This window comes from Panthera tigris, chromosome C1 (genome assembly GCF_018350195.1).
Source record: "Panthera tigris isolate Pti1 chromosome C1, P.tigris_Pti1_mat1.1, whole genome shotgun sequence".
NCBI lineage: Eukaryota > Metazoa > Chordata > Mammalia > Carnivora > Felidae > Panthera > Panthera tigris.
Window position 1 is genome coordinate 148,356,896 of NC_056667.1, and position 124,345 is coordinate 148,481,240.

Here is a 124,345-nt window from a genome sequence, read left to right on the forward strand (position 1 = left end):
TACTACTGTTGGGTCATCACTATTGCAACTTCCTTGTTGCTGTAGGTTTTCCCCAGACCCTGGGCTTCAGTCAGGAACAGAGCGGGTGCATCTGTCCTTCAGGTGTCCAAGGTGATTGTTTAGTAATTCTTTGAGTATAGCTGTGTATTCCCCAAGTGTCTGATTAACCTGAGTTACTTAGAAACCAGAAATCCAAGTGATCAAATGTGAATTGAAGAACCTTATCATACATTACCTGTGCCAATTCCGTGGATACATTTGAAGTTTCTATTACAGAATGAACTATTCACCTAGTAAAAGTTTTCACATTACAATTTACTCAAAGGTAATAAACACTGCACAAAAGTACAAGACCTCACCTCTACTCCAGTACTCCAGTCATTTAAATGTTATTTTAGTCTCAGTACATTTTCAAACAAATGATAGTGATCACTTAACTAACAAAATCTTTCCATCATTTCACGGACAAAAGGGTCTGTCTCATACTGTGGAGAGAAAAAATATCTTGGAGTGGAAGATCTAGATTCTGGACCAGTTCTTCTACTCACTCTCTGAGGCTTAGTTTCCTTATGAACATCAAAAAAGAGGACAATGCTTTGTGAAGCAGTACTAATAGGAAATACTATTCTACAACGTCCATCTCTTCAATCAACCTATGGAACTCAAATTATCCACATCTATTTTGCAAGTAAAATCTTACTTTTTATTTTTTATTTTATTGTTTTTTTCATGTTTATTTATTTTTGAGAGAGAGAGAGAGAGAGAGAGAGAGCACAACCTGGGGAGGGGCAGCAAGGGGGAGACACAGAATTGGAAGCAGGCTCCAGGCTCTGAGCTGTCAGCACAGAGCCTGACGCAGGGCTTGAACCCATAGACTGCGAGATCATGACCTGAGCCAAAGTCAGACGCTTAACCGACTGAGCCACCCAGATGCTCCATAAATCTTACTTTTTAAAGTAAATATAAGATGCATATTTACCATATGCAACTGAAATGTGCAAGTTAGGTTATGTAAATGGGAACAAATATAGATAGAAAGCCTATTACTCATGAGAGACTGTGTACTCTTGATGCGTTTGCTTTAAAGCCATTTAAAATTTTGTTCTATTTTTAACCCATGTCCCTGTTGCATTATTGGAGCTCTTTTTGAATAAACTACCTAATCGTTTACAGTAGTTTTTTAACAAGAAATTAAAACTTTCATATGGCATTTCCAGGGGTTAGGTGACTATGAAATTAAGTAAAAAGGATTGAAAAATATGGGAGAAGTAAGAGTTTAAAAACTTGGGGTCGGGAGGGAACCTGAGTGTAGAAAATTTTCCAGTAATTAAAAATAATCCAGGGGCGCCTGGGTGGCGCAGTGGGTTAAGCGTCCGACTTCAGCCAGGTCACGATCTCGCGGTCCGTGAGTTCGAGCCCCGCGTCAGGCTCTGGGCTGATGGCTCGGAGCCTGGAGCCTGTTTCCGATTCTGTGTCTCCCTCTCTCTCTGCCCCTCCCCCGTTCATGCTCTGTCTCTCTCTGTCTCAAAAATAAATAAATAAAAAAAAAAAACGTTGAAAAAAAAATAATCCAAATAATGGACTAGCTATTTTTGTTTTTACTGGTAACTTTCTAATTTATAGATTTCTTCTTCATTTGTAAAACAAATAAAATACTTGTTTGTGTACCTGACTTTTAGATACATGCAAATCCACAGAAATTATTAACACTAATTACATTTGGGGCATCTTTAGAAGAATTGCATCCTCTTAGTTGAAGTAAAAGTCAGCATCTCATTTTTCATAGATTTTTAAAAGAATCCTCCTTTAGGAAAGGGCAGATTTACTCAAAGTTTAGAATGAATTCGCAAGTGTGATTATTTAATGTGAGCATATGGACTTTGTGACTTTGCTGAGACAAAGACTTCAGGTAGCTATATTCCTGCAACAAATGAGATTCTAATTTCAAACATTTTTCAAATGCAAATCAGGCCCCCATGTGTCATTTTGATGATTTTTTGAGGCATTAATGCAACAGAGTTAGTATTCCTCAATGATCCCCAAAGTCACCCCTTTGCTAAGGATATTTCTCTTCTTGATTATTTTGAACCTGCCAACACAGTCTCTAACCTTCATACAGACAATGACTGATCTCCAAATGACCTATTATTATCTTAAACCAACCTCATTTTAAAGCAACAAAAAAGAAAAATTAAATAGTGCATTAACATTTCATATCAGTGAAGCAGACTTTTTTTGTGCATGAAGTAGTTCTATCCATCTGCGGAAAGATCCATCTTTTGTTTCTCCCTGTGTTTATAGGTTACGTTTTTGAAGGTACTGGTTGAACCTCTATACAGTGGATTGGTTCCCTAAAAAAAACAAAAAAAAAGTTCAAATGAAAGTATGTACATATTATTACATGGTTTTAATATATCTGAATAATTTCATTGTACATTATAAATGAGAAGAAGAGAGTCAGGCTCAAGCTTGGAAGCCATTTGAATAATTTTGATTAATTCCATAGATTCAATATATTCTTATATAATTTCATATATTAGCATTTTAAAATTTATACCTTTTCATTTAATTTTTTATTTTTATTTACTTTTTTAAAAATTTTTTAACGTTTATTTATTTTTGAGAGAGAGAGAGAGAACGCACACGTGCACTCAAGAGAGGGAGGGGCAGAGAGGCGAGAGGGAGACACAGAATCCAAAGCAGGCTCCAGGCTCCGAGCTGTCAGCACAGAGCCCGATGTGGGGCTCAAACTCACGGACTGTGAGATCATGACCTGAGCTGAAGTCAGCCGCCCAACCGACTGAGCCACCCACGCGCCTCCTGTTCATTTAATTTTTTAATATGCAGAACCAGTGCCATATGTGTATCATAAAAATCTGACCCTGTTTGGAAACACACTAATTTATGGATAGAAAACAAGACTTTGACTGTTTTGTTCACTGCTATTTTACCAGAGTTTAAAACAGTGCCTAGCCAACAGCAGGCATTCAGTATTTACTGAACGAATAGAATGAACCATAAGGTGGCCCCAAAAGGAAATAAAAAGTAAAAAATGGGAAAAGTGCACTTGTAGAAGCATGCAAAGACAATGACATAGTATCTGCCTTTAAGAGAGGTGTTGCTGGTGAGAGGCATCACACAAGGGCACAGATAATCTCGCTAACGTGAGATAAAAATTCAGGAGAAACAACTAGCTGCTTGGGAGAAGCAAGGAAAGATCCCTAGGACAGTGAAAACCTGCTCTAGAGAGTGAAAGAATTAGGTAGCATGTGCTTCCTAGAGAATAGCAGTGTGTGAAGCAGAGAGTCACCAGGGACTGGCATGTAGGACACTGGGCGCATGACGGAGTACAGGTCCCAAGGCAGGTTGGGCAAGATGGCTTTGCCTTTGGGGAAGTGCAGAGGATTTGTGCCAATGTCTGGACAATTCAGTTGTGCTCTTTAGGGTGTAGATGTGTTTCTAGGTGCCATCACTGGGACCAGAAAAAGCCAGGCTCTGTAAGTGTTTAAAGAAATACCAAGCTTGATCCTCCAATTTCCCTCCTTTGGTTGAATTGTTCCAGGCAGGCACAAGATGTCTGTGTAAGTTGCAGTTTCTTCTCTCCCACTTTCCAAGGTTGACCACACAGGCTTTGATGTCAGACAGCCTGGTTTCAAACCCAGCTCTACCACATGACCTCAGTTAAGCAATTCTGAGTCTTGGTGTCCTCGTCCACTGGAGGGATTACCAAAGTGCTTACCTCATTCATGAAGTATACTTTAGCACAGTCCCTGACACATATTCAGTGCTCAATAAATGCCGCCTCTTATTAGTTCTTATCTCTACCTCTTCTTCATATTTGGAATTTCCTTCTGTTTAAGTTTTGGAGAGGGTTAGAAAGATACTTTCCCCTGGAGCTTTCACGTTCAACATTTCCAAGCCCACTTCTGCTTGTGTATGAAGTCTAGGTATCACCTATGACCTTACAAATTACTAAATCTTATATTTTGGTCTCCTTATCCTATACATTGTAGAGATTGTGGCAAGTTCTAGACATAGATTTCAAAAACAACTGTATTTGCTTTCCCAGGACATTTCTCTCAGTTCTCAGAAGAACTAAATAAAATTGAAAAACATTCCTGGGCCTTCCACTTGTTGTCCTTGCATTTGCCACAGTGTCTTTATTGTGAGGAGGAATCACACCTGCACCCACTTCTGCTAGAGCCAGTAACCTGACCTCTGAGTAACATGTAACCTTTGTTCATGTGCCTTCAGAAAGATGCTATCTCGGCCATAAGTGCAAATAGGAAACAGGCTCCCTGATGGTGGATGATGAATGAAGTCCAGGTCACCATACTTCTCTATTCCTGAAGTCAGCCTGGATGATTCTGAGGACGCTCCTGTCGTTATTTAGTCCTGCTGCCATAAGAACTTGGAATTTGGAGAGTGAAGGACACACTAATATGGTCTTAAGTGTGGTTGGAGTCTCATTTGGAAACAAAAATCATGTATGAATTCTATTCAGTTTTCAAGACTACAAGCTATTAAGTTTAAGCTGGTTACAGAAAAATAAAGAACTCAGTCGAAGAGGAAAAATGGCAAAAATAAGTACAGGTTGGGATGACAAGTCCTGGAGGAAGAGGAAGGCTTAGGGAAGAGAAAAAATACTCTGAAAGAGTAAATGGGCTGTGAGCAGGGCCAGCTTAGATCTTCATAGGACCAGGAACTCTTTCGTGAACCTCATCTCATGCTATGTCAAACATATTAAAATGCACCCCCATTCCACACTAAGTATAATTTATTGCACCATAAGGGAAGTGACTTGTTACAATGAACTGAATGCATGATGCTATTTTGTAGACATTTAGATGAATGTTCATTTTGATTACAGTGTTCATTCTGTATTTTGAAGCGACTTTATTCAGGGGGTCTCTTGCAAAGCTAGTTGTAGGTCCTGGGCATGATGGCTGAAGCAGACCCCACCATAGTAAGAGGGTAAGGTGGAAGTTGAAAGGTGTAGAAAGAGCAAGTACATATTGCTGGGAGGCAGTTGTGTTTCCTGCCCTCAGCTGACGATCAGAACTCAGGAGAATATGCTCAAACGAGGTTTTGTTGGTAGAAAAAAGGATGGCAATGTGTAGTACTGCCTCCTCTAGGCCACGCAGATGGTAACTCTCCTACAGGTTTCCAGCCAAGCCACAGCCTTGGGTCTCCATTTCAGGTGGGTCTGAATTCTTTCACTGTTTAGACAAGGTTGGGTTTCCCCCACAATGATCTGGGGTGACCAGGCTGATTTCCCCTGAAATCTGGGGGTGCTAATTTAGGCTGTGGATTCTGTAAATGCAGTGGCATATTTCTGGAGCTTGAAAAAGTGGTAATAAGAAAGCTCTTTGTCATGACCCACAGCTCTCTTAATGATTGCCTAACTGCCAAATGCAGACCTGATTTGCTTAGCACAGTACAAAATCAATCCATGACTGCAAGAAATGTCAGACTGAACATTTTTTGCCTCTAGTTAATGACTTGTCATCCTAGAAAAAAATGTCTAATCAAAGATGAATTTAAATATCCTCCCTTTGTGTTTTCATAAAGAATATGGATGGGGAGGTTATTTTTAAAAGTATAATAAAAGGTAACCTTTCTTTATGGCTATGATGAAATGTTTCAAGAGGCAAGAAACGGAGCTCTTTTTGTCTTGATCTCTGTCACCTTTAGAGTCCAATGGAGGCCTATGGGTCAGGAGATCCAACCCACCCCTACTGACTCTGGAGGTCCCCTGGGGTTTGAAGACCAGTCAAAATTAGTTCTCAAGAAGAAACAGTTTTTAGATTAAAAGTGGAATCAAACTGAGGACCCCAAAATGGATGCACTGAGCAACATTGTTTTTTCCAATAGGATATATTAGTGAAATTTGAATTGAATTATTTGAATTAAACCTCTTTTGCATCCAAGTGAATAATTATTACCCAGTTATTATCTAGTCAAGAACATCAAACATTTGTTATTCAAAGAAACTCAGTTTAACAAGGGAATAATATTTTTCATTTATGATTTTATCTGTTTAATGCATATTTTTGTTCCATTTTAGATGAAGAAACAGTAAAAATCAGCATTTAAATTTCAGTCATGTTCTACACCCTGAGGGAACACAATGCATGTTTTGGGGAAATTAACTATTAATTAAAATGTTATTTTAAAGATATTAATCATTTGTCAGTGTTCATGCCTTTGTATGAGAACATTAAAATGTGCTGGTTAGTAGATACACATCACATAATTGCCCAAGTGCTTGTTCGTAGAACACCTGCTTATTATTTCTAGGAGGGTCAAGGCTGTGCTTAGAAGAAGGCTGCAGTTAGGATCGCAGCTCCAGCATGGATCAAAAGTTTGGGAAGTCTGGAGTGGACGGACTTCACTGCATTCTGGGGGATACAGACTGGGGGAGAAAAAAAGGGGTGCTTGGAAGCGGCCCCTGGTTCCCCCCTCTGGAGGCACAGAGGGCGGGGGCTTTGGTGAATGGCTTTCATGCTGGCTGCTTGTGGAGTGAGTAGACCCAGAGGGTCTGGGAAAGGGGCCGGCCCACACCCCTGAGTCCCCAGGGTCCCTGCTGCCTGTCTGGGCCAGGCCGTGGGTGTGAATGTCGCTCTCTCCCTGCCTCCTTTCCGCTGCCCTCTGGGGGTTTGGATTCAGGATTTGTTCCTAGTGTCCAAGACTTTGATAAGAAACTTACCTCTAGAGGCCTATGCTTACCTACAAATCTTGATAGAACAGTTAAAGCTTTTTGATGATAAACTTCAAAATGGCAAAGATGATGAACAGAGAAGGAAAATTGAAACTCTTGAAGAAACAACAAAGAGCATGGTAAAATCAATTAAACACTGCATTGTGTTGCTGCAGATTGCTAAAAGTACTATTAATCCTGTAGATGCAATATATCAACCTAGTCCCTTGGAACCTGCGATCAAAACAATGCCTACTCAGACTGTCTTACCTCCAGAACCTGCTCAGTTGTGTAAGTCAGGGCAGCATCCATCTTCCCTACCAGTTTGACCTGTATTAGCTACCTTGGGACATCATCAGACTCCAACACCAAATAGTACAGGCAGTGGGCACTCACCACCTAGTAGCAGTTTGACTTCTCCAAGCCATGTCAACTTGTCTCCAAATACTGTCCCTGAGTTCTCTTATTCTAGCAGCAAAGATGAATTCTATGATGCTGATGAATTTCATCAAAGTGGCTCATCCCCAAAGCACTTAATAGATTCCTGTGGATCTGCCTCTGTCTTGACAAACAGCAGCTCAGGAAATAGTCGCAAGCGCCCCAATACCACAGAGTCACTTAATTCTTCCATGTCCAATGGAACAAGCGATGCTGACCTCTTTGATTCACATGAGGATAGAGATGATGAAGGGGAGGCAGGGTCCATGGAAGAGCACAAGAGTGTTGTCATGCATCTCTTGTCACAGGTTAGGCTTGGAATGGATCTTACTAAGGTAGTTCTTCCAACATTATTCTTGAAAGAAGATCTGTGTTAGAAATGTATGCAGACTTTTTTGCACATCCAGACCTGTTTGTGAGCATTAGTGACCAGAAGGATGCCAGAGATTGAATGGTTCAGGTTGTGAAATGGTACCTCTCAGCCTTTCACGCAGGAAGGAAAGGATTGGTTGCCAAAAAGCCATACAACCCTAATTTGGGTGAAATCTTTCAGTGTCACTGGACATTACCAAATGATACTGAAGAGAACCCAGAGCTAGTTTCAGAAGGACCAGTTCCCTGGGTTTCCAAAAACTGTGACATTCATGGCTGAGCAGGTTTCCCATCATCCACCCATTTCAGCTTTTTATGCTGAGCGTTTTAACAAAAAGATACAATTCAGTGCTCATCTCTGGACCAAATCAAAATTCCTTGGGATGTCGATTGGGGTGCACAACATAGGGCAAGGCTGTGTCTCATGTCTAGATTATGACGAACATTACATTCTCACATTCCCCAATGGTTATGGAAGGTCTGTCCTCACAGTGCCCTGGGTGGAACTAGGTAGAGAATGCAATATCAATTGTTCCAAAACTGGCTATAGTGCAAATATCGTCTTCCACACTAAACCTTTCTGTGGGGAAAGAAGCACAGAATTACTGCTGAGATTTTGTAGTTCTCCAAATGACAGGAAATCTTTTTGCTCAATTGAAGGGGAACGGAATGGTGTAATGTATGCAAAATATGCAACAGGGGAAAATGCAGTTTTTATAGATACCAACAAGTTGCCTATAATTAAGAAGAAAGTGAGGAAGTTAGAAGATCAGAATGAGTATGAATCCCACTGCCTTTGGAAGGATGTCACTTTCAACTTAAAAATCAGAGACACTGATGCGGCAACTGAAGACAAGCATAGACTTGGAGAAAGACGAAGAGCAGAAGCCCAGGAAAGGAAAGAGAAGGAAATTCAGTGGGAGACAAGGTTATTTCATGAAGATGGAGAATGTTGGGTTTACGATGAACCATTACTGAAAAGTCTTGGTGCTGCAAAGCATTAGGTTGGGAAATGCAATGTTTACACCTGATGACCAGGGCAATAGGCATAATTAAGCACCAATCTTCCTTTGGGAGAACCTATTCACTCCCTTCTTATTGCAGTGGTTCCTATCTCAGGGATACTGGACTTTCTGATGCAGATGAACAATTAAAGCAAGAAAAACTTCCCTTTTTTTCCTTTTCTGTGGCAGTTACAATTGTGACTTCAGTCCTGAGAAAAACTTCAGGTTTTGAAAATAAGATGTCTGCTTTTTCCCCAAACCCCATGCTTTGAAAAGCATTTATGAGTCCCAGTCTTAAACCTTGCATACCAGTTTGGCTGTTTCATAGTTCATATAATTCTGGGTTCTACATATATATATGTAACACATATATAAATATATACCTGATGCCAGATTTTTCATAAATACTCCATCTACTATAAATATTGATTCTTCTGAGTTGTTTTAGAAAATTAGTGCAATGTATTAAAATCAAGTGTTAGGAAATGTCATGGCCTCACCTATAACAACTTTTTTTTTGGAATTGGACTATTAATAGGAATTAGACTATTATTAAATTGTATCTAATGATGGACTATATTTAATTATACTCAGTGCTTCTTAAGGCTTCATAAAGTAATTTTTCCAGTTAAAAAAAAAAAGTTTGGGAAGTCCCTTAACTTCTCTGAGCATCCATTTCCTTACGTTCAAAATGGGATTATCTAGACTACTTCACAGGGTGGTGGTGTTCAACCAACTACTGCTTTTTGGTTTTTTTTGTGTCAACTTAATCATATTCTTTTGCCTGATTGCCCTTTTTAAAAAATTTTTTTTAATGTTTATTTATTTTTGAGAGAGAGAGCGCGCGCACAAGTCGGGGAGGGACAAAGCGAGAGGGAGACACAGAATCCAAAGCAGGCTCCAGGCTGTCAGCACAGAGCCTGCGCGCAGGGCTCGAATTCACAAACTGTGAGATCATGACCTGAGCCGAAGTTGGACACTTAACCGATTAAGTCACCCAGGCGCCCCTGTCTGATTGTCCTTTTGACCATTGTCAGGCATTTGCTTGACAGTTGATGAGAGTTGTAAACACCCACGGCCGGGGGATTAGATGAAGTTAACTGCCCTCAACTTTAGCCTCATAATACTATGTTCTAAGTCACCAGACTAATCTAGCAGGTTACATTTTACCTTGTTAGGGACGGATAAATTATATCCTCATTGCAAATCCAAATTTACTCTCCTAAAGCATTTTATTTAATTATGAATAATTCATACATACACAAAAGAGGAAAGCTGTATAACAAACCTCTATAGACTCATCACCCAGATTCAACAATGATCAAGATTTTGCCACACTTGCTTCACTATTCCCTTCTCTCTTAATGTGAAAAAATTTTTAAGTTTATTTATTTATTTTGAGAGAGAGAGTGAGTGAGAGAGAGACTGAATCCCAAGCAGGCTCCATGCTGTCAGCACAGAGCCTGACAGGGAGTTCGCTCCACAAACTGTGAGATCATGACCTGAGCTGAAATCAAGAGCCAGATGCTCAACCAACAGACCCACCCAGGTGCCCCACTATCCCCTTCTCTCTTTTGGCTGAGTTATTTCAGAGTAAACCTAATCTTCATTTCCTTTCACTTCAAAATGTGGATATTTTCTAGCAAAGTTATCATGCCATTATCTTACCTAGTCAAATTAATCATAATTCCTTGCTATCATTCTAATATCCAGTCTATATTATCCTCCTTCCAGGTGTCCAAGAAATGTATTTTTACAGTCAGACTGTTCAAATCAGGATCGAAACAAGATCCATGCATTGAATATGGTTGTTGTGTCTAAAGGCATTTTTAATAGGAAGATGAAGTAGCTGAATATTTTTGTTGTCCATTGTCCTGCACTGTATCTTAGCATTACTTCAAAATAATTGGATGATATATAAACATGTCTTATCAAGATAAATTTATCCAAAACAGAAATTCCATTTGCTTTAAGAATTGAGGATATCACTATATAATTAGAGGGAAAAAAATGTTAATATCAACTTATTGGGGCAGATGAACACAAAAGAGCATTGCGTTTGCCTGTATTTTCTCCAGTGAAATCACTGTTTTTAGAATCAGCAATGTAAGATAATTGCTATTAGATAGCTGGCACACTATTAGAAATAGAAAGATGAAATTAAAACCATGAAATTGTTTCTATGGCCCTCTAGAAATGTAATTATCTCTCCTGTGGAAAAGAAACACAGAAAATTGGAGTCCTGTTTTGTGTTTGTCTACTGTGAAGGGGAGACACATAAATTATATCTATTGAGTATACGTACTTAAAGGTTGACACTTTTTAGGTATTTTTCAGGTAGCTGTTTAAAATTTGTTATTGAGAAGAACTACCTGAATGATATATATATATATATATATTTTTTTTAACCTGAATGATATTTAAAAGGTCTTCTCAACTTGGCATTGTAACTTATTATAAGTAATGAGTATTTCTATGGAAATTGGCACGAACTGTAATACTACTCACGAACATTATTCTGTTGGCTATAACACAACTGATCTATGGAAGTGTTTAGATACAGCACCTATGCTTTATCAAGAGGGGCCTGAATGATCCTCCTGGTGGTAATGATTAAATGTATCTCCTTTATGTCCCTAAACAGTATATAAGGAGTTTCAAGAGACTCTTCAGAGTGGGGGAAATCCCTACTGCACTGAGAGACAAATGTATGCTATGAGCGTTATTTGGGTCCCAAATAGCTATCTGGGTTCCTTTGTCCTCAACAAATCAAAGCTGTTAGGGACATGGTGAGAGGGGTAGGGAAAGAACCAGTGAAATCACTCTCTTTTAGAGCAGAAGAAAGCTGACACCCATCTCTTTCATGAGTCACTTTCTCCCGGAGACAAGGGATAGCCCCCAAGTGTTTACATACCGTTTGCCACTTGGCCTTTGACCGTTCTGCTTCAAATTTGGCAACTTCTTTACGATCATGAAATGACACCAACAGCTTCCAAATGCACAGGAGGACAACCCCAATGAGAAGAATAGCCAGTGAAACCCCCAACATGATCATGGGAATGTTTGGGGGCTTTGGACAGTCTGTGGAAACAAAGAAAATTATATTAAGAAGATGGTATAATCTTGTGAGGCAGAGAAAAGATTTCTCATTAAAATGTCCAACTGTATTTTTTCTCCAGTAGAGGGAAAATTGTAACAAGTTTTGTTTTGATGAATTAAAAAAAATGAGTTACTTGTTGAAAGATAGCCCTATTCCTATGAAGTAGAACAAAAGATAAAGTTCTGTTATTTAAAGCAAATGGATATATACTTGAATGGCTGACTCAAAAAGAGTTAGAATCCAAGAATGAGGTTCATATACACAGAACATGTAAAGGACCATGAAAAAGACTATAGTTTAATTCCTAAAAATGGTCTCTTCTGGATACATGATAGAATAGAAATGAAATGTGTATGTGTGCACACATTCACACACAAACACATGATATTACTTTTTTATGGATTTCCTTGAAACATAAACTGTCTAGGAGATTATATTCAGAATTATATAAAACCCACCCCCTGAGAAGTTTACTACTTGCCGCTGCTTCTTTTTTTAATCGAAGACAATGATGGCTATTTGTTTTATTTTAATACTAATGTAGTGCTCTGGTGTCCTAGAAAGTTCCTGGACTGGGGTCAGGGGAGGTGGTTTCAATTCCCATCTGATGTAGCTCTCTGAAATCCATCAAGTCCTTCGATCTCTCTGAGTTCCAGGACCTTCATCCATGAAACAAAGGTGTAGGACTTCAGTGTTCCCTTAACTTCCCTGAGGATAAGGTTGAGCTCAGGTGCTTATGCTTATTAAACCCACAGCTTCCAGTGGGGCGCCCGGGTGGCTCAGTTGGTTAAACGTCTGACTTTGGCTCAGGTTATGATCTCAGAGTTGGTGGGCTGGAGTCCTGCTTCGGGCTCTGTGCTGACAGCTCAGAGCCTGGAGCCTGCTTCGGGTTCTGTGTCTCCCTCTCTCTCTGCCCCTCCCTGGCTCACCCTCTGTGTCTCTCTGTCTCTCAAAAATAAATAAAACTGTTTAAAATTTTATAATAAATAAATAAATAAATAAATAAATAAATAAATCCATCCACTGCTTCCTAGAGCCCAGAGATTCTGATTCAGTGGGTCTTAGATGGAGCCACAGACTTTTTATTATTAGCAGTATCCCAAGTGATTCTTATCTTCAGGGAAGTTTGGGAAACTAAAATTTCTGTATAGTCCTTTCAACTTGAACATTCTATGAAATGTTATTTTGACTCTATTGATGATATTAATATAATTTCACAATTACACAGTGCCTTCCCTCATTGACAGCAGAATGACTAATAATTTTTGCAGTATGCCTGAGAGATGATACATTTCTTAATGAAACATTATAATTAAGCTCTCCCCTTGCTTCCACGAGGAAAAAAATCCCACATAAAAATTATCATTAAATATCTGCCTCCCTCTGCAAGAAGTGAGGCAAATCTGTGGTATCTGGGGAGGAAATGAATCATGCTTAGTTTAGCCTAACTCTTATTGCTTTTAGATATTTAATCAGGAGAGTTATACACATGGGATGAGTGATGCTGCTTTCAAGGTAAGGATCTATAACTGATCTGAATTTGAGCAGGACTAATGACCCCACAACAGCATGATGCTTGGCCTCAGACACTTTTGTTCTTTGGACAAAAAAACCATGTAAGGAGATTATGCAGAACTAAGTAAAGGAGCTAATGAAATAGCTACTCCAGTATGAAGATCTAAAGACTGTTTCTAGCACAGCAAATGAACCATAGCTGCTTCTAAGAGGTTAGCAACACTCCTGCAAAGAAAGTGGGAGGCGTGTGTCAGTGAGAATATACACTAGCTGCATCTTTGACAATGAAATGTTTGGGATGGAGCATCATAGCATGTTCTTGCCGAAAGCAAGATGAAGCTTACTAGGACCCTGCCACCAGAATGTGAATTAGGATGGCTCTCCAGTAGAGAATAAATAAAGGAGGAACAGGCACAGCCTGGCAGAGACAATTTTTTAAGAACTTAGAGTCATTATACATTTATACATTGAGAATACATTATACCTTGAGAAATTATACATTTCTCAAGAAAAGATTTCGGCCCAAGTTCCAGGGCAGGTATCACACAATAGAAATCTCCACTGTTTATTTTCTCTTTAGTTTTTTCCTGAAATGCTCAGACTGAAGACATATTTCTAGGTGGGAAAAGAGGGCCATCTCCACCACGGTGTGCAGTATTGCCTGTCGAGTCCTGGCCACTGCCACCTAATTCTAAGGTCCAAACTTCTAGCTCTGTCACATGCAGCTAACCGAGCATGGAAACATGACTTTTCTGAATTAGGTGGTGTGGTAAGTATACAATACACACTGATTGTGAAGACTTAGTTTGGAAAAAAATAAAGCATGTCAATAGTTTGGGTATTGCTAAATGACAATATTTCGGATAGACTGGATTAAATAAAACATATGATTAAAATTCATTGCACCAGATTTTGACTCTTTGGTGCAGTTACTAGAAAATTTTAAATTACATGTGTGGTTTGCATGACCTTTCTATTGATGCTGATGTAACATATTTTTGGGAGTCAGGTATTTATTACGATCGTACAGCCAGTGGGAGGCAGTATCGCACAGGAGTTAGGAGCCTGGGCTCTAAGCCAGCCTGCCAGAATTCCCCAGCCAGCACTGGTACTTAATTGCTGCAAGACCTAACACATTTTTAAACTTTTCTGCTTCAATTTCCTTATCTGTAAAATGGAAATAATAGCAATACTTGCTTTATATGGTTGTTACATGAGGGGGCTAAAAGAATTAATGCATGTAAAACATATAGAGCAATACCTGGCATAAGGCATTAGTATGGGCTCAATAAATGAGAGCTATTACTGTTATTGTTATTCCTATTCTTAAAACTGCAAATACATTCTTCCTCCTTTTCTATTCTCAAGACTTCAAGGACCTGGACCCTCCATGTTGGAACCTGTGGGTGTAAAATCCACATCCACATCCCTGCCAGGAAGGCTCCTGAGTATCATTTCTTTCTTTCTTTTTTTTTTTTTTTTTGCATATTTATTTATTTTTGAAGGAGAGAGAGACAGAGACAGAGCATGAGCAGGGCAGGGGCAGAGAGAGAGGGGAGACACAGAATCCAAAGCAGGTTCCAGGCTCTGAGCTGTCAGCACAGAGCCCGACACGGGGCTCGAACTCACAGACCTCAAGAACATGACGTGCCGAAGTCGGACGCTTAACCGACTGAGCCACCTGGGCGTCCCTCAAATGCCATTTCTTGACTGTGGCTCTTATCCTCTGAAAGTTTTTCCAGATGGAAGAAAAAAGATGAGCAAAGCTGTCCCTACATCCACACACACCCTGATACTGACTGTTCACTTGGTTTCTATTTAAATCTGTTTGTAGGACTGTGGGAATCCTTAGCATCCACTTCCTCCATTCTATCCTTGCCTCTGATCCCCAGCCATGGGATTCTCTGGTCTTATAGCTGTGAGAAAGGCCTGCAGATTCCAGGGCAGACTCTGCCCTCAGGGCCCCTGGAAGCTCCGGGCCTACCTAGGAACATGAATATTGCCAGGGAGAAGCATCTTTGCAGCTGTCAGGTGACTTCTGTTAAGCCTCAGGGAGGTAATTTTCCCCTCACTTTTCGTTACTACAAAAGCACAGGGAGAATAAAAAGCCTTAATAAAAAGTCATCAGGGAGTCTGAGTGCTTTCAGAAGGACGTCATGTTTATGTGCCACTCAGATTGTGTGGAAGCACACACACAGACACACACACACACACACAAACCCAATGGTTCAGTAATGAGGGGGCATTTGTCAGCCAAAGGCATGTTTCTCTCTCTCTCTCTCTCTCTCTCTCTCTCTCTCTCTCTCTCTCTCTCTCTCTCTCTCTCACACACACACACACACACACACACACACACACACACACTTACACACACACACTCAAAATAAAAATCAAACCTACCAGATACAAAAGCCCCTGAATTAAAGACAATTCTGGAAGTTCATTTTTGTTGCTTAAAACTCGTTTTTCCAATGGAATCAATATTATGTTTCACGAGAACTTGCTAAAGCCACTGCCATGGTTACAAGTAGAGGGTTGGGGGGATGTAGTTCGCGAATCTGGCTTTATAAAACACATAATGAGGAGCCAGGTTTTTTGTACTAAGTAATTCTTCCTTGTGCAGCAGGATTCACCTTAAATTTCATTAACTAATGGCCTCTACAAAGCATTTTATATATGCATTTCAAAGAAGTTGATTCATATGAGATTTGCAAGAGCAAGTCTCCAGGTGCATTCTGCCCACCTGAGCTTCAAGGCCAAGGTCACAATCATACTCTTGTATCTTGTATTGTGCTGACTTCTGCCTCCCCTTGACCCCCAATACTATACTGTGATATTTTTCTAATCATGTTTTCTTGGTTGGTTTATAGTATCTTGAACTTACTTTTTGGTTACATTGGTATTGCTTTCGTTTTTACACACTTTAGTGATGGCAGTTTGATATCCTTGGTTTCAAATTTAGGAGTTACTATTTTGTTGACACACTGATAAGCAAGCACACACAACAAAATACATCTGCCTGCCAGCCTTCCCTTGCTGCTGTTGTCTGGGGCAGAACTTAGGCTCCACGCCTTTGGGGGTAGGAGGAGGAAGAGGTTGCTGACGAGAGCTGGAGCGATCTGATTTAATGCAGGTGTCATTTCTGCCAGAAAGATTTAGGAACACATCATTAATTGAAGACAGAAAAGGTGAGGCACTTGTGAATATCTAAGAATGCAGGCAGGGAGGTCTGGAAGCCATCTGTAGCAGAGTAGTGTTAAAATGCAGAGTCCTGGGACAGACATCACACCTGCTGACTCAGGATGCAGGCAGTTGAGCAAGCTCCCCAGGTGAGTCTGATACTCACTAAAATTTAAAAGTTCTCGACAAAAGTATCTTTTCCACTATTTTCTTTTCTACCCAATATAAACTTCTCTCTGAGATTTTCGAGATTTTTACTTGAGAGCTTCCCAGGTCCTAAGCAAACTCCATGAGCTGGGGTGTTGAAAACCTAAGAAGCTAAGGACCCTGATTTCCTTTGTGGATCACTTTCTTCTTCACTTGATGTTTCATGTCTTTTCTGACTCAATGACCCATTGTTGTAGGTTATGAATTGGCACATGTTTTATATGCATTATTCCATTTAATCTTTGAGTCAACCCGTAGAAGATGGTACTATTATTTTTCCCGTTTTACAGATGAGGAGACTCAGAGGCAAGTATCTTCCAGAATGTCAAGCAGCTATTAAGTGGTTAGAGCAGGATTTGAGCCAAGGTTTGCCTGATGCAAATCTCATCCGTTTAGAGTATTATGCTCCTCCCTGTTAGCCTTTCTTAAAGATATACCTTTTGCTTACATTGCATTCAGTCAGTCCATCTTTCTACAAACCCTCAGCCAGCTTTTGGGGAGATGATGGTTGGTACAAATGCGCTCATCATGTTTTGTGGTCTAAGTAACAGACATTGGACCATATCAAACCTCTCAACAGGTATATTTCAATCCCTGGGAAAGTAGAAGCACTCCATCAAAATTCTGGAAATGCCTTTCGTGGAAAGCTACCCCAAGTGTCTTTCTGGTTGTTTCCTCCTCCCCCACGTAGTATCACTTACCATTGACAATAGAAGCATGCCACCCACCTTTCTCATTGATGCTGTGAATGATGGTTTTCCCTTCATTGTCTGTAGTTATTAGGAATGTAATAAGACATTCATTTTCTCCTTGCAGAGAACAGGGAACAGAACTATCCTTTGAAAAATCTGCAGATAAAGGAGTCATTCATTAGATTAAATGAGATTCCAAAAGAGATTATTTTTAAAGCAAAGTGGCATTGAGTTTTAATATGCAAATAGGAATTTTTGACATTGCAGCATAGGAATCAAAAGGACATAGGATTTTTCCCACCACTGAGGTTTTAGTTTCTACTCATGTTCCAGAAGAACAGTTCCAGGTGTGGTCAATCAGTACTGACCATCAAATGCACTTATCAAACTAATGGGAGCAGGATTTCAATAGAGTGAAAGTACTTGAAGGCAGGTATGCCTAGTTGTTTTGGGAATAGAATGGCCTTGATTGTGGCATTGAGAGGGCTGTATGTTCCTCTTGGCTGGGAGCATCTGGGAGGAAGCCTAGATTACATTTCAGAAAAAGACTGCACAGCCCAAACTGATACTGATACTTCTAAGGGGGCCTTTCCCACAGTCAAGTTGATGGTCATGTATTGTCACAACAGTAAATATACATTAATATCAGGAAATGGCCATTGAAGTCTTATGCGCTCAGGGACTAGTAGGATGAAAGTAAACCCCAGATTAAAAGGAACCCAGTTGACAGTTTGCCTACTATTCAGTATAACCCCCTTTTTTAGTTTAAAAACAAACGTAATCCAGTTTTCTTCAAATCTTTTTCAAATAAACTCTTATTGAGCTTATTTAAGAGGCAGAAAATGAATGTCATACAGAAACTGAAAATATAGTAAAATGGTCAATCCAAGATGTTAGTACCATTTATCAGAAGTTTTAGAGGTTTGGTATCTATGCCAAAATTATGTAGCATTTTCCAAATTAAAAAAAAAAAATCTTGCTTAAAATTCTCCTATCTTCTAAGTTGGAGACTTTGTAATGATATTGTTTTTGATACAAATGATACAAAAACTTTTTTCAGCAACCTGTAAATGGAACAAATGTTTTCTTTTAACCTAAAATTTTGACATGATCCAATATTAGTGTATGATGACACAATGAGTCAGAATATTGAAACTGGGACAGTCTCAGATAACCTTAGACATACTCTTGCTAGACCTATAACTTTTCCCATTAGCTTAAACATGAGCTTTAACAAAACAGAATCTACATGTGTTCCTCTGATTCTAACAAAGTAAATAATATGCTATTTTTTGTTCAACAATGCTGTAGCCACAGAAAGGAAGATATTAAGTTGGTTTTGCATTTAATTTATAAGATAAAAACCTCACATCAGGGTCTATAAGAAGAATGCTCATATTATCTATGAAAAAAAGGAATGGGTAAAACATTTACCGTTATTAATAAGATTTCAGATGATAAATTTAAGTGAAAAAATTGCTTTTGAATCCATTAGAAGCATCTATTTACATAAGAATATTAAGAAGTCGAATTATAAATCATTCTCATCTGGTCATTCCCAAATGTTTATGATCATGTAAATCACCTGGGATTTATTTATTGCATTTATTTCATGCAATAGCACTGCATATATAATTCATACTTTGGTCATTTTTAGATAACCTTTACCACATGTCCTCCTACCAAACCACTCCAATTAACTAGAATTCATGAAGTCTTGGAGAATATGCTTTTTCTTGTTAGAGTGTTTTTTCTCCCCTTCCTCCTCTCCTCCATGACTGTGCACAACCACTCTTCCTCCCAAGTTTACTTAACAGAACATTTTATTCTAAGGTAGAAAATATGTGGATAGCTTATAATACTCCTTTCAGTAATATTAATCTTGCTCTTTTATTTTCTTTTAAATAGCTACACTGAAGCACAGGGAGGCTTAATTTACTTCACTAGGATTATTTAAGTTTTTAATGGAACTGTTAATATGACCTTTGCGTCATGACTCCCTTCTTGCTTTAATTACTTCACCACTCCTTTTCATGACTGTTATGACTAGATTTAGCCAGTTTTGTAGTGTTTGGGTATTAAAATGGTATTATTGAATGTGCAATGAAAGAGTCCAGCTTGGGCTGAAGATTTGCATAATTAGCTGCTAAGGTTTTCTTTTGTTGTTCATTAAGAAATGGACCTTTCTTTTTTACTCTCCTTTATAAGTGCCAGCAGTGCTGCTCCTGAATAATACAATGAAAATAAGGTCTCAGGCAGTCCATGAAATTATACTTAGAAAAGGAAGAAATGTGAGAATGGGGGTGAGGAGGCCAGCATCCAGGAAGGTCCAGGAAGGATATAGAAATATAAACCATCTGTACCACTGAATTAAGACACCTATGTGTTTAGGACCTGTGCTTTGGGGCTGGGTCAGTAGTTCTCAGAGACACAGTTTCCCAAGGAAAAAGAAAAGGGTTCTGTGGTCAAACAAGTTTGGGAATCCTTCCTTACTCCAATTCCTTCTATGCCTCTCCTGAAAATTCACAATGCATATTTAATATAATGTGCATAATTTTTCAGGAGTCGCAAAATAAACAAAAAGCTTAGCTCCCCATTTCCAAAATTTATATGACCATGGATACTATTTTCCATTCAACACTTTTAGAATTAGTGTTCTCATGGAACACACTTTGAGTAATAATGCTCTGAGTACATGAGTGTTGGGGTAGATTAAAAAGGGTCTTTCACTAAAATGGAATGAGTAAAGTTAAGCCACATGTCTTTAGAAATGCTCACACAAATCCCCACAGCAGAGCTGAGGAACGATGTATTTAGATTATAAAGTTTTGCTCTTCTACTTTACTCTACATATCCTTGTCGGGAAAAGGTGGGGCTGAGAGAAGACCCTACGTGAGAGCAAATACATGATGATAATTTCAAGGTGATGTGATCAATGACATAACTGCATAAGTTGAAATAGAACTCATAAAAGTCTCATTAGAAAAGTGACTTTTAAATTTTTATTTTTGTTTTTTATTTTAGAGAGAGAGCACACAAGCAGGGGAGGGGTAAAGGGGGAGAGAGAGAGAGAGAGAGAGAGAGAGAGAGAGAGAGAGAGAGAGAGAATCATAAGCAGGCTCCACACTCAGTGCAAAGCCTGACATGGGGCTTGATCCCACGACCCTGGGATCATGACCTGAGCCAAAATCTAGAATTGGACATTCAACAGACTGAGCCACCCAGGCACCCCAGAAAAGTAACTTTTTAATTCACAGGCTGACACATATGTTTTTTCTCTTAAATTCAACAAAGTTAGTGCCTTAAATGGTATTAGAAATCCAGTTAATATTTTCAGTTTCTGAGTTACAAATAATTGTATTCCCCTATTTTGAAGATAATTTATCTAATTACAGAAAAAGAATAATGCAAATATTTTAAATGCCACTTGAGGCCCAGTGTTCCTCTGAAATCCAAGAATTTATGATAATTACTTGAAAACTGTGTATTTAAATATAGCAACTCTGTTCATGACTTACATGTTTCCAAGGTTTATTCTTTTTTTCCCCTTAGCACATTAGATTTCCCATGCTGCTGGTGAATGGTGTTCTAGTAATTTGCAGGACATTTTTCTGCAATTTTTAGCCATTTCTTAGAAACACTTGCTAAATATCTCAACTGTTTGCTGTGAAATGAAGCCTGGGGATATGCTTTGACTTTGAACTAGTTACTAATGTGGACGGTCCACAAATGTTACTTTCCTCAGTGCTTTTACTGCATCCTGCTTTCAGTATTAGTGTAAGGTACACACCATCTTGTCCAATTTATGGCTATTCGGCATATTTATCTTTCGTCACCAGAAAAGAACAGAAGAGGAGTTTTATGAGCACTCATCATGCTCCTCCGTGCAGGCATATTCAACTGTGCACAGTCAGAAATCTCAATTTTGAAACAATGTAGGTAATTTTCAAAACAATAAATGCCACTAACTTATTCCTCTTTGGAAATGAATTAATTTCTTTATTTCTGTCTCTTCAAGATATGTATCCTAGAGTGTCATAAATTGTCTTGATTATTGCACTTCGCCTGAGATACATCTTGGTCACTGCTCTCATGTGTGTAGGGCAGCGAGCGGTTCTGCCTGAGCAAGATGGGAATGCAGAGAGTTTGGGATGATGGAAAAACTAATCCCCCTAGATTGGCCCTTCAGGAGGAGTCAGGCATCTTCTTTACAAATTATTTGTTTAAATGGCCTTGCCAGCTAAAATACAACCTATTTAAGTATTTGAGATGACATTTTGCCTTTAAAAAGAATCTTATTTTAAATAATTAAATTTTAAAATGACAGGTGAAAGCAAGAGCAGAATTTGCTTAGCAGTTAAAGATAACAGGTCCTTCTTGTTTTGGGGGAGTGAGGCAACAGGGAATTAAGGGTGGCCATGTAACACTCATGTTCAGAAAGCACAGAGAAGGGGTGGAGGAATAAACGGCTACTAACCAGAAACTGCCTTGTGCCTGAGGCTTGCTCTCAGGAAACCCATATCATACTTTGCCTTGTCCTGTCTTCAAATAGGGCAATCAGATGATAGAGGATGATTTCAGGTTAAGAGATTAACATTTAGCTGTTTTTCAAATTTTCTTATTTTCTAATTAAAAACATAGCATTCTGGAATTCTCTGCAGTTGTTTTTCGTGAAGCAGAGGTGAACTTGCCAACAGAGCTGAAGCCAAATAGAATAGCTATGACTTTAAATTGCTTGTATCCCAAGCCATCATGTTTTTAGCCTTACGGAATGCATTTACTCTTAAATCCTAATGCTGCTGGGGCGCCTCGGTGGCTCAGTCGGTTAAGCATCTGACTCTCGGTTTTGGCTCAGGTCATGATCTCACAGTTCGTGAGTTCCAGCCCCGTGTCAGGCTCTGCGCTGACAGTGCAGAGCCCCCTTGGGATGCTCTCTCTCCCTCCCTCTGCCTCTCCCGCTGTCTCGCAAAAAATAGATAAACTTAAAACAACAACAACAACAACAACAACACTAGTGTTGAACTAATGCCCTGGTTCAAATGAGATTGAGTTACTGAAAAGCGCTTCACGGCGTTTCTGTCTCTCAAAACCTATGTTAAGAAAAAGAAAGCAACTGGAGACAAGTACAACCTTCTGCTTCATTGATGGTCGCACCAACTAGTTTGCATTTGTCAGCACATTCTTCTCGGGCCTGGCCATCGGCAGACAGGTGACATTCAATGCAGCTCCTGTGAACATTATTCAGTAGAGTTTATCAGTTCATGTTGTTGGAAAACAGATATGTAGCTGGGTTATTGCTTTAATGGTTTAATGCTGTTACTATGGCTCATGACGTAGGAGTGTCTCATAAAGGATGTTGCTTTTTGTTACTTTCAGAAAGATATTTGAGTGATGTTCGAGAGGAAACTGCTTTATTCTGATTCCACTTAGTAATCAGTGTTTCCTGAACCAGGCTTGACAGTAGCTGTTATCCTCATTTATCTCTAATAATTGTTTCTGATTGGTTAAGTAGCAAACAAACAAACAAACAAACAAAAAAACCCAATAATAAGACACACTTATTTTGGTGTTTGATTTAGGGGTTTTTTTTTGTTTTTTTTTTTTTTTTGGTTGTTGTTGTTCATTTTACATTTTCCTGGGAAAGGTTTATGCTGTTAAAATATGATTCATGACTAAACAAAGTTTTAATTTCTTAACAGAAATCATCTGTTTTGAGAAGAATTCTAAGAATTCATACATGTCATGAAAGGCTATTTCAAAGATTCACTTGTCTGTAGCTATTTTGAATGAGTCTAAGCCTTATAGGCATATTTTCAAAAGCTGGGGTTACAGCTTGGGTCCCCATTAATGTGGGCTTTTTAATAAACGAACTCTACTTACAGAAAAGTGTATTTTCAAGAACATAGCCCAGGAATTAAGCTTCTCTAATGATGTCTCCACAGCAGAGTAAAACTCAGACTCTGAATTAATGTTGTGCTAAAAATCACTTTATAACCAGATTCTGTAGGGAGTAATCCAAAACAACCAAAGTTCTCTTACTATGGGCACTCATCATCCTGCCTCTCTCTCTTCCCCAGGCCATGCAAATGTATGCTCTTGTAAGTGCTGGAAACATTCCCCACAGCCGTGCCATCAGTGTTTCCCTCAGTATCTGCTGAAACTGCAGTGCCCTAGGCAAGCCTTCCCTGACTCCTGCCAGTTAGTTCTCTTACAGTGCAAACCTCTGAATTCCTTTGTAGGAAGGGCTAAGAAGCAGCAGTTTACGTGGGGGTGGGGAGAGAAGTCTTGTCTGGAAATTGCCTTCGCATTGCAAGTATATTGCATTTATCTAGGTTATATATTTACTTAGAGTGGCTTTGCAGGGGTCTGCTGGACATTGTGGAAACCCTTAAAACCTCTACCGTTTGTATGTCTCATTGATGTCTGCCCAAGCTAGGGTGGTAGGCCTGCCATATAGTGCCACAGTCCCCTCTATATCCCTTATTGTAACTGTCAGCTCAGATATCATTATAATTACTTTAAAAAATGTCTGTCTTTCCCACTAGATTCTTAGCACCTGGTATGGCGGGAATTATAACTGTTTCAGTCATCATTATGTGCCCTTGGTGAACAGTAGATACTTAATATCTATTTGATAAACGAATGTATGAATGAATAAATGGAAGAATGGACACATCTCAAAGCTAATATAAACACTCAAAGCTAACATAAACACCAAGGAGATTACCTGATCCCTCAAATTCAAACTACCTGGTTTGTTAATTTCACATTATATAAACCAGATTTAAATTAAATCATGTTTACAGAGAAGGTGAAGCAGATAAATAACGGGAGAAACATCCTGAAAGGACATTTTACATTTAATTCCATTCAACTAAGTCTAACTATGTCCCCACACATCTCTTGGCATATGTCCAGGCACAGTGACAGAGAAGTTTTGACACCTGAATGGTGAGGAGTCACTGAGTGAATGTTGATTTGCTTACTTAGTTTACACTGGAAATGCAAATGTTACCATGTTGGGTACTGAGTTAACGAAACTATGAACTGCTTAAGCAGTGTTCACTGTATAATAAATTATATTCTGCAGTGTCATCACACAGCCCATTTGGAGACTTGCTTTCTTTGACCTATAAATGTTGCCCACTACCCATGAAGAAGTTAGCTAGCAACCAAAGGAATAGATTTTTTTTTTACTGGAAAACAAAAACATGTTGTTGTTGTTGTTGTTGTTCATCTGGCATAAAAGAAAATACAAAACACAATAGCTGTGTAGAATGACAACCAGAGGGAGGTGCCAAAAGGCATGAGAGGTAAAGAAGAGGGAAGAAATGGAAAGCCAAGATCCTCTTTCTGCCTTTTTGCCTCCACGAGTCTATAGATAGGAATGAATCAGGAAGGTCAAGCTTTAAACTTCTAGATAAGAAAGAAGCTTGTCTGTTTCCCCTGAAAAGGTACTGAATGTGGATGTCCTCAGTCTACCTCCAGGGTATTCCTTCTGTGTGGCTGGTATTGTAAGTGAAAGGCCACCTGATGTTATCAGTGTGGGACATCAGCTCAGCTTCCCCAGGCTTGTTTCTAGCAGGAATGTGAGTGGCACTGTGGTCCTGGATAAGCAGGACAAAGAAAGAGTCAAGTCGGACACTGACGTTCCAGGTTGACGATCACAGGGGCCCGTGGGTCTGTGTATTTGGGTGGATGCTCGGAGAACAAACCCACCAAAAGCAATATGAGGTCCGAGTAAAGAGACCAAGGGAAGTTGAGACATTACCGTTTGGAGTTACAGGGATCGCCACAGGTAGGACAACGTTCACAGGTGGGTCCAGAGGCCCCCGGGTTCGTGCAAACACACTTGCCACAGATGCAGTCCCCTCGCCCGCTGCAGAGCACCCCATCCTCCGAGACGCAGGAGTCGGTGCTGGTGGTGCAGTTACAGTATTCGCCTGCCCAGCCCGTCCTGCACACGCACTCGCCGCAGTCACAGTCGCCGTTATCTGTAAAACAAACACCCGGTGATGCTTAGGGCCCACGCCACTTCTGATTCTGGGGCCATCTTTTCTCTTTGCCTTTATTTATTTATTTGTTTTTCATTTTTTAATGTCTATTTTTGAGAGACAGAGAGACAGAGCGTGAGCAGGGGAGGGGCAGAGAGAGAGGGAGACACAGAATCCGAAGCAGGCTCCGGGCTCTGAGCTGTCAGCACAGAGCCCGATCCAGGGCCCCAACCCATGAACCGTGAGATCATGACTTGAACCCAAGTCGGTCACTTAACAGGCTAAGCCACTCAGGAACCCCTTCTCTTTGCCTTTAAACACCATTAGAAAGACTGAAGAAGAAGAATGAGAAAAAAGCAAGTGGGGGTGGGAGGGGAAGCAGTGAGCATAGATATATTTTATGGAACAAATTTTGCTAAGTATGTATATTTATTGATCTGGTCTCTTAACTGAAGACTGATATGATTACCTGATGTTATATCAAACAGAACTTAGAGCCAGATGAAATGAGATAATCCAGAAGCCTATAACAGCAACTTTTGGGGGGGCGGGGAGGGGGTGTATTTATGTGTGTGTGTGTGTGTGTGTGTGTGTGTGTGTGTGTGTGTGTATTTAAATTGTTTTTACAATTTTTTTCCTTTTAATTATGGTGCCATAAGATAGAGATGCAGCACAGACCTGGGTAATACCCACCTCTACATCATTCAAGCTGAGTGATCATAAAAGCCTCATCTATCAAATAGAGGGAATAAAATCTTACAGCGGTGTGGTCAGATGAGATAATGTGTAAATCTTCTACTTCACATTCACCAATTAGATGTCCTGCAGGCATACAGTGAGTGCTCAACAAATTCATTTGTTTAAGAAACTTTAATTGAGCATATATCATGTGCCAAAGATTGCATTAGGCATGAAGATACAAAATTAAATAAGGTCACTAAGCTTATAGGCTAGTGTTGGAGACAGGCAAATAAATACCACCAGTAATAAATACAATGCAGTATGATAAGTGTTATGTACACAGAAGGAGAGTTTCCAAATTGGACCAGAGATTTGGAGACCTCTCCAGAAGAGGTGATGCTTGAGCTGAATTTGGAAGATACAGATAAAAGGTAGAAGATGTTTATATGCATTTTAAGCAGACAAAAAAGCATAGGTAAAAGACAGAAGTGTGTAATCATGGGACCGGCTTTTTTTTTTTTTTAAGTTTTATTTATTTATTTGACAGAGACAGAGACAGAGACAGTGCAATTCGGGCAGGGGCAGAGAGAAAGGGAGAAAGAGAATCCTAAGCAGGCTCTGAGCTGCTAGCCCAGAGCCCGATTCAGGGCTTGAACTCATGAAACTGTGAGATCATGACCTGGGCTGAAACCAAGAGTGGGACGCTTAACCAACTGAGCCACCCAGGTGCCCCTTGTGTGACCTGCATGATACCCAGAGTAGTTTCATATAGACAGAGCCAATGGTGCACAGGAGCTGTGGCAGGAGGCGAGGTTGGAGGAGGCGGGGGTTGGAAAGATCCATGGAAAGTCAGAAATCACATCACATCACAGAAATCACATGAAAAGCTTTATGGGCTAAAGTAAGACCTGTTATCCTGACAATTATGGCATTTTAAGTAGAGGAGAGACTGAACAAATAGATATGTGTCTGGTAATATCCTGGCATCAGTAGAGAGGGTCAGACGAGAGATAGGAAAACCACTCGGGAAGGTGTTGCAGCAGTAGCGGCGAGAAGACATGAGGCCCTAAGAGTGCCAGTGGGGATGGAGAGGAAAGGGGATACAGTTCAGGGGTTGGAATAGTCAGGGCATAGTGCACTTGCTGCCAGGGTGGAGGGAGAGGGGAAGAGAGAGAGGGATGGAATCTTCCCCAGGTAACCAGACTGGGCTGCTCAGTGAACGGTGCACCTTTTTACTGACCTGGAATGGAGGCTGCCAGCTCATGCTCGCTGCCTTATCCGTGGTGCCTGGCACAGAGTAGTGCTTAATTGTTGAATGAATACATTGTTCTGAAGCAGAGGAAGAAGAGCATCTTTGGGTGGGGAAGATGATGAGTTCATTTTTGGCTCTGTTGAGTTTGAGGGGCCTGTGGGACATTCTAATAGACAGATATATGTATCTATGTATCTATATCTATAGAGAGAGTTTTGAGGTTTGGATCCATCAGAGACAGATGGCAATTAAAGCTGTTGTGGATCAGGTAGAGAAAGCAGATAGAGCGAAAAAAGCCCTAGAGAGCATCAGCATTTAAAGTGTGATCAGCAAAAAGGATCTTACCAGGACGACTGAGAGGTAGGAGATCAATGAGAGCAAAGCTGCAGAAACCCAGGGCAGAGCAAAGCTGCTTGAAGGAGGAGACACATGGGAACTTGCAGCAGACATGTCTCATCTAAATCATCCTCTAAATTACAATTGCTTTTTGTTCCTTCCTCAGCAAAAGGGGAAACTTATTCTCATAATAGGGATAGATTTCTATATTGAAGTTTATTCCAGAAAATTAATATGATTTATAAATATTGTCAAATGAAATGTGCATTTCCTTTGCGAATGCCCAAGTGTATCACTGCATGTAAGAATTACTTGGCAGAGGGGCACCTGGGTGGCTTGGTTGGTTAAGCGTCTGACCCTTGATTTTGGCTCAGGTCATGATCTCATGGTTCATGAGTTCAAGTCCCACGTTGCGCTTCTCACTGACTGTGTGGAGCCTGCTTAGGATTCTCTCTCTCTCTCCCCCTTTCTCTCTCTCTCTCTCTCTCTCTCTCTCTCTCTCTCAAAATAAACTCTACAAAAAGAGAATTATTTAGCAGAAATTTAGAAAACTCTTCCAAGAGCTTCTGTCAGAATTTAGAAACCTTTCTGTGGGCTTTCCAGAACCATCCACCATATCGTTGCTAGTTGATATTCACAAGCAACCAATTATCTAAAGTACCTGCTCATATAACCACAACCACAAAAACAACAACAAGACCCACACAATGGCTTCATGCAGAGGCAAGATGATAAACAAAGATAAAAAAAAATGGTCAGGCTCTTTTCAGAGGGATAGATCTTTCTGGAATGCCATTGACTGATAATTGTAAGTGCATAATGGCAGGAAGTATTTTTTGTAATGCCTTCTGCCTGTTAGTTTCCCGTCTCTTAGAATCAAAATACAAAGGACTAATGGAATTTGGGCAAGGGAATAAATCAATGGAGTACTTATAGGTGGATGAAAGGAAGTATACGAAGAAGAACCTTGTGGTAATAGCCCTTCAGAGAAGTGGCACATTGCAGGGCGAATTAGTTGTAAAATCAGAGAGATCTGCACGAGAAGTGAATCGGTAGCACACTCTGGCCTCTGTTACAAACGACAGTAACCACAGAGCCAGTCACAGTTTTCATCCCTGCGTGAAATGCGATGCCAGGCACCTCGTAGGTGCTCCACAACTATTTGTTGAATTTGAATAATAGTACTTGCTTTTATTATACCTTTTTAAAGAGAAAGTTACTAATGATCTAGTAACATCCTTTGCGATGTTGCTACAAGCAAAATAGCTTCTGAGAAACAGTAATGATTGAGAATTGTAAAGTATCCCCAAATATGAAGGAACCTGGCATTGGTGAAGTTTTCTTAGTCCAACTGCAGAAATAATCGCATTTTCTAGACAGAACTTCTCTAGCAATCACTGTATCTGATACAAAGAGAGGCCCTACTGTCAGACCTCTCAACCTACGAGGCACAGATCAAGTCCACTCTTTTTAAAGAGTTCAATTCCGTGTGCATGCGTGGTACCAAATGCAGTAGAAGACCATTAAGAAACGGTAAGAACTGTGTTGCTAAGCACAGTTCAGGACTGCTCTGGAATTCTTTGATTTAAGATTTAAAGGGTGAAATATAGGTAGGGGTACTATTGCTACCATATCATATTAGGCTGCACATAGAATTTTGTTGAAAGGTAATTTCAAATGTTTTGAGAACATATTTTATTCAAAGAGTTTTATGAGAGATGCAATCTGGGAATCTGCGGAGCATATTCTGTTCAAGACATGGTGACAGCCACAGGCTTCAGGCTGTCTCCTGCCTGCAATCTTGTGAGAAGAGAACTGATATGGGTTTGGAAACACACCCATTAAATAAGGAAATAGACCTCTGAATGAAAGGGGAGAGAAAAGTGTCTCAGTCTGGACAGACCCTAAATTTTTCACTCTCTGGGGAGAAGAAAGAAGGCGGCCTCCGGAGGAACTTGTTGGTAGCAGGAGCCACTGCAAAGAAATGAAATGGAGGTATGCTTCTAAAGGCATCACACGGTTTTTTCAAAGAGCCTGGAATTCTTTGAGGCTGCTCTTCTCAGGCCTTTTTTTCCCGAGAATCAGTCTCTTTTATATGTTCCCAACACTGTGGTTTGAAAACATAACTTGCTTAGTTTTCTTTACAGATAATGGCTTTCTGTTTTGAAAAGGTGCCTGTTCACACACTGTGAAAAAGGGAGACATTGGGAGCTTCAATTCAGCAGTTAGTTAATATTCCAGTTGTAACACAAATGTATATCATTTTAAAGAATATGAACACATTTGTAATTCTTATGCAGATAGATTATACTTAAATATATGGATATATATCAGAATGACTTTATAATAGTTATTCTCAAACTATTCTTAGACTAGGTCTTAAACTGTAGCAATTTTCCATGTGCAAAGGATTTTTAAAACATACACTTTTCTGCTATTTAAAAATTTTCTTTTTTTTTAATTTTTTTTAATGTTTATTTATTTTTGACAGAGAGAGAGACAGAGCATGAGCAGGGGAGGGGCAGAGAGAGAGGGAGACACAGAATCTGAAGCAGACTCCAGGCTCCGAGCTGTCAGCACAGAGCCCGACACGGGGCTCGAACTCACGGACCGTGAGATCATGACCTGAGCTGAAGTTGGATGCTTAACCGACCGAGCCACCCAGGCGCCCCCCCCCCCCTTTTTTTTTAAGAAGAGTTGGGTAAGATATCTGGAAACCTGATCCAGGAAAGTCTGGAAGATAATAGAGTTCAGATTACATGTAATTTTGTGAAGTCTGGATAATAACCAAAGAACCTTCTTTTGCCTACTTATTCTTAGGGAAACAACAATAGAGATGTAAATTGAATTGGCAGGCATCTCACCCCAAGAGAATGTAAGAGCCAGAAAAACTACAAGAGAAGATCAGTTACCTTACGTCTAGAGATTAACCCACTCACTTGATCAGCAAATACTTATTGAGCACCTACTATGCCCAGGCAACTGTGGAAGGTTCAAAGGATGCAAGGCCCCTCCTCCATACTTGCACAGCCACAGTGTGAGGTGGACTTAGACACCGCCTACCTCCGCAGAGCAGCCCTTTGTGTCTCACGCAGGAGAAGTTGTCACACTGGCAGTAGGGCCCATAAATGTTTCCGTAGGGAGACAAGTGGCAGATGCACTGCCCACAGTAGCAGTCGCCTCTTCCACTGCAGGAGGGGTGATCCGGGGCCTGCTTGCAGGAGTCTGTGCTCAGCGTGTCCTCCCCACACTCACAGCGAGGACCCATGTGGCCAGGGTTGCAGGCACACACCCCACACTGGAAGGACCCGTTCCCGTTGTGGCATTTGGAGCTGTTCACTTCCACTTCTTTCTGACAATTGCAGTTGCATTCCGGACTGACAAGTATTTCTAGGGTGTCCCCCAGCCCCACGGGCTTTACGATAATGTGCCTGTCTCTTCTCTCGCAGTTTGGTATACTCACGGTCACGTTGAATGAAGCCTGGAAAAGAACGCTCTAATTATCTTCTTGTAGCCTCCCAAAATGCATGGGAGGAAACAGAGCTGCATGGGGATCGGCTCTTCCCAAAGCATTTCTTACGAAATTTTTGAAAATTCCTTTTGAAAGTCTTGAAAGGAAAAAAATTCAGCTTCGGTGCAATAAGGTAACTTCTGACTTACCTGAATATTTTTTTTCAGACAACCTATTGACCCTCTACTTACTGTGTCTCCCACCTTCATGTGAGAGCATTTCTTTTGGTGTGGGAAGAGGGCACCGTTGTTACAGATCGCTGTGAAAGACAGGTTGAGTCCCTCCGTGTCTCCTAACACTTCCAGTTCCACCTCAGACCGGAGTTCCTTTGGTGAGGACACAAAGAGTTAAAGTCACAACCACAAAATACAACCAGAAGAATCCATGAATCATGTTCATTAAGCTCCAATGAATAAAATTAAATTGAGTCTAGAAGAAATTCACCATACCATCAATCAAACAACAAAGCCAGCAAGATACACATGCACTCACGCACACACACACACACACAGGCACGCATACATGCACACACACAAATACATGTCATATTTTATTGAATCTAAGATGGCATCAATTATAAAACACACCATTATTTTATGACAATGACATTATGACAAAATATCTCAAGATCGCTCTGTGCAACATCTAAATCAATTGTATCAGTCTATCATTTCTTTGAAAATTATTGTACACATTCTGAAGGATTTGGCAAATTCTCCAGCCCTCAGTTGTACTGCCTGGCATATAAAAGCCTTTTTTATTTTTTTGCTTGCATCTCAGTAACAAAATATAGTAGCTTCCTTTACTTGTAAGTATCATCATTTCTTAGGTCACAGAAAGCAGCTGGTTGTTGCTTTGCACGGAATACAGAATTATAGTCATTCCTTCCACAATGAATGTTTGCTTCACTGATATCAAATTGATACCCTGCTGCTCTGTTTTGGTACATTTATGCATACACAATAACTTTTCATTTCCGTATCAAATCATAGTGCAAACTTTTTGAAGGTATTTTAAAATGGCAATCACATTCAACACCTGTACTACCTACCAATGGTGAACGTAATGAATTCAGGTGACAACTACATGTACAGTTACAGCCGATTTCATACATTTGCAGTTGACAGCATTTGTAAGACACCATTAATCATAAAACACATCCCGATTTTAGAGATGTTAAAATGTGGGAGAAACTGTTCCTTAAAATCAATATTGGAATTTATCAAGTACCTATCGTACATTATCAGTGTGGAGTCAGGTCTGGGGGATGAGTGTAAAATGGGATTTGTGCTCTCAAGATGATTATCGTTTTGCTGAAAAAAACCAGATGGAACAAGTAAAGCAGTTAATGTCCAAGTCAACTGATGTATCACTAAGTTAAAAAAAATTGCATAACACAGATGTGGGTTTGGGACAGTTCAGAAAACAGAGTGGTCACTGAAGGCTGGAAGTATAGAAGTCCTTAATGGCTATGTTGGATGTAGATGTGTGGAGAGGATGACAGTGGTATTTCAGGTGAGGGGACCAGAAAAGAGAAAGTTCAGGGCCAAGAGTGGTGTGGAACGCAGACAAGTGGGTCTCAGACGAAGCCCCAACTCCTGGGAGACACCAGACAACAAATAGCCTTGAGGTTTGGAGAGATGAGTTAAGACCCATGGGAAACATTCCCTATAGCTTTGAAGCAGGGGCCCATTCTACTGAAAATACAGCTGCAGGGAAGTTCTCTGGAAGGCGTGTGCAGGACAGACTCATGGTCTATCAGACTTACAGACTTACAGACGTGGTAGGAAGACAGGAGTCAAGAAAGCTGGGACGTTGTCGCGTTCACCCCGGCCTGAGGCATGAGGATCAGGAACCGGGAGTGGTTGGTATATATGATGACGTAGATGGAAGAAAGAAAGACTAGATAGGAAGTATATGGGTTATGGCAGAAGGGAGATAAAGGCAAGGTTTTACAGGAGGAAGAATGTCAGGGAAGGAGAAGAAAGAGCTATTTGTTATGAGGAAAGCTAGTGTTATTATGTAGACTTTATTCTTCTTTCTTTTGCAAAATAAAAAGTCTCTAGAGAACAAAACAGAACTTTTAAAAATAAAAAAAAATAAAAATAAGTTGTAAAACATTATGAATTAAGTAATACTTCAGTTCATCTAAGAAGACTTGAGTCCCTATACTCCTGGAATTTTAAAAGCATATTCAGCCTCAGATTTTCCTTAAGTATAATTTTGCCAACTGCACAGTAATATGACCCGCCTTCCTCCAAATTCTAAGTCACTGGCTATAAATTCTCAGTCATTCTTCTTCTTCTTCCCTTTTTTTATATTTGCCCCATACCAACACACCTTCAGTAGATGGACATAAGGCTGACTTTTCAGAATATGGTCTTCATCAGAGATTGAAGTGTCATTTCTCAGTCTTAAAGATTATGTCTTTTCTTTTTAAAAAAATTTTTTTTAAATGTTTATTTTTGAGAGAGGAAGAGAGACACAGAGCATGAGTTGGGGGAGGGGCAGAGAGAGAGGGAGACACAGAATCCGAAGCAGGTTCCAGGCTCTGAGCTGTCAGCACACAGCCTGATGCGGGGCTTGAACTCACAGACCGTGAGATGATCTGAGTCAAAGTTGGACACCCAACCGACTGAGCCACCCAGGCACCCCTTAAAGATTATTTCTATCATGTCTTAAGATTTCAAATTTTGCCAATTTAGCATTAAAATGTACTCTTTTAATCTGTTTCATTTCAAATAGTTATATTATAACTTTATTCACCCAGAAAATATTTATTGAGTATCCAATATGTGCTAGATACTGTTCTAAGTGCTTGGGAGGCAAAAACCACTAAAATAGCTGACCTTTTGTGGTTTACATCCAGAAAGGAAACAGCATAATACATAAAACTATGCAGCATGCTAGAAGGTGATAAATGCTATGAAAAAAAGTTAGGGTGGGATAATGAAGATTAAGAGAGTGTCTGCAATTCTTTAAAAAAGTAGTTACAGTAGGAAGTAAGGTGACATTTCAAGGAAGTGCAGAGTTAAACAGCATGCAGGCATATGTCAAAAGAGTGTTCCAGGAACAGGGTACAGTCGGTGCAAAGGGCCTGAGCAGGAGCATGTCTTAGGACTTGCTTGCTCTGGAAATAGAACAGCAAGGAGGCCAGAGTTGCTGTACTGGAGCAGAGACAGTGGTGTAATAGGAGGTGAAGTCACAGAGGTAAAGGAGTGGAGGAGAACAGATCTGGTAGGGTCCTAGGAGGCAGTTTTAAAGAATTTGGCATTTACTCTATGTAAAATGAGAACATAATTAGGGTTATCTATAGAAGAGTGATATGGCCCGACTTAATATTTTTAAAGGAAAATTCAGGTTGTGTTGTGTTTTGTTTTGTTTTCTTGAAAACAGAATGTAGGAAACCAAAGGTAGAAATGAGAAATAGCATTTAGGAGGCTTTTGCAGTCATTCATGTAAGTGAAGATGGTGGGTCCAACAGGGCAGTGAAGGTAGTGTCTGGGTCAAATTCTAAATAATTTTGAAGATAGAGCCAGCAAGGTTTTCTGATGGATTAAAAGTGCAGGGTAAGAGAAAGAGGGGAGTCAAGGATCATTTCAAGCTTTTTAGCCCTCGCAACATGAAGGATGGAATTACCATCAATTGAGAAGGAGAAAACTGTTGGTGAAGTAGGTTTAGGAGAGTCCAGGTTACCCTCCTGAATTGCCAGCTAATGTATCAACTGACTCGTGGACGTCTCCACTTGGATGTCTCCTAGAGAAGTACAGTGTGGTTGCTGGGTGGCATTGAGGAACCACTTCAAGTACATGATCATGAATTTAAAGTGAGACCAGTTAGCATGATTGTATGTTTTTCCCTTTCCTGTTCAGTTGTGCAGGGTGAATGGACAGTTGGGTTTAACCAGGACCATGATTGGCTAAGCGACCTCAGTGGAGCCGTAAGGGGTAGGGGAGCTGAGGGTATGTCTACAGAGTGATCGTGATGGTGGAATTTAAGCTTGGGGCCCAGGCAAAAGAGGACATCAAGGAGATGAGGAACTACAAAGAGAGGATAGAGTCACTTGAAGTAAAGAGAGAGAGAGAGAGAGAAGGCAAGGTTAATTAGTTGGAGATCCTGATGGGTTGGAAGAAATACAAAGGGAACTCGCCAGGGTGAGCTGAAAAGGTTGGAAGTGGTGAGCAGGGAATGGGTTACATGAAGCTGAGATTATAGAGAGTCTATTGGCAATGACAAGCTTTAATGTATGACAAGAGAGGGGGACTAGATCATTTTAGAAGCAGAGTTCAAGAAACAAAGGGCAGGGTACGGGAAGGAATAGATGTATACTTAGACTGAAATCATCAAGAGTTAAGGCAAGAGTAATGTTAGAGACAGTGGCACAGTGAGTCAGGAGCAAAAGAGGTGAGGGATATGACCTGCAAGTCTTTTCTGTAGATTTGAAATTAGGAGCAGTGGGTGACATGATCTGACCAAAATAAGGGAGATCTTAGCATTGATATAACTGGAATATCACATTGCAGAATTCACCAGGAATATTTTAATGTGAATTTCCCAAAGAAAGGATATAAATATTTATTTGTATATTTTCATCCTATCATTCATTTACTGAGCATCTGTTATGAACCAGGCAAAACAAACCAAACCAAGTCATTTTCCTTCTGGAGCCTAAATGCTACGGGTGCCTGGGTTGGCTCAGTCGGTTGAGCATCCAGCTTCGGCTCAGGTTATGATCTCACAGCTCATGAGTTCGAGTCCCATGTCGGGCTCTGTGCTGACAGCTCAGAGCCTGGAGCCTGCTTTGGATTCAGTGTCTCCTTCTCTCTCTGCCCCTCCCCCATTTACACTCTCTTTCTCTCTCTCAAAAATAAATAGACATTAAAAAAAAATTAAATGCTAGTAGAAGAACTTACCCTTGGGAGCACTGATATTTCAGTAGCTTCTATTAGGTGGTTAAAGAAGGCAGAAAATTAGTGAATGATGGTCAGATGAATACACATCTGGTGTTTAAGGGTTTTCATGTCAATATGGCACTGTAAAATACTGAGCTGCAGTTTGTAGTCACTAGTTATAAACACAAATTGTGTAGCTCTACCCCACTGGAAGTTAGTCAGAAGTGCTTTATCTTTTCTCTCAATTTATTCTCTTTCCTTTCTCTCCTTTTATAGACTAGAAAGACATCCAGTCAATGGATTCTCATATTTTAATGTCTTTGTCAAATACATTTTAAAATAACAGAATAGAAAAATAATTTGAACTAGTGCCAAAATCTATTACATACTTGATTCAGTGAATCATGAAGTTACAGTAACAACTCTGGAGCAAGATTATATAGTGTAAGAATTATAAACACTTGTTTACATTTTTGAAACAGTAAAATGAGATTCACTTCAAATGTTTGATGCCTTGATTCAACTACCCTGTAAATTATGTGAGCAATTTGGGACCACAAAGTGAGACAGAACCCCTGGCAGCACGGAAGGGGCTGGTCAAACAAGAGGGAGAAATGTTTTTGACGTTTATAATTTTCTCATTTGCATAATTCCTTTGAAGATGTTAGTGGCCAACACTTTTGAGAAAATGGAGTGTGTTCTAATGCATGGAGGAGTGCTATGTGATTTTATCAGATTCTACACATTAAAACTTTAATTACTGCATAAGAGAGAGGAAGGTTTTCATAGTATTTTGTTGACAAGCTTTCCTATCTGGAAGAATTTCAAGCCTGAGCTAATGTGGTAGTTAAATTTTGATGTGAGCCAAGAAAACTGAAGTTTCTGAGGATATAAGTTAAAAAAGCAAAAAACAAAAAATACCTCATCTTGTAATTTTGATGGACACATCTGTTGAGCTGACAAAGGGTTCAATCCCACGACCCTGGGATCATGACCTGAGCCAAAATCAAGAGTCAGATGCTCAACTGATTGAGCCACCCAGGTGCCCCATCATTTCTGTCCTAATTTAAATCTTCATTTCCATCTGTGTGTGTGTGTGTGTGTGTGTGTGTGTGTGTGTGCACGTGTGTGTGTATGTTCTTTCTATGTAAGTGGAGGCAAAAAAGGGGAATGATACTTAGGAACCAAAATAAAGAAGATTTGGTAACTGGCCATCTACCAATGATTAATTGAATTATGAAATGGGGACAAAGCAAGAGAACATAGAAACTCCATAGCTATGTATTTTATTTTAAGGGAGGAATTCTTACCTGATGTATTATTTTCCAAAGTCCAGGCAAAAAAATATATATATTTTTGTATATATGTACACATATGTGTACATATATATGTAGAGAGAGAGAGAGAGATCTGTCTATATCTTTCTACATATATATCCATAAAAATGAAAAATTCCTTGGTTCTCAAAAGTAGAGAATCCACAAAGTGGTGTTCCTGATACGCTTTTGTCTTTTTTCTTTTCCTTGAGTAATGAGGTGGTCTCATTAAGCCTGTGGAGTTAGTTCTTCACATAGTTCAGTTACCCATTTTAAACTAATTTTTTTTTCAGGTAGAGAAAAGGGGAGCTTAATTATAGGACTTGTGGAGTCTTTTCAATAGAATTAAAATTTTGCAAGTGACAGTGCTGCTATTGGTTATTATTATAAAAATAATCTTAACTTTATGATCAGGTTATGATTTCTCTACCTTCTGCCTCACTTTTCAGGAAGGATATCTGCAAATAATGTGAACAAAATTTATATTTTGGCTGCACGTTAAGGCAGAGAGATTTTCTTTGGATAAGTACTCTTTCTACTAACAAATCAGAGTGCACTTAACTGCCTAAAACACATCTGAGTTTTTGAATACCAAAACTGAATGAAAAAAATAAAAAAAAAGGAAAGTAAAAAGAGCCAACTGTAAAATATCATACTTCGTAAGCTGAGATGATCAGCTGGAGAATGTTTCCAGAGTCCTTCTGAAGTAGCCCTACTGTAGCTCCAGGAATGAGTTTTGCGTAATTCTGTAAACAAAAAAGAATAAGTCAATCTGTTCACTGTGATCAAGAAACACTACCTGTGGGTTTCAGCCTGCTGGTTGAGATCACTTCTATTTCACTGGCCAGGGGAAACAGGATCCTGGTGATAAATGAGTGTTTCTCCTGAAACTGTAGTCCTGCCTGATGCTGCTTCCTGCATGCAAGTGGGAACTAGACTGCCATTGGGGATATCAAGTGTCTGTGGTTGCCTTCGTCTAGAGCTGTGATTTATGTCACAACTGGAGTCAAGTCTCAAATAATAATAGCACTTATATACCATCTTCCATTTGTGGAACATCCTTTGTCCAAAATATTACGAGCATACTACCAGGAGTTTTCTTCTCTTTTTGTAATGTTATGGAAACTTTCTCTGCCATCAGGTGCTCTCCAAGTCATTCAGCCCAAGGGTCTTAATTGTCAATTGTTTGGTGGAGAAAAGGAGTGAGTTATGTGGATGCTTGCTGTTAACCCCCTTTCCTAGCAGTAACGAGCACTCTTTTAGGGATGTCACCATGGTGCTGGGGTTGACTGGAACTGAGTCCCCACTCATCATGACTGACTCAGTCAGAACCTATCTCTAGACCAGCTGCATTCTGCACTTACATCCTTCTCTGAGATGTCATTCCCACCTGAGGAGAACTCACAACATTAGTTTATTCACACTCTAAATACCAATCATGACCAGGGAAATGAGGCATTGCAAGGAAGGGAATTTTCCGGACTGCTGAAAATTACCCCTCCCTTAAGTTTTATGTTTTAATACTTATTTTCAAGTGAAAAGTTTTCTGAAGTGTATGGTGCACCTATCTGTCTTCCTAATAAAGATTCCCAAGCACACCTGGACTTTTTTCTTGAAGAAACAGCCATACTTATCAATATGAGTTATAGGTCTATAATCAAAGACTTCTAAAATCCACGGATAGATCACACTCATACCAAGTGGACCCCAACTGCTATGCTTTTTGCTTCTTTTATTTGTTTTTAAATAGTTTCTATCTTCTCCTTGTTAAGCTGTAAGGTATCACTCACCTACCAATTTTCTCATTTATTCATTTACTGTTGCATTCAACAACATCTATTAAGCAGGCTTAATATGCTGTGCTACGTCAGGAAGAGACAATCACTCTTTTTGTCAGCTGTGGTCTTCTGAGTTGCTGTGTGTTGTGAAATCAGATGACTGAATTTATTAAAAGTGTATGTAGAAATAGAAAGTAAGTTTTGACTGAAGGATTTAGGGCACCTCCTCTCGTTCAAACATAATGCTATTCTGTCTTATTCCAAAGAAGATTTAAGTAGCTTAAAACATGTACAAAAATAAGTGAAAATTAGTAATGATTATTGATTATAATCGTGATACTATATCAATGGATCAGATCGAGGCGAGCCAAGGGGAGGAACAAATGAAGCAGGGGTGACTTTAGAACACAAACATGTTCTAGGAGGTACTTGCTAGAGGTGGGTACCTGGGTTAAGTTCAGGTTTTCTGCACCTCCAGGATGGAAAAATGGATGCTGCTTTTAATTGGTGGGTTCTGTAATATTCCACTTCTTTCCATGTTCTTGATTGTGTTTAAGTTTGAAGTTGATGGAAATCTGAATTCTTAAAAGTGGCAGTTGTGATTCTGCCTTGACCCTGAGTTTTATTATCGAAGGGGTCATGGACAGTAGACCAGGGAGGAACATTCCTCCTATTACCCAGTGCCCCACATCACTGCCTATTGAAGGTGGGCCCCACTCTGTTTCCCTGAGTCAGGTAGAACTTGTCAAATATGAGAAAGGCACCGGTTCATTGACTTACCTTTTCAAATAAACACATGTCAAAAGGGCTGTGAAGCATGAGACCTGTGGTTAACAGCGAATACCTAAATAGGAACTTGAATTTCACTCAAGTGGAGCTGGAATGTGTGTAAATTTGACTGGTCCCAAAAGAGAAGGCAAAGGAAAACTTTAAAGCTTGACAAAGAAAGGTTTAGATCTTTTCAAAAAAGAATTTCAAGGCTCTTAGCTTTGCATACAACTGCTAGCCTTGAAAAATGTCCTGGTTTCTCCAAGGCCAAGGTATAAAGGGTACTGTCCACAAGCACTAGTTCAAGTGGCCTCTAGATTTTGGGTTAATTCTTGGTTAACACAGCCAAATCCATCTACTTCCCAGAGCATAATTATGATCCTGCATGTGGTATGACGTTTGGCGTTTGGCTATTAGGACAAGTGGTTTAACATTAATTGCATTTGCTGATTGCTACCAGAGCGGGGGTATAAAGGAGTTGGCAGCTAGAGGCAGCACCCTGTGATAACACTGACAATTGTGTAGAGGAAAACTAGTAATTAATTTCTGGATGCTGATTCCTCCCAAAAGCATTGCAAATAATTAACTAAAAACATGGACAATTTGGCTTCCTGATCTAACACTGTAAAAAATTATACTTCAAATCTTGTAGTATTATGATTACTGTAAATATCGTGTGTCAAACGTCTTTCTTTCATTAAAGCCCTAAAGTGCTATTATAAATTGTTCTTATTAAACATGTTTAATGTTAGAAAAAGGATGATTTTGCATGCCTGGATGTGATAAATTATAGCGCTGTGACTGTAAAGGATAACTCTTGGACATAAGAAATGGTGAACTCTAAAAACACGATGTTTCATGAGCTAATTAGAAATGCCAGCTTCTTGGGCTTGAATTTCTTGGGCTTCAATTCCCTGTTATCTGCCCATGGGTTATCCTAATTAATGGACTTTCTCCCTCTCCCACCACCATGCCACCCAGGAGTTCCTGAGGTTGCTTTTCTCATTCATGTTTGCAAAGTTGGCTTTTTCTGATTGCCTTAGTTTTCTTAACTTCCTTCATCAAACCCTATTTATTTGCTCACTGTGCCCCCACAGTGATTTCTTATTTGTCCCACGGTCTGTTTTTGCTCCTTAGAAATCTCCGGCTTGTCAAGGATGGAGGCTAAGAAGTGGACAGGGGGTGATTTAGTGGGCAGGCAACAAAAGATACAGAGGAAAATTCTTAAATTCACACATGTGCACCTGGGCTCCTCTCGGGGAGTGTCTCCAAGGTCAGTGCTTCTCGGTGTCTGGCTGCTAGAACCAGCTGTCACATCCATACCCCTACACACCTGCCACCCCAGCTATCCATGGTCAGACTACTGGTTGGCTCTTTCTTCAAAGACACTCAGACTAAGGACCTTGGCAGATACTTGGCTGCCTTTGGTGCTAGAAGGGACATTACTGATGTGATCTTCATTCTTGCGTTGACTGAACTTCCTGCTGGGTTCACTCATCTCCAGGTTTAGGTTCTGGGACATGGTTTAGTATTAACTGTATCCTAGCTGGACATCTTGATTGGGTTTCTGCCTTGGATGATTACTCTCCTGGACCCTTCTGTCCTACTACTGTGACATTCCTGCTGTGGTCTCAAAGATTCTTCACCACCTGAGACTCATAAGCCACCATTTTATATAGACCACACTACTCATGCCCCTCATCAGAGGTGGGAAGCTAGACTTGCCATATATCTGCTAGCAGCATTTTAATAAAAAATCTGTAAGACCAAATTCTTCTCTCTTTAGGCTCTATGCTTGCTTAACTCTTTCTGTGAAGCCTCATTGATATGGAGGGACTTTATGCTCAGCACTGATCGTTTTCAATATTATATTATTAATCAACATCAGTATTTATGGCCTTAAATGATACTTACTGAATGTTTTTTGTTTGCTAAAATACATTTAGTAAAAGTTTGGCTTATATAGATTGAGAACCTATGATGTTATAGAATGTGTCCACAAATATTTTCTCTAATATCTCACTGTATATACATAGTCATTACCTAGTATATCTTCAATTAGTAGCTTCTATTCATCCATTTTCTCTCTCAGAAAATTTAACGGCAGTATAACACACATGCACAGCATACGAGTAATAACTATACAATTCAATGGGTATTTTAAATGTAAACAAGCAGGTGTAACCACCCCAAGATCAAGAGGTAGAGAGTAATCAGCCCCCTGAATCCTCCCTTGCACTGCTTCTCAGTCATTCCCCTCCCTTAGAAGCCTAACTACTATTCTGACTTTTATTACTGTAGAAGTCAGGGGAGATATCTTCATTGACTTAAGGGTAACAAAAATGTCTTAAGTAGGACACAAAAGCACTATCTATAAAAAGGAAAAGATTGATAAATAGGGCTTAAACTTAGGAATTTCCACTGTGAAAAGATGCCTTTATGAGAGTAAAAGGGAGTCACTGAGTGGGAGAAAATACATGTAATACATGCATCTGATCTGGCACCAGAATATCCAAACAACTCCTACACATCCACAAGGAAAAGACGTTTGGAAAAAAAAATTTAATGTTAGAAAAAGGATGATTTTGCATGCCTGGATGTGGCATGCAAGTGACAGAAGAGTACGGCAAATTGTTCACCATCATTAATCATTAGAGAAATAGAAATTGAAACCAAAAGAGATGCCAGCGTGCGTCTACTAGGAGGGCTACGATTTAAAAACCTGATGATGCTCTCTCAACTACTTGCCGGGGGAGTCTACACTGGTACAACTACTTGGCAGAACTGGCAGTAGCTGCTAATGCTGAACATGAGCTCATCCAATGACCCAGCCATTCCACTCCTGGGTGTAACCACCAACAGAGATGAACCCGCAATGTATGACTGCTCTGAGACAAACAAATGCACAGAGAGGCATTCATTCTTACTGTCAAGAGGGTGCTTCTGGTCATCAAGGTGTCACTTAAATTGGAGAAAGTACAGATAATTCTTGAAAGGTCTCAGATCATTCAGGGATTTGGCCACAAGGGGGAATCAGTTCTTACCCAGATTCTTTCAACCTGGGGACGGACCCAGGGGAGGTGTAGACTGGCAAACTCCCCAGCACTCACAGCATGGTCTGTCTCTTCTGAATCTCCCTCCATCCCCAGGCACCGGTCTCAGGACCAGGTCTTCATGAGCCGCATTCACCAATTCTGGGAGCCACACAATGGGACGGAGAGGTCCTCACATGCCCCCGACTTCCCCGTGCACCTCCTGCCTTTTGACACCTGCATCCTCAGAAACCCAAGGCTCCTAGAACATCTGCTGTGGGGACTCTGGGACAGCCTTGGGAGACTGACAGGAATGGACGAGGAAGGGACCACCTTGCTCTCTAGTGGAAGCAAAAAGAAATGAAGAAAAAGTTGTGGCTGTAATCACTTTCAAATGGAAAGGCTACATCTTGAAAAAATGTAGCAAGTAGCAAAAGCATAGAAGCAAAAAAAAAATTTTTTTTTTTTGTCCTGGGGGACTGTATTGTGCTGTTTATCTGGTCAAAAGAAAACAGCTCTTTGCTGATGATGCCTTGCTTTTGTTGAGCACTGTGCTTCTTCCAAGTTGGGGGGAGTGGGGGCCGGTAAGGGTTTGCTGAAATAAGTCCTTCTTCTGAAGGCAATCAGAAGGCTTTCTTCCCGTGAGGTCTTTCATTCTTGTGGGGTTTTATACTGCTGGTTCTCATGTTCATTATCGGTAAATGCAGGGCTCCCAGTATTATGCAAAAGTTTACCCCCAGGCTTGACTGTGTTACTAGGACACCCAAGATTCCAAAAAGAATATGTAATTGTTTCTGGCACAAGGTAGCCTGAATGTCTGTCTCTGGGTTGCATGATATCTGCTTTGCCTTCAGGCTTTCAATTGTCAGCATTCCACAGGCAGGCAGGCAGCAAAGGGAGTGTGCTAATTAGATCAGGTGCTTGATCTTGAAGTCTGCACCAGCAATGACTAGGTAGTCGCTTCGGAACTTTTGAGCACTACCTGTCTTTCTTCCAGTCTGCCCTGGAATGTAATTATCTTGTCAGCCAAGAAGCTGCAGCACACAGCTGGACGAGTGCTCGGCAGCAGTGACAGAGTGATAAGGGAAGACGAATGGACCCACCGTGCATGACTGTTCTGAGACAAACAAATGCACAGAGAGGCATTGGAGAATGGAGACTTCGAGAACAAAGAGGCTACACTGAGTATTTGTTGCTGAGGATACTTCACATGGTCCCTTAATAAGATTACCCTGCGTTTTGAGAGGGATTGTAGACCTTTGTTGGCAAATGCAAGTCCCAAAGCTTTAGAAAGCTCTTTTAAAATGGGCAGCTGTGTTGGCTTCAGTAGCAGCTTATGTGCTTTGCAGACCAACCGGCAGGTAATAAAACATTGAAAGATGACTAGTAGGAACACGAGGAAGGGGACCAAAAAAGAGAAAGCAGGTGTAGATACAAGGGCTGCTAAAGAGGTATCAGCAGCCCTTGCTGCTAGAAGGGTGGTGGGTGGACCAGTAGCAGCAGCAGCATCTGGAAGCATCTGGAGAAATGCAAACTCTCACTTTAATTTTTTGAGGACCCTCCATTTGGTTTTCCATAGTGGCTGAAGCAATTTACGTTTCCACCAACAGTGCAGGAGGATTCTCTTTGCTCCTCATCCTTGCCAACACTTGTCAGTTCTTATCTGTTTGATGATAGCCATTCTGAAAGGTGTGAGGTGATATCTCATTGTGGTTTTGATTTGCATTTTTCTGATGATTAGTGGTGTTGTGTATCCTTTCCTGTGCCTATTGGTCATCTGCCTATCTTCTCTGGAAAAATGTCTATTCAAGTCCTCTGCCCATTTTTGAAAAAGTGTTTATGTTTATTTTTTGTTTGTTTTGCTATTAAATTCTTTACATATTGTATACTCTTGTATGAATTCTTCATATATTTTGGATATTAACTATCGGATATATCTATTGGATATATCTATTACATATATCCAATGTAACTATTAGATATTAATTATTTGGATGTATCACCTCACACCTTTTAGAATGGCTATCATCAAAAAGACAAGAACTAACAAGTGTTGGTGAGGATATATATATATATATATATATATATATATATATATATGATGGAATATTACTTGGCCATAAAAAAGAAATCTTGCCATTTGCAGCAATGTGGATGGACCTTGAGAGCATTATGCTAAGTGAAATAAGTAAAGCAAAGAAAGACAAATACCATATGATTTGATCAAATCAAAATAAAACAAAACAAGCAAAAATGCCAAGTTCATAGATTCAGAGAACACATTGGTAGTTGCAAGAGAAAAGAAGGGATGGTGGGGAAATGAAATGGGTAAGGGGAGTCAAAAAATACAAACTTCCAGTTATAAAATAAATATTTCATGGGGAAGTAATGCACAGCATGGCAACTATGGTTAATAATACTATATTGCATATTTGGAAGCTGCTAACACAGTAAATCTTGAAAGTTCTCATCACAAGAAAAAAATTTTGAAATTATGTATGGTGATGGATGTTAACTAAATTTATTTTAGTGATCATTTTGCAATGTATACAAATATTGAAATATACAACTGAAACTAATGTAATGTTCTACATCAATTATATCTCAATTAAAAAAAGTTTTTTTTAAAGTGTTTATTTATTTTTGAGACAGAGAGAGACAGATCATGAGCAGGTGAGGGGCAGAGAGAGAGGGAGACACAGAATCCGAGGCAGACTCCAGGCTCTGAGATGTTAGCACAGAGCCAGATGCGGGGCTCGAACTCAGGGACTGTGAGATCATGACCTGAGCCGAAGTCAGACGCTCAACCAACTGAGCCACGCAGGCACCCCAATTATATCTCAATTCTTTTTTAAAAAAAGAAGAAATGCAAAACTTCAGACCCCATCCTAGACCTGAATCAGAGTTGGTATTTGTTTGTTTGTTTGTTTGTTCTTTGAGACAGAGACAGAGATAGAAAGAGAGCACGCACGCAGGGGAGGGGCAGAGAGACAGGGAGAGTAAGAATCCCAAGCAGGCTCCATGCTGTCAGCATGGAGCCTGATGTAGGGCTAGACCTCAAGAACTGTGAGATCATGTCCTGAGCCGAAACCAAGAAATTGGATGCTTAACCAACTGAGCCACCCAGGCGCCCCAGAGTTGGTGTTTTAATAAGCTCCCTGAGTGATTGGAGACACCAGAGGAACTTAAAAACAAAACAAAACACTGATGCCTGGGCCTCAGCCTTAGAGATACTGAATTAATCAGATCAGGGTGTGGCCTGGGTACTGGGTTTTTTAGAAAGCTCCCTGTGCGATTTTAATGAACATCAATGTTTAAGAATGGCAGATATAGAATAGTCTGTCTATACCATTCCTGTTGTCAAGCAGATGCTTCCAGGAAGGGCTATGGTAATTTGGAAAATAAAGTTTTTATTTATTTAGTTAGTTAGTTGGTTTGTTAGTTAGTTGGTTAGTTGTTATGTTTTTAAACCTGTACACCCATAATTTGTAAGGGATCCTCAGTTGGTCATACACCTGTGACATCCATTCTGTACTCAAGAACAAAAGTGGTGTTTTTGAATGCCTGATGCCCATGGAATAATAACATGCTTACTTCCCTAGGCCTTCAAGACTGAAGTATCTAGTGTTAGCCTATGTTATCTACTCCATCCTCTTCTATCCTAGCTCATATCAGTCTGACTAGCCTTTCTTCCGTTTCTCGAACAAATTGAGTGCTGGGTCCTTTGCTGCCTCAGGGCCTTTGCACATGCCTTCTCCTCTTGAAAACTCCTCAACCTTTTGGTTGCTGCTTTATAATCACCTTTTGAAAGGGGTCTTCCCTGAAGATCCTATAGAAGTAAAGTCTCACACTCTCCTCTTTCATTTTTCTCCATTGCTACACACTACTCTTTTCCATTTTTTAGTAATATTTTCAAAATTTTAGTCCCAAATATTGCACTGGAACATACTAATACTAACAAAATTATATATTACTTATTTGTAATTCAAATTGGATGCCCTGTATTTTTATGTGCTAAATCTGGCAATCTTATAGAAAAAGTATGTGAATTTCTGAATAAATAAATAAAGTGTGCCCAAACTGTTCAGGCTCAATAAAATGTTCTACTTCGAGAATTTTCTGTTTATTTATTGAAGATTCAATACCATAAAGGCAACAAAATATTAAACTATGTTATAATTAATAGTAACCCCTTTGTAGCATATTTTTGGCTCTTTCAGGTAATTAAGCATAATATTAAAATGCATAACCCTCCCAAACTTCTCTGTGTCCAGGGACTGTCAGTTTAACTTGTCCATTGTGCCTTGATGTCCTATGTAATCTGTAAAAGGCTATGGTGGAGAATGCTTGGTTGTGGCTAAACACCTGTGTGGTGATCCGTGTCAAAGGGAGCTTCCTTTAAGCATTGCTAGAATTTGGGCCAGCTGCACAGACATGGACAGAGTGGCCAACTGTAAGCATAGGAAAGGTTTCAGGGGATAAATGTGTAGCTGAGTTTAGTGAGAGTCCCTGAATAATGTGAGGCTCTGAGAAAGCATAGAATAGAGCAACTGCATAGCTTTAAGCACTTTGTGGTATGGAGAGGCACCTTTGAAGAAACTGAATTTGTTCACAGATATTGGAGTCCTCACCAAAAGGGCACTTTCAAGGGATAAGAAAAGGGATACTGGAAATGATTTGTTGGTCCTTGTTAAGGCCATCACATGAATGCATAAAAAAGTAACTAAGTATCATTTGAATATGTAAACAACGTAACCTTGTAGTTAATGTAAAAATATAGTAATTGTGGATGTTCTGGGGCTGCTGGTGGGAGGGGAGCAGATTTGTTTTTATTTTAAAGCAGACACCCTCTATGTATGGCAACCACAGATTTGGAATGTTTTAGAAGACCTTGATTTCATCTAATGTGATTCTTGTCAATAAAAGTGATTGTTTGACGTATAACCAAAAGCAATTTAATTTTCATGCCTTTAGAAGGCTACAAATGTACAAACTCATTCAAAAAATCTGAACCTACTTAATATGTACCGTATGATGCCAATTATGTTAAAATATGTAAAGGAATGCAAAAAAAGAGAAGACTTATTTTAAAATGTCAAGAATGGTTAGCTGTGTCTGAATGGTGAGTTTATGAGTGATCTTTATTTTCTGCTTTGTGCTTTTCTGGATGCACCTCCCCCACCTCTTTGGGGGCAAATAACATGTATTAATTTTGTCGTCAGAAAAAGAGTAATTTAAAGTACGTGGTAGGTTTTGTTTGTTTGGTTGGTTGGTTGGTTTTGGCCATACTCCCACACTGTTGGTAGGAGAGTAGCTGATACGGCCACTTTGGAAAGCTTGGACACACCCGGGAGAGTTGAAGATGCCTTTTCTTGTGACCCTGAGACTCCAATTCTAGACACGCATCCTCCATAGAGAACACATGTACAAGCATGAGCATGGGTGTGACATTTGCCATGCTTTACCAACTGGGCGTGATCCATGCTCCCAGCTACAGAATGAACACACCACAGGTTGTACACTCGATGGATTGTCCATGGCAGTGGAACAGAGTACAGTAGAGTTATATGCATCTCTGTAGACAAGCCTCAAAAACGTAACATTCATTGAGCACCACAATATGAATGTACTTAATGTCACAGAACTGCGTATTTAAACATGGTTAGAATGGCAAATTTAGCTTAGGTGTGTTTTACCCTCACAACCCATCCCCAAACATAACATGGAGTCAAAAAGAAAATTGTCAAAGTAATATGTACAGCATGAAGTTAAACTTGTAAGCCAAGATTATGTAATTGTTTATGGATCCATATATATTTTAATGGTACAAAAAATAAACATGAGAATGATAAACACTAAGTTCAGGACATTGGTTACTTCTATGGAGGAAAAGAGGGGAGTGGCATCAGAGTTGCACAGGTATACAGCAGGCAACTGTATCTAGAATGTCTTACGTCTTTAAAAAATCTGAAGCAAATATGGCGGCAAAATGTTAAGATTTGAGAAGGCTGGGCAGTCGATGCGTGGGTGTCATTATATGACTCTACTTTTCTGTGTACTTGAACTGTATCATCATAAAAACCTACAGTCTTTGTTAGACCAGGTGTCCCCTTTGTCTCTTAGGTTGGAACTGCAGATGGTGATTCCCATAGACAGTAGCTGCTGTTGAAAGGATGTGTTGACCAATGGCATGATGCTCCCTGACTGTGTGGCCTGTTTTTACCACTCAGAATCCAACGGTCTTTTTTTCAAGTCCACCCATTTGTAAATTGCTCTATTTGTCTAAATTAACAGCAACAGTAAAGGGCCCTAGATGAAGTGTGCACTGATTTTAAAGGACTCTGCCATTTTTAAGAATTCCACCTATTCATCTGTTCATCTGTCAGGCGGCTCGGCTCCACCCTTAGGCTCTCTGCTTTTACAGCTCAGTGACTTTCAAAGTTGGTGACTTTGTTTAAAAGGCGGCTTCTTTGGTGGTCTAGTAGTTAGGGACTGGCATGCCCTTTCACTATAGCAGCCCAGGTTACAGTGTTACTTAACTCAGTGATTGACGCTATAGACTCAAAGTGCCTTGGTTCAAATCCCAGCCTACACAGGCAACTTGCTTTATATTGAGTTCTTTTATTATTTACTTTAATTTATTTGGTCCAATTTTTATTTTTTATTCTATTTGGGTTTATTTGGGGTCCATAAAATGGAGATTAAATGATAAAATGAGTTAAAATATTTAACCCCAAGCTGCCACCTAATACACCCTCAGCAAACCTTCCCTATGATTCTCATAGTCATAGTTACAGAACATCTTGGCTCTCAGTTTTCCACCACTATAAAGTGAAGGTCTTAGCTCAACACTATCATACTGTTAGTATCAAAGCTAGTTTTATGATGGCCAATTAGTTTACTGCCCATTCTAACAAAGATGGTGAGTAGGAAAAAGTGAAAACATTGACAGACATGCAAACTCTGACCCCTCATCAAAACTGTGCCTTGGATAGGGGCACTTGTACCCCAATGTTTATAGCAGCACTTTCAACAATAGCCAAATTGTGGAAAGAGCCTAAATGTCCATCAACTGATGAATGGATAAAGAAATTGTGGTTTATATACACAACGGAGTACTACGTGGCAATGAGAAAGAACGAAATATGGCCCTTTGTAGCAACGTGGATGGAACTGGAGAGTGTGATGCTAAGTGAAATAAGCCATACAGAGAAAGACAGATACCATATGTTTTCATTCTTATGTGGATCCCGAGAAACTTAACAGAAACCCATGGGGGAGGGGAAGGAAAAAAAAAAAAGAGGTTAGAGTGGGAGAGAGCCAAAGCATAAGAGACTCTTAAAAACTGAGAACAAACTGAGGGTTGATGCAGGGGTGGGAGGGGGGGAGTGGGTGATGGGTATTGAAGAGGGCATCTTTTGGGATGAGCACTGGGTGTTGTATGGAAAACAATTTGACAATAAATTTCATATATTAAAAAAAAAAACAAAACCAAACCTCTGCCTTGGGGTGCCTTTCCAGAACATAACCTCTAAAATGCCTTCATCCTGTTCTTTAGGCAAATTATTGGTCTACAAGTCTACTAATGCTCTGTGAGACTTCTTAAGGTAGGCACTGTGTCTTATCCTTCTCTGTACTCACAAATGAAGGGAGGTTCTAATGAAATGCTTGATGAATGAATGAATGAATGAATGAATGCATGCATGCATTCAATAGCATCTTGGTTCTATTGATATGCTAGATATCCTGGGTGTTGTGTAAATCTTGAAATATTTAGGCCTTGTATTGAAATTCCATTTTGTATTCGTTCATGGGCTGGCCTAATAGAGCATCTCGTTAAAACCCTACTTTAAGTCTGAATCTTCTCTTTTCTCTCTCTTTTTTTTTTTTTTTACCTTTGTGTTTATTTACTGGATTATGAGTCTTTGAGTTCTTTAGAAGAAAAGTACTATGTGTAAACTAAGGGTAACTACTGATGACTTTTCATGGTTATAATTTATTAATTAGTCTGGAAAATGCTTCTAACAACTTTGTGCTGATAATCTGAGGACATGAGTTTTATTTCCAAATCTTCCCTCTCTAAGAGCTATTTTTATTAATGAGGAAAGTATAGGCTGGCTCTCCTCAGTCTTATTCCCAGATATCATCAATTGAAGAGAAATAAAAATCCTTTTCCATTACACTTGAATTAAGAGCAATTTGTTAACTGTATGGGGATTTCTCATAATTCAGAGGTTCTCTTTTTATTCCTAGATGATTTTATATTCACTAAAAGCATAAATTTGGAATACTTCATTACAAGATGGGGTTGATAGGATAAAGAACAATTTTTTTCATACATGCTTAAAAATTAGCTATATTATGGCTAGCTGAACTTTGTGCATAGATCATTGGAATTCATGGTGATTTCCCTTCTTCAGGCTCAGAGTCATTGACTACTAAGGCTGGAGGTCATCCAGTTCAGTCCTTTTATTTTGTCAAAACTGAGGCCAGAGAAAAAGGGATTTTCATCAGAGCAAAATCGTTTTGATCTTTTCCAATAGTGAACATTATAAAACAAAACAATAATAGAACAGGATATCACAGAGCAAAAGGGCTCAATTTTTGTTTTATCTCCCTCTTTAATTCTCTGCCTCCTTTCAACTCTCTTGCTGCAGTGAAAAGTTCAAAAGATAAGCAAAAAAGGAAAGAAGGGGTGATATAAAAACTGGGTTATTGATCTTAAAAAATTGAAACTTGCATACGATAGGTTATATTCACAAGCCACACAAGCTCTTAGCATGTTGTGGCTATACTTTATGCTGGTTCTTAGATAACAATGACCAGCAAATAGGGGTAACTGCTCAGGGGTTTTCCTTTTGTGGCTTAGCGAGAAGGCTCTTGAACTTATCCAACGGGTTGGTCCCAGGAGTGATGGCAGTGTTCCTTTCCCCTGGTGCCATCTGGGTCCAAGGGCAAAGAGATGGCTGCAAATGACTGTAGCTCTGGGTCAGGCAGACCCCCACCTGCTCTTATACATGGGCTCCCTCAACTTCCACAGGTATTTGTCACACAAAATTCCAAATTACTATTTAGAAACTTTGACCCAAATTGACTAAAGATGAAAATCTATTGTGTATCGAGAAATAGCCTAAACAGAAAGATGAGCAAAACCCCCCATTCTCCTCAAAGAGGTGATAATTGAGGGCTTTTCACTTCCAGAGGGAAGGGCCCTTTGGTGGTATTAAAACCTGCATGGGTGGGGCTCCTGCGTGGCTCAGTCCCTTAAGCAGCAGACTTCGGCTCATGTCATATCTCACAGTTCCTGGGTTCCAGCCCTGTTTCATGCTCTGTGCGAACGGCTCAGAGACTGGAGCCTGCTTCAGATTCTTTGTCTCCCTCTCTCTCTGCCTCTCTCCTGCTTGGACTCTGTCTCTCTCAAAAAACAAACAAACAAGCAAACAAACAAAACCCTGCATGGGTGTCCTGTCCCTATACTTTAGATATATCACTCTGTCCTATTAACAATAGGGACATCAGTCAGCAGTCATAAATGTTAGCAACTAAACTGGACATGTCTATTACTAATATGTCTTGTTTGCTTTCTAATGTTTCAACATTTCATTGTAAATACTAGGTTATATAATAATTATCATTATCAACTTAACAAAACTCATCTTTTCCAGCCAGATGTGAACATTTTGAAAGATTAGAATATCTTAAAGTCTTGTAAATAATTCCAGGTGATTAATAACATGATTTGACAATGTAGTTAAGAATGCTAATTTAATTGCTTTTTATATCAATATCTCACTAGGAAGGAAAGACTAGTCAAATTAGACAATTGGGCTTTAGTAGCCTGATGCTATCTTAATGTAAATTAAGAGTAAACATTTGAAAACAATAGAGGAGCTAAAAAATTTTTTTTAAGCTTGGGTAATTGAATCCTGATTCAAAATGGTATTTACCACTAGAATGTAATATGCTACCTACTACTCAGTCTATTATCTATCATTATCTTTTGAACCCTATAATTGGACAAACAGGCAACTATTCATAATAATAAGTTTGTTCAAAATCATCCTTTTGCTGGAGTCTGGGGTGCACTCTGCAGTCATATTGAACTGAAGGCAAAACTGCTTACTTTATCCTTTCCATTGTTTGTTCTTTGTTACCACAAAGCACAGCAACACTGCACATCTGGACAGTCCGGAGCATCTTCCCAAAATTACAAAACAAAAACCTATAATTTTTTTCCTGCATTCCATGAATGGGTAACATAAATCATATTTGCTACAAGATGGGCCACCATTGAATCGGAGCCATCCTGTGCCCAGAGTGTATGCACATAGCTATGCTTAACACAGAACTGGGGCAAGCAAATTGCCTTTTGGAATTTCCATTAGATCTAACCACGTATTTATACTATCACTGGTTTTATTTTTCAGTGATTCTTTAGTAGTTATATCCCTTCTATCACAGCTATCCAAACATCAGGTTGTGCAGGGCTCCACCTCATATTGGGCTCCTTCTAAGAGATTTAAATGGAAAGGCAACACAAGCCATTATTGGTTTATTTTCAGTTTTCATTATCAATAAAACAAGAGATCAGCATTTTCATGCTGTGTGAAGCCTTCAGGGAAGTGCAATGTCGCTGTCATTATTTTTAGGCCAGACTGCCGCCTGCCCCGACTAATGCAGATGGAATGATGAATACATCAAAATAGAGATAAAATGATGAAAGAAAGCATCAGAGTCGGAGAGTGGGCTTCTGCCCTGGTCTGCTGCATGGCTCCCTGACAATGTCCCTTTGAATTTAGTGGAGCCTGGATGGTAAAGACCACAGATCATGACAGAACATAAATTCGCCTCATAATGAGATTAGGAGGCAGGCAAAATAAATGTCCTGCTGTTAAATGAGAGCCAGGCTCTAATCTGGTGTTTTCCTTGGAAATGATCATTTCCTTTGCAACGGGGGAACCGTCGGCCCAACTAACTTAAATCTGACAGATTCTGTTTTGCCACGTGGTTATTTTTCATCTTCTTCTGTCTTTTGGTAGCAGTTTTGAGGAGGCGTGTAAATGAGTTGTGAGTCTTAAAGACTATTACTGAAGTGAGTTATGGACGCCTATGTTCATGATCATCAGTTGTATTTCTCTGACTCCCCTTTTAAGAAAAGTTCTGTGCAACTCCCCTTCCCCCTTCTAAACAGGACCAGGCTGTGGAGGAGGTGTTGTGACCCCCAGGGTCCTCTCGCTCTACCCTTAAGGATCAAAGGCAGAATAGACTCACTATTGTATTTGGGGTATTTTTTTTTAATCTTAACCGCAACTCTACTACTTAAAACCACTGGAAACAAGTATCACATACTAAAGAGCCTTAAAAAAATGCCCAGATCAGGTGAACCCACATGGTCTCTGAGTAGAACAAAGGCCTTGAGTATGCAGCTTGATTGCAAAGCACTTTTTTGGTTTTCAGCAGAAGGCAATCTCACCTGGAGTACAATACCCTCCTCTCATTAAAAATGCAAGATAGGATCTCCTCCTGGATCCTTTCTATAGAACCTGATGCAAGTTCATGGGCTGCACTGTCCTTAGCAGTGAGTGGCATTTAATCAAAGCCTTCTGTGAAATAATGTCAGAGTTTCCCGAGCCCTGTAAAGTCACCAAGAGAGTTAAGAGGTCCTTTAAAAAGGAATGGGAGATCGGACTCTGAACTTAGGAGTATTTAAAGCTTCTGCATAGAAGAAGGCACAGACAATTTAATGTACACCTAGTTTCTCTACATTTTCTCAGGTCCAGGCTAGAGATTCCTTACTTCTCTGTGAAACTGCCCAATAGGAATAAATCATTTGCTAGCATCCTGATACATGGTATTCTGACATATTGTTTTTTAGGCTGGAATAAACCCACGGAAATCTTTTGTGTTTACATATGCATTTTACAGTGTATGCAGTGGTTTACAAACACTAGCACATCTAATGAAATAGTTTCCTTTCTGCGTCTGGTGTTTCCATCCAAAAACTTAAACTGCAAACCCAGCTACTATGAGGGAGAAAATATATTTGTGGCCCAATTTAACAAGCTTTTCTCTTTTACCTTTCTTACTTCTCAATTGTTTGAATTGTATCGCTACTTATATATTTTCTATGCCTTGATTTGTAGATGTCTGGAAGTTTCAAGTCAATTCTGCTCCCTTGCTCTGTTAACTCCCTCCTTGTCACATGAAACAGTCCAAGGGAAGACAGACTTTCTGTTAAGTAGGTGCTCCCATGTTCCCTGGTGCTCTCTTACAACTCACCTTGTCATTCCTTAATTCTTTCTTCCCTGCCCCACCAGATCTCTCCCCCACTCTCCACGGCACCCCTGGATTTGTAATTTAAATTGCAAACAGTAACTTTACCAAGTGTCCAGCATATCTGTCACATGTTAATGATTTTCTGATAGCAACCCATGCATTGAACTCTGAGTTCATGCTAAAGTTCCACGTCCAATACTTTCCCTGAAGGAATTCCCCAAATTATGTTTGCTTACCTCATATAAATGAACTTGTTCTTGGGTTACAGCAAAGATTAATAACACGTTATTTTGCACCAGTTTATCAATGAGTTGTCCAATTGTTGGATATTCCTAAAATTGACATATAGATTTTAAATGTCATCTTAACACAAGAGTGTAAAATAAAGAAAGGAGTATTTCTTTCAAAGTTATCATACTGAGTTTGGCATTTCAGTTTGGTTCTAAGTAAACAAATACACAATTAGCATCAGTCACTCAATTGGTTTAATAATTGTTTCCTAAATCTTGCAAATCGAATTAATTCCAGAAAGTCAGTGCCTGGCAATGTGGTATATTATGCTCAGTCACTTCTAAGGAGAGCACTTGGAATTTACTTAAAGAATTATAGTGTGTCGTATTTTCCAGGGTAGAGACACGGTTCTTCTAAGCGCCGCTTGCCAACAGGCTCAAGCTGTAGAGAATGTTAGAGCTGGGGGAGGAGCGGTGGACATGACGGATGTGACTGCGGTGACTCAGGTAGCTCGGACACTCCTACTGGAATTGGATGAGGCGGGAGGAAGGGACAGCCTGCTGAGAAATGACACACTAGGGTTCCTACGTCCATCTGATTTGAGACGTTCCTGCACCAGTTTTGGATTTGGTTTTACTGGCTTTTTGATGTCACTAATCAATTTTAGGGGATCCTGCGACGTTTTTACAGGACAACTGAAAACACATTGTATTTCTTTTTCATTGACACATTCATGCCCAAGTGATACGAGCTCTTTAAAAAACAAGAAAGGCATGGGGCGCCTGGGTGGCGCAGTCGGTTAAGCGTCCGACTTCAGCCAGGTCACGATCTCACAGTCCGTGAGTTCGAGCCCCGCGTCAGGCTCTGGGCTGATGGCTTGGAGCCTGGAGCCTGTTTCCGATTCTGTGTCTCCCTCTCTCTCTGCCCCTCCCCCGTTCATGCTCTCTCTCTGTCCCAAAAATAAATTAAAAAATTAAAAAAAAAAAAAAAAAAAACAAGAAAGGCATAAATGATCAAATTTGAACATGGCCTCTACTTTCCAAGGTTAAAAAATGTGCAGCACACTTGGCTGTTGTACGAATCCAAACGTGGATAATGTACAAACAGGAAACTCAAATGAAAGAGTAGCCTGCAAACAATGAGGCTAAGATGATGTTGATCATGAAGGCAGCCAAAGCAGAGCAACACTGACAAGTAAGCCCTCTCGTACACTGATGTGTTGTGTTCACATATTCTCAGCACTCTGGGACTAATTCTGCCTGATATCTTCTTTAGGCACAAGATTCAAATTCCAGGATTCAAATTCCAGGAAAACTATAGTTTTGTCTAAAATACTCCGGTAAATGATCCAGCTGCGTATCTGGCTGGATAAAATGGGCTTGCCATCCGATTTGGATTTTTATTAGTAGATATCCAGATAACATAAATCTTCCGGGGTCTGACATTTTCAGTGTCCCCTGCTTTTCAATAGCCCAAACACCAAAAATCCCTGACCTTCAAGCCTAAATTCCTCCATCGCTGGGCCTTCCTATCTCCACATTCTCACACTTTCTACTGATGTGCATGTTTTGCAAGGATCACACTGTGAAGCCCTTCATAGACGGGCAAATGTGGTTTTCTATTTGGCCTAAATCAGTTGGTTTAATTTCCACAGTTATATTGTAAGTTCCTCAAGGCCAGGGACCGTGTCCTATTATTTTGTGGCCCTTGGAGCCTGGCTCAGCACTGAGTACATAGGAAGTGTTCAAAGGACCCAGGGAACTATGCTGTAGGCAGACATGGAAATAATCCACAACTTCTGTGCATTTGCACCAACTTACTGAGTGAAAGTAAATTGAACTTTTATTAGATGGGAAGGTCATACCAAGCAACAAGTAGTGCTTGCTTCTAAGATCCTGCTTTTTCAGAGATGTCTATTAATGGGGCATTTGAATAATTGCAAGAAAAAGTAATAAAAAAGAGATCCATGCCTCACATTTTCTTGGCCCTCAAAGGCTAAAACACAAAAATGTGGCTACTCTCATGGATATTATAATGTGGAAAGGCAACTTACATGATAAAAGAATATATAAGTTTGAGGACTACTATTGGTCAATAGGGGGAAACACTCATGTTGAAATTTAGAAATTTAAGTCAAGGAATGGTAGCAGGTAATTTATGAATCATTTGGTTTTTTTTTTAAACTAATATATATTATATATATTAAAACTAATATATATGTATTATAAATAATATATATAATATATATTATCTCATTCAATTCTTTTTTTCAGGAATAGTTTTTCCAATCTGATATTAGAATTCTAGGTTCTTTCCCCCTCTCTCTCTCTCTCTCTCCCTCTCCCTTATATATATTTCTATAGCACTGTCATTTTAAGAAGTCACTTGAATTCTCTATACCATATTTTCCCAAGTGTTAAGTAGGGACAATGTGATCTTCCCAGGTTGCTGCTTCATAATTCAATTTTATTTCATACATAGTCAACACCCATTTTGTTCCAGGAACTGTGCTGTCAGGAAATAGAGATAATACACTAGTCCTGGCCCCGAGGAACACATATTAAAGACTGACAAATATGAGCAAACACATTTGTGCATGGAGATGGGTAAGGAGACATCTACGTATTAAGAGTGAAGGGAGGGATGATCATTTCGGGGCCCAGCAGAGGGCAAAGAGCACTCTCTGGGAGCAGTCATAATTAAGTTGGGTTTTAAAAGATAATTAAGAGTCTCTCAGCAGCCTACGAGGGAAGAACATTCCAGACAGAGGGAAGAACATGTCCTTGAGAGCCTCATGGTCCAAATAAGGAAAGCAGTTAGATACATAGGGTTCTGGTGAGGATCAAATACGATCATATATGTCAAAGAGCTCTGAAAATTTTACCTTGTTTTACAAAAGTCAAGAGCTTTTTTTTCTTTGAATGTTACCAGCATTTTTTGAATCACAAAAATAAGCCAAATGTGAATAAGCACCAGCCAAGCAGTACTTGACTAGTTGTTCCCCATGGAGCATAATGGTGCACAAAAGCATGGCATTATTTAGGGGGCATGACTCTGGGACCATCATTCACTGAAATTCCTAGGTGATTGTTATTTTGGCCTAAGACCCCCTTTCTGGGGCTGTCGTTGAGAGCAGACCCAGACTTCTCACATATCCCCACCATCCACCTGTGCTCCTGTCGGAAGCTCTAAGGACAATTTGTTAATCTCAAATCAGAAAATGTATGGTTTTCACCAAATGTGGGTTATTCTGCTGGGTACTGCAGCAATTGTTGCTTCATTTGCCTACTTGAAGCCCTGAAAACAGTGAAGAATGCAGGTTACACACCAAAACAGTTGACATGGAGTATTCATTTTTGTTGTCCAAGTGACAGAGCCCATCGTTAGGAATGACGATGCCTGCCAGTTTGCTGTCCATTCCAAAATGAGAATCAGCATCACTCACAAAGACCAGGAGATGGAGGGAGTCATTCCGCCAGCCAATTTTTTCCTACAGCGAGAAAGAAATATTTAGGTTGTACGGGATATTTGGGTTGTACGGGATTGAGAGTGGATCAATTATGATTGGACACATTAAGATCATAAAAACTATAATCCTAGTCCATCTATTTTGGCCCTTTTCATCTCTTCTGAGTTGATACTATTAATGAATTAAAAATATGAAACTCTATGGCATTTGATTTTTCTTGGATAACACTTTTAGATGATTTATGCTTCAGAAAAAACTGTTCCACTATAATCACTATCCAGTTGATCTTGACTTTTACATAGTTAATTATTTTTACTGTCCAGCTTTCAATTTACCAGAAAAATGAGGAGAGGGAATGAGGGAGGTCATAGATCATTCCAAACCCAAGTCTAAGCAAAACTAGTAAGAATGCAATACACAGTGGACTTAAAGTCTGCCTGTTTTATTAAAATGTCACCCAACGTTTAGGCACATTTTTCTTTTTCTACTGATACCATCCAAAAATTATAAATGTAACACAAATAAAAGAATTTTTTTTTCAAAATCAATCCCCAGCATATGGCTTTTTAGGATGATCTGTTGTCTGTTTCTTAGCAGAGCTCCCCCCTTTAATTGATATTATTCCAGGAACTAGCGGGACAAAAGCTCATACTGGCAGTGCCATCCCACCTGGCCCCTTTTCCCTTTTTCCCTTAATACCTTGGCTCCTCCACCTTCCAGAACCTTCAGCCCTGTCTTTTTCTTGGTATTTTCCAGGAAGACCTGTCATCTGGACAGGGGAATCATTCCCTTGGATACCTGTCTGATTGTCAAGGAGGGGCAATGCCCCTGCATTGTTGTAGGGACAGTGTAGCTTCTGGTACTTATTTTGTTGGCTCAAAACAATAGATATCTAATCTTACGTAGAACTTTATACTGATTAGGGCATTTTTATTTTTCATTAATTTCTGCCTGTGATTTTTCTTTTTACCATGGTTTATTCAAGAACAAATCTGATCTTGATCTTTGAAAATTGATCATACCTGACTATTGTTTTAACCAATTTTTCCCAACACTACTATAATTTTATTAGATTATTTGAATATCAGGCATAAAAAAAGTGTCCATTTCAACACTAATAAATTACAAATTTTTGGAAATTTTTTGTTTTAAGAAACATAGAAATATGGCAGTTAAGGGAAAGATGGCTAAGCTTTTCAGAATAGATTTGCTAATAAGAGATGCAATTTGGGTTACCCCTCAGCATACCTTACACACAGCAGCTTGCATAATTGCATCAAATCCACCTTCTGGTGTATCAATATTAGCAGAAATTTTCTGATTCTTCACAATTTCATTGAATCTTTCAGCATCATTTGTTAATGGCAGAATGTGCTTGAATCCAAATGTAGGTAAGCAGAAGTATGGAATACTACTGCAAAAGTAAGATGTGAAAATGTTCTTGATGAAATATGATACAGCACACAATTAATGGATCTAGCAGCCTAGCAACTTCATCTTAAATCAAGATGAATTTTCCTCAAGTACCTGACTCTGTAACTTGATTATGAATTTCCCCATTAAGGTTGTTCATGATCTCCCACCTACCCCTTCCAAACTGACCCTATTAGCTCACACTTAGAGCTTACTGTGTATTTTACTCTGATTCAAGCTCAGATAACAGATAATCAGGTCAGACTCCCCACTCCTCTGTTTGTGTGTGTGTGCGTGTGTGTGTAATCACTACCTTCCAGTGCTTCTCAACCAAAATCTACCATTAAGCTTGCATGATGACAACAATTCCTTTGTATTCTGCTAGCTTAAGCTATTATCAAGTATGAGTCACCCTATAGCAAGACTGAGAGATACCTGTCTTCTTTCTTCTCTGCTCCTTCCTGTACTCCCGACCCTACCTGCCAAGGGCCCAAAAGTCAGCGCAGGACTCTTGGTTCTCTAGCTTGATTCTGTTATGACTGAACAGACTGTTGCATACCTGGCTAGGAATAAAACTACCACTTAAAATAGTTGACACATGGGAGAAATGCCATGTTAAGAGGAGATCTGCCCCAAAGATATTGCAGTTCAACAGAAAAAGTTGATCATGAACTCAGCCACATCTTATTCTAAAAACCAGTTAGTAAGACCTTGGACAAGTTACTCAACCCTTATGAGATTTGGGTTTTCACTTGTAAAATGGAGATAATAGTATACAGCAGAGGCTTTCAAAGGATGGTCCTTGAACCAGCAGCATGAGCATCACATAGGAACTTGTTATAAATGCAAAATCTGGGATCCTATTCCAGACCTACTGAGTGAGATATGTGAGGAGTGGGCTCAGTGATGCATTCATATCTTCCTGACACATTCTGATGTTTGAGAAACACTTGTATAGAAGTATGGAAACAGAAGAGAGTAGTCCACAGTGAGGTTGTGCTATGCTACCTGGGGAGAGCTGGTTGATTCTTGTGAGAATAGTTTTTTGGTTCAGTAGCCAAAACTTTGTGTGTCACTGGCACACAAAGAACTGGAGCATCCTTCAGGGTCAGGGTCCTGTTCACCAAGTTCATCTGCCTGAGTCAGTCTTCGTTATTCACAGAATCCATATCTGCGAATTCACCTACTTACTAAAATTTATTTGTAGCCCCCAAATCAATACTTTTAGTACATTCTGAGTCATTTATATACACACATAGAAGGGAAAAAAATTTGAGTCACCTGATTCACATGTTCCCAGCTGAGGTCAAACAAGGCTCTGTGTTCTTACTTCACCTCTCATACTGTAAACAAGTGTCCTTTTTGTCATCTATTTGGTTTCCTTTTCCTTCTTTTTTTTTTTTTTTCATTTGTGTGCTTTTTGTTGATGATCTTGCTGTTTAGAATGGTCCTGCAGAGTAGTGCTGAAGTGTTGTGTAGTGTTCCTAAGTGCAAGAAGGCTGTGATGTGCCTTATAGAGGAAATATGTGTGTTAGATAAGTTTGTTCTGGCATGAGTTATAGTGTTGTTGGTTGTGAGTGCAAAGCTAATGAATCAACAATATATATTAAATAAGGTGTCTTTAAACAGAAAGACACAGAAAATAAAGTTATGTATTGATCAGTTGGAAAAAAAAAAAAAAAAAAAAAAGTCCAGAGGCTTGCATGAGCCTAATCCTGTATTTTTTCTAGGAGCAATGATTTAGCATTAGCTAAGTAAGTATTTGAGGATACTTTATAGAGCAAGACTCCCATGAGTAATGAGAATCAACTATACAAATCAGAATGATTGTGGATGCACTCACACTGAGAGATGGGGCTCTGCTGGGACCAAAATGCTAGTATCTGCAAAGGTAGCAATTTTTTTTTTCCCTGTCAGTAGACTTTAATGGAAAGCAGATCATAATCCAATATGTCCTCATGCTTTAGAACAAGGGGAGTTGGATGACCCCAGCAGTCTGAGATGTCCTAAGACAGCCATCTCCAGAATGGATGCTCTTGGTCATATGTGGCTCCTCCCTCACCTGTGGTTGGCTTCCTCAGCTAACAAAGTTTAGGACGTTCTGATAGCCAACGGGACTAGAAACTCTGGAAGGGCCTTGGTTAAGGCTCTTGGGTGCATGTGGACCATACTTGCCTCTGGAACCGCTCTTTCTTCACATTCCCTAACCTCCCATGAGCAAACCTACAGGCCTGTTCAATCTTTCAGCTCTGTCGAGATACCTGGTCTGGTGGGCCCAGGAAGCCAGCCTACAGTTTACAGGGAACTTTCTGATTTTCTTTCTGACTCATTATATTTCACTTTAATTCTCAGAAGGCAATCGTTTTCTCTTATTTTCAATATCTTGCATCAGCTTTCATTGAAGCTCTGAAGTGCTGACCACAGATAGTATCTACTTAGTAAGATTGTTGTAAGGCTTGAATGAGCTAAACTATGCAAAGAACACAGCACAATGAGCTTTTCGGTTAAGTGCTTGCTAAACCTTAATGTGATTTTTTTTACCTAAATCACTTTTACACAAAGTCTAGCACAGACTTGACAACAGATCACAGATTTGGCCAATGGCATCTCAAGAATTGTATGTTTTTTACTGATCAAATATTAATACAGGCTCACTGAAGAAAATTTGAGTTAATATAAAAGTACAAAGAAGAAAATAAAAACATAAATGTTAAGTTATGAGATATATCACAGTTTATTTGATAATCTGTTAATAAAATTTTGTTTCATAAATCTTTCCATAATTAGGTAATGTTGTGATCCTTTCGCATACACCTTTGCAGGCTCTGCTGTATCTCTGCTGAGAATTGACTCCAGAGAAATTGCTGGGTTACTTTTCAATCCATACTAGCAAATGTCTTTCCAAAAAGTTTGTATCAGTTACATCATTATAAACAAAACAAAACAAAGCAAAACAAAACAAAAATATACCAGTTGATCAGTTAAAAATGGCATCTTAATTTAAGGTTTAATTTCTATTTTATTGCTGCTAAGACTGAGCACTTGTTCATATTTATGGACAGTTTGCACTTCTTCTTTTGCCAATTGCCAGCTTACATCCTTTGCTCATTTTCTTATTGGGGTATTTTTTTTATTTTCTAACTAAATTTTAAGAACCATTTCCCTTAAAAATATTAACCTTTTGCCTTTGTGGTTTGTATTTTAATTTTGTGTATGCTGTTTTTGGATATATACCTTAAAACTTTATGTAGTCAGGTTTGTTTTCAACCTTCAAATATGAGATGTATTTTAAAGAGTTATATGAGGAAGATGTTTAATTTTTTTTTTTCAAATCGTTACCTATGAAATGACAATAATTTATCATTTGTTCCAATTGCTCCAATAGCATTTAACGTAGTTGTGTGTTGGAAGAAAATGCATTTGATTTAGAATACAAAGACTGAGAGGTGATCTATCGTTGGGCAAGTTACTTCACATTGCTGGGCCTCAGTATCTTCATCTGTAAAATGAGACTGGTGTACCTACTTGACGAAGTTCTTGTGGAGGTTACATGAGATAAAAAGTATGCAACTATGTGAGGTGTACCACTGTCCCTATGAACTAAGTATTCTTGAAAATTGTTAGTTTAATCTTTTATTTGGGGCTGCTTGCTCACACTGTACAAAAGTGACATTTGAACATCTTCTGAAACCAAAGAAACTAGCATTCCTATCTTTTTGTAAGAAATGTACATCTTTGTTGGTAAGAATTGCTAGGCAGATCTTACTAGAATGCTATGCTTTTGGAAAATGGAATGAAATTCTAGTTTAATTCAGTAAACACACATGCTTGCTGGGAGACCGAGGTAGCTAAAGCAAAGCAGAATGTCACGCTTGGCTCATGCCAGGAAATTTTGATTAAGAGACTCCCCCTGTTTTGGTCAGAGTCTTTCCTCTAACAAATGCTCATATTGGGCTGTTATTTTCTTGGCATAGCAATTGAAGGAAGTAGGTACTCATTAGCAAATAATTTTATTTTGAGTCCCTAGATAACAATAGATTTTCATTTAAAACGAAGAATAAGGGCACCTGGCCGGCTAAGTTGGTTAAGCATCTGACTTAATTTCGGCTCAGGTCGTTATCTCACAGTTGGTGAGATCAAGTCCTGCATCCGACTCTCTGCTGATAGCAGCAAGCCTGCTTGAGATTCTCTCTCTCCCTCTCTCTCTCTGCTCTCCCCCCTGCCCCCCGCTTGTGCTCTCTCTCTTTCAAAATAAATAAATTAAAAAAATAAACTGCAGAATAATTGTGAAACACAATATACAAAAATACTATCTACATTTTTTGTTAGACTTTTAAATAAATGTACACAAACTAAGATTACAATGATACATACCAAATAGCTAACACCATCATTTTGAGTGGGATTAGAAATAATTTCCATTTTCCTCTTTTTGTCTGTATTCTCACATGGGCTAGTTATTGCCTTTGCAATAAGAAACTGTTCTGTACACTCATATGTGTTTGTGTGTGTGTACATGTAAGAAATCTAAGCATTTCATGGTTCTACTTCCTCTTTTGCAAAACTATAGTGAATACCTCATTGTTGGCATCATATTTAAAAAACCCACAAAACAAAACATAGCACATGTGGAATGATGTTAAAAAAGAAATCTCTCAAAATGTTTGATAGAGGGAGAAAATTTGACCTTTGTGCTATTAAATATTTTAAAATGCATATTACAACCTATCTACAAATATGAAAATGGGGAAAATACATTTTTGTTAGTGTATCTTAAACAATAGCATAAGGAAAACTTCTTTAAAAACTGTAAGCCACTTCAGCATTCTTTACATGGTGTAATAAAATTTTTTAGTGACCATATATCCAAAGAAGATAAAGAAAGAAACTACTCCTAAAAGCATTAGAGATTAGATTAAACAGGTTTTAAAAGTGTGGTGCACAGACCCACATAGGTCCCTGAGACATTTTCAGAGAGGCCATCGGGTCGAACTATTTTCTGATAATAATAAAAGATGTTATTTGTCTTTTTCACTGTGTTGACATTTGCACTGATGCTGCAAAAGCAGTGGTGAGTAAAACAGCTGGTGCTGGAGATCAATGGCTCAAACCTGGCTAGTAGTGGTTCTTATGATTTTTACTGGCAAGCATTTATAATCATAATAAAGTTGCTAGTTTTACTTGGTTATCTTTGATAAAGCAGTAAAAGTTACTCATTTTATTAAGTCTACACCCTTGAATACGTGTTTTTTAAAAAAATGTATTTCTGGGGCGCCTGCCTGGCTCAGTTTGTAGAGCATGCGACTCTTGATCTCGGGGTCATCAGTTTGAGTCCCACGTTAGGTATGGAGCCTACTTAAAAAATAAAAAAAATAATAAATAATAAATGAAGTGTTTCCGTGTAACCACATGGGACATATGCATACAACATTTCTGCGGCACACGGAAGCACAATGTTCACAGTGACAAAAAACTTCTGCAGTTGTTTGAACTCAACTGGCCCTTTTTTTTATAGAAGATTTTTACCTGAAAGAATGTGTGCCAGCCAAACTATTATTCCAACTTGGGTATGCGGCAGATACGTTCTTAAACATGAGGAAAACCTGTCCTTCAAGGAAAACAGCTGTCAGTATTTGTTGCCAATGATAAAATTTGAGGTAACTAGAAAATTAGAATTCTGGAAAATTTTAATCTGCTACCCATGAGATTAATAGCTTCTCAGGACTTGAAGACTTCTCTGATGAGATTTGTGGTGATATTAACAAATGTGACTTTTTTCAATACTGTGTTAGGAAACTTGGAAGATCTACTTAATTCACTGAAGAAATATTTTCCAAATTACCGAAGTATATTACAAAATCACATACATGGGTAAAACAGCCATTCAAAGTGCAAGACACAACAATGGCTTTACCCAAAGTTCGTTGATACTGTTTCAGACTCCACTTGAAACTAACTTTTACCTCTTGTCTAGTTTGAATGTAGTATCAAAGAAGAATGTCCACAGACATTGTAAAAAGCTATTAAATGCTTCTCTCTTTTCCAACTATAAATCTATGCGAGATTTGACTTTCTTCATGGAATTCAACCAAAACAAAATATTGCAACAGATTAAATGCTGAAGAAGACATGAGAATCCAGTTGTTTTCTATCAAACCAGATATTTTAAGAGGTTTGTTAAAATGTGAAACGGTGCCACTCTTCTTGCTGATTTTCGTCTTGTTATGAAAAATATAATTTTTTTTATAAAGATGTGATTTTATAATAATGTACGGCATGTTTCTTACTGGAATTATGAAATGAATCAATAAATAATCATTTAAAAAATTTCTCAGTTTTATTTTCTAAGATGCTGAATTTTGATAGATACAACCCACATAACTAAAGCTTTATGGGGTCTTAATTTTTGAAAATATAAGAAAGTCCTGAGGTCTAAAATTGTGAGGACTCTACTCAAAAATAACTAGAAATACTAAGTATGGATGAGAGAAAGAAAATTAATACTTGTTTTGAATGTTTGTTATATTCTGACCTCATTCAATTGTCATGATTACCCTAGGACATGAATATTATTATCCTCATTTATATGGGAAGAGACCTACTAAAAGAGAGTAAGTTGTTTGTCCAAGGTTAGGATTTAAACCCAGGTCTGAAGAACTCCTCACTCTTTCCTCTTATTGCCTTCCTACCAAAGAACATTTTATTCCTTAATTATGAGGTTTGGATTGATCAAAGGATTGACTATTATGTTTGGTATTTGAGTTCTTGGTGAGTATATGTCTGGGGGTGGTATCTGGACAGAGAAACTGGGAGAATTAGGGATGTGAAAGGCAAGGAAAAAATATACTGCTGCAGGAAATAACTCATTATTTATCATTTTAACTAATGGCAAATTTTGCAAATAAGAATAAAAGAAACACCTTTGGAAAATATTGACCTTTCAAGAGATCAAATGGATGATTCTCCTTTGGGACTCCATTCACCACAGCTTGTGCAATGCTCTGCTCTCCCCCTAACTTCACTCTGTTGATGTTGGTAGTAACTACCACTTACGGAGAACTTCAAGGTCAAGGCCAGTACCAAATGCTTCATTACCTCACCCAGTCTTTACAACCACTCTGTGTGATCGGTATGGTTAATCCAAACTGAAGCTTTAAGGGTGAAAATGTTCACTTAAGTTGATGTTACAAGTGAGTAGACAAATCTGAACCTAATGCAGGGCTGATGGCAAAGCCCATGCTTTTAATGACCATGCTAATACTGTGTGCCTGCTCCTCAAAGAATTTCAGCTTTTTGAGGACTGAGTGTAAGTCTTTTTCTTCCAGATATCTCCATTCCTGGCACAAGGCTTGGTACATAGTTGGAGCAGAGTAAATTTTTGTTGAATGAATTAATGAATAAATGAATGAAATGCAGTCAGAGCTATAAAAAGCCAAACTGCTTCCTTTTTTCTAGGAACCTGATTAAGGACAGGGTCTTATTGTTAGATGATGGGCTGCCAACTTAGCTGAGCCATTGGTTTGTTAATTTTAATTGTTTTCTCTGGTAACAGTCCTTACTCATTGGTTCCCATGGTCATTATTGTACTTGATGTTACTACCTCTTATCTGGCCTGTGACAGAAAGAATGATTTTGACTAAGCCCCTGGGGCAGAGGTTGGACTTTGTAATCCTAGATGAAACTGCACTACTAGACTTTCTACCAAAGCTTAACATACCAGAGATCTAAATAAATACAAATTAAAAATAAATAAATAAATAAATACACATTTTAAACAAATACAACATTCTCTATTAAATATATATATATGAGGGCCAGAGCATCAGAAATGCTTTGGGAGGCTGTTAGAACCAAGTTCACTTCCCTTCACAAGTGAATCAAACAATTGATAATAGTAATCATACCTTACTATTTAATATACACCATAAATCTATTCTCTAGAAAGCTCTTTGTTGAGTCTTGCCAGAACTGCTATTCTTCTCTACTACCAGAAATCTGACTTCATTTGGGGTAGCAATACACTTCCTTTGCAGCTAGCCATGGCTATGTAACAAGTCCTGGCCAATGAGATGAAAGTATAAGGAATTGGGGGAAATTTGTGGCAAAACTCCTTAAATCAAGGAAATAAAATTCATCATCCATTTATGATTTTTTAAAAATTTACCAAATAAGGAATAGAAAAGAACTTTCTTGATCTGATAAAAGGAATAAAAACAAAACAAAACAAAACAAAACAAAACAAAAAACAGTAGCTGATAATATAACCAATAGTGAAACATTGAAAATTCCCTCCTAAGATCACAAGCAAGTTAAGTAACATCATTCTCCACTTCTATTTAAAATCGTATTAATGACCCTAAGCAGTACAACAAGGCAAGAAACAGAAAGAAGAGGCATAAGTATTGGAAGAAGAAGAGGTTGTTATAAATGACATGGTCATGTACATAAAAAATTCTAAGAAATCTATAAAAAACTAGACTGGAACCAATAAGAAAAATTTATCAAGGCTGCAGAATGCAATGTGAATATGCAAAATAATTCCATTTCTATATGTTATCAACAAACAAGTAGAAAATACCTTTAGCAACAGAATTAAGAAAAAAACAAACAACCCTAGGAATAAATCAAAAAAAGGATGTATAGGATATCTACCCTGAAAATGACAAACCATTGCTGAAAGAAAGTAAACAAGACCTAAATGAATGAAAATATATGTCATATGCAATGATTGGAACATTCAGTATTTTTAAGATGTCCATTCTCCTTAAATTGACTTATCATTTCAGTGCAATTCCAATCAAAATCTCAGCATATTTTTTGAAGAAATCTACAATGTGATTCTAAAATTTCTGTGGAAATGCAAAGGATCTAGAATAGCAAAACAAAAGAGGAACAAAGTTGGAGAATTTACGCTCCTGATTTTAAGACTTTTTATAAAGTTGTAGTTATAAAGACTGTAAGGCATTGGTGGTTACATGGGTGTATTCAACGGATCGGGGGAACAGAATGGAGTGTCCAGAATTACATTCATATATATATATATAGTCAATTACTTATTAACAAGGATATAAAGGTAATTCAATGGGGGAAGGAAAGTCTTGCTTAACAAATAGTGCTGGAGCAATTGGGTATTTGCATGAAAACAAAGGATGAACCTAAGCCTTTTCCTCATTCTAAATACAAAAACTAATTTGAAGTCATAGACCTAAATGCAAGAGCTTCAACCGTAAAGTTTCTAGAAGAAAAATAGGAAGAATATTTGGGATATTTGCTAAGGTAAAGATTTTTTTTAGGACAAAAAAACACACTAGCCACAAATTTAAAAATTGAAAAATGGAACTCCCACAAAATTAGAAACCTTTGCTTGACCAAAGGCATTGCTAGAAAAATAAAAATACAACCCACAAACAGGGAAGAAATATTTGTAAAACATGTATTTGACAAAGAACTTTTATCCATATACTTGACAAAGAACTTTTATCCAGGATATACAAGGAAATTATATAACATAATATTGAAAAGAATCTAATTTTTAAAAATGGGCAAACAACTTGAAAAAATACTTCACAAAATAAGAGATGAGAATGGAAGGAAAACCGTGAAAAGATGCTCAATATCATTTGTTATTAGGGGAATGCAAATCAAAACTACAATAATATACATAGCTATCAGAATGGCTAAAACTGGAAAGACTGACAATACTAAGTGTTATCAAGGATTTGGAATGATTGGAACACACTGCTGATGGAAATGCAAAATGGCAAATCTACTTTGGAAAACAATCTGATAGTTTATTTAAAAATTAAAACTACACTTATCATACAATTTAGTAACTCCAATTCTAGGTATCTATCCAAGAGGAATAAAAACATACATACACACAAAGATTTAGTGGCAAGTGATCATGGCAGCATTTTTCATGATAGGCAAAAAAATGGGAAACAATCCAAATATCCATCAATGAAAGAATGAATAAACAAAGTGTAGTAAATCCATACAACGGACTATTACTTAAAACCGAAAGGAACAAGCTACTGATCAACATAAAATCATGGATGAGTCTCAGAAACATTATATTGAATAAAAGAAGCCAGAAACAAAAGGTGTATACTATATTATTTCATTTATATGAAATCCAGGAATAGGCAAAACCAATCTAAATTATGGAAATCAGAAAGCAGTTACCTCTAGGCGAATAGAACCGACTATAATGTGGCACAAAGAAACTTTCTGAGGTGATGGAAATGTTCTACATCATGTTTTATGTGGTAATTACATTGGTATATTCAATTGTCAAAACTCATCAAACTGAACATTTCTGATGTATGGCATCTTGGTGCGTGTCAATGATACCTCGAAATAAAAGGTGGGGAGAAAGGCAGTGCCTTTTATTGATCTGCCCCTCTTTTCCTCTTTCTTTACTGTCTGGAATGAAGAAGTAATGAGTGGCATCCCTGAAAACTCCTTGGGCCTTGAAGTTAAAATCCAAGAGTCAATGATGGGAGAGCGAAAAGCAGATAAGGCCCAGATCCCTGATGTGTGGAGCTGCCATACCAGCCTTGAATTGCCTTTTTCTAGACTCCCTTCAGGTGAAAAAGAAAACAAAAACCAAAAACCTTCCCTTTTTAAGCTACTATCTCTGGTGCTTGCAACCAAACACAATTCCTAACAGCTACAATCAGTGATGAGTTCCTTTCATGGTCAAATTATCTTTGTCTATGTCAGATTCTAGTTGGGAACCACACTGAAAAGTTTTTAAATGATATTATAAAGGTGCTTGTCTTTTAGAGATTGATGCCTTGGGTGTATAAAAGTATTAAAAGTCAATATACTTTTGGAAAGCCGTTGCATATATACTGGATTCATAGTAGTAAGGGGCTTGGTTTTGGACCAACCCAGATTTTGGTACAGATCACTGATTAGTCATGTGGCCTTGGGAAAATTACTAACCTCTCAGAGCCTCTGTTACTTCCTCTGAGTAGAAGGATGATAAAACCTGCTTTGAACTGCTGTTATTATGAAGATTGAATGAGGTCCTGTGTGTGCAACCTGTAGCACAGTGTCTGGCACACAGCAAATGGTAGCTCTTTTTAATAGAAGGATGTTGAATCATTTGATTTTGAACGTGTCATTGACTGTACACGTATGCCATCACAAAGCAACTTTCCCCTGACCATCACCTGGATAACACATGGTTTTAATAGCTGACAGTAGCAGGTTACAATAGAGTCCATAATGCTTATTTTCCTACTGAATTGGGTAGCAGAGAAGGCTGGAAATAATAAGAGAAAGCCAAGCGATAAGAGAAATCCACATTTCCCAAAGTATGTCAGAGGGAACTGTATAAATTGGTATTTTGGCAGAAATCATGGTCATGGAGAAAAATACTCTGAGAAAGTATGGGTTACTGTCAAAGAGCCTCAGAAAGAGGCAGCCTTTGGGAATAGAAGGTCTCTGAGAGGTTGTAGATGGACACAGGCCATTGAAACCTATAGTGAAAGAGTCACTTCCCCTGTCTGCAGAACACAAAGCCAAATTTGCCACTCCTGAAAAAAGATTCTACACAGGAAGACAGATGTGAGGGTGCTGAAAGAACCCAAGGCCAGAACCAGGTATTAAGATGAGGTCACCTTGGTTCCAAAATGCCCGGACAACTGAGAGAGCTGCCAAGATCCAACCTGGCAGGAGGGAAATGCCAGGGAGTTAGCAAGCTCCTGGCAAGTGCCACTCAGAGCAGGGCCATCTCTACAGAAAATCAGTGTTCAAAGATGCCAGAGAATCATTTACTTACCTGCAAGGGTTGGCGATTTCTTCTGGTGTTGTTTTCATAAAAGGGGAGACGGGTTTTTCCACAAAAGAGCCGAAGCCCAGTCTAAAGTTGCTGGTTAATTTAGACATCTCCTTGGAAAGCAGGGAGCCCAGCTCTTTGATTGTGTTGAGGTCATCATCCATGGAGGCTGAGAGGTCCATGAGGTAATACAAGTCCACTGGGTAGTCCTCTGTCTGGCGGACTTGCACTTGCAGGGTCTGTTCACTACCTGCAAAGCCCATGTAAGAAAAGAAAATCCTTAAAAATACATTGAGACTGGGGCACCTGGGTGGCTCAGTCGGTTGGGCATCCTACCTCAGCTGGGGTCATGATCTCACGGTCCGTGAGTTCAAGCCCCACATCAAGGTCTGTGCTGATAGCTCAGAGCCTGGAGCCTGCTTTGGATTCTATGTACCCCCCCTCTCTCTGTGTACTCTCCCTCCCACAGTCGTGCTCTGTCTCACTCTGTCTCTCAAAAATAAATAAATGTTTAGATGAAAAATACATTGAGACTTACTTGTGAATAGCCATTTACTGGGCCAACTGGCTACTTCATACCAATAAGAACTTGCTGGAGATACTGAGGATTTCATAAACTACCTGGTCAAGTTTACAAGTGAATGAGCCCATGAAAAATCTTTCAGCAGTGAGTTTAGAGCTACTAAAGGAGGTAAAAGTTAGGATATTTTATATCTCCTTGGGAGAACCAGCATCCATTTAGATGGAAGATAAGCTGAATTTTTTGTATGTGGTTTTAGCCAGGGAGAAGAAAATAAAGAGGTGTTTAAAGCTACATTACAGTTCTTGAAGAAATGTGAGGTAGGCCCTAACAACATTTGAGCAATTCAAATGCTTACTATTAGATAAGCTTATTTTAGTGATGCATTTGGAGTGTGAGTGACCAATGTGAATGAAGAAGAGTATTAGGCCAGAGATTCTCTATTTCCTTAAGAATGGGAACTCTGACTCATAATAATCATGATATGTAACATGGTACCAGATCTATTAGCTTAATTATGGTATTACCATATGTGACGGTAGATTTATTTACATGAGCCAATGCTCGTGTAAATCACAACATACCTGGTCTCAATTTAAGAGTCAAGCTTTGAGGTGCAATCTGAACAATGTCAGAACTATTTTTCTGTCTGCCTACACTGAGAGGCTTATTTGTAAGTATTTCTATTTGGGAGACAGGGTTTTCGATGAAGGTTAGTTGACATCCTTTAGCTAAAAGAGTTGCTGGGGTATCACACCTTTCTCCAATTCCAGATGGATGGGTAAAATTCTAAAACAAGAAAAAAAAAACAATAAAGAGAAAAATAAGACAAATCTCCGTTTCTTTATAAGACAAAAATTTTTTTTGCTTGTTTTGCTAGTTGGGCAGCTTGCCATACTCAGTATATCATATCCCCATGTGCCTGATGTTAATTGTAGGCCTAAAATTAAGTTATCGCAGAATAACCAGAGAATTCTGCCAGTGAAATTCTGAGTAAAATTGGATTCTCCTTTTAATTATACCCAGTTGAATTCCCCTACCAGTTGTTTATTTGTTTGTGTTGCTATTTTGTTCTTAATGCTCACTTCTTTAAAGCTCTGTGCCATGACCACCAGATCCTTGAAACGGTTGATAAAGTTAATATCATTCCATGAAAATATCTGCTTGGATTGACCTGTAGGCTCCTGGACTGTCTTAGCTCTCCGTGTGTCTGTTATCAAATCTGACGACAAAGAAAGCCTTTCCTGTGGGTTCTGAAAGGGCAAAGATTGTGACATCTCCCCATCTAGCTCTCTGTTCTGGCTTAACTTGTGGATACATTCATTACCCCTCTATTGAGGCCTTACTTCACTAAAGTTTGGGGACTTCACTACAGTCTTGGGGACTGTAAACTCAGTGTCTGAAAGTATTCCAGTTCAAGGTCTTTGGAACTTTTCTCCAAGATTTGGAAGTGGAGAAGGGAAGCAAAGAGAATATGGTGTAAAAGACTACTTTTTTGTGTAGGACTCAGGAGTTTCCCAGGCCCCTTCTGATCCACTTGGTAACAGGAGGCAGTGAGATGATGTTTCCAGGCTAGAAACAACCTTGCAACATTGACCCAGATGGAGTTGAGAGATAATTACCTGTCTTACCCCACAGCACAGCTGCTCTAGAGCTACTGAAGTTCTAGGCAACGTCAAATTTGAGGCTCATGGACTGTCATGCTTGGAAAGAAGCAAACCAAGGCTCATAGGGTTTTCCTTATCTCTTAGAATTCTAAGCCACTCTAGCTATTTCACCAACTAGAAAGGTTACATTTCTTCTGAAATTGATTTTTTAGAATTCATTATTTGTCAGTGAGGCCTGGTACATATTTGAGGCCCTAGACTAAGCATAGCAAACGCTGTAACTTCCCATGCTACATCCAAGGCGAACAGTGGCTTGACAAGGCCTCAGAACGCTTCTCAACACAATATCACTGCCACCACCTGTAACCACAGTGTTGGCCAAAGTGTCAGAGGTGGTGTTAACCATAGAACCTATTTTTTTTTCCAATCTACTCTAAACAGAAGCCTCGTGTACTGTTTGCTTCAGTTGTCTCAACTAATGTAACTACTTCTCCTGTTAGAGTGTGTTCAGAATACTCTGCCTTTGAAAATTGACAATAATGTGACTAACAAGTGTCATGCACAAGTAAAGCTATTCAGGAGTGACTTAAGAAGCCCCCTTTAATGAGTGCTAAAATAATACATTTAAATAAAAATCTACAGGTAGGCGTATTGTTAGACTGATTTGTCGTTGTGGGTCTCTGGCATGAAATTAACACCATCTTCTTCAGAGAGTCAATATAAAAAAATGTGGGTTTTCCTCTTTGTATATTCTCAAAACTGCTTTTGATATATGAGTTTACAAAAAGCATAACTCCCTCACATGTGTATGTATGTCCCATCAGTCAGAACAGTAGTGGGGGAGTGAGCTGGGTCTGTGCTCTGTGTCCGTGAGGCTTTCCTCCATGGTATACACTCAACTTGGAATTTGAGATTTAGTAATTATAGCCTACTCCTGAGCCAGGCACTCAGGTTTGTTCCCCTTTGAGCATACTACTCAGTTCTTGCTGAACTTGGCGTTTGTATGCTTTGATTTGTGTTCAGATTCTTTTTGTGAGATTCAGTAGAGAATTGTTTTAAATCCAGGAAGAGTTAAGACAGCTCAGGAATCATTTACAGATGGCTCTAAGGTGTCACAGGAGGCAGTGACTTAGGATTCCTTGTTACATGTGCCCCCACCCCCTTATACTACTTTTACATAGTTTTCCGTTTGATCAGATAAGGAATGTCTGTTTCGGGCTTTGTCATCAGTGTGGTATAGAGTCACCAAGCTCATGAAAGCTTAATTTTTAGAAGAGCTGGATACTGTCTGAATACTCAAATTTGCCCCAAACCTGGAAGACATCTCTTAGAACCCGGCGGTGGCTCCGAATCGATCCTTAGACAGAGTGCAACTATGCTATTGAAGTTAAATGTATGTTTAACTTTAGAAAATATCCTCTCCGTGATCTCTGATTACTCAGAGCCTTGGCATTTGACATGTAACCGGTTAGAAGCGACTTTAAAATAAGAGGAGGGATCAGGTTAATAAAAGATGCCGAGTTAGGTATTTTTCACAATGATTTGACATTCACTACTTCCGCAAATTGTTTCCGAGAGTAATCACGTGAATAACACTGTGATCTACTAATGCTTACATTTTTCTTTCCTGATTTGTTTCGCTCCTATACCCCACAGAAAGCAGAAAACTATCAGAATAATCATCGATGGAATCCGCAGGAAGTATAACTGCAGTTTTTATAAACACGATGAAGTCATTTGTTTTACCTCCTGAGAACACCAGGCACACTGAGGTCCAATGAGTAAGCAGTCTTCACAGGTTTCTGCACCTCCCATAGCACAGCCACCTGTGTTTAAACCCAGCAAGACACAAGGGATTCAGCACACTTTCGGTCACTCCACTTACGAGAAAGAAGTATGGCTCTTAAAATACATGAATGAAACAACATCAAAGTCAATTTTAGTCTTCAAAGATCAGTCCTTGAAATTTTGGCAGCTCGTTAAAAAGTTCATATTTTACATCCGTCACATTGAGAACACTTATGTCTTTTTAGCCAAAATGATCATTCTTTTTTTTTTCTTGAAATATAAAACTATCTCAGCTTTCACAAACTTAGAATCATTCAATTTATTAGCCTCATTCACTATCATGCACTTTAATTTTTAGAAATTATTTGCAACCATTAAAGAATGCTTCTCTCTTAAATGTGTTATTTTTTTATTCTTAAAATAAGGTCTTCTTTTTCAAGATTATTACTCTTAAGCGGAAGACCTTGTACAATAGAATAGCTAGAAAAGTTACCAAGATGGTTGTCACGAAGGTATTAAGGAGCCCTATTGTGTAGAAAAGCTGTTTAATTCTCCTCATTAAGATGCCCATGCAACCTTTGTATTTATTTACCTGAAGCCTGGAGCATTTGCTGTGGGAACAGCCCTGCCTCCGCCTGTAATTTGTTAGTGTTCCTTCAATGGCAACGAGCAAACGAACAGATCAAATAAAAAATGACTTCAGATCTAGTTTCTGAACCAAATGACAGGTTTGTCAAGCATACCGCGAAAGCAATATATCGGAGAGCTTAGGTCTTACCTTGTACGTGATCGTTCCTTCCTAGAAATAGAAAGAACAGGCAAAGCAGTTCAATCCCCATTCGTTTCAGTTCTCGCTGTGCAGACAGATTAAAAAATGAATTACCTTCAACATTACAAGACCAAAGCTGAACATCGTTAAAGTCTTTCTTTTCTTGAGGTGTAAAATTTTAAATACTACTTACGCTGCTTTGAAAAGAAACTTGAGATGTAAATTTAAAAGTTTTCATTAAGACTGAAATGAAAACAGGCTACCTGGACAGGTAAAGAAGGAAAGCTGTGTTTAAAAGCAACTTCAACATGATTTACTTCCTTGTTCTCCTTATAAGGAAGGCAGGTGTACGTACAATCACCAAGAAGGTGGGGAAATTCATTCAGCAGAAATTTTTGTATAAATTCTCTTAGTCTCTCTGCACCCTAGAGAAAGTTAATATCTTTAGTGAAATAGTAATTAATGAAATGTCAAAAGAGCAATGGAACTAGAATCTAAAGTTTTTCCTAAAATAGTTTTAATTTAATGGCAACAGTAAAGGTGATACATAAAATACAAGGCTATAACTTCTATGTAAGAAGCATTTTAAAAATAAGCTAAAGGCAGATACCTGAGATTTTTGTATTCCATTGTTAAATCCTTTGCAGAAAATTGAAATGAACTCTGAAAAATAAAATTCATTTTACAGTCAAACTAGAAGGCAGACTAGGGAAAGCAAAACACTGCTCCTTTGTTTTTCATATTGGATGAAAGATATTTTTTCATGAGTATAGAATTCTTTTTTTTAAGTTTATTTATTTTGAAAGAGAGAGGGCACACGTAGGGGATTGGCAGAGAGAGAAGAGAGAGAGGGAATCCCAAGCAGGCTCCATGCTGTCAGCACAGGGCCTGACACGGGGCTCAAACACAAACTGTGAGATCATGACCTGAGCTGGTATCAACAGCCAGACACTTAAACAACTGAACCACCCAGGAGCCCCCTCAGCATAGAATTCTCAATTAAAAAGTGTTATTGGAAATAAATATAATATATGAAAATGAAATTAGGCCCAGAGTAGATAATTTCACAACAACAGCAATGGACACAGAAATGGTGGTGCCTAGGATTCAGCATCCCTTTGGATAGGGACCAACGGCTCTTCTTTCTGTCCCAGCCTCTAACTCGCCACTTAGCCCATAGCAGGTATTTACTTGTTAAAAGAAACAGTGACCAATTTAAAATATATACAATCTATGTCTAAATTCATGTGGTCGATTGCCTATTTTCCCAATGTATTCAGGAGAGTGTTTGGGGATTTGTAAAAACTGAAAACCAGTAAGAATCAAATATTCGCTTTGTTACTCTCTAAACTCTCTGACCTTGGACAGGCTTCTTTGTGGCTGGGCCTATGTCCTGGGAGATTATCCTTTAAAGGTGTATTTCTAGACAAGCATGCGAATTCTGTGGAGAGAGGAAAAGCTAATTATAGACTGCTCAGGTTCTTCTCGGAAGGCTGTGTTCAATTTTGAACTCCATCATACACAAGAACATGAAAGAACATGGCAAGAATCCTGTAGAGAGAAACTAGAATTATTAAAAAGCTGAAAGATATACCTTTTGGGAGAAAAATACAGTTGTACAAAATCAGTCGATTTATAAAAGCTTGAAGAAGAAATATTTGAGGCATAAAATATCTGTGTCCTTGATATTGTCTCCATATTTGTACTTAGTATTAGCAGTCATTCATTCATTCATTCATTCAGCAAATATTTATTGAACATCTACTCTGTGCCAGATATTGTTCTAGAAGCAGAGGATATGTCAGTGAACAAAAGCAAGTTCTTGACTCATGAAGCATATAGTCTAAGCTGCTTCTTAAAATCAGGCAATAATGAAGTTGACTAAAAATGACAAAGCTGGGTAAAAGGAAAGAGGGGTAGAGAGGGTATGTTATTTTATTTAGGATAATCAGGGAAGAGTTTTCTGCTCAGCTGACATCTGACAGAGCCCTGACTGACTTCGGCAACCAAATGCAAACGCCTTGAGACAGCCTCGTGCTCAGCATTGTCAAAGACAGTGAGAACAAACATGGACAAGAAGTGTAGGAAATGAGGTCAGATTTAGAGGCAGAGGCCAGAGTGCATGTAGTCTCGACCTTGAACTTTATTCTAAATGTGTTTACAAGGTCATCGGAAGGTCGAAAGCAGAATAATATTATTTGATTTGCATTTAAAAAGAATTACTCTGGCTGCCATGGAGGTCATAATGTATGGGGGAAGATTAGAAGGCAAGAGGCTGATTAGAAATTTATGGCAATTGTTGAGGACAGAGACAAAATGATTAAAACTAGGGTGTTGATGATATAGGAGGACAGTGGTAGGCGGATACAGGTTATAATTTGAAAACAGAGTAAGGCTTATGGAATATTGGTGTGCATATGGAAGAGAGATTTTTGGCCTGAGCAACTGAATATATAATACTCTTTCCTAAGAAGGGTTACCCTGGGTAAAGATCAGGTTTCACATGGTGGAGGATGGAACTAAAAAATACGTTATGCTTGAGACCTCTGGAAGATAACCAAGTGAAGACGACACATAGGCAGCTTGGTATCTGAGTCTGGGAGTCGGGGTGGTTTTGAAGTGTGAACTGTAAATTTGAGATCATCAACGTGGATTTAAGCTGAATTAGATCCCAAGCAAGGGAAGGTAGATAAGGAAGAGCTCTGAGAACTAAACCCTGGGGCCTGCAAATAGCTAGGGGTCTGGAGCAGAAGGATCCAGTAAAGGAAGCTGCTATCTAAAAAACACTCCTCTAGCTAAACAGGAACTTCTTTCCTGGAAGACCATTCTCCAAGTATCTCCCACATTTGTGTCTATCTTGCGAGCAGAGGCACTGACTGCTTTTGTTCTGGATTATCTTTTCAAGGGTGTTTGCAAAGTGAATTGCCTTTGAAGGTAGAGATACTGTCTGTCTGTAGGACAAAGAGCAAATTGCTTCCAGCTTTGGAAGACAGAGATGAGTCACCCTCAGAATAGGAGCAAGCATGCTTATTGCCCATTATAAAGGATTCAGTTTCCCTAAACTTGGGGCTCCTCTCTTGTAACACAGGCATTCACATGAGCAGGTGCCACTTCTTCCCCTTTGTGTCACCTCCTGGGAATTGGCCTCGGGGAACTGGTAAAAAGAAAGTGCTGTTCCTCTGGCCATTGCTATTGCTGTGAATAACATAGTCCATTATCTCTGACCTAGGCACCTCCTGTGTCTGTCAGCACCCATGGATCTGTGATAAGCTAACTTGTTAGCTTGCAAGGAAAATCTCAAGTCCTTCACAGTTCTTGACAATTTTCTACTTGAAATCCACCTTTTCCTATAGACTAAACATGCAATTGTCAAATCTCATTTTTTAAAAAAAAATTTTTTAACGTTTTTTGGGAGAGAGAGAGACAGAGTATGAGAGGAGGAGGGGCAGAGAGAGGGAGACAGAATCTGAAGCAGGCTTCAGGCTTTGAGCTGTCAGTGCAGAGCCCAATGCAGGACTCATGGACCACGAGATCATGACCTGAACCAGTCGAACCCTTAACCGACTGAGCCACCCAGGTGCCCCTGTCAAATCTCATTTTGAAAGATAATCTTACACCCCAAAAGACTGCCTAAAATACCTTGGACTGACCAGTGCCGCCCCAGTCATTGAGCAGTCTGTGTACCCACTGACCTCCCTGGCAACCACCATCAGGTACTTTGGACGAGCTGGGATCAAGGATACCTGCACAACCCTGGATGTGACCACTCCCTAGAAAGTTTTCTCTAAGGATCTAGCCACCACCAAAAATCTACCTCTCCCAGCCTGTCTTGCAGTTAAGAGAATTCCAGTGACTAACTCATGCCAATGGAATATGAGTGAGAGTGGCTTACACCAGGTCCAGGCCATCTTCATGCCCCTCTGCCAACTGGATGCGGGCAGCTGCAGCAAGGTCCTAGGGAAATTCCAGACACTGAGTTCGACCCTGTGCTTAAATTGAGGACCCTGTACCATCCCATGTATAGACTTCCATCCCAGTTCTTAAAGTCATAATTGCACTGCTTTATCTATCCTGTCTCCGATTGCAACCCCTCAATGTTAATTCCCTCCCCTACTTCCAAGCCTTTGCACATTCCTTTGTGCTGCGTGGAGGCCCCTGCCTTCATCTCATTCCTCTCACTGGCTAACCCAGCTCACTGCCAGGTCTCAGAGCAGACATCAGTACCCACAGGAGGACCTTCATGGTCTCTCCAGACCTCTGTGTGCAGACTTTCTCTAGGACAGCCCTGTTCACTCTGCTTGTAATTGCCTAATACTTGCCTCTCGTGCCCACTAGGCTGGGAGCTCCTTTAAGGCACTTGCTTATTCAACAAGTATTTATTGAATTCTTCCTCCATAACAGGCAGGGACTGTGTCTTAATCTTTATATTCCCAGCAAACAGCATAATGCCTAGTACTTTGTAGGTAGTCAGTTAATATTTATCAAGTAAATGAATGAATTTTATATCTTCATTGTCAAGAATTTTCCCTGTTATAAAGCAGGTACTCTATGGATATTGAGTAAATTGATAAGTAAATGAATGAGTGCTTTTTGGAAACTACATAATATAATTAGGAGAGGGAAAAGGTGTCCCCTGCTTGGGTGGTGATGAAAGTTGACAGAAAGCTTAAAAGGCAGGGTGGAAAAAATACTTTAGAGAAAATATAAAGCAGAACAATACTACAAGAAAACATCCATCCACTCTGTTTTCACCTGGGCACCACTCTAGATAATTTGTAACAGGCTATAAGGCATAGAGAAAACATTCTTGCTTCCTGAAGATGTGGTGCCTGGTGCCTTCTCCTGGAAAGTACCTGCCCTCTGTACCCCTATAGATGGAAGTGGTCCTCATTGTTCCATGAGCTAACCAGCACCCCATGAGGTATCCTAAATGAAAACAGTGTCCCCTTAGCCAAGCCACTCAGATTAATTACTTCTGTTCCTTTATATATGGAATTTGAACTAGAAAGCACAGACTAAAAAATCAAGGATTTGGCACTGAGGCTGAAGCTGAAGCTAGCAGGGAGAAGATATCCGGTTAGAGGGAAAATGATGCTTCGGGAGTGAATCAATGTCTAGAGGAACTGGCAGCTACAAGAAGGTAAAAGAGGAAGAAGCCCGAGGTAGAGGAAAGCCATAATGAGCAGAAGATGAAGTGGTGGGTTGAGAGTATCAGAGTCAAAGCAGCAGAGAAGGGCCCCTGTACCACATGAAGAGGACACTAGAGTCAGGTCCGCAAACTCACTCTGTCAAGGAGGAAGCATGGCACAGGCTGAGAATTGCTATGGATCCCACATGCCCGTCCAGATCAAATGTCTCTGAGGCTTGGTCTTCCTGGGTTTCACAAGATCCTGTCTCTTTTAGGGCACTGTGTATTCTTACAACCAATTCCCATCACTTGTAGGGTGTCCAAGGAGTCTGTATATTCTTTAAAATCAAGAGATCCTGTCACATCATGTAAAATTTGAACAGAATTATACTTTCCTGATTGCTCAGAGTCCTGCCTGGGGCTCTCACTCTGAGGGTCTGACCTTCTTCAGAGGATCTGAGCCAGGGGGGCAGGGGAAGTAACACAGCTCAGCTCTTACACTCTGCCCTTCAACTAGCCTTTCCTTCTGAGATTCAGAAATGGGCTGAGTTCAGCAGAGCCCTAACTTCAGGAAGCCATGTGAACCCACCTGCCTCACTATAATTGGCTTGGGTCTCTCCAGACACAGCCAGTCATCCATATTAGAGAATGACAATCTAGGGCTCAGTTGGGCCAGCCTCCAGGCACCTCAAAACACTCCTGAGTAAGCCTGGGTGGCATCCAATTCAAACTCCGGGGACCTTAGTGAGGACTGCTAGCTCCTGGGATGCACTACCTGCTTTATTTCAAGTACCAGTGACAAGTCCACCTGTAGTTGTCTTTCCAAGAAAATGTTTCACAGTGAGTAGAAGACAGAAGAAAGAAGACAGTGGAAATGGATGCTTTGTCTTAGGGTCTGACCCTGATGCATTTATGTATGTGACACACTGCAGGGTAGGCCTTCTGCGGCACGCTATGGCTGACTTGTGGATGTGTGTAATTCAGGGAGTGCAGAATCTGGAAGTGGATACGTTTGTCTCATATTCAAGACTTTCAGAAAAATTCTTTTAAAGAAGGATATGGAATAGTTTCCTGTCATCTTAGTGAATAATGCCCATGGTATATTAAGTGCTAGTGAAATTTTTTGTGGCCTAGGTCTTACATTCTAGTCTGGAGTTTACTTTTTCTCTTGTGGTAAAATATACATAACATAAAATTTATCACCGTAACCATTCTTAACTGTATAATTCATTGGCATTAACTACGTTCACATTGTTGTGACTTTCACCAGTATCCATCTCCAGAATTTTTATCATCCCAAACCAAAATTTTGTACCCACTAAACAATAACTTGCTGTGTCCTTGGCCCCCGTCAACCACAACTCATTCTTTCTATCTCTATGAATTAGACTATTCTAGGGAATTCACATAAGTAGAATCATACAATAAAGTCTCTTGGGGTGCCTGGGTGGCTCAGTCGGTTAAGCGGCCGACTTCGGCTCAGGTCATGATCTCGTGGTCTGTGAGTTCGAGCCCCGCGTCGGGCTCTGTGCTGACAGCTCAGAGCCTGGAGCCTGTTTCAGATTCTGTGTCTCCCTCTCTCTGACCCTCCCCCATTCATGCTCTGTCTCTCTCTGTCTCAAAAATAAATAAACGTTAAAAAAAAATTTTTAAAGTCTCTTATATGTGACTTATTTCACTTAGCATAATGTTGGCTCATCCACATTGTAGATGTTTTAGAATATCGTTCCTTTTTCAGAAATAGTATTCCACTGCGTGGATAAAGCACATTTTGTTTATCTCCTCGTCTGTCCGTGGCCATTTGAGTTGCTTCCACCTTTTGGCTATTGTGAATAATCCTGCTACGAACATAGGCTCTGTTTGAGTCTGGAGCTTCCTTTGTAAAGTCTACATGACACCCATGCTGGGAGGAAGTCGGGTGCAGTGGGAAGAATTTACATTTTTTGTGTAGAGACCTGGGTTCAAACAGCAGCCCTGCCAGGTCCTACTGTATATCCTTGGGGATTGATCTCTGAGCACTTTAGTTTCCAGTCTGTGAAATAATGATAATATCCACTTTTCAAGATTATGGTGAAGATTCAATTATACCATTCTGGGATAAATCTGTATTGTGAAGGGCCCAAACATTATATGATTTGGGGTGCCGTCTTCAAGAAAAGGAATGCAAAATTGGAAATAAATTAGGTATGGAAGTGTCTATCTAGTTAAAATGAGCAAGAAAGCAAGAAAGGAAGGAAGGAAGAAAAGGAAAGAAAGAAAGAAAGAAAGAAAGAAAGAAAGAAAGAAAGAAAGAAAGAAAGAAGAAAGAAAGAAAGAAAAGAAGAGAAAAGAAAAGAAAAGAAAAGAAAAGAAAAGAAAAGAAGCCAAACAAACCCATGATAAACTATGCAAGACTTGGAGAATCCACTCCCTTCCTTCATGATATCTCCTTAGGCAGTTCACCAGAAATGCTTCCTCATGGTAATCCGGCTTCCTCGTCCGCACTTGGAGCCACCTGCAGCCCCCAGCTACTCCCAGACACCTGTACAACGTGGCACCTAGACTGAGCCTTCATTCCTTTCATGCCAAAACTCCCTCTGATTTCACTCAGGATTCATGTTTACTGTAGTTAGCTTTATTGAGTTCTTCCCATTTGCCAGGCACTGTTAAACATTTTGTTAATATTGCCTTATTTCATTCTCAAAGTTCCTCTATGAAGTAGGGACTATTTTATTTCCATTTACCAAATGAGGAAACTCAGGCACGAGAAGCTCTGTAACCTGCCCAGTGTCACTGACCTGCTCAGGCAGCAGAGCCCTGGAGACAGAACACTCCCTCCAACCTGAGCTTAGCGTCAGTAGGGAAACTGCCTCCTGATAGATAAAAGATGATCATAGAATTGTCAAGCAGCTGTCAGCAAGAAATTAAATCCTCCAAGGAATCTTCAAGCATGTCTGCCTCTCAATCTCCACAGTTGGAGACTCTGTCTCCAGCTCTAGCTCTGTATCCAGCTGTCTTCCTTTTGGTTTGTTTTGTTGTTCATCTTGTGGGTCATTCACCACCAAAAATGAGACAGAAATGTGGTCCTGGATCACACAATCATGTTTTTATTCCTCCTCTGATTGAAGTCTGCTACAAAATCACTTAAAAACAAATGAAACAAAGCATGCTGCCCGGCCCTTCAGGGGAAGGAGACACCACTTGGGAGCCAGGCCTGGCATCAAGTCCAGAAGAGGGAGGTCACAGGCATGTCCTGTGGCCAGGAAATGACTCAGAATTAACTCCTCCTGGTCGTCCACATGCAGTCACCCTCCACCCAATTTTGGAGTTCAGTACTCAGTCACACTTAGTTAAAAGAAGATAGTTCTTACTTGGCAAATCTGATGTAAATCTTACATGTTAGGCCTGCTTGAGAAGCGTATTCACTTCAGGTTTGGGAAATTATTTTGAATTTAAAAGAACTAGCTCCTTCTGTACTTTAGTTTGTGGAAAAAATTCCAAAGACAAGATTTTTCATGAAATATCAGTGAATCTGAGTTTATTCTGACTTGACTCAGAACTAGACTGTCTCTTTGTGCCCCTATTTTCCTATCTATGAAGTGAATGGTATGCCATGGTAAGACGTCCATTGCAAAGTGATTTACTCATTCACAGCTTGCAAAACCATTAAATATTTTTTTTCTTTTCTTTTTAAAAGAGAATTCAAGTGGTCTATCCAGAGGTTAGGATTCCTTGGTTTTAAGCAAATATTTTTTTTTTTTTCTGATGAGCACCATCACTTATATATGGGGCTGCAATGGGCAGCAGCATTACTGGTAAAAACTGGTTCTGATTCATTCATTCATTCATTCATTTACTCACTCATTCAGCAGATACCTGTTGAGATCCTACTATGTCCCAAGCACTGTTCTGGGAATACAACATTGATTAAAACTGACAAAGTCTCTCCCTTATGGAGCTTAGATTCCTCGAAGAGATGGACAATAAACCCACAAACAAATAAAGATGCCAGGCAGTGACACATGCTAAGAAAAGTAAAGGATAGTAAGAGGTCAGAAAATGGCCAAGGTGGGGTAGCCAGAAAAGCTTCTGATAGGGTGGCGTTAAACAATACCCTGGAAGTCAAGGAGGGAGACACATGGCTCTCTGGAAGAAGATCAACTATAAGGTTTTAGGCAGCACTATTTGGGAATAGACAAGGTGGCTGGTGAAATTAGGTTGGACAGAGTGAATGACCATGAGGAGGTAATGGGGACAGGCCAGAGAGGCAAGGGGAAGTAGGGAGCTCATTAGGAGAGTCTTGTTTGCCATGGGCAGGACTCTGGATTTGTATTCTGAGAGAGAAAGAAAATTTTTATGGGGTTTTGGTGGGACATGATGTAGCTAATGTTTTAATGTTTTGAAGGGATCACTCTGATCAGACAAAGATGGAAGCAGGGAGACCTATCAGAGGCTATTTTAGTAGTTGTGACCAGAGATGTTGAAAGCTCAGACAAGGAAGGTAGAAAGAAGTGGTTAGATTCTGGACATACTTCCAAAATAGACAGGATTTACAAATGGACCTTGTGTAGGGAAGGAGAGAAATCAAGGGCTCAAGGAAGACTCCAAGAATAACGGAGGTCTCCACTTGATAACCCCACCATCACCAACAGGTTTTTCCAGACATGTCATAGAGACATTGGATAATGTCAGCCTACAGTAAGAGTCATGGTCAGTTCTAGTTGGCTCTGATAACCTGTGGAGTCACGTGGAATCATAACTGTGCAAAAGGTGTTCTTGGCAGAACAGGCAGGGTCAGAACTATGCAGGCAGGTGCTCCATGGTGAGACTGTCAACATACTTGTGTTGTTAATATTCTTTTAGTCCACTGAAAGTCTGATTAGCTGATGTCTCTGTTCTTGAATTCTTCATGACTTGGCATTTGGGGAGCAAAAGAAAACCTGGAAAATCCCCATGGCCCCACAGTCCTCTCTAGCTGCACAGGTAGATGATTGGGGTGACTTTCAATACCAAGAGTCTGCCCTAACAGATTTTTAAAAATGCATTTCTCATTAGGCCACTGTGAGAGGGCAGGTGAGCTGGGCATTTTTAATTAAAACAAGATCTTGCAAAGTGGAAGGATTTCAGACTTTTTTCCTTAAAGATGCAATTTAGGGGCACCTAGGTGGCTCAATTAGTTAAGCATCCAACTCTTGGTTTCGGCTCAGGTCATGATCTCACAGTTGGTGAGTTTGAGTTCTGCATCAGGCTTTGTGCTGACAGTGAGTGTGGAGCCTGTTTGGGATTCTCTCTCTCTCTCTCTCTCTCTCTCTCTCTCTCACTCTCTCTCTCTCTCTCTCTGTGCCCCACCCCTGCTCGTGCTCTCTCTCTATCTCAAAATAAATAAATTAACTTAAAAAAAAGATGCAATTTATTAGCTGCAACAGTAGAGATGGTTTTTACTTATTATTATTATTATTATTATTATTATTATTATTATTAAAGTAGGCTTCACGTCCAGTGCAGAGCCCAATGCAAGGCTTGAACTCAAGACCCTGAGTTGACATCAAGAGTCAGACACTTGGGGCACCTGCGTGGCTCAGTCAGGTAAGTGTCCAACTCTTGGTTTTGGCTCAGTTCATGATGTCACAGTTTCATGAGGTCAGGCCCCGCATTGGGCTTTGTGCTGGCAGCATGGAGCCTGCTTGGGATTCTCTCTCTCCCTCTCTCTGCCCCTCCCCCACTCACACTGTCTCTTTCTCTCTCAAATAAAACATAACTTAAAAAAAAAAAGAGTCTGGTACTTAACCAACTGAGCCACTCAGGCACCCCAAGGTTTTGTTTTTGTTTTTGTTTTTGTTTTAATGTTTTTGTTTTCTTTTTTGAGAGAGACAGAGACAGAATTCTAGTGGGTTAGGGGCAGAGAGAGACGGAGACAGAATCCGAAGCAGGCTCCAGGCTCTGAGCTGTCAGCACAGAGCCCGACTCAGGGCTCGAACTCCTGAGCTGTGAGATCATGACCTGAGCCTAAGTCGGACGCCCAACCAACTGAACCACCCCGGCGCCCCAAGGTTTTTATTTTCTAAAAAAACTGGGAGAAATGGTCACCAGCAATTACGTTTAAGGAATATCCTTGAGGAGTTCTATAGAAGGTTTATTACTTTCAACTGCCATTTTATGGACTTTTCTGATTGTTGCTGATGCCCACTCACTGAATTCTACCAGTAAGTTTAATACCCAATAAATTATTCTAACAATTATTCAAAAATCTCGTTAGCCTGGTGATGTCTCAATAATTGGAAGGGGAGAAAGAAGAAAAGCAAAATTCAGCTGGCATGTATTAATGATGGTATGTCGGATTTTTACACAGCAGAAACAATGTATCTTTATGTTGTTGGGCTTGATTGCTTTCAGACAAAATGTGCCTCCAAGGAGCTGTCAGATGTGAGGGACTTCGAGGAAGTGTGAAAACTGCCTGCCTGTCCTACAACCTGTTGTCTCAGGGCTCCTCTGGGTGCAGCTGTACTGGCAGAGAGTCCCTTCTCTAGGCCAAGTAGCCCAAGAGCGTGTACCAGGGTTTCAGCTGATGCCTAGTGCAGTGGAGGGCTCAACAGTAGTTTCAACATTTTTTTAGGTAGTGAGTAATTTTCTTCTTATCAAGGAGTTCAAAATGTTAAAATTCCAACCAAAACACATATAGTGAAAGTTTTTGATAGAAGAAAATTTGTGTTCGTTGCATATGTTTGGGGAGAGTTTGCTTTTTTGTTTTTTGTTTCTTGTTTTTTTTTGGCAAATATTCCTATACATTGATCGAATTAGGATATCTGGAGCATTAATAGCTCAAATGCATGGAAAATGCAGTTGTTGGCTCTGGTCTCATCCAGACCTTGGTGGATTATTGGATATTTGTTGCACAGTGTAAATTAATTTTGAAATGGTTTGGGGTCTAAACTTTAGGCAACCAAGGATTAGGAAGACAGGATTTAAATGTTAGGTCAACCAATAGAATGATTTATTTTGTTGTGTGTCACTGGAGGAAGAACACTGAATAAAGTATGACTTTAGATCATAATGTATCAATATTGTCTCCTGAAGTCTGTTCTCAAGAGAACTGTTAATCCTTGCCGTTATGATGAAATGCTCCTATAGTTTAGTTAATACAGATGATCAAATCGCCCATATCAGAAATCACAATGCTCATTAACCTATTAAACACTTTAAGAAGCCCCACAGTGAAGAAAATAGCTTACCTTTGTTTAACAATTAAACAAACAAATATTTGCTTAAGGAAAGTCTTTTTTCTTCATGTATTTATTAGCATCCCTAGATCCATTTCCATCTAATAGTTTCAGAAGAAGAATAGAGATATTGAAAGTTTATGAATATTTACCTAGGCTACTGTCAAGGAGATCCAGAATCAAATTTAAAAATTGTAGCCAGAAAAAAAAAATTGTAGCCAGATTTCCCAAGAAAATCCAGGTCTGAATTTGTTTCCTGTTGTATTTTGAAGGCATTATCTAATTCAAAGATCTTTCAAGATGGGTTTTCCTGAAAAAAAAATTCTCTTTCTCAGAGAAGTCCAAAGGGCAAGTCCATTTAGATGGTAGTTCAGATAAGGGACTTGGGATAGTGCTGACTCAAACCTCTAAACTCAAACCCAGGCCTTGACCTTGGTTATTTAAAAAGCCCAAATATCATTGGGCTTTTTGTACTGAACGACTTAGTCTTGTCTCCCTTGTGAGACACTGCACGTTACTTCCCTATGACACAGAGGACCCCACTGCTGCTTGTGTCCGCCCTTTGCTTATTTCTTATTAGTACAGCAGCCCGTCCTCAAACTCATTGGTGTACTCATCAGCCTGTCTTGACTGCAGGTCTAGAAGAGTTCTTTGGGTAGGAAGCATCGCTTTCAGGCAAGAGATTGTGCAACATTTTGTCGTTGTTGTTGCTGCTGTTGTTTTTTTCTGTCTCAGGCCCTTAGGATGTAAGGCTTCAGGCAAGGTCGGAAAGATCTGCTTAGATCTGGATGTCCCTCCTTGATATCATCATTCTGCTAACAAGACCCATTTCTAGCAGTGGTCAGTTGTGTGTCATTCTTTAACAATAAAAATGTTGTTCCTTCATTGAGATAAGAGCCTAAGTGAATATATAAGAAATGAGTTATTTGTCTATGTTGTGAGGTGTCAAAATAGCAAAAGAGGAGTCACTGTAATTCACTCTGCTTAATTTTCCAAGAAAAGGGTAAAATGGGATATAGGTGCTTTTAAAACATGGAAGCCAATAACTTATTTTTTTTTTTTTTAACACATAAGGACCATGTTTCAAAGCTTATATTTGCGAGTATTTTTTTTTCTTGTTCTCAGATAAGCAACCTGGATTATTCATTTGAACTACATGCAGATAGTAGGAACGTTGTCAGAAATCAGTTTGAAAATCCAAAAACCAAGAAATACTGAGATAAAGAAAGAGAACATTCACCGATTTTATGTGGCTGCATCTAGCTTTGGAGTGAAACAAAACTAAAGTTACAATAACATTTTCAGACAACCCCACTCTAACAACATAGCATCATCTTACTTTAGAAAGAAATCATTTAACCTGTTCCATGGAACATGAAAAACAAATTACTTTGGTCTTGATAGTAATCTTAAAACAACAATAGCAAACAATCGCCCTTACAATGTACCAGGCACCGTTCTAAATCTTTTTTCACAGTGTTAGGTAAGCTACTAATATTCTACCCTTTTAAAACACAATATTTAGGGGCACCTGGGTGGCTCAGTCAGTTAAATGTCCAACGTCGGCTTAGGTCATGATCTCACATGAGTGAGATCTTGCCATGAGTTCGAGCCCTGCATTGGGCTCTGTGCTGACAGGTCAGAGCCTGGAGCCTGATTCAGATTCTAGGTCTCCCTCTCTCTCTGCCCCTCCCCCACTGTGCTCTATCTCTCTCTTTCTCTCTCTCTCAAAAATAAACATTAAAAAATTAAAAATAAAAATAAACAATAATTTAATTTGATATTTTAGAACAGTTTTAGATTAATTAGTACAGAGGGTTCCCATAGGTCTCACACCCAGGCATCTCTATTATTCCCTATCAGCACATCTTAGATTAGTATGGTATATTTGTTACAGTAATAAACCCATATTGATACATTATTATCATCTAAAGTCCATACTCTATTCAGATTTCCTCAGGTTTTACTTAATGTCCTTTTTTTATTCAAGAATCCAATACAGGAAACCACATTACACCTGTTGTCATATTTCCTTAGGCTCCTCTTGAATTCTCCCCATTATACAAAAGAAAAAAACCAAACCAAAAACAAACGCTGCACAGAGAGAGGTTAAATAACTTGCCCGTGGTCTCATAGTTACTAAGTGGAAAAGTTGGCCTCAAATCCAAGCAGTCTGATTCCGGCATGGGATTCACCTTTGTACTGAATTATTGTTGCTCTAATAGTATTATTTCAACTTGAATTACTTACATGACGTGTCTGGTCAGGCAGCAGAGTGATGAATGTACCTGACCCAGGTCCTACTTAGTGTTCTCTTCGGTCTGAATCATCTCCTCTTCTTATAAGGACAATTATAATTGGATTTAGGGCCCACCCAAATAGTCCAGGATGATCGTCTCAAGATCCTTAATTTCTCTGCAAATCTCTTTTCTAAACAAGATCACATTCACAGGTTCTGGGTAGACATATCTTCTGCTACGGCCACGTTCAACCCACTACAGGGGCTAATAATGCGCACAGGGCTGTTGTGAGGTACTCGATACATGGTAGGCATACTTTAAAAATAATAGCCATTTTATCATTCTTTTATACAGCATGAGGCCCCGGATACAAAAGTGTTAAGTTGGGTAAATGTCTCAACTGAAATAAATGCATTCATCTGTATCTAGTTTACAACTATTATTAACCTTAACGATTGCTTTATATTATGGTTGTCTTAGTTCCTAACACTCGGTCCTGCCAGGAACTTCACAAGGTTGTGTGAATTGAGCCTTCTTTCTTTACTAGGTGGCAGGGGTGGGGGACACCCTCAATCAACACTTTCAGCTAATGACTTTTGTCAGAAACACAAAAGGGCTTCAGGCTTACAAATAATTTCCTCATCAAGAGTATTATGACCCGGAGTCTTGATGAATGAATTTCCTGTCCGTTGCCCATGCTGATGGATATGCAGCAGAAAAAAACAGCTGGGCAGCCTCAGCTGCTTCTCTGCCCTTTGGCTACCCTCTGTGGTCACTAGATGTGGCAGCCCCATTTCCTGATCTGGATCTTTATTTCAGGGATGGAGTTAGGGCTCACTGCTGAGTTTTCAACACCCATCCCACTTCACCCCCACTCCTCTGCATTGCTGTTCCACCCCTTCCCCGTGCTGTCTCTTGTAGTCACTTCCCTCTGAGTTGGCTTCTGTGAAATTCCTTCTGCATTGGTCAGAGCCACAGAGTCTCAGAACGTTAGGGCAGAAAGGACCTTTAGACAGCCAAATCCAATCTCCCTCTATTGTTTCCCCAACGCTGTCTTTATATAGTCAGCCAATGCACTGAACATCTACTCTGGGTGACACGTGATGCTAGGTGCTAGTTATGGTGAGCCAGCTCAATGGAAAGCTTCCCAGAATGACAGCGGGTCACCTCCATGCTGCCTGAGTAGGTGTCCATATAATCTCTGATACCTTATGTTTTACTTAGAAGCAATCCTTTAATATACATGTTCTTAACCTGAGGTCTACCTACTAACAGAACTTCGGGAGGAGGGTCTGTGGCCTTGGAATGGGAAAATAATTATACCAATCTCAGATTAAAATGAAACATTTCCTTCCATTATAAATGCAGAAAACAAACCACTGTCGTATTAGCAGTACCCGTTAACTCTCACCAGGAGAAATTGCACATATTTCTCATATCACTTTATATTTGTGGCAGATATTTCAAAATGTTGTCAACACTCATCATTGTGTCAAAATCATAGTAGTCATTAGACCTGCCTCTGGGCGTTGTTATTTAAAGTGTTAATAAAGAAGTACGTGTGTTACTGTAACATAAATTTGTTTTTCAGTACTTTGATAGCCATGTTTCAATCTAATTGGCTATATTTTAGGAATTTTAAAACATTTTCCCTGCAAAGGGATCCGTAGGCTTCATTAGATTGCCAAAGGGGTCCATGGCATACAAAAAAGGTTCAGAACCCGTAAGTGAGGAAAGGCAATAATAGGCCTGCAAGCTAAAAAGACTCTAGACCTTCCAAAACCCACTGAAATTTTCTTCATCTTTTTATCCCTGTAATGAGATTGAGACACCAGATATACAGATGTAGGCCACCTAACTGTTCCTGGATCACTCAAATGTACAAGTTGGCCCTGTGCAAGGTAAAACGAGCATGATTTGGGGTTTCCAAAATAAGATCTAGTACTGGGGAGTTATGTGGTCAGGTTTTGACTACACTGATGTTCTTTAGGCCAATGCTTCCAAATTTCTCTGAATCCCAAAGTTAAGAAAGACTCTGAGTGTTGAGAAGGACCAGAGAGGATTCCCAGCGATGAATCCAGAGTTAAAAAGTTCTTAAAGAAAGGTTTAGGCAAATAATTAATACATTGAGTTAGGCGTAGGTCATAAATTCAACTTTTATTCAACCCATACTTCTTTTAACCCTCATTTAGGTATGCTATCACTGAATTACCTACAGTGATTCTCATTTGTGTTTCCATATACCAGTTGGTGAATTAACATTTTAAATTTAAGCTACTGTACATAGCTCTGTCTGGGTGGCCCATATTTCCATTTGGGGAGTAGTGCCATCCTTGTTCATTGAAGTTCAGGCAAACTGAGTATTTTGTTAAGTGAATTGATTTCATTTTATTTTTTTTCCAAATAATTGTATGTAAAAAAAAGTTGTTGATAATATTTATAAGAAGAAGAAATATCATAAGCCTGGAAGCCTGGAAGAAATATCATAAGTCGGTTGAAAGCAACACACATTTAGCCTCACATGGATGCTCACTGACTGTGAGTTTACTTATGAAAGAAAAGAGCAAACTGAAGGGGGAAAAAAAAAAACCATACACACATTAGAAGCATACCACTGAAGACTGTGTAAAGTGAGAAAAGGATGGGGGGTATAAAGGTTTTTAACTCCCTGGGAACAGACTCTCCACTCCTTCCATCACAAAGAAGTATTTGATTAGCTTTTGTATCCTCAACTTCCACGTGTGTTTTTAGGAAACATGACTATCTGCTTCTGGACAAGGAACTTAAAAAAAAAAAAATCTACATTTTTCTTATCCAACTCTCCACCCTGCCCACCCACAAACAACAGCAATAGTTCTTACGTCAATAACAAGATTTCCACCACCCTCTGAAACCTGCCAGGCCCCTCCATGCCAGAATTCTCAGCTGAAAAGTAGGTGACTGAAGAGGTCTTTAATCCACTTTAAGTGGTCTTTAAGTGGTCTTTCCTCTCCCAATCCTTCTTCCACCACTCACATATTATGCATTGGCTAAAACATAACTTTTAAAACTTCAACCATCTTTGGTGATTCTCCATAACCTATAGAATAAAACCCAAAAACCAGCATTCAGAGCCTTCCATAACTTTGCACCAATCTATTGTTATAACTTATACTACATGACTCTCCTATGATAACTAATGCTTCTGGGGGAGAAAGAAAAGGTTTTCCTGATTTCCCCAAAATCCATTTTTACCAGTTTCTGCTGACACCCTTATCCTTGTTGGAAATGTCTGCACCCACTCACCGTGTCTCACCTTCTGTGCATCCTTAATTGCCAAGCTCAAGTCCAATCTCTTTCCTGATACTTTGGCCAAAATATCTGTCCTGCACAAATTTCGGTAGTCCTAAATATATCATCCACTTAGGATTTATTAGGAACTATGTTGAACTGGAGACATTTATTTTCTAAGTAAATTGTACTTTAATCTTTTTTAAATGAGAACTGGCACAATTTCAAACACACAGTAGGCATTCAATAAACCCTGGCTTTGTCATTTACTAATTGTTTGATCCCTTAACTTGTGTTACTTAACACTTGGTCTTCTCATTGGTAAAATAAGAATAATTGCTACCCTTCAAGGTTGTTGTTAGAATTAGAGATAATATATGTCAAGGGCCTTGCATAACACATAATATAATGAGGCATCCCAACCCTAAAATAGATAATCATCTAGTTGAAGAAATAGATACAAATTGAAAGAGACAAACTGATGTAGAGGAAAAAAAGTAACAAGGAGCTAGGAGACTTAATTCCCCTCTCCATTTAGCCTCTCAGCAAATTAGTGACTTTTCTGTTCATTCTTTTCCTAAGTCTCAATTTCCACCTAAATTCAGGGGAGGTGGTGTGTGTAAAGTAGAAAATCTCCAATGCCTTTACTGACAGCAATTTACAATGATTCCAGAAGCAGGAAATAAAAACAGCATAGAGCTATAATTCTGAATTTTGAGCAGTGTAAAAAGTGGAGAGCAGTTATTCAGGACATCATTTTTGAAGATGAGATTTGAGACAACTCTTAAAGAAATTGGAGTACATAAACTTGTTGGAAAAGAGAGAGTAAGGCAGGCATAAGAAACACGAGCAAGATTAATATCACAAGCAAAATCTTGGAGTAGTTATGTAGAAAAGCATCGGCTCCCTGGCTGGATCTGTTCTTGGGGCTGTGATGCAGTTGGACATTAAAGAGAAGATCATTTGATGGAAACCTTGAGCACTAAGCTGCAGAATTTATATTTGAACTGCTTGGCAATAGGGAGCTGCTGCAGGTTCTGAGCAAGGGAGTGACAAGAAGATAATAGCATTTAAGAAATAGCATAATGGCAACCACTTCACTGTTGATGTAATATGGAGACACTAGAAGCAGGAAGATTCAGGGGCACCTGGATGGCTCAGTCGGTTAAGTGTCCGACTTCAGCTCAGGTTATGATCAGGTAATGATCTCGCGGTTTGTGAGTCGGAGTCCTGGCTTGGGCTCTGTGCTGACGGTTCAGAGCCTGAAACCTGCTTGGGATTCTGTGTGTCCATCTCTCTCTCTGTCCCTCTCTCACTCATGCTCTGTCACTCTCTCTCTCTCTCTCTCAAAAATAAATAAGCACTAAAAAAGCAGCAGCAGCAGCAGAAGAAGAAGAAGAAGAAGAAGAAGAAGGGAGACCCAAAAGGGTCTGTGGGAATACTTCTATTGGGACCAGATTAGATTAGGATTAATAATCCCCTGAGATTTAATAATCCAGGTATGAGGTGATTGGATCCTTGGCTAAGATAGTATAGAAGATTGTTTTATTGATCAAAATATTAATTTCTTACATTCATGGCCACTGATGTCAAGCTTGGCCATATGACTTGCAGTGGCCCCAATTTAATGAATATCATATATATCTCTTCCTACTGGACTCAGAAGCCATGTGGTCTTCTTTGGCAAAGAGATATGAGTGGAAATGATACGTGCTACTTCTAAGCAGAAACTTTAAGAGCCACGCAAGGTCCCACTAGCTTCTCTTTTCCATCTGCCATCAAACTAGTAGTATTCCTCAGAGGAGCTGCTTCATAAGCCTACATCCTGGAGTGAAAAGAGAGTGGTGTATAGCTGCCCTTGGCCCAGAGCCAACATGTAATGTGTAAGAAATAAACATTGCCAATGTAACCCCTTGAGATTTTGGAGTTATTTGTTAATGCAGCTTATTTTAGCCTTAGCTGACTGATACAGCTGATAACTGTCAGAGAAGACTCTATTAAAGAGAATGAAGAGGGAGAAGGAAGTTGCTAATTTAATGAAGAAGAGAACAGCACTTCATGAGCTCAGGGCAGCACTTTGTGAGCTCAGAGCATTAGGCTGTTACCTCAGCTGTGATAAGGAGCTTATTAAAGGTTTAGAGGTAGGTGAGAAGCAAAGGGATAGTAATCCTGTTCCTGACCTTCTGAATTAGAGCTGACATTAGGGCATCCAAAGGGATCCTTAGGTGTCAGACCTAGCTGGACTTCCTTCCCACTCCTCACTTTTCTAATGTGACCCAGGTGTGACCCTGGTGTGCTAGATCCAATGGAAGGTAGCATTTCTGGGACTCCCAGATCAGATCGTTGAGTGTGCTAATGTTAGTCGTAGGAATTGAGTCTTTACAGGCAATAGACTCTAATGAGGTCAAGGCAGTCAGTAGGAATGACCACTGGACTCAGAACAGTGATTTAGGTGGTCTGGAGGTGGGAGAAAAGAATTATTGAATCAGAGCAAGAGGTGAAGGGGATCTGATGTAGTGCAGGGCCCTGGGAATGAAGAGGGATTGACATTTTAGAGGTCAGATTTACATGACTTATTTATAGACTTCCTACTATTTGTGCCACTTTTGTCCTTTATATTACACCTGAAATCAGTGATCCTTCCAAAAAGGAATCCAGAAATTAATCTCTGGCCTCACAATCAACCCACCACAGAGCCTGCCTTATCTTCCGTCTAATTGCCAAGCCCATTTACCTGTCATAATAATGATGATGATGAGAATGTTGATGTTATTTAGTACCTACTGTGTGCCTGGCACTGTGCTAAGTGCTAAGTGCTAAGTGCCTGGCACTGTGCTAATATGATTTTTTTTGTTTGTTTAATCCTAACTATGATTGGGTTATTGGTTAAGTTACTGTCTCAGCTCCAGACTCAGCCCTCTCTACCCAGCTTTGTGTTGCCGATGCTGGGAGCCTACAAGCCCCACTTGTGCTTCGGCAGCTGCTTCACATCAGGCCCTGCCAACGAGGCCAACAGAGGGAAGCTGTAAGGCTGGGGGCAGGAGAAGGAGCCGCGGCTTCTTGTCTGCTTCCTGTTCCAGTGTCTTCCCAGTGACGCCTCCGTACCCTGGCAGTGGAGCTCATTCCAGTAGCATAGTTGAATTGATTTTTTGTTTGCTCTTTTTGCAGAACCAGCCTCATCATGCCCACCTGGAGACCAGTAGTGCCAGCCCAGCGGTGTCTCTGCCCATAGGTCTGAGTCTCAGCCCTGCAGAAGCCCTCCTTAGGTGTCTAAGGTTGCTTTTTTCATGTTTGTTTGTTTGTTTGTTTGTTTTGGGAGGGAGAGAGAGAAAGAGAGAGAGAGGGAGAGGGAGGGAGCATGTGAGCAGGGGGTGGGGGCAAAGAGAGAGGGAGAGAGAGAATCCTAAGCAGGCTCTGCACTGACAGACGCGGAGCTCAATCCCACAAACCATGAGATTATGTCCTGAGCCGAAATCGAGTCGGATGCTGAACCGACTGAGCCACCCAGACCCCCCTGTATTTAATTCTTTCTGTTCAGATAAGGTGTGTCATTTCTGTCTCCTGCTGGGACCCTGACTGGTACAGTGAAGTAAATATTGTTATTTCCTTTTCATGAATAAGGTAACTGATGCATAGTATTAAGAGAGACTAGGTAACTTGCCCAAAGTCATGCTGATAATAATTGGAGTCAAGTCAGGGGTCATAGCTCCTTCCAACTCCCTGGTCATGGATGTTCTCATGTCTGCTTCATCTGGGTCTCATTATCTTGCTCCCTTTCATGGCCTTCTTTCCTTTGTGTCTTGGGGTATGCCATCACTTAGCAGACTGCAGTTCTCCACCCCCCACCCTGTGCGCTGGGTGCAGAGTGGAAGGCCCATGATGTGGGTGGTGCAGCCTGGCCTGGGGCCAGAGAGATGGCCCAACTAGCTGCTGGTGCCCATTTCTGCCATACCATGAGTTCAGAGCTTGGCATCCTGTGAACCACTTTGCGACCCTCAGCTGACAGCTTTCTCTCCTTAGCTTCTCCTGGCAGCTTCAGGCAGGGAGAATGGAGCATCAAGGGTGTGGATAGCCTGGTGGCTTGGAGAAAAAGCAAGCCTGGTGGGGGCAAGAAGATGGGATCTGCTGGGAACTCCCCAGTGTTTGGCCTGTTTTCTTGGGAAGGAAGAAAAGCTTTAAATCTTGGTCCTCTATGAATAAAAGCCATTCTGGGGTAATATGGTTTTGCTTAGTGCCATAGCTGGAATGCCCTTCTCTTCACAGAGCTAACAAAACAACACAAATAGTCCATCCTGTTGAGTACCGGCTTCCAGCCCTGGAAGCCTCCTGCAGGGAGAAGTGGTGGCCTGAGCTGTGGCTGAGACTGGACCTGGAAGAATGGGAGGAGGGAGGGTGGGCTCAGCCCAGCTGCCCCCTGCCCACTTCCAGGAAGCCCAGCATAAACCCTCCTCTCTGGCCCCTCAGCACAGCCTGCAAGAGAGGGAAAGTGCCAGTGTTTGCTCCAGGCCTCCTCGGGCCGGCCCCACACGCCTCCCTTCTATGCCACCTGGCTCTGGCCGAGATGATCAGGCCAACATCTGGAAGGCAGTTGGGATGATCTGAGAGCCAAGCAGGATGCTTATGCCACTCACAGTGTCCTTGCTCTGATTTCGTGGATTGAGAGAGGCTGGGAGAATCATCTGCAAACTACCAAGAACTCTGAGAAGGGCCTGATGGCTCATTGTGATCCTGATGGTGATGAGCATTATGGATTGAACAAACTAAAGTTTACTGATTGCCTACAGTGTGCCCGACCCTGGAATGAAGGTGTTAACTTAATTCGGGTAACCTGGGTAAGCACAGTCTGCATGGCAGACATCGTACATTTGTCTATTTATTATGACAATTTTCTGGGAGATGACAATAGTGTCTCGAGGGAGGGGCCTCACCTATCTTGGGTAAAGACCCCACGTGGGCACTTTTAGTCTACTTGGCCACCCCTTTCCTCATGCACATACCCCGCTATGGATTGCTGTCTGCATCTCCGGTGTCTATAATGTATCACAAATGCACAAGAGCTTTCTTCTTTCCTCTTGGAGAGGGAAACGCCAGAGGAGTGAATGAAGTGAGGAGGGTGGGAGGACTGGCGTGCTCTTTACTCTTGGTCCAGTTTGGAGGACTCAGGCCACAGGGCAGAATGCCGCAGCACACAGAACTGCTCAAGAAATGTCCGTGCGGGGAGGTGTGGGCAGCGAACTGCCTTGGGGCCCAGTGACAAGATGCTGGGGAGGGGGGGCCCCTCTTCTCTCTGCGTGGCACCCGGCTCTCTTCTGGCCCCTGAGAACCGCAGGCCTCAGGACCAGGCAGTGGCTGCACCCCCAGCAGAAGACCCCAACCACCCCAAGAATAGGTGGTGGCAGAGAGGCTCTCTGCAGCTTCGTGAGTGAGGAGCATAGACGAGCGGGCACCGGGGATGCCAGGTGCTAGCTGTAGATTGAGACTCCCCCTCCGTTCTTCACAAGCACAGCTACAAAGGATCCAGACTTCGGAGACAACCACCAAGAAACAGCTGGCAGACCCGTGGGGGAGGCTGAGATCCTGCTGTTCCCCACTCGCCAAATATGTAGGGAATATTAAAGAAAATGTGGTCGGTTACTTTACCCAGTGTGGCCAGGGTGATCCTCTCTAAGGAGCCTGACACAGGGAAAGGGGACGGTTTAGGAGGAGGGAACCAGTTCCAAGGCTTGGAAGGGGGAGCTTTGGAGATGCTCTCTGCGTGCCAGAAACCGCAAGCCATCCAGTGGGGCTGGAACCACCGGTGTGGGGACAGTGGTAGAGCCGAGAGAGCTAGCAAGGGAGACAGAACCCTGGAGGTCTCAGAGAGCATTTGGGTTTTCCTGTCAATGAGATGGGAGCCATGAGAGGGTCCTGAGCAGAGGAATTATGTGGTTTGGGGGACATAGATACGTCTCCTAAATCAGCAGCCTTTTGAAGTTTGCACATAGCAACTTTGATGGGGTTACGATTGTTATCCTTGTCCTAAAAGCAGGGAAGCTTCACTTAGAGAATTCAAGGCACCTACCTAAGTTTAGCCAGTGAGGAACAGGAGCTGGAATTTAGCCCCACGCAGAATGAGCCATGCTTTTGATCATTACCGCCTCTCCATTGCTGAAAACCTCCTCATTTGTGAAAACCTTTCCCGTGTAGGCTCGTAGTAGATGTGAAGGTACTCTCTGTGCCTGCCAAGAACTTCCTGACCTCCCGGGGATTTACTTCACTCTGCAATCATTCTTCCCACTCTCTGGAACACCCACCTGTCGGGGCTCTCCGGAGGATGCTAATACTTTGGGGTTAAGGATCTTATCTCAATTTATGGGGAGACCCCCAGGGATACAGAGATCTAGTCCCATTAAGCCTGCACATTTATTTAATTAAAAACAAGTCCAAATGCTGAGGCTTGGGAGATTGCCTGCCTGGTAATACAAATCTATAAATCCCACTTCCTGCTGCTTCCAGGCTGACTGTACATACCCTGAAAATTCAGCTTCACTGGAAATGTTTTGACCATTCTGCTTCTGGCTCAACGGGTAGCAATAAATAAAAATGAAAAGTGGTGGGAGAAAAACTGGATTAAATTTATTTAAAGCTTAGCATGGCTCAGCTCAGGGAAAATGGTTAAGGACTTCTGGCTTGTTCCTGTCATGTCTGACTTGGTCCTTTAATTCCTAACCTCGGGCCCTCAGGGCCTGGATTACCATATCCTGCCTCTGTGATGACTCACCTTCAGCTCTCAAGGTGATGGGCACAGATGAATCACCATCATTCCAGAAGCAACGGTTGATGGAAAGAGCCTCAGTTTTGCTATCGAAATATACAACTGGGGCAGTTGTATATTCCCAGCCCAAAGTAAGCACCAAGCCCAGACAAGGGCTACCCAGGAGGTCCTCATGGGCCAAGGGAACAGGATATCTGAGACTGAGGGTCTTCTTGGGAACCTGGATATGTAGCTGTAATATGTCATATGAAATTGAAATCAGGGTCTTGGGGCTGCCTGAATTCTCTAAAAGGGTGGGCTATCATTTAAGGATGGATATGTGCTCTAAAGGACACATTCCACTCCTGGTAATAATAGCTGTAGTGATGCAACAGTGGGGAGTATGGTACACCAAACAACCCCCAGATGCTGCGATCCCAAGGCCTTCTGAGCTCTCCCGAAAATCCCTGGGAGATTCATTTGTGAAGTCAACTCTGAGAGAAGCAGACTCTCAGAGCTGTTGGTGATATTGCCTGGATTTCACGTGGGACAATGTGACCAGTTGGTCTACTTTGTGGCCCCGGTGAGGCTAAGGAGGGGTAAATAAGGTGTAGCTGTGAGCTCCTTACTCCACTGCAGCAGATGCCTGCCTACTCTGTGAGCACTACCATCTTCTTTAGGCACAACGACCAGCTTCCCCCCAACCCCACGATGACCTAGGGCTTTGTTTTATTACCATTCAGAGGTTCCCGGTCTCCCCCATGACGACAAAGCCCATTGTTTGTTTGTTAATCACTTATTTACTTATTTATGCATATATTTATTTATTTTGAGGGGGGGGAGGGGCAGAGAGAGAGAGAGAAAATCCCAAGCAGACTCTATGCTGTCAGTGCAGAGCCCAATGTGTGGCTTGAACTCACGAACCATGAGATCATGACCTGAGTCGGATCAAGAGTTGGATGCTTTACCAACTGAGCTACCCAGGCACCCCTAAAGCCCATTACTTTTAAGTCAGCCTTTAAGTCTCCATCCTGCGCACTCATGAACTGTGTTCTAGTTGCTTAGTGGGCCTTCGCAGTGTTCACCACTGTGGCTGTAGACTGTAATGTTTTGTCACTCTGTTAACATAGCACACAAACACATGTGGGCACACATACCCTGAGACCCTACACACACATGCACACACAGAGCTTTCCAACAAACAGAATGAAACCAAACATGTGAATCTTTTCTAGAGTGGGGCAGCTAGATCACCACAAATAGTAGAATTGTTTTGTCAACTTCTTGTTTCACTTTGAATTCAGCTCTACGTAAGCAGAATTGTTTTACATTTTACCGGAAGTGTTAGTGGGAAGGGAACTGATTCTCTGCATGCCCTTTGGAATGTGCCTCCTTTACCCTACACTCTGGGGTTTTTGCAATAGATACCAAGTACGTATCTATTTAAATACAATAAATAAAGTTAATAAAATAAAATAGTTAAATTTTAACTATAAAAAAGTTAAATTTCTTGCTGGTGATATGGAAGACAATTACATATGTTTATATTCAACTCCCAAGTAGACAACTTTATGAACCCAACCTGATCTGAACCATTTTGCTATAGGTCTTTTAACAATCTTGGGGCCCATTTCTGTTGAACTTACAGTGTCATTGCAGGGAAGAAAACTATTTTCCATATTTTGTAAACTTATGCAGAACGCAACCCTAAGGCAGAAGCAATTAGAATTAGCTCCTGTTAATTAATTATACCTATTTAAGCACAGAAGCCGACCAGCCGGTGGGCTTGGAGAGCCATCCCAGCAGCCCACAGAGGCCTGGGTGCCACAACAGGGCCCTTGTTCTGCCCATTATTGCCTTTGGCTCCCTCTTGGCATTGGTACTTAATTGCCTCCCGACTGAGTAGGTCTGAACCTGTTTACCGAGCCTCCTTGGCAAGGATGTAACCAAATGTCCCCAGGCCTCACCAGCCTGTGGGGGCCAATTAGATCATATTTTCACTCAAATTTTGCTAGCTGACTGCTCCACCTGCTAGCCCTCCATGCCTCCCCTTTCTCAAAGTCTCTTTACTTATTTGGGGCAAGTCCATAGGACGTATCAGGTATGCTCAGAAAAATTTTGCAGCTCTTGGGAGTACATGGTTTGTCGGTCATTTGAAACCACCAACTCTGCTGGGTGCCCTGAATGCGAACATGTCTGCACAGGGCCCCAGTCTCTGACTCAGCCCCACCTGGCACAGGGTGCCGAGCTGCTGGCTGGGGCCTCTGTGCGCTTTTGGGTGCTGAGGCCATGCAGAGCTCCCCAGTAGCCTGGGGATTTATTCAACGCACTGGGACTTGGGTGCTGCTCAAAGTCCCTGGTGAATATGCTCCTTATGACACTGCCCCTGCTCAAGGTCTGTCTTCAGTGCCCTGAAGCTGCCCTCTTGCCAGGCCTCTGCCCTGTGTGCACAGCTCCCCAGAGCTCTTTGCCTCTCCTCCCCATGCTGCGGGCACACGCTGCACTCCCTGCAGAGGAAGGGAAAATACCCTCACCCACCCAGTACCATTGTTTATATTCTGAGTCCGAAGGCTGCTCTGCTTTTCCTCAAAGACCCGTAATTCTTTCCTGCACATAGCACTTCGGCTTCTGACTCTGGCCTTTCTGCCCTAAGGGCTCAAACCCTGCAGGGCCTCTCTCCACCATCTTGCACAATGCCCCCTCCAGGTCTCCCTTAGGGTCCATTCCCATTCATTAAAATCTACCTTGATCCTGGAGCACCTGGGTGGCTCAGTCGGCTATGTCTCTGACTCTTGGTTTTGGCTCAGGTCCTGATCTCGTGGTTTCGTGAGTTCGAGCCCCTCATTGGGCTCCGTGCTGGCAGTGTGGAGCCTGCTTGGGATTCTCTTTCTCCCTCTCTCTCTGCCCCTCCCCCACTCATGCTATCTCTGTCTCTCTCAAAATAAATAAACTTAAAAAAATCTTCCTTGATCTTTCAGCTGAAAAAGATGATGCAGATCAACCGGGCAAAAAAATGCTTGGAAACTGTTGGTGGGTCCTGGCCTCATGAGTCAGATCTCTGCTTGGGCTTAGCTGGCTCTGCTACAAGGAAAGCGTTGAGCCTCCAACACACATATTCCTTTTTCTGGTATTAGACAGAAAGCAACTTATGGCTTCTGGGCAGCAAGGTCCTTTGATTCCTTTTCCTTAATTTCCTCGTAGCTCCCCACAAGGATCATATGCAATAATGTGTTGATGGTTATACTTAAACAGAAACTGACCATGTTATTGTAAGGTAAGGTGAAAACCTTGCACACTGTGGATGCTCAATGGATGCCATTACTGAATGGCTGTTGGCCATGACATTTAGCTCAAAATATATTTAACAGCACCCACTGTTTGGCAGGCTCTGTCCTAGACACTGAAGATACAGAGTGAGTAAAAGAGAGGTAGCCTAGTAAGGAAAGATGAATGCTAAATAAATTAATTAAAAATAATAATAAAATGTTAGACTGGGATACATTGCAGAGCATTGATTGGGGATGATATGGTAGGGTGACAAGGTGGCTCCTTTGGAGAGGGATACCAAGGAAGGCCTCCCTGATGAGGTGAATACAAGTTGAGATTAGAACAAAGAAGACACATCCATGTGAAGATCCGAGGAAAGAGGGTTGCAGGCAGAGAAACAGCACAGGCAAGGAGGTGGGGCATGCTCCATGAGCCTTGATGATAGGAAGAATACAGGACATCCAGGGAAGGAGAGGGTGCTGCCAGAAGAGGTCAGTCGGTCACCATGAGAGACCTAGGTGGTAGAGGGCTGTGCAGGGCAGGAGAGACATTTGGTTTTTGCTTTGAGCAGAATGGGAAGCAATTAGAGTTTGAACCAGGGTAGCCACATAATCTGATTTAGGTCCTAAAAAGAGAATAGAGGTTGCCGTGGGAGGAAAGAACTTTAGAGGAGCAAGAGATAGCATGCGATCAGGCAGGAGTATGATGTAAGACAGATGGGAGAGACTGGTAATCAGGTGACTGTGTCACACACCCCGGGAGCAGAGACAGATTCGGGGTCTTTGGGAGCAGAGCTAACAGGACTTGCTGATTGGCCATGGAAAGCGAGGAAACGATGGGACTCCAGAAGGAGCCCCTCACCAGTTTGGAATGCAGGTGGTTGTCAAAGTATCTGGAGGGTCACTTATTCTATGTATGAGAGGGAAAAGGGGCATGAGCCCGTCCATCCCTCTCTCTCTCTCTCTCCCTCCCTCCTTCTCCCCTGCCACCCCCACAGATATGTACAGGTACAGGAGAAACATGGAGAAAATCTGCTAGAGGAACCAATTGGTTCCAGATTTGTTTTAAAAAAGCAGCTTTTAAAAGCAAACCATAACTAATTTCACAGGCTAGAAAGTCAAATAACTTAAAAATAGCTCAAGGCAGGTAGAGTGGATTGAAGTAGCCAATCGTTCTGTTTACCTGATAAAATATCCATGGCAAGCAAGAGGGAGAGTTCAGGAGCTGGGCTGGGCCTGGGAACTTGTGATAACAGTCTTCACGTTGGAATTTAATTTGTTTTACTTAAAGGTAAACCTGAGTGCCTATTCACATGAAGACTGCCAGCCCAGTCTATTCTCCAAGGACATGAAAACCCAGACCCTGAAGGAACAGTCTTCTTTGCCAGCATTCACTGTGTCCCAGTGTTTGCTGACTTCACAAACACATCTCTATGAAAATATGAAAAAAAAAAAAAAAAAAAAACCCCAAGAAGGGTAAATGTATGAAATGAGGACCCTCTGGGAGCTCAAGGAAATTTCAGATCCCTCAATTTTATCACTGTACTTAGTTTTTAATTAAAGACAATAACTGCTTCTTATAGGTTCTTACAGACAAATAAAAATGCAATGTCACTTAAGCCTATGATATGATAATCTTTCCCAGAACTGGGAGGATCCGGGACTAGATAGTCATGGCATTTTTTTTTCCCCCAACGTCTGACACTTTCTCCTAATTCTCTTAGTCACACATAGTTACTCATTACCTAGAAGGGCATTAAGAGTTTATCCAGGGACACTGTACATTTTGTGCTGCTTTGTTAAACCAGGAAAAATGCAGACGACTGAGTCATTGCTTTCAATTAGTTTTTCAATTTCACCTAGAGCAAAGTTTCTCTATATCCATACCAATTTTATTGCTTTCCACGTTACTCTGATCACATACTTTGTGAGATAATTCAGTCTTTTGCTTGAGGATATTAATAATATGTATTGTAAGTGGGGAGTGGCATTATCAAAGTACTCTTAAACAGATGTAAAAATGGAAATACAGCAAGATTTAGTAACTCATATTCAAGGTCTATAGAGATGTGGCAGAGAGGAAAGGATAATGAGATAATAAAGAACCTTGAAATCATGGCAGAGCTTTGTTACCTCTGGAAGAACTACAGTAATATGGTTTTCAAATTTAAAACTTATTTAATTCAACAGGAATTACACACCTATTATAGACCCAGCCCCATTTTACAGAATAAGTACATTCAAGCAGTTAATAAATAAGATGTTTTAAGTACTGCTAACGTGCCTGTCTTCCAGAAACCTTTACCTAATTGGATAAAAATACACACATGAACTAAGTTCATGTTCAAGCTCAATGACAAAACATGGTGGAGTGTAAGATGGGCTAAAATGAGAGGTGCAGATAATACATGCTTGGAAGTTAAAGACATAGAAACGATGCAGCATAGAATCATCAGAATCCCAACCTCAGCTAAATGATCCTTGAAAGACAAACACGACTTACATGGGAGAGACTAGAGGACAAAACACTCCAGGCAGAGGGAACAGTGTGTACAAAGGCACCTCACTGGGAAGGATTAGTGTGTGTATGTAGGATGGGGGACCCACCTGGTGAGGCGATTTGGTGGAGACACATTGAAAATAACATCTACTAACAGATCATGTCACTTGCTGTGATAAGAAATAACATCTGTCTGGAGGCAATAATGCCTCAATTCACATTGAGTCTCTGTGCAGTTGATGAGGAAATGAGTGACAAATAATCTCCCTTATCTATATTTGCATGAGTCAGGCTGGAGCTAGAAAATTGATGATGAAGCATTTCATTAAAGAAGTGGTAAGTCAATTCCTAGAAAGGAGGATGAATTGAGATGGACTAATACTGGAGTTATTTGAGAAAAGAAAGGGAAGAATCACTGGTAACAAATTTACCTACCAGCCCTATGCATTCATTTCCTCCATTGAAGAAATTGAACCTCAAAGGAATTAGTTCTTCATTTTTGGAATTAAAAAATAACCTCAATGATCAAGAGATTCCTTTGGCTCAGAGGGTTCAATGGACTTAAAACCAGAATGGCAACTTTAGAGATTGTCCAATTCTGAATTTTCCGGGACCATTAATTTGCTGCATGTGTGATCCTGGATATAATTATAAAGCCCCAGTTTCTTCATCTTTGAAAAAGACACCAAAGTGTCTCAGAAAGTGAAAGGTAAGAGAATGAGTCTTGGGGCACCTGGGTGGCTCAGTCAGTTAAGCTTCTGACTTCGGCTCAGTTCAATGTCTCACAGCTCCTGGGTTCAAGCCCCACGTCGGGCTCTGAGCCTGGAATTTGTTTCGGATTCTGTGTCTCCCTCTCTCTCTCTCTGCCCCTCTCCCACCCACTTGTGCTCTCTCTCTCAAAAATAAATGAATTTTTAAAAAATTGTAATGAAAAAGAGGGTCTCATTCTCCCTTGCTCGCTTTGGCTCTCTACGTAGAATAATGCTGTAAATATAATCCAGCTTCTCTTCAGAACCATAGTTGGCTCTGCCACTTGCTACCTGTGTGACTTTGCACAAGATATTTAATTTCTATAAGCCTCGATTTCCTCCTTTTAAAATCTGCACAATAATACCACCTGATAGAGATATTGTAAAGATTAAGACAACGTGCAAAATTTCTAGCACAGAGGCCGGCCTTCAATAAAATACACCTATTGTTCTTTTTGTTCAACCTGCATAGTTATTTATAGTTCGCAAAACATTTTCATAAATTTTACAAAAAGCTTTTAAGGTGGTTACAATTATTACCAGCTTTAGAAATGAGAAAACTGGGGCTAAAAAATACTAAGTCCAGAGACACCCAGTGGTAGGAGACCAGTTGCAATACCGTTTCAATGGTCTTTACCCTGTGCTCTAGTTATCTTTTTTAGTGAGACACACAAACTAAAAGAAAACAAATCGTGCTTGTATTTCATACAATGCATCGTGAGGCCTTGATCCATGTGGTTCCCTTTTGAATTCCACTAGGTAGCTAGCAAGAGCTCTAGGTGACACTGGCAAGTGTTCCCTATGGGAACCATGACCTCACGGGACTGTTGAGTACTTGGGATGTGGCTGGAATGAATGGCGAAGCAGTACACCTATAAAACACCTGCTGGATTTCAGAGACTTAGTGTGGAAAATATGTAAAATATCTCATTAATAACCTTCGAGTTGATTACATGATGCAATGGAAATATTTGGGATATGTTCGGTTAAGAATTTCACCTATTTCTTTTTTTTTTTAATTTTATTTTTTAAAATTTACATCCAAGTTAGTTAGCATATAGTGCAACAATGATTTCAGTAGTAGATTCCTTAATGCCCCTTACCCATTGAGCCCATCCCCCCTCCCACACCCCTTCCGGTAACCCTCTGTTTGTTTTCCATATTTATGAGTCTCTTCTGTTTTGTCCCCCTCCCTGTTTTTATATTATTTTTGTTCCCTTCCCTTATGTTCATGTGTTTTGTCTCTTAAAGTCCTCATATGAGTGAAGTCATATGATTTTTGTCTTTCTCTAATTTCGCTTAGCATGATACCCTCTGGTTCCATCCATGTAGTTGCAAATGGCAAGATTTCATTCTTTTTAATTGTTGAGTAATACTCCATTGTGTGTGTGTATATATATATATATATATATATATATATATATATACCACATCTTCTTTATCCATTCATCCATCAATGGACATTTGGGCTCTTTCCATACGTTGGCTATTGTTGATAGTGCTGCTATAAACATTGGGGTGCATGTGTCCCTTCGAAACGGCACACTTGTATCCCTTGGATAAATACCTAGTGTGCAATGGCTGGGTCATAGGATAGCTCTATTTTTAATTTTTTGAGGAACCTCCATACTGTTTTCCAGACTGGCTGCACCAGCTTGCATTCCCACCACCTATTTCTTTTTACTTCTTTCGAATGTGGCTCCTAGAAAATTTTCAGTTGCATAAGTGACTCTTATTTATGGCTTGCATGATATTTCCATTGTACAGAGCTACTCTACCTACCCCTGCCCTTCCACTGGTGTTCCCTGGCCTCTCAGCCTCTCAGTGGACTCTGAGATCCTCCTCTCTGGAGAGCAGTGATCTGCTGACCTACTTCATGCCAGGGTGCTCAGGATCTCTCTCTGCAGAAAATCTATTTTCAGAAAAGGTACTGAAAATGGAAGTTAATGCAGCTTGGATTGAGAGAGATATTAGAGTGAGGATCAAAATTTCAAGTGCTTAGAAGGATCAGGTGAATACCAAAAAGGAGACTAGGTGTGGATAGCAATAGGGAGTCGTGGGGACTATGGCAAACTGAAGCTCACCTGCTTGATCCAAAGGGGACAGACACCACCCAGCTCTAGCTAATTATTGCCATATTAGAATTTGAGCCCAATGTGGCCAGATCTTTTGATTTTTCAAGAGCAACCAGAACTCTACATTCTTATGTGATGTCTTCTGAGTTTTAAGAATTTTCAATGACATAAAAGCTTTTAATTATTATAAAGGGCCTATAAGGTCTGCCTTAGGGCTTTATTTGGCCCACTTGGCCTCAGTTTGTATCTTTTTATTTAGCTATAAGTAAGGCCCACCTGATGAGATGTATGGCAAATTGGATAGGTAATGCTTATGACATTGGCTTTGCCTCTTGATATTTCTAGAGCTGGAAGAGTCTTCTCCCTTTATAGATGAGATACTGAGGCTGAGAGAGGACAAGTGGCTTATCCACAGTCTCACTGTCACCCGTTCAGAATAAGAATATCAGGTTACTGATTCTTTGTCCACTGATCCTTTAAAACAACAGACAATGTCTTCTGTCTGCCCCAAGGTTTGCCTCTGAGAAAGAATCTTGATGAGCTGAAACACTCTGTCAGGTGTGTAAGTAAGTCTTAAAGCAGAAGATGCTGTACCCATACTGGTCTCTGTTGGCTAGGGGAATAGCACCAATGGGTAATACCCTTTGTGAGCCTCGCTCACACATCATAGCTTTTACTCTCCAGGATACACACTAATTGTTTACCCAGAGTGAATTGAATCCCCAGACAATCCCGGTGGAGAAAAATAATCACAATGCTGAATAATCCTGCTATTTATGGGCAAGGATATGTTCTAGACACCTGAGTCAGGCCCCGCAGGGAGAAAAGTTCTTGATTCTGCACTTGACACAGAAAGATCTCCATCAAGGTCATACTTGAAATGTCTTTGCCCTCCTCCCAATTTTAAAGTGTGAACGACCTAAATTGACCGGTAGGAAAAATGTGGATATAAACTTAGCATTCCCTCAAACCAGCATTTGTTCTTTCTGGCCTCTCCTTTTGCAAATACATTTTACAGCACTTAAGACTTAAACCGCCTGCTTGTGTTATTGATAATGGTTCCAAAACAAATATCAGAGTCTGAATAATTTCAACTCTTCTTGCTCAAAACCTGGTACTTTCCCGGGTGAGGTAGAAGGATCAAGCTTTTCCAAATGATCCAGGTTATGATAACATTGCAGAGTTAACTTTTTGGAAATTTATAATACCATGGTTTCTAGGGTTTTCAAGTCTTAAGAGCAATTTCATTTCTACTCTGCTGTTTTGTTCCAGTCAACAGTCTAATGAAATTGGAAGAACAGATTTATTGTCCACCTTTTAGAGATGAGGAAACAGAGTCCTAGGGGACTGACTCCATGACTCACCTACATAATGACAGCACCTGGTCCTCATAGACGTTTCTTTCTATTATAAACTGAAGCATTGAGGATGTAAGAATTCCTTAGCTCCCATTTCTAAGAAGAGTGAAACCCCATCACAACACAGTAATTTATTACCTTGCCTTAGATATTCTGTGGACAAAAAAGAAGTGTAAACCTTCATATTCACATTGATCCTATGTTCTAACCTAAGGCATAAAGATTATTTATGACATTAATTTAAAAATCAAATCAAACAAGCAAGAACGAGCAAACAAATAATTCCAAGAGTATTGAATTTGCCACAATTCCTGATATCCCTGAATGACATGGGGACATTTTCTCTTTCTTTATGGGTATCTAGACAAGAGACCACCTTCTTCCAAATAGGTGGTCTTGACAGGCTCTTTCTCGTTGACTTCTTTTCTATTTTAAGGAAGACAAGGGTATAGAGAGAGGACAGTGTTTGATAAAGGGGTACATAGCCAGCAAAAGGGAAGGTGAAATGGCAAAGACCAAAGAGAAGTTGGGAGAGGGGAAGAATGGAGGATGTAAATTGAAATCCAGATTGAAATCCAGACTTTCAGCTTCCCTTGAGGAGTTCAAAGATCCTTTTTAACATCTTCAAGTGCTTTTCTCAAGCATGGTCTCCCAAGATACATAACAACACCCTTTGTAATTCAATTTATATTTTGTTATTTGATATTAGTAATCCAACAGTATTCTACAGTTTTTCATCTTGAACTTATAGTATGTCAATTGCATTATTCTTTTTTTTATTTTAATTTTGTTTTGAGAGAGAGAGAGAGTGCATAAACGGGGGAGGGGCAGAGAGAGAGAGGGAGACACAGAATCCGAAGCAGGCTCCAGGCTCCAAGCTGTCAGCAAAGAGCCCGACGTGGGGCTCAAACTCACGAACTGTGAGATCATGACCTGAGCTGAAGCCGGCCGCCTAACCAACTGAGCCACTCAGGCGCCCCTCAGTTGCATTATTCTTAAATGAGCTTTTTAGCTCAGTCTGAGAAGCTCTCCCCTTTATCATGCAGATTCTATAAGACAACATGTTCTAAGTTCCATCAGTTGAGTTAAAAATGAGTTGTAACGGTGCAATCTGTCAGTTGGGGGCTGTCTATAAGTACAATGACACCACGGGAATGAGTTGTAGATATAGGTTATGCATCTTAGAGTTGCTTCAAGAAACTGGAAAAGACAACTAGCACACAATGTTTTACCAAATACACTCATCACTGCACCCCAGTGCTTAGCTCAGTACTGGCCAGTGGGAGTTTCAGGGTAAATATTTGTCAAAAGAAGTCTCACATCTTCATGTGAACTAACCTATGCCTCCTTTAGCATATGATTTTGTATTTTTACCAAATCAAGGGATAGAATAATTATTTTCAGATAACCACATGGCCCACAATAAATGTGCTTTGCTGCTTTAAAAAATATATGTAACAAGTCTTCTGCACTGTTATTTAACTGGTCCTAAGTCCTGTGATAGTTCCCACTCAAGGAAACAGTCCATCATTCATTCCAAAATTCTCTGTGAAAGATCCAGTGTACCAAGCTGTATTGTAGGCCTTGGGGAGAGGAAATAGACAGAAACCCCTGCTCTCATAGAGCTTATGTCCTGAAGATGAGGACAGAGACAATAAACACTATTTAAAAAGTAAAACGTACAGTTCATTAGGTAGTTAACAGGGCTCAGGAAGAAAGAGAACAAAACAGGGAAGGGAACTAGCAATTGTCAAGAAGGTGGTGTAACTACAGAAACCCTCACTGGGAGGCGGCATTTGAGTGAAGACCCAAAGGCAGTGAAGGATCCACCACATGGATATCTGAAGTGGAGCATTTAAGGCAGAAAGAGCAACAAGTGCACAGAGCCTGAGTGAGGCAGGAGCATTTCTGATGTGCTCAAGGAACATGGCGGAGGCCAGTGAGGCTGGCAGGGTGAGGGGGAAATTGTTCTTGATAAAGCCCAGGAGGTAACATCTAATACGGGTCTTACGTGGAGAGAAGGAAAAGGCATCTATTCCAAATCTGATACTATTCTCCCATCAAGTAGAAACTCCTTTTCAGCTTTTCTCATCTCCATGCAGACCACCCATCTGGAGAAAATCATCCCCCAACACAAATCCCAAAGATGGCCATCTCTTTGACTTGGATTACGCTTTTTCTTACTGGTTGCACACAATATAAGGCATCCATGGACTTCATCAACTCTGCTCCATTTCCATCCCCCTTATCACAGCCTAAGACCACAGGGTCTTTTCTCTGGGTTAGTGGTTAAGCCCTGGGCTCTTGTTCTGCCTCCAGGGTCTATAGCTTGTTACCATCCTGCACACCTGGCCCAGCCACTTCCCTAATACTAAGAGTTCTGAGGGTCCTATGGGGTCTCTGGGACAGGCAAGAGAAAGAAGGAGATGATGGTTTGGTCTCTGGACTCTCACTCCCACTTCGGCCAGAGCTTCCCTGGTTTATCAGAATTAAGTATGATGCCTCTATGTGAGATTTCCTTCTTCTTCTCAAATTGGAAAACCACTCACCTAAAACAACAGCTCATATCATGTTGTTCTGTCACTCTCTTGCTCCAAAACCTTCAACACTACTTTGCCAATAAAATAAAGCCCAAGCTCCCACTATGCCTCAAATAAAATACAAAGTTCTTACAGTGGCCCATGAGGCATAGTGCAGCCTGGCCTCTTATGGCCTCTCTGACTTCCTTCCCTCCTGTCTTCTCGTCATGCAGCCCACTCCAGCTGCTCCTAAGGCTGGCTCCAGAACCCTCCATGTATATGCCTCCACCTCAGACTTCGGGCTGAACTTTCCTTCTGCTGGGGACATAATTCTTCTGCATGTTTGCTTGGCCAACTCCTCATTTCATTCAGGAACTCAGTCAGGTGTCATTCCCTTTTAGTCACCCTCGGCCACCTCATCTAAAATAGCACCCCATTTACTCTCTATTTTCCCAACCCTGCTTTATTTTGCTTTATGTCATCTATTACTACCTGATGTATTACATGTTTGCTTGTTTACTGTTTCTGTCTATGCCCAGAACTGCAAGCTATATGAGACTAGGAACTTTGGGGGTGCCTGGGTGGCTAGGTTGGTTAAGCATCCAACTTCGGCTCAGGTCATGATCTCATGGTCCATGAGTTCGAGCCCCACATCGGGCTCTGTGCTGTCAGCATTAAGCCCACTTCTGATCTTCTGTCTCCCCCCTCTCTTTCTCTCTCTCTCAAAAATAAGAAACACTAAAAAAAAAAAAAAAAAAAAAAGAATCAGAGCTTCATTTTGTCACTGTCCTATCCTTAAGCATTTAGTATAGTGCCTGGCCCATAGTAGGTACTCACTAGATATTTGTTGCAGAATGAATGCATGAAGCGTGTAAGCATGGCCTTCAAGGCTTTTCACAGTCATTTGGCCAATACTCTCCAGCCTGAACTTATGGCTCTCCCTGCCCTGTCCCCACCCTACCCCCAACCAAACTTAGTGTTGACCTGACCCCAGCCAGTATTGTTTCATTTTTGTTCAAGGGGTCCCTACGCCTGATATGTCCTTCCTGTCATCTTCACCTGACATAATATGCAATTTTCAAGACTCAGCCTTTCCCCAGAACCCTGCCTGGAACATGTTTCCCTCCCTGGTCCCTAGAACTCTTTATTCTCTGGTCTTCCCATAGAATCGCTCTCCCTGCCTGCCTGCCTCCATTTGTGAGCGTGCTGGCACTCCTGGCTATGCAGGGCATTCTGCATCTAGGACAGTGTGTAGGGGTGTATATGTGCTCAATAAAAAAAAATTTCAGAGCTAGGAGAAAGCACTGAGTGGTAGCTAACACAGCCTTCTTGTCCTCCTTGCTTTTATTTTTACTTGGACTGAGCTGCAGTCTGCCTTATCTTTGGGTGCTAACTCACAGCAATGTAACTTTTGTCTCTCCTGGATAGGTTTTGTCTTCCCAGCCTGACTTTTTCTGGTGCTTCCATTCTCCACTGTGCCCACCAGCACATTTCGTACATCCCTGCCTTCAGTGCTTATAGCTAGAGAAGCTCGTCGACTTGTATCCAAATTATTTTTCACCTGATCCTAAGCCAGCATGTCCCAAAGGGTGTCCTGGTGACACCAGTTCTGGGAGGAGTGGAGGGGGAAAGACTTCCACCTGGAATATGTTCAACATGTTAAATGTTCTGTGAAGTCTTGCAGTAAAAATACCTAGGTAGCATCATTAAGCCAAAGAATCACATATTTCTTTAATTAGTGAACTATTTTTTCCCCACAAAGCACCTGTTAATGCCTTGAAAAATTATAATTCTGCAGTGCATAATTGTATGATGTTATCCTGGATGATGTAAGTCTGCAAGAGTATTTGTGAGATAAATTAAGGAATAAACAAACAGCAGATCGTGTTGCAACTCATGCACGTGCAGAAAAGGAATAATAATCAGTAGCATAATAACACAGTATAACAGTCAGCCTATGTCGATGGTCCTTTCATACCTGGCACCACTCTAGAATAATCCTCACAAAAACTCCTATGAGGAAAGCGCTATCACCATCAGACCCATTTTACAGATGGGGAGATAAGATGCAGAGAGGTTAAGGGACCTACTAAGTCACACAGCTATTAAGTGGCAGATGAGGGCTACAAGACTAGGGGTCTGTCTTCATGGGCCCTGCTTTAAGTCACCCCACTCTAGTCAGGCATGTCACATGGGCCTCTCTATAATGCGGGTTTATATGAAACTTTTCTAAGAGGAGGAGAGGAGGACTCGTTTTGCACCTACTGTGCATCAAGCACTTTATCCTCATCTCGTTTAACATTCTCAGTAACCTTATGAAGGAGGAATTATGATTGACATCTCCAATCACCTGGTTACTGAGTGACATCTCCAATCACCTGGTTACTGAGCCATTCATCTCCCCACTGCCTTTCCATTCCCGATGGTGCTCAAAAATGGCACCAGGACCTAATGTGCTCTCCTAACCACTTGTTAGGTCTTCCTTATGGCAACTCCTTTACATAAATTCCTTCCAGAAGCCTGGGGATGGGCTGAAGGAGAAGGTCTCTCCTGGGAATGCGTTGTAAGCTGAGGAAACAGCCTTGTATATTTGGAGAAAAGGCAGCAGCATCTACCAAGGGCACCCATACATCCAGGTAGCTTTTCTTTCCTTTCACTAACAAGCCTGTCGGGCCAGAAATAAAAGCATAAAAGGGTCTGTTGGCCAATACAGGTGAGATCTGTGGATGATCAAAGGCTCAGTGAGGAAGAGAGGAGGGCTTGCTGGCTGCTACAGCTGCACTCTGAGAAAGGGGCCCACTGAACACTGGTTCAAGTCTTTCTCAGACCTGCAGTAAGCATCCAGCACCCCAAACCACACATATCGGCATCGAATGGAGTGTGGTACAAGGATGAAGTGAGCACCATTTTTCTCTCTCCAAAGGATCACGATGGCAGAGTCCAGATTAATCAAGCCAAGTCTGAGAGGAAAGTATCTCTGGGTCTGTGTCCTCAGCACCGAGGCTGCTGGAGGAACCCAAGTGGAACCCAAGTGGCCAGTGCAAAAAATAATTGGACAGGAGCATGACTCATCTGGGCATTTGCATCCCTCAGGTGAGCCCCTCAAGAGCAAGTGGAACAGGGACACCTGGGCTTCACTCTTGGCTGATGAAACCTCATCCAAATTAGTTAGATATTTTTCAGCCAAATAAATGTTAAGTTTATTGAGATTCTTGGGTAAATAACTGACCAGGAAGATAGAGGAGACGCTTGCAGGCAAGAGTAAGATGATTGTGGGAACCTGGAAAATTCTACCGCGGGTTGCCAGGTGGGTAGCTCCGACGTCTTTAGCTCTGGAGCTCCACGACTCCTGAGTGAGCCCCTTAGGGCAAACCATGGGGGGATTCAGTCTCATTTAGGGAGAGATCAGCTGTGGATGCCTCTCAGCTAAACTGGGCAAGCCCCCACCCACAGCTTCCTGAAGTAAAGGAAACCCACGTGGCATGGTGCTGGAGATGTTCTAGGTCCACCACAAACGGCTGTGCCTTGCAAAACCCTGGGGGGCAATCTTTAAATCCTATTCCCTGTGGATTCCTATACTGATTACGACCATCTTAGGGCAGATAGCAGTCAAAAGTCCAAAGGAAGGTGACATTTTTTCTTATTCATAAAAGAGTCTTTTGTGGACTCACTCGGTACAGCCTGAACCCTGAGCTGCTCACAGGTTCTGAGTCTTGCCTTCTCTTCCTGCTACTTCCTCCTCCAGTGAGGAGGAAAGGTGTGGTCATGTTCTTGGTCAGGGAGAGAGCCCTGTGACAGGAAGGGCCTATTCCTGGTTAGGAAGGGATCCGGCTTGTATGAAGGCTAACAGACCTCCGACTGCCTTCTCTTTGAATCTTCTGGTTTGTTTCGTTTTCACACTGCTTTCTCTTACATCTTTTCAACAGAGACTTACAAACATCAGGATAGCATATTCCTTTAAAAGCTAATTTAAAAGGTGCCACTTTTAAATCTGCAAAGAGTAAACGTTTTTCCTGCTCTTTCCCAGCAGCTGTGCTCCTGGGCCAACGTGTTTAAGGTGCAGTAACAGAACCCAAAGCCAGCCTTTCCCTGAAGCTGGGCTGAGGAAAAATCCCCAGGGCTCCTGGAAAGGAAGTGAGGTCATGGTGAGGTCATCCCACCACATCACGAAGGGGAATTCTTGAGAATCGGTACCTTCGGGGGGAAGAAAGAGTTTTCAACCTTAAGGTTGCCAATATCCAGAAAAACCACCCTGAACATCTCTCTCTTTACCCCAAGCTTTTGTCTTTTCTTTTCCTTCTTTTCTTCTTCTTCTTCTCCTTTTTTTTTTTTTTTTTTTTTTTTTTTTTTTTTTTTTTTTTTTTCCCTCTGCACTGTGAAGCCTGGATGCCCCAGATGCCTGGGCAAAATGTTTTATTCCTTCTTGGCTCCGTGCCGTTCCTGGCTGTCCCTGCCCCAGGCCAAGGCAGCTGCAGGTGACTCAGTGTCTGAGTCTAGTTCCTGCAGATTCTAGGCTGAGTTTGTTTCTTTAGGAAAACTCCAGCACTGCCCTCGACTTGCCTTAAATCAAAGCTTTCTTTGAGATCCGGGACTGCCTCTTTCTACCATTATTCCTAGCACTTAGCACAATGCCTGGCACTCAGAAAATATTTGTTGAGTGAACTGAATAAATAAATGAACGAATGAAAAAATGAATGAATGAATGAATGGTGTGTTTTACATGGATTCATGTATATGATGTCTGTCAGTCAGGGTTCTCCAGAGAAATGGAACCAATAAGAGATATTTTATATAGATATATATTTTAAGGAATTGACTTATACAATTGTGGGGGCTGACAAATCCAAAATCCATAGGACAGACCAGCAGCCTGGAAACTCAAGAGGCAAGAGCTGATACTGCAGTCGTCTTCTTCTTCTTTTTGAGGGAAAGAGAGAAAGAAAGAGCGAGCACACGTGTGTGCACGCACATGAGTCGGGGAGGGACAAAGAGAGAAAGAGAAAGAATCTTAAGCAGGTTCCATGCCCAGCATGGAGCCTGATACCACAGTCTCATGACTGTGAGATCATGACTTGAGCTGAAATCAAGAGTCAGATGCTTAAAAAACTGAGCCAGCCAGATGCCCCAATACTGCAGTCTATAGTCAGAATTTCTTCTTCAGGAAACCTCAGATTTTGCTCTTAGGGACTTCAACTGACTGGATGAGGCCCACCCATATTATTATTATTATTATCATTATTATTATTATTAACATTGATTTATCTTTGAGAGAGAGAGAGAGAAAGAGTATGAGTGGGGGAGGGGCAAAGAGAGAGAGAGAGACAGAATCCAAAGCAGGCTCCGGGCTCTGAGCTGTCAGCACAGAGCCCCATGCAGGGCTCGACCCCACAAGCTGTGATATCATGACCTGAGCCTAAGTCAGATGCTTAACCGACTGAGCCGCCCGGGCACCCCGCCTACCCATATTATTAAGAATAATCTCTTTAATTTAAAGTCAACTGATTGTAGATGATAATCACATCTACCAAATACCTCCACAGCAACGCCTAGATTAATGTTTGATTAAAAACTGGGTGGCATAGCGTAACCAAGCAACACAAAAAACTAACCATCGTATCTTGTGTCGAGTTATGTCCATAGAAACAATTACTATCACCACCACAGAAACCTGTCATTGAACAAATACTAATTAATAAAAACCCAGGGAAATAGAGGTAAAAACCTGTACCCCAGTTCCAGAGAGGTTCTGGCAGCCCCAAGATGCTTGAAACACATTCAGTGCCCTCAAGGCGATAACTTGCCAGTAGGAGAGAGAGTCCGGTAGGCAGATAGTTACAAACAAGTGTAATAAATGCTACAACCAAGATGTAGCTAAAACTTGCTTACTGCTATTTAGAATTGGTAACCTCTAAGTGGTCAGAATGACTGGTAACCTGAGAGAGGGTCTCATGTCTGCCAAGCTAATATTACAACCTTAGCTGCCCCACAGGGAGAGTTTCAAATACCTTAAATAAATGGGCTGTGAAATGGCCACGGGGTCTTAATGCCAGGAAATGTCAAAACACCCAAGGCAATCTGGGTATTTGGGGAGCGGCCTGCCAGGCAGCCACCCTCGTTTTGCTGCCCACAGCTTTTCCTGAATGCCAATCACATACCCCTGGCCCTGCTCAGTTTTGGAATAAATTCCCCAAGAAATTAATTGATGTCTGGGAGGGCAGGTGTGAGAGGTGACTCTGTCTGCTGCCTCACCTATGGCAAATGAGGCCCCGAGCTGACTTTAGCAACAGTTGCATTTCTGGAAGAGCAGCTCTGCATCCCGCTTCCCTCTCCTCGGTGTTGGAGCAGATGAAAGGCATCTCTTTACTTCAACAGTGCTGATGACTTCTATAATGTGCATGTTCTTTTTTCCCAACAATATCTGTTGTCAAAGTAAAGACTGGGCTCAGTATGTTTAGCTGCAAATGCATTGCTAACACCAAGATGGGGTTGTCTGATTTACCTCCTGTCCCCTGCATGGAAACAGTAAGATCATACAGTTAAGTGCCAGTACATTCTCAGGCCAGTCCATGTGGTCAAATCCAATGGCAAGACTCCCAAATGGAGGTGGCCCTGTGTTAAATCTGCCACTGAGTCTTGCAGAAGCACAGAGGCAGGACAGGAGTGGATCTCACGGGTACAGAAAAAGTAGCAGCGATCCTACAATGTCATGTTAAGGTGTCAGTATCTGGCAGGTCAGAAAAGTATTCAAAGACTGCAACCTAAAGTATAGGAAGAGTCTGAGAGGAAAGCCTCAGCCCTCACTTGGTTCTCTCTGGAGGGTGGGATGGGAAGGGGCACGGAGGAGCCCTCATTTTTTACTTTGTACACTTTCATGTTGCTTGAATTGGATACAAAGGATAATATATGACTTTTGCGATTAAAACATTAAAAGCTAAAGTTGTTGTTGTTGTTGTTGTTTAAATAGAATTGATTGTTTCACCCTGACACAACAGCAGCAGCAGGGATGGCAATGCAATGCTAGAGTCTACCAACTGACTCTGACAGGGAATACCCTTAACCTCACTAAACACACACTTTGTAAGAGCAGATTCTCCATGACTTTGATCTTACATTGCTCGATGTGGATTTTAAAGGCACTACCTATCCAGGGCAATCCATTCAGAATAGTGCCAGCCCCCGGGGGGTCCTGGGTAAGGAAGCCCCAGGGCCCTGCCTGAGCCTGAGGGGTGGCGGATGGCAGTGGTCATCCAAGTGTGTATTTGCCAACCCAGACGGAGCTTGGGACTGACACGCAGTTTAATTATCATGCGGAGCTGCTGCTGGAGGCGGCTGGAGGGAGCTGGCATCTGCTTTTGCAGAGCACAATTTCTGCAAATAATTAACCACCAGAACTCTTGATTCTCTCTAATTAATGAAGAGGAAGGCTGGAATCTTCAAAGTCCACGGATGTCATGCTGCCATTGTGTCAGGATTGATCTCCTTTGTTCTAAACCGAAGAGCATGCCTCTGCTGCCTCTCCTAATTCTTTATAAATTGAATTTTTCTATTACTAGTTGTGACAGCTAAGTAACATGACTTCAGAAATTCACCCGCAGTTCATGCCAGTATTAGAAGCCTGAATAATAATAATTTTTTAAAAAGAATCATAATGGAACAAGCTTTCTGTCTCTGACCGAGAATTAATCATAGTGAGGAGACACCTCCTGAAAGGAGGGTCGTTAATTAGCTCTAATGGATCTCGCTGGGTGGAGTCTGAATTACTGGGAAACTACAAACAGGAAAAGAGGAGATTCTTCCCTTTCTCTGTTCATCTCTATGTGAGTCTGGGCTGGAAGATGGTGGGATTTTGTTTCCAGAGGGACAGGGAGTCATGAGGGAGACTCAGATGAGTTCAGTTCAGTGGGGGATACAGATGTGTTAGCCTGGAAGCCTGCCAACTCTGAACATCTTTGAGGAAAAGCGGTGGAGGTGGTTATTTTCAGTGCAAAGGGTCTATCTCTGTGACCTAGACTAAGCATATAATGAAACCATACAGAACGGGATCCTATTTAAGTATGTCAGATCACTCTCCTCCAAAGACTCCAAGGATCTCATTTCCCTAAAGAAAAACAAAGCTTATACATCAGCCTACAGAGTCCTACATACCTGATCACTGTTCCCTCTATGACCTCATTTCTTCTTTCTTTCTTACCCACTCTGTCATAGGCATACTGTCTTCCTTTGCTGTTCTACTCACACTCCACTCATGCTCCTACCTCAGGACCTTTGCACTGGCCATTCTCTCTGTCTATAGCACCGCTTTCCATACTTATTTGGCTCCCATCTCTTCCTTTAAGACTTTACTGAACTCTCACCAGTTAATGAGGCCAACATTGACCACCTCATGTAAAATGAACCCTCTCACCCCCAGCACTTCCTATTCTTCTTGCCCTGCTATATGTTTCTCTCCTACCTCCTAAGATACCATGTAATTTCCTTATTTATTGTATTCGTTGTTGAATATTTGCCTCCTCCACCTCCCCCTAAAATATAAGCTCCACAAGATCAGGGATTGTTGTCTGTTTTGCTCATTGATGTATTACCAGCACCTAGAACTGTGCCAGTTCAATAACTATTTGCACAGTGAGTGAATCAGTCATCACACTTCACAATGCTTGCTAGTATGTGTGAAGCCTGCATGTGCCCATCCAAAACGATTGCTCAAACATCTTATAAAGGCTGGGTTATGAGCTGTTCCTTTTTCCTTCTTAAGTGTCTAAATGAAGTGCTGTTGTTTCTTCTGGTTGCCAAATGTTAATAATTCAAGCATAGCAGTGTGATCAGAGTTAAATATTACTTGAGCCGTTTCTTTTTTTCCCAGTGACTTCTGATAGAGAACACTAGTGTGGGACTGGCCAAGAATGATGCTTTTAAAAAAGGGGGTTGACTTTTGTCCCCGGGGTCTGTGTTCTTCCTCTTTAAGTCCATAGAGAGTCCTCTCTAAGACTTTAGAGACATGGTGCAGCAGAAGTCATGGCAGGGTGAAATGTGTCCGTGGTGTAATTTCACAGTGACCCTATGGGAGGAGGCATTCGTAGGCACCCAAAGAAGAGGCATATCTGCTGAGGATACGGGGTCAGGGCCAGAGCAGAGAGCTGTAGGCAGGGAGCAGCAGTGAATTTTATATCTGTGGATTGTTGCCTTATCTATGGATTATTTCCAAATCCCCTTGCACCCTTCCCACTCATGCTTCCCAACAATGGGGCTGTAATAGATTCCTGCTCTTAGATTCTTTCCATTAAAGAATATCTGCTGAGTCCTGCTTGTATCTGGAACTTACTGAGGACTAGGTAAATCTGGAGGAGTTGCAGGGTAGACTGATTGGGGAAGTGGGAAGTGGATAGATCCAACCTTCCATGCTCTACTTAATTTATGCCTATCAATCCAGTCTTTAGTTCAGAGGGGCTGATGTCAGAGGAAAACATGTGTGCATTCAGTTAACAAGCCACCTGGTACTAGGCTAGGTGTTGAGTCATGAAACATAGGTTGTAACCCTGATTCTGCAGCTGTGGTTGAGTGACTTTGGCCATTCATCATCCTGTACCATGGTTTCTAATTGGGCCTTCTTAATACTTTACAAAATTCTTTCTCATGTGTTCCTCTGAATAACTCTTTTTTTAATTTTAGGGATAAAGAAGGAAAGGCCCAGAAAAGTCATTGCATTTGCCAAGGTCACACTGTTATTAAGAGGTAGGAGTAAAAAAATCTTAAAATAGTACTACCATATGATCCAGCAATCCCACTTCTGGGTATTTATCCAAAGGAAATGAAAATAGAATATCAAAAAGACACTGGCACTCCCATGTTCATTGCAGCACTATTCACGATAGCTGAGATGTGGAAACAACCTGTCTATCAAAAGATGAATGGATAAAGAAGATGTGAGATACATATACACACACAATAGAATATTATTCAACCATGAGGAAAAGGAAAATCCTGCCATTGACAACAACATAGATGAACCTTGAGGACATTATGCTAAGTGAGATACATCAGACAGAGAAAAGCAAGTGCAGAATGGTTACCATTCAAATGTGGAATCTTTAAAAACAACAAAAGTCAAAGTCATAGAAACAGAGCGTAGAAAAGTAGTTACCAGGAGTTGGAAGCTTTTGGAAATAGGGAGAGGTAGAAAGAAAGAGAAAGAAAGAAAGAAAGAAAGAGAAAGAAAAAAAGAAAGAGAAAGAAAGAGAGAAAGAAAGAAAGAAAGAAAGAAAGGGAGGAAGGAAGGAAGGAATGGGGAGTAAGAAAAGCAAAGAAAAGACATAGGACCAGGACCTAAGCTCTCCCTGAAAATCCATAATGCCCTTCAGGTCAGAACAACATGCACCCTATTTTCCTCTTGGAGCTACAAATGAAACTTCTTATGAGTAAAAGGGGATTTTACCAATCCAAAATGGATTATTATTAATGTGGCCTCCCAATTTAGAGGATGTTCAGAGGTCAGAGCTGAGAACCCGGAACTACTGGGTTTTTTTAGATATTTAAATTCTAATTCCAAGGCTGACATTTAGAGCATCTCTTCAAAGCCAAGTTTGGCACAGTGCTCTGGTTCTAAATAGCAAAATTGACCTTCCCTCTTAGACTCATATTCTAAATTATTCTGAAGATTCTTCCTCCTAGACTGCTCCTGACAACCA

The 124,345-nt window shown here is 40.6% G+C and overlaps 1 protein-coding gene, 1 long non-coding RNA gene and 1 pseudogene across 2 annotated transcripts in view; 1 reads left to right on the top strand and 2 right to left on the bottom strand.

Moving 5' to 3' along the window:
- Nucleotides 1-1,607: 1,607 nt before the first annotated feature.
- Nucleotides 1,608-76,882, bottom strand: ITGB6 (integrin subunit beta 6). Its single transcript, XM_007078462.3, has 16 exons — nt 76,823-76,882; nt 76,639-76,714; nt 75,819-75,898; nt 73,050-73,254; nt 71,949-72,195; nt 59,993-60,158; nt 58,604-58,765; nt 55,281-55,376; nt 37,847-37,936; nt 31,174-31,308; nt 30,535-30,952; nt 24,980-25,202; nt 22,339-22,436; nt 17,245-17,364; nt 11,429-11,595; nt 1,608-2,351 (listed from the first exon to the last, which is right to left on the bottom strand). The coding sequence occupies exons 1-16, from the start codon at nt 76,865-76,867 to the stop codon at nt 2,253-2,255; spliced, it is 2,427 nt and encodes an 808-aa protein (XP_007078524.2). The 5' UTR covers nt 76,868-76,882; the 3' UTR covers nt 1,608-2,252.
- On the top strand, nt 6,772-8,668 carry LOC102949380 (annotated as a pseudogene).
- Nucleotides 76,883-118,499: 41,617 nt separating the features above from the next.
- LOC122241353 overlaps nt 118,500-124,345 on the bottom strand; it is a 7,749-nt gene continuing 1,903 nt past the window's right edge. Inside the window, exons 2-3 of the long non-coding RNA XR_006221441.1 lie at nt 119,913-120,081; nt 118,500-118,580 (exon numbers count right to left, since the gene is read on the bottom strand). This is a non-coding gene — a long non-coding RNA (uncharacterized LOC122241353). The remainder of the gene's footprint in view (nt 118,581-119,912; nt 120,082-124,345) is intronic.

Excerpts from the sequence above, each read along its gene's own strand:
- ITGB6 (XM_007078462.3), bottom strand. The coding sequence starts at position 76,867 with ATGAAAACTTTTAAATTTACATCTCAAGTTTCTTTTCAAAGCAGC. Across the intron at positions 22,437-24,979 it reads GATCCCTGTAACTCCAAACG|GAGCTGCATTGAATGTCACC; the intron begins GTAATGTCTCAA and ends TAATGTTCACAG. Across the intron at positions 2,352-11,428 it reads CAAAGGCCAAGTGGCAAACG|GGAACCAATCCACTGTATAG; the intron begins GTATGTAAACAC and ends TGTTTTTTTTAG.